Consider the following 122,405-nt stretch of genomic DNA (forward strand, 5'->3'; position numbering starts at 1 on the left):
CTGGCTTCTGCGCCCATTCTTTTCCTCTCTCCTCCGCCACTCCCACCTCCCTACCAAAGTCTCATCCCAGTTTCCACCTCTCAGAGTCCTTGTCCCAGTCCCTGCCCCCACAGTCTTCATTTGCCAACCTTCCGCACATCTCATGGACTCCTTTTCCCAATCTACTTCTCTACCACCCCGGTCCAGTTCTTGTTCCCTGTGCATCAACTCTTCTCATTGCCTGAGAGCCAGAAGGGTGAGCACAGAAAACACAGGAAAGCGTTTCCCTGATCTCAGTTCTTGAACCTGCCGTCACAACAACTAGGAGCAGGAATTGCAGGGAAAATCCTGCTCAGTACCTGCAGCCCTAGGCTGGAGCCCGCTCAATGCAGCTTGAATCAGAAATTAGCTACCAAACTCTAAAGGTCCCTACTGAACATGTGCAAAGAGATTTTTCAAGGGCTTGTAACCTGACCACATTTGGAGTCTCCCTCACCCCTGACAGCAACAGCAAACAGCATATCCCTGACAGCAGAGCAACTGACCCTGCCAAATTGCAAGTTTCTTCTCCAAACCATGGAGAAGCTAGAGCAGTGGTTCTCAACCTTTTTGGATCGAGGGCCACAGATATCATTTTTACAACCCTGAAGGGCCACCAGTTTCCTTCCCCCTCCCACTGCAGCCAGCTGGAAGGAGTTCAGTGAGGAGGCTGCCTCCTTGCTGGTCTCCCAGGCTGCAGCAGGGAAACCACGTGCATCCTGTAGCCCTGTGCATTCTACCTGGATCCCTAGACAATGGCTCTTTTCTGCAGCCGAGGGATGGAAGAACAGTGCTCCCCTCCCTCTGGCTCCAGCAGGGACCCCAGCGCCTACGGACCTAGGCAGAGCGCTCTGCCGTGCACTGTGCTACAACCAGGGGGAGGGGAGTGCTGATCTCCCATCCCCTTGGCTGCAGCAAGGAACCTGCACTGGTCTTTTAGCCAACTCATTGGCTAAAACATCTTTAAAAATTCAGGCGAAAACTTGGCATGGAAAATTTCAGCCTAAACTGCAAACAGGATCTTACACTTGAAAGTGTCTGGCTACCTTAATAAGCTCTGCTACTGAAATTTGAAACCAAATGATGCGTTCCCCTTGTTGCCCTACTAATGTTATTTACTTTTGGTGTAAAACTAAGTTCAGGAATTGCTCATTTGAGACATCTGTGTCTACTGACTCCAGAGAACCGTGAATATGCTTGTTTAGTTCAGTATTAACAAAACCCTGTTTACCATCTGTAAAATTGGTATGGCAGCACCTCACAGGGGGTGGAATTTGAGGCTTGTCTGTAAAACAGTAACACATTCAGAGGAAGGCACTGGATCAGGGGCAAGTATTTTTACAGGAAGTTGCTAGTCACAAACCCATATTGTTATCCTGATCTTTTTTCAAATTTACTAAACTGCAGATAAAACCTATTTCCCTGAATGCAATTGTATTCTGTTCCCCCTGCTTCAGGGTCTTTTGCATGGGCCCAAGAGCAAATCACCAAGCACAATCATGCATACCCATTCTCCCTTTCCTCTTTGTGGCTGAATGCTGCCTCTTCAGAGTCAGCTTGGCTGCTGTGAATGGCATACATCTACTTGCAGGGTTTAGGGAAGTGCATGCATTATCAGCTTAAGTGGTTAAGAGTGATGAAGGATATTAGTATATGCAAAGAAAGCATTCCCCCTCCCCCAATCAACACAGCAGTGAAGTTGACTATACACAATGGACTAATATCCAAAGCAATATATTGGGGGAAATGTTTTCTTTAATCTTTCAGGGTACTGCCATTTTGGTTGCTACTTTTAACAATAGTAGCTCCCCTTAAGGTTCATGGTTTCCAAGCTAATTCCTGTTTTCTGTCATTTTTAACTTCCTGAAACTTGCATCTTTTGGTCTAAAGTTTTCCAAGCTTGGTCTCTGCCTCCAAGGCATTTTCTTGTAAAGGTTTGATCAGAAACAGTTCAGTCATTTTTTAGCACAAAGTGGGTGAAAAAAAGGTTGTAAGATTTTTCTTTTCCTTGGAAATCCCCACTGGCAAAACAGCAGAGGTTTGAAAACTGAAGTTTGGCGTTACAAGAGTCCTCACTGAGGAACAGCAAATGGCTTTGTTCTGGACGAACTGGTTTGGATTTGATTTTTGAACCCAAGAGTATTTGAAAATCACATTCTGAGCATGTGCAGGGGTTTTTTTTGTTTGTTTGTTTTTGTTTCGGTAAGCTCATTAAGGTTCTAATCCTGCAGCTGGCTCAATGTCATCCAAGCCCCACTGAAGTCAAAAAGAATCTGTGCAGAGCTCATTGAAATGTCAGGGCTTGCGTGTGCATTCGCAGCACAACATGCTGTGTATGTGTGTGCAGCTAAGTTAGCTCTGCAGTCAGTCAGCCAGGGCCATGTTTCTTTTCCTTCTTCCCCCCTCCTTTTTTTTTTTTTTTTTTTTTTTTAAAGTGTAGGAAATTCCACAATAAAAGAGCTATTAAAATAATGTTCAAGGAGCATAATTAAATATGTCAGGAAAAATTCAGTCAGGTTTGTGCATACAACCATAACTCTTGCCTGTATGTATGCATTATGGTCCTGTCGAATGACATGAACACATCCTATTTCTCAAATACATTGTATTCTCCAGTTTTTATCCAAAGCCTTAAAGACTCCTAGACTTTAAGGTCAGCAGGGACCATCATGATCATCTAGTCTGGCCTCCTGCACATGCAGGCCACAGAACCTCACCCATCCACTCCTGTAATAGACCCCTAACTTCTGGCCGAGTTACTGAAGTCTTCAAATCATGATTTAAAGACATCAAGTTACAGAGAATCCACCATTTACACTAGTTTAAACCTGTAAGTGACCCATGCCCCATGCTTCAGAGGAAGGTGAAAAACCCAGGGTCTCTGCCAGCCTGACCCAGGGAGAAAAGTCCTTTCCAACCCCAAATATGTGTTATCTTACAGTTGTACACAATATCCCAGGATACCGAGCAGAGTCAGTAAGTGTCAGTTATATGAAAACAGTACACTACACTTATCTAGGACGTTGTCTAGGTACAAACAAAGTAATATTTAAAGGTCCTCCAGCATATCTAGGGGTTTGAAATTAAATTAAAATTCTTCCAAAGATTACAACATTGTTAGCATTGCTTCATTAACACATATTTGAGTAATATAAAGGCATGTAATTGAAGGCCATCATCTCCCAGAAGGGAACAGAGTTAAGGTTACAAACAGTGCAGCCTTAATTTTCATTGTTCATGTCAGGAAATGTCATTCTCTGGAGATATCATGGTTAACACAGGCCCTGATCCTGCAGTCAGTTCCATGTGAGCAGAGCCTCATGCCCATGCAGAGCCTCAACTTCACTGGGGCTGAGCACAACATGGGGGTACCTCTATGGCTCCAACTGAAGGACTGGATTAACCGTTTACATGCAATTATTAATAGCTCGTGTGTCCAGCAAGACAGAGGGAGATAGGGTTTAAATTACAATTCGCATCAGCTATTTATTCTGATTTATCTGTACAATTCACCAGACTCATTTCCCTACAAGAAACAAAATGTAGAAAAATTTAAATAAGGTGTATAAATAGTCTAAACAAAACCCACCACCATTGTCTCATAGCACCACAGTGTTCCAATTCTCTTTCACTGTGCAAGGCACTAACATTTTTCATTAACATTCTGTCATGTAATGTCCCAGCTGAAATATCTTAGAAAGCAATTTTTCCTTTCACCACGCTCAGAGATTTACTGTAACTAAAGATCTGGAGAGTGCATTCCTGGAACTACACTGGAGCCAAACTGTGGTACGGTGCATGATGGATTTCTTGTTTTGTACATAATGCCAGGCTCTCTGTTCTGCAATGAATCTACATCGCTATGTATCATATGCCAGTTTGCTATGGGAAGTATTTTTTTAAACCAATACCATAAAAATAGGAATGAAGTACGAAGCACAGGTAAAAATTTATGAAATCCGAAGCTGGCACCATCACTAGTATATAAGTGTCATCATCCACATAGTGCTGTTGGGTCCTGCTATTTTGCTACTGAACTGCTTTGTTGCTAGGTAACAAAGAACCTTCAAATCACCATCTAAAATGCAATGGAAAACTGCATTCTGCTGCCCGAGCCCCTCTCCTACTGCACAGCAGGTACATTTGCTGGCATTCAAGGAGCCACCTCAGTGTCATAGAAATTCAGCCAAGAGCCTCAGGAAAAGCTTTAATAGAAACTTGCTGGATCAAGTGTGCCTTGCACTATGCCCCAGACCTTGCGGAACTGGCTCTGACAAAGAGCTAGGGGAAGAGAGTTCCACAAGGAACGGCCCCCAGGAACACACCCTGCTGCCAGTCCTGAATGCTTCTCTCTCAGAAACTGACAGCAAAAGCAATCCAGCCAATCTGAACTGCCATAGTGGAAGCCATGGCATGAGTCAGCTTCTCATGTAACTGGGTTCCACACAATCTAGGCCTTTATACAACCGGAGGACTGAATTGCACCCTGAACTGCTAACCACTGCTGAGCACAAAGCTCTAGTGCTACGTGGAGTACTCAGTGTCTCAGCACATTTCGGAGAAGGGGTGCCAAACTCTGCATCATCTGCAGCTTCCAGAGCAGCTCCAATAAAGTACATTGAAATAATTCAGCCTGAAGGTAGAGACATGGAGAACTGTGGTGAGGAGGTCCAGGCTAGATTGGAAAGCTCAAAGCCTAATGACAAGCTCTGATGAAAAAGGCACTCAGCTTCTTTTGAAAATGTTCCTTACTAGATTTAGAAGCACAAGTACCAAATGACTTGCAGTGAGACTTGTGATCCTAAATCCCTTATGGGCGTTTTGAAAGTGTCCCCTGTAACTGAGAATCCCAGAGCAGCAATGGAGCCAATATAACTATCTTTGTAAACGGAGGGCACTTCCTACCCCAAAAGGGAACTAACATAGACTTTCCCCACTCCTTCAAATGTTCTCCTGTGCCAACAGGCATCACCTCAGCCTGATCTGGAACGAGTCACACCATACTCGTTATCTCAGCTAGGCAATGAGAAAAAGACACCACCACAGAATCTGAATTATGTGAAAAACTGGGGAAGAGCCAAGTACCAGCAACCTAATGACACTGCAGCTTAGAATCTGTCTGCAACAGCTGAACAGAACTGGACAGGTGACAAAACAGAATTGAGTTGGAACCCACGTGTGCCTGGAGAGCAGGTAAAGAGTTAATCATAAGCTTTTGAGATCTAAATGAGGAAAGAAAGGAGCTGCTGTGATGCAGCCCATCCCCTTGCTAGGTACTGCAGACCAGTCAACAATACCTTGCACTGACAGTTTCAAAGTTTGCTGTCAGATTTATTAGAATCAGCATGGTCATTTTATCAGTGTCCAGTACTCAAAAGAGATCATGTATATCACTGTTAGTCTGCGCCATGCCCAGGTCTAAAACCCAGACGGGAAAGTTGGACAAGCATAAAGGAAGAGCCTAGATGCTACAGCTACCCAGTCACCACCTTTTGGCAAAAGCAGCTACGTACATTTTATTTTTGATGTAAAGGCATAATCTACTCTTCAGCACAGCTGATGAAAGCCGCAACGAACAGTATTGTCATGCGGGTACAAAAAACTGCTGCTGGTGTTTAATGCACTCTGCAAATGCTCCATCAGTGCAACTATTAAGGTTGGGCAAGATACATTTGTCAAACTCACACAACTGAAACCAGCTCCCTACCAGACGGGATCATTAAAATGATGATTTTTAAAAGGGAGTGGGATAAGCTTCACTAAAAATATAAATAACTACATTTCACAGGGACTCACACAAGTGCATATAGTGTACGTCAGCTCATCTATCATTTTCAAATACACTGTAAGTAACTTATAAACGAGGCCCCTTGTTTCAGTTTTTATCGATTTTAACCAAAAAATTCTTGGGATTTACGAAGTGGGTGAGGTAACATCTTTTATGGGCCCAACTTCTGTTGGTGAGAGAGACAAGCTTTCAAGCTACACAGAGCTCTTCTTCAAGTCTTTGGGTTTTACAAAAAAATATATTTTGTTTTTACCATTTTCACCTGAGTTTTTGGCCATTCAAATAACAAAAATACTGATTATCTTAAGAAAATCCATCTGAAGAGTTTAAACAGTGTTTTCCTATAGCACATACAGTGCTATTGTATCTGCATCCTAATTAGAATGCACAGCATAAAAATAATATAATTGGCTGTGACATGAATAATGCTTCATAAAATAACTTAAAAAGTTTATGCATATTCTATAATTCATGTGAAAATAAAAGTCTGATTTAACTGCAAGAACTACAAAATGATTTCAGCTTTCTCACCTATCTATCACCTATAAATACCACTTATACCTTACTGAAAAAATACATATGGTCCTCATGGTTCATTTCAGTATTGCATTATTCATTTGGGTCATTGCTAATCACACCTTAGTTTGACCTATGCCTTTATTTTATCAAATTTATCAAACCAAGAACACAAAGGAAGACAGAAATGCACAACTAAATTTAGAAACTTGGTAGTAGAGGGAGATCCAACCTCAACCAACTGGGCTTTACTTTCAGACACCACACGTGAATGTTCATACTGAGGCTACTTTTGACTGAACCCATTATTCATTTTTCTCAGAATGATCAAAAGGTCAAAGATAATGGACCGTTGTGAAATTAAGTTAGACAATGTAACAAGTCTTCTGGAGAGCAAGAAGGAAGCAATCTTTTCAGAACTAGAGTTTATGCAGTATATAGGCTGTCTACACTGGCATCTGGACACATGTCCACACTTGTGTATGCTCCCCCATGACAAGTGTCCAAATATGCTGTGCTGGCCATGGCTATATGCTTTGTATCTGGGTCTATCCACATCTACACTGCCTTCTTTGGTACACAAGGCTAGCATTAGCATTTCACGGATGGTATCCCAGAGTTCCTTGAGTCACGGGGATGCCCTAGGATCTGCCTTGCTAAGTGCTGGTGATACTGCAGACACCTTCACACATTTAGCAATGGCAACACCCTCTCACCATTCTCTCCTGCCCAACTTGGTGGACAATGTGGAGCAAGTAACCTGGACCTGTGTGAGGAGCTGGCCCCAATCCTAGAGCAGCAGGACACGTGGTTCCGGAGATGCATACTGGTGCAGAAGCAGGTGGTGATTGCCCTCTGGAAGCTGGCAACGCCAGACAGCTACCAGTCAGTCACAAATCACTTTGGGGTGGAGAAGTCCACTGTCAGGTTCACGGTGATGCAAGTTTGCGAGACTATCAACACTCATCTACCCATGGGTGGCCGCCATTATGAACAGGTTGGAAATCACTCACTTCTTTTGGTGGATAATCAGAAAGGGTTCCCATTCAAGGCCTAATGGACACAAAGGCAGGTTTATGAACACTAACAGCAGAAACACAAGAAGGGTTCATGACACCACAGTGCTGAGGAGATAGGGGCTATACTTAAAGGGGAAATGTTTCTATATGGTGTCTTTGTGCCCACGGTTGTTCTAGGGCAGTGTTTCTCAATTGGTGTTCTGTGGAACCCTGGGGTTCCACGAGAAAGTGACATTGCGCCGCTGAGAGCAGCTGTTCTCTATGCCGCTGAAAAAGGGAAGATGGCCCAGATTTTTCGGTGGAGGGTATCGAGTATGAGTGTAATTTAACTGAGAAACGCTGGTATATAATTTGCTTATTTCGACATTTTTTTTGGCCCCATATGTAAAAATACTGTTAAGAGTTTGGGGGGTTTCCGCAATTATTTATCGAGTTCAAAAGGGTTCCATGGCCAAATTTAATTGAGAAACACTGTTCTAGGGGGACTCTGTCTAACGAAATACTCCCTGACATCAACAGTCTGGCAAAAAAGGGAATTCAACTTCAAACTAAGCAGCTCCATGATGGTAATGAAATGCACCTTTGAATGGTTGAAGGCTCATTGGCGATGCCTACACACCCAGTTGGATGACAGCATGGCCAATGCCATACACATTATTGTGGCATGCTCTGCAGTTCATAACATGTGAGACTAAAGGTGAATACTTTGGGACAGAGCGGGCACAGGAGAGGACAGGCTTGCAAAGCCTTTACCAAGAGCCTGATCCAGTTAATGTTCATACACCAAGAAATCTGGGCACAATTTGTAACATCTCAGAACAGCTGGCAACCAGAGGGTGACCTTAGCCTTGTCCCAACCAAAGCATCATATTCCCTGCCATTGCTGTAAAAACAAACACAATAGAGAACATTCCCATTCACATGTGCTTCAATGCAATTTTGTTCCTGTCCCACCAAATGATCATTATCCTATTTAGGTAATGACTCATTACAGATAATTGGGGCAGGACTTCACCACAGGTAGAACTGGGTTGGCAATTGATCTGCTAAGTGTTTGTACCCAGTTAAATTCTTTTGGTTTGTGTTAATGTTCACAGTTGTTATCCAGACCACAGTTTAGGGGGATTACTCAAGGCTTGAAGGACCTTGACTTGGGGACAGTTGAAGGGGTTGGGAGGAGCTTTTACAACTAGCTTCTGGTAACTGATTGCCTGCAGGAAAAAGGGCACTTGCTAGCTGTTAACTCTGAGTAACCCCCATGGTTCAGAGTGAATTTTTTTTTTTTGGTGGGTGGAGGAAAGAAGAGGGCAAGGGGGAGCATTTTAGCACTGTTCAATACCTGATGGCACAGTTACATCACTTTTTCCTGTTCTGCCAAACACACAGGGAAGTTCATCCACCCTTTCTCCTCCCCCACCCAGGGAATAAAGTTAATGGTTAGTTGGGCACATATTGTACTTTCAACATGTTTCCAGCTTACTTATATTCCCATACCAAGGCTGTGGGTGGACTGGCTGGAAGTTCTGGAAGGGACAAATAGGACCTTGCAGTTATCTGCCTGAGGCAATTACACAACTCAAGGTACAGACTGGTGGGGCCCAAAACCAAAGGAAGGACAAAATCTGTACCTTATCATAGCCCAAATGAAGGGTCTGCACACAAGCAAAGGAAACAAACATTTATTGAAACCAGTGCATGTAGCGTAACTCTGAACATTAAAAAGAAACTAACAGAGCAGACTCCCTTAAGTACATTAAAACTTCACTGCCTATGACCTGTCTCCATGGCCTTGACCCCACCTCTCCCCTAGACAAGAAGGGGATGGCAAAAATCTGTGGAAAACATTTGGAGGGGAGTGAAAGAGAGGTATCTCCTGCATTGGGTTGGGGCCAGATATGCTGGCCTTCAGGTACAGTCTCAGGCTCATGGCCCTGCTGCACTTTCAGAGCTCCGCAGGGAGGGGTTTTGGGTACTGGTGCAGGGTGTTGTGCCTGGAGTCCTGAGGCCTCTGCTCCATCATGGAGGGTGGGAAGGGGGGTTGGGTCCTCCATCTCCGTGGGCTGCAGATGCAGGAGGAGGTGCTAGGTCTCGGCCACTGGCAGCGGCTATTGTGGCAGGCAGGACCCAAATTTTTTCTACTACCACTACGTGTATCAGGGACCACAACAGGGCCTACTCTTGGGTCCTTTGGAGCAAGCTCGCATTCCCTTTACCATGACTCCTGCTCCAGGAACTAGACCATTAATCCTTCCTGCCTTTGAAAAAAGAAAGAAAAAAAAAAAAAGTTCCTCCCACTCCAGAGCCCATTGCTCCTATTCCCTCGGAAAGTCAAACTGCTCTTAGCTTCTCCTGTCGAGCCCAGTGAGCAAGTTCTCCTCAAGTATCCATATCCATCTACACCTACTATCCCTGGGCAAAATAGGTACAGTTTCCTCAGTCGAAGGGCCTGCAAATACAAATACAATCTCAAGAGCAGCGCTATATTTGATCTTTCCTTTGAAAGTGGGTGAGAAAGGAGAAAGGAGCACCTTCTGAAAAGGGTAGGTAGCATGAACTAATGTATTGCCTTGAAAGCATATGATTGGGTTGGTGGGCTGTGGGGGTAGGGTCATTTATTTCAGGGGCAACATTAAGGGCTGGAGAACATTGCAGTTTTGGAAGTACAGACTGGAGGGAAAAAGAAAAAAGGGTGGCTTTCCAGTCCTCTGGTGGGGATCTGGCAATCTGTGCTGAAGAAATGTTTGTGCAACTTGTCAACTCTTTACATAATTGCTGAATGGAGGGGGTTGGGGAGCCATGAAGGTAGACCAAGCACAATTACACTCCAGTTGAAACTTAAGAACCAGGTGTAGGGTTTCCGATACACCACCAATTTGCCAACATACACTTATGGGACTGGGATACAATTCAAATGGAAAGAGACTATACCCCTCCATGCAAGTTCTGTCTGTTTAGAGTGAACCACTTCAGGGCCTCACCTGTCCCCAATCCAGCCCCTGCAACATGAGGAAATGAACCTCCTTCATCCAGTGAAGAACAGTGGGAATGGGGCGGGGGCATGCTTCTTGGATATAACTATAGATATGTCTACACTGGCTTCTGGACATAGGTTCTGGCACAAACATATAAGTGGATCTAACATCTGCCTCTAAACCCCAGAAACAAGCTTCAAGGCATGTGGGGGGTAAGGGAGGAAGGCCTTCCAATCCTGCATGCAGTCCCAGAGAAAGAAGAAGGATGTTGGCCAGGAGGGTGAGGTTTTAATTTAATTTACCAGCCTTGGGTTGAGGATCCTACTGAGTCTCAAGGTCCTCAGGAGGGGCTTGCTGAACTGGTTCCTGCATGTACAGATGCAGAATAATGTGCACCTCTTCCTTTGGGTCTCCCAGGGCCACATTTTCTATGGTCCCTGCTGCCTCCATTACCTTGCCTTCATGGGCATCCCATCAGATAATGAGGACAGCAAGGTTGAGAATGGGATCAAGCGTCACCTCAGGCTCAGTACTTGGAGCTCTGGAAAGTACCTGGTTCAGCTCCTTGAAGAAGGGGCATGTTGCAGGATCCCTCCTGGAGCAACTGCCCGAGTCTTTTGACCTCTGGTACTGGAGCTTCAGGTGCTTTATCAATTCCCAGCACTAGGCCAGAGTGCAGTGAATGCCCACCGGCACCAGCCTCTCCAAAACTTTCCAGTACAAGTGTAAGTTCCTGGTGCTGTGGGAGAAGCTGTTGAGGATAGTGAACGCCAACCACATATTTATCAGGACCCGAGTATGCTCGGCTGGCCAGGCAGCTGATCTTGGAACATGTTCCATGTCAGTGTGTAAGGGTGGAAAGAGTGCAGTAGTGGAAAACTGTTGTGGAATGGTCAGTGCAGCTTGCTACTACTGGTGAGAAGGTGGGAGTGATGGGAGAGACAAAAACCTTTATAGATTTGGTTAAAGAATCAGGCAGGAAAGTTCAGTGCATTATGGGAAAGAAGCTGGAGAACTAAGGAACTCAGTACATGCCCCTTACCCTTATCCACACATACAGCGGCATGGGTATGGGGCCACAGCCTGAGATGTGATCATACCCACACCCTCAGGTGTACTGGAGTTCTTGCCCCATACATCCCTTGAAGCCTGTGGTCCTGGGGTTTAGATGCAGATGCAGATGCAAAGGGGAGGTTCTGGCACTAACATGTGAGTGGATCTGTGTACAGAAGCCAGTGTAGATAGACCTGTAATAATGTCCAAGAAGCATGTTCAAAACCAAATTGAGTATTTTATTCCAAGGAAAGTGTAAATAGGAACTACAGATCCAAACATTAAGTGTAAGAGTAAATTAGTGAACTGCCCACCTTTGTCTACATCTGATTAAAAATGTATTTGTTATACTGAAAGGACAATTAAAAATAGATGGCAGAAACAGGACACAGGTCAGTGTCATCAGTGGAAATTATGGTTAAGTCATTGGGCTATTTTCTGCTCCCAAGACTTGAGTGCTATTCCTTGTAATCACTTATAGTAAATGCAAACAAATGAATGCAAGTAAAATTGAAAATACTTTGATGCTTCCTCTGACATTTGTACTCAATGGAATGAATCTATCAAGAATTTACCTGGTGCTTAGCTATTTCCTTGAGTAGGCTGCAGTAAGCCAGCTTGAAATTTTCGGTTGGTTCATGTGCTTGCTTTATTAAGGCATGAGGGGGAAAAAAAAAAAAAAAACATGCCTCCACAAACATTCCACAAAACACCAAGCAGGGGTTTCCTGAAGTGTTATTTAACAACAAGAAAAATTATGTATATAAAATACACACATCTACACACACCTAATCCTTCCCCCATGGGTTTTCACCAGGAAGTCTCAACTAACTTTAAAGGGATTAAAATGCATGTATCATTCAGTTGTTGACCACAAGTATGTCAACAAGTTCATATTCTATATACCATGTCTGAGAACCAGAGACAAATTTAGTTTCCTTTTTAAAGTGCTAACACTTTTTAAAGTGAAAAGTGTTTTTGACTATGCACTGTGCTGAGCAAATAACTGGAGTCAGACTGATATCAATTTACAATAGATTTATTTTACGTGAGGAAAGAAGCTTGCCATTAATGAAAAATTCAGTAGAAAACAGTGCATCCTGCTTTCAATTTAGATTACTCAAAAGTAGAAGCTTGATATTAGTGAAAACTTCAGTAGAAACAATTCTGTAGGAAACATTCTTGGCACATGAAATAAAAGCTTTAAACACAAATTAAATCTGAATAGAGCATTTACCATGCAACAATACTGGCAGAAGAGCCAGTTTCTGATGACTGGTATTCTTATCCCTTAAGACAATAACATGGAAGACACTTAAACCTGCTTTATATAAAGTTAATTGAATATAAATATCACGTCACCATAACTGGCAGTCTTTACACAGGCCAGCCATTTAATTTAGCAGTTCTAAGTAAGTAATAGGCACTTTGCCCTTCTGATTTCCCCTTTCACCCATCAGCCAGTCTGAATCCATGCCATGAACACTGTACACTGTTATCACCTAAAAACAAAAAACACACCATTAACATTTGCCCTAGAATAAATATTCCTGGAAATAAAGAACAACTTATTTGCAAGATGTTTCCAAGGGCTCGGAGTTCTGATATTAGCTATTTTTAAAGGGCATAATTAACATTAACTTCCACAGAACAGTAAACTGTTTGCAGAAACTGTACTTCTCATGATCAATAGGAGAGTTTTTTTTCCCCCCAAAGTATTTAAAAAGACCTGAGTGAGAAAGAGTCCCCTTTTGGTATTTAGATGAAACCTTCGCCTTATTACTGCTTTTATGCATGTTGACTTATATAAATATAAATCCTCTATACAGCAGTTTCCCTTAATACGAATAGGCAAACTAACTATAGCAGTTCCTAGGAAACTTAAAGTTCCTCCAAAAGTAGGACTGGAAAGGGTCCTCAATATGTTATCTAGTCCAGTCCCCTAAACTGAGGCAGGTCTAAGTATTAGACTAGCACCTGTCAGGAAGTCTAGATAACCTGTTCTTAAAAAGCTTCAATGCTAATTAGCAATTACAGCACTTTCTAATATATTTTAGTGTCAAATATTAAAAGCCCAATTGTGCCACTTTCTTCCAAGTTCTCTGCTGAAATCTATTTTTTTTTGCTTTTGCGCTCACCCTAGAGTGCAACATAAGCAGAATTTAATGACTCAGTCATTACAATGGTAACATCCATGGGGTTACTAACGGAGAGAGGTACTATATAACATGAAAAAAGGTGGCAGAATTGAACCCCAACTGCTTAACTCAAAACAACTTCTGTGAGGCAGGCACAGCAAGTATCCCCATTTATGATATTAGGATACGCAAGTACAGGGCCCTTCAGTGACTTGCACAAGGAGGCAGTGAAATTCTGATGTATTAGGTTACACAGTAAGGTTTCTAGCCTCCACTCCAGAATACTGAAGTCACTATTTACATCGAATACATACGCTTCCTAAAACAGTATTTAAGTATTCAGACATTTAAACTGGTTAGTCATGAGTATACTGGTTTTAAATTACTATGCTGTTTTGGAAAAAAAACACCTCTTACCTCATCTGCAAGAAGTGATAATTCACTGCTGTTTGCAGCATCATAATCATAGAGAACTCTGGCCTTCCTGCTGCCACTTGATGACTTCAGTTCACTGATAGCTGAAGGAACTATTGAATTGCTTACTGAAGGCAACGAAGCAGACGCAGAAGCCAAGACTGAGGAAGCAGAAACACTTGGCACAGGGGTTGACGAAGACTGATTATTGTTGGAGAGGAAGGTAGATGGAAAGCTGTGGAAAAACAAGATGACCACTGATTGAAACTCTTACTTTAGTCATGAAGGCTTGCTTCCATATGTGTTGAAATAATTCAGTCATATGACCCTTTGACCTTTCCTACCAATTGTGTAACAAGCACCATATATTGCGACAGCAAAGCTTATGACTTCCTTAAAGCCAGAAGTGTAGTTCTGTTCATGCTGGTTGCATCTGTCAACACACCCCAAATGAGAATCGCCTTTGATTCATGGATTTCACAAATAGAACCACTATAGCTGGTAGAGCTAGTTACGAAGCATTATTTATGAATGATACAACAATTTTCACGAGTAAAACATCCAACTATCGGACATGAACAGGAATACAATAATAACTCAGGGAATTCCCCTGACAAGAGAATATATTGCCCATTTAAAAAAAAAAAAAAAAGAAAAAAAAAACAGTTGTTGTGCAAACTCAACTTTTGCTCTGCCCCACACCCTCACATACCCTCCACCTAGACACCATCCCACAGTCTATATACAAATTAATCCAGCCACTTCAGCTCAGACATCTTGCTGCAGATCCCTAGTTTTTCCCTTCAGTCCTCCTACACAGGCTGGAAACTTCACTGGTGCTACTACTTTCACACTACTGATGTGGGGGAAGAGACTTGACCCTTACCCTGCCTACTTTATTTCACTAGAGAATAGTGTTCATGGGATTTCAAATAAAATTAAGAGCTGAGGTCCGACCCTGAGCAACCCTCAGAGTAACTACATACCTGAACAAGAACATAAATTTCATCTCCTAAATAAAGACAGAAAACTAAGCTAGGATGTCTGCCCCCCTTGCTTGGTACCCTGCTTATGCAGAAATTCTGGCTGTTGCCTATATCTGACAGCACTCCAGTGGTCAGTCAGCTAGTACACAAGTCCAGTGGTCTACATATCCTGTTCCTCCACCTACTCAGAGCAAGTGCTGCTCTCGTCACTGGCAGCTGACCATCAGCTATGCCTCACCTATTTACAAATGTAGGGCTCTCTTCAGTGTGAAACTGTCCTGTCACTGTTCCACGATTTGTGCAGTAGGAACTTCCTTGTCCAAAATATATGGCAGGAAGGACAGGAGTGGATTTAACCACCACCACCATTTTAAGCTAAGTAGATGCAAGTTTCAAATGGCAATTTGTGAAGTTTTCCAGCCCATCAACTGTGCGCGGGAAGGGTTATGGAGATAAAGTTAAGACCAAGTTTCAAGACCACACGGACAGCAGCAGTTTGTAAAGAACATGCTAAAAATAAAAGGACTTGTACTTGCCCAGATAAAGAAATTAGTTAAGAGGAACAGTCTTCTTTAGGTTAAAACTATTAAGTTTAATCTATAGAAAGTAAATAGGACTTGCTTTAATCATCAGCCTGGTCCTTGAAGTCTGTAATCCTGCATTTGCTGTTACTCAAAACAGTCTTCCAAAAAAAATTCGACTGGTCATAATTTAAGATATCCATAAATCTGTACCCTTATTCTCATGTTGCTTCTCAAACTTTTGATTCTGCAGTATGTGTTGTATATAAGTTACTTAATTTATACTAGTGTACCATCTTTCACTGAGGCTCTCAATGTGTTTTACAGATATTAAACCTCAATTTGTTCATAGCTAGCATGAGCACTTTATAGGTGGAAGAAATGAGGCACAGGGTTAAATGACACAAGGTCAAGACAAGACCCAGAAGCATTAGCTTTTTCCTGCTTATGCATTCCTTACCTATATAGAGAAATAGAAGGCCTCATATGTATATTTTGGGTTTGTTGTTTTAGCAGCCTCCATACAAAATATGGATTTAGAATCCAACATAGCAAATCTTGTAAATGAATTAGTGCAAATTAGCTTCAAATTTTAAAGATACTAGTTTCAAATGCCAGTTATTTCTAACTTGCCTTATGAAAACTATAAAGTAAAATGGTAATATTCAGTTACCACCAAAAACAGATTATTCCAGCCACTAAGTAGGTGTTAGAATGTGTTTCAGCAGAGATCCTAAGTAATTTAGTTAAAGCAGCTTGCCGTTTACAAATAGCTGCAAAAGAGTACCCTTTCTACTAGTAAAGAAAAGGTTGTTAAATGAATTATTCAATAAGGGTTTGTCTACATCTGGAGATGTACCAAAATAGCTATTTCAGAATAATTATTCCAGAATAGCTGTTTTGGTATAAACCCCCACATGGACATTGATTCCGGACGCTCTAAGAGCTTGCTCTCCATTGAATAAAGTGATCTGGCATACAACATAGTTTCAGAAAAATTCTGATTGGGACAAAGGATTTGAAATAGGGAGCTGTATAAAATGTACAGAATCCATCAGCATACAATTCTTTAAAGCATTTTTGCAATCAAAGGAAGAATTCAGAGCACATAAAATTAAAGAGTCTTTTAGGCAATAGATGGTTTCTTCCACTGGCTTTTTAAAAAGGCTTAAGCCATCAGAGGGCAAAGCTACTCAAACACTAGACAAGTAGTTTACCTACTTAGTTTCTACCATTCATTTCCCCACCACGCTTCTCATATTATGAAATGTATTTCTCCCCATAGTAGTTTGCTTTGCTGTAACCCGCTCCAACTTTGGAGTACACACCTGTGTTCTCAAATCACGTTAAGGTCTTTCATTAGCAAGTTCAGTGTTGATATGTATCTACAAGTAGTACAATGGCCTCCACTGCATTTGATAGCTGTTTGCTAGCATGAAGCATCATAAATGCAATAGAATAATTAAAAGTATACTGCTATGAATCCTCTAGATCTCTACCAGAAGTAGTCAGGTGTGCTCCCCATTCCTCATTACAGACTCGTTAAATCTCCATCTCACTTTATGCTTCACAGCATTGGCTCCATCTACAGGTTAAAGACTTTTACTCCACTGGTGCAACGACAACAATGTGGTACAAGCCCTGTTTTGCACCAGTGCAGAACATCTGCATTAGAGGTTTGCAGTACAATAATTACATTAATGTAGTTACAACAGTGCAAGTTTTCCTACTCAGAACAAGTCCTTACACAAAGCTGTAACTATAAAAAAGCTTTTGCAGTTACCTTCCAAGTTGTTTCTGGAGGTCCAACATATATTGGTAACATTGTGCATAATAGGTCATCTGAGCTTCAACAAAATCATTCAGACAGCGAAGATGATGTGCCTATAATATAGGGAAGAGTTCAAGATTTTAGTCCATATGAAGAATACTGTACCTGCATTAAAAAGGCTGGCCTGGTATCTTAGCATCAGTGGCAACACTGACATATGGGAGGGTTCCAAATTCAGGACCCAGACTCACAAGGTAATTGGGATATTAGTGCTCAAGAAACAGCATTTTCAGACCTGAGAGATATGCTTGCATGATGCTGGCCATTCTTAATTCTCTGCCCAATTGAAGAGTTACTCTAGTATAGAGGAATTTTGTAATTTGTAGCCTCAACACAGTGGGTCTGGTGGCAGTGGTGAGGATTTAAGATACATAGAGGAAAGTAAGACAACCCTTTGGGCTCGTAGGGCCATGGGGGGGACCAGAGTTAAGTTAGCTGGACTGTAACTATATCTGAGAAATTGAGATTCAAATAGGTATGGATTGTATAACACATTCTAAGGTGTTTTGGAAAATTAGCATTTAAAAAGTATTCCCAAAAAATGTCCTGTAGTTATTTTAGAGTGTCTCAGTTTTATTCATTTTCTTCAATTTAGACACTCACATGTGTACTGCTGATTCCTTCCAGTAGCAGTCTGGTAATCTCTGCTTGTCGATCAAATTCACTCTGAGTTATTCGTACTTCCTGTTCAGACTGAAGAGTGTAAACATATTAGAAGTTTGTACAATACAGTCTAAAACACTGCTTACTAACACCATTACAGTTTCTAAGTGAAGGACCTGATCCTGCAAATACAGACAGGTGCTTAACTTTATGCATCTAAGTAGTTTCATGGACTTCAATGGAACTAATCACGTGCATGCAGTAATACATGTTTCGGTGTTCACAGAATTAGGGCCCAATTTCGCTTTCAAGTGCTATAATCCTGAGCAGATTACAGCTATTTAGTGTTTTCAGACAGCTGCATAACAGCCATATGAGACTTTTTGCTAGAGTTTCAACACATTTCATTAGTCACCATGCGTTATGTCTGATTGATTGATCTTGACTATTGCAGATCCATGGGTGCCTTAAAATTAAAATTTCTAAGGAGAAAATTAAATTTAGATTTAGCCATACTTTCTGACATTTTAACTTCTCTGCTAGACTAGAAAGTGAATTAGGCAATTAACATCAGAATTTCTTTAAGACTTGATATATAATATTTGTAAAGATAAATATTTAAATCTTTCAAATCCATGGTTTACTTTAATGCTGCCAGGTAGCCTATAGTTATCAGCAATTTTAGAATGAGTCTAAAAGTTTTTAGTAACATTAGAGAGTCTGATTTAGCACAAGGGCAAGTCATTCCAAATTCCACACTGTTCTGAGCAACGACTGCCACCCAAATTGCACTTGATTATATAATCAGAGTGCAGTATCCAAGATTCACTGTTCTGAGGTCTCTGATGGGAAGTACACAGTTCTGGTATCTAAATTCTCTTATCTCAGTGCTTTTAAATTTGACCATTAATGTTAGTGTCTCATTTCTGTATGGGATAATTCAGCAGGGAGAAGTCTGTCGTTAGCCTGAGGTGCAGCAGTACAATAATGGAAATGGGCAATGTGTTTGCAAGCCCTGTTGAAGTAGCACAGATTCTACAAATTAGTTTCAGAATAACTTTATGTAGTTGCAACTTTTTTTCTTGCATGTCATTTTATGAGAGACTATATTTCTGCTTATGCTACTATGAATAGTTCCATGGGAACACAAAAACGACTCATTCAAAGGAATACACACAAAAGAATTATGGAGCTAAAATATTTCTGGGTTAAGTTTTTACAGCTACTTTTGAAATCGCTTAAAATAGAAGACAGTAAAGAAGCGTTCTAAGTACACAGCTGGTATTTAGTAGTGAGATGATCTGTAATTTAGCAAACAAGCTAACTCACATTAACTTTTCAAAGTTTATACAGAGAGTCCCAAATGAACAGCATGGGGCCATTAGAACATGTTCTGTCAGAAGTCTTTCTGGACAAGCTAGCTTACACTCTCCCAGAAAAAGAATTCTACTTTCTGAGAACACAGCAGACACATTTACCACAAATTACCATGACTGAAGTGTTGACACATATTGCTTCAGAAATCAGGACATCACCAGCACAATGAACTCATGGCCTGCCATTCGGAAAGAGCTGCTGTGTAAGATTGCAGAAAAACCAAACCAAAACACAAAAAACAGAGGGGAGGAGGGAAAGTTGAAAAGCAAAAAAGGAAGAGTAGCATTTCCTATTTTTGCACTCCACACAGCTTCCCAATGGATAGGAAAGCTAGTTAACTGTCTTGAGTTTTACAAAATACTCTTTTTTGGTACTTTAAATTGCAGTAGATTACGGATTTTTTTTTAAACACATGCAGATATGAAGTTGTAGCAATGAAACAGCGCAGAGGGCAAGTGATCCACTTCAATTATAGCTGAGCAAATAAAGTGGATTCCTTCTCTCCCCAAGTTCATAAAAACAAAATAAGGAGTTATACAACTTTGTGTTTAACAGGTGCACACTGAACTAGTTCACCAGACAAAAGTGCCTTTGGAAGTGTCACTGCTTCTGAAGTCAAGCTTACTTCCTAAGAGTGAACATGATTCATTATGTATAAGCAGGGAAATAGAGAGTAAGTTCAAAAGTGGTATTACCTCTTTATACAGTATTGGTGAGATTGTTCATTACTAGGATAGTACATGCAGTGCAGGCCACTCTTCAAAAAAGAAAGTTAATTGGAAAGGGTGCAGAAGAGCTACAAGAATAATTCAAGGTCTGGAAATCATGCCTTGCTGTAAGAGACTAAAGAAGTTCTGTCTATTTAGTTCACCCAAGAGAAAGTTAAGAGGTGACATGATCACCATTTACATGCGTCTACCTATATGAGAAGATCTGATAGACTAAGCTAGCAGAAGCAGGCATAACTAGAGCCAATGGTTAGAAACTGAAGCTAGACAAATTAAAATAAAATTAAAATATTTGTGCTTTATTTCAACAATGAAGGCAATTAACCACTGAAACTAATCTTATGGATGGATGTAAGTGATTCTCTACCACCTGAAGTCTTAAAATCAATACTGGAGAAATATTTCTAGAGATAAGCTATTTGAATCAAACCATAACTTCTGTTTGAAAGATTAACATGTGATGTTCTCTTCCCAGTGTTATGTAGATGGTCAAAGTAGTTCACAATGATCCCATTTCACCTTAATTTATGAATCTAAGATTCCCATCCCTCCCTACCCCGAACTTTTAAAAAGGGGAAGGTAGATCAATCTAAACACATTTAGAGCAGCTACTGGGCCTTCAGAAGGAGGCATGAGTTGTAGGTTGGAAGATTTGACTGAGTGATCTCTGGTTTTATTACTTTTGCAGGTTTTAAACTCTACAGCACTTACAGCAACAGATAGACTTATAAATTACCTAATAAGAAATTCAGAGTTTCTAGCCTCTCTGTTAAGATTTGAAAACAAATAAGCCAATAGCTAGCACTGAAAAGTTGCCACTGATTTTTCCTTAGATACATGACAGTCTTTCAGTCCCCCACTCTTGGCTTTTGGGATGTGAGATAGCTGTCAAGATTACTTTTTTGCTATTTGGGTGATGGAGTGCCATTCAGGCTGCTGCCAACTGCACTAGGACTAGTCTCCAGCTTCCCTCAGACAGCTGCTTGTAACAACTTGTGTAACCTCCTGCCACGGAATGGCAGTTCACTAGCATGGAACAGCGTGATTTGGCAACCCACTCCTACATTCTACTCCCAGCTCTCAGGCTCCTTAAGACTTTTCTTCTTCATTTTGCCATACAGAAAGAACTACAAGTTTTATATTGTTTATGAAAGCACTGTCATGAGTGCTAAAATCCAACAGAAGGTACATAGAAGCCTCCAGTAAGTCAAGTGAAATTGGGGAGTATCCTAAAGTATCATCTTGCCAACCTATGCATTCTTGCATTCACCACAGTCATTCTACTACATTTGCATTTGCAGACAACTAGTTGTTTTGAGGCCCACCCAAGAATGCTAAGGCTAGCTCTGTTTCTATTTTTCCATCCTCCTTCAGATAAGCTTGCTACTTCCACAGTACCAGTTCCTCATTTGAGTACTATGAGGCTGACAGTTGAATTGAATTTCTTAATTGGCAGTTCAGAGAACTACCACAGAATTTTTCAGGAAAAAAAAAAACAAAAAACCTACCATTTTTTCATATTATGTCTTGCCACAAGAAAGTCATATGGTGGTTGTGGTTTCCCAGAAACAGTATTTCCTCAAATTCCAAGTTTATTCCTAAGCATTACTCTGATGATGTACCTTACTTCACTACTGGTACCTGAAATTCTCTGCAAGGGGCTAAATACTTGATGCTAAATACATCAGAATGATTGCCAGCAACGTATTAACTACAGCAACACGGAACATCTTTTACTATACTGTATCAGCAAACAAATCATTGTTCTGAACTGTTTACTTACTTTTGTCACTTCCTCTGCCCAAATCTTGTCAGCATTAACAGTTAGAGAGAGACATTTAGAACAGCATAGAGTGGTTTAACATAATAAAGCCATATCTGTATGTTTTTTAATAATTTCCCCATTCAGAGGATATAAAGCTTTTAAAGAGTGGATAATTGACTCATTGCACCCAGTGATCCATGTGAAGGCCTTTGCTATGAACTAAGAATTCCAGCTTAAACTGCATACCTACAGCATTGTATTACATACAGTATGTGATGTTATGGAGCTATTATACACTTACGTGGATACTGTATAGAGTAAGAGTGATGAAAATCCAAATTCTGTAAAATATGATACTTGTCCATAAAACATGGAGCTCTTACAATGTAAAACATGTAACTACTTGGAAAATGGATACAAACTAGACAGCCTAAATTACTTATTGCAAGTTATAAATAAATACATTATTTTTAATTTAGTTATGGAAACTTAAGTTCAGTTAAGGTTGAAATATTGATCAACTGAAAGATATGCTCACACTTCATGACAGCCAACTAGGTCAACTATGCTAAACATAGAACTATGAAACTGAAAAGTGATTTCTCTTGCCATCTTAATTCCATTACTGAGTGCCTGCCTCCACAAGGACTTGCAATAAATTAGACAATTCCAGTAAACCAGACAATTTATTTAAAATGTTCTTGTGAAATCTCAATAAGAAGTTAATATTAAACTTAATACAGCTACAACAGGAGTCTTCCTCACAATGCAGCTTTCCTTTAATTTAAGATGCTAGAAAGTTTTTTGGAAAGCCATCCTGACACTGTCAAAGTCATGGTTAAGAGATATGCAACTATGATCCAAGACTTCAGTAAGTTTTATAACTGGAGGTGAGATAGCGAATCATTAAACCAAACAATCTGTCCATCAATGATGGAACCTTTAATACTTCAGAGTTAATTTGCATTATAGACCCCACTCAAAACCAATGCCCTGTTGTCCTAGGTGCTATACAGATCGGGGAGATCAGAATGAGGGATCAATATTGTGCATGTTCTACAAAAGTAATTTTAACTAGTATTCTAACACACTGGCGTAAAAACAATGTATAAATATTTCCATGCTGAGAAAGAATCAGAAATAACTAAAACTTGTTGCAAAGACTTGCTAAGTTAGCCCAATAATCCTATTTTAATTTTCATATTTTAATAATCATAGTTTCAATTATTTATAGTTAGTTTGATATCAAAGATAAGGAATAGTCCCTAAAATATTTAGATTCATAGTTTATTCCAACTGTGACAGATGAGAGACCCTGACAGCATTGAAACTTCAAAGATTATGATGCTAAAATTATGTATTATTTGAATTATTGTAACATATAGGAGCCCATGTCAGATGCTATGGGCACATAAATTGTTCATAAACTGTTGTATCTATAATGGTGTATGTGTTTGTGTTCCTGGCTCACTGGGTGGGTTTACTGTGCAATCAGGAACCATTAAAGAAAGTAATTAATGCAAATCCACAGAAATATGACACTTGGGACAACTACATATGCTGGCTGGGACTGAATTTAAGAGGTCAGCAAACTAACACTGTATGAAGGGTCAACCTGCACTGACTGTGGATGCAGCTTTGAAACAGAGCATGTATAGACCTACCAGGACCCCATCTGGATGATGGGTAATCCCTGGTCAACTTAACATGCGTGTACACTATTTTATGACATGCTTTCTGTAATGCTTTTGACCTGTTTGGGGTGCCCTCAAGGACACCATAAAACAGTGTGAGGTGCAATTACCCTGGAACTGTTCTGTACAAAATATGTGGAAAGTCAAATAATGCATTTCAGTTATTTTCCCACAACTGCACTTTATTTTTCAATAGTAAAAACATTTCAAAAGGGTACATTAAGCTTTTTGACATCAATAAAGTTGTGGGAACAAGGCTATAGTATTGCCCACTTTAGATTACTGGATATAGTCTGACAGGGATAATTTAAAAATACAGAATCATGAGTCATTTATTTAGTTTTTGGGTTTTTTTTTTAGTAAGGACTCTAAGAAATTGGAGTATTGATTCAGTTTTCCATTCCAAATATCTGATATGACAATTATGGCCACTAGAGTTGGAGAGCAAGAGGAAACACTTTGTAAAAGAATGTATGAACACAGGAGGCCAACAAACCTTTAGCCATTTTACATGCAGCAAGTTGAGCATGTAAGAGACATTTACCATAATGTTATTTTCTTCAGGCTGAGACGTGTTTAGTTGCTTTAGTGCACAGATAAAGACAAAACCAGGTTAAACCAGGTTATTACAGTAGGTGAACAATATGTTACAGAACACAGAATAGTTGAACACTACAAGACTGAACTAAGCAAGTGGTGAAGCATACCTAGCAATCCGGACACTTGCTGGTTTAATTCAAGTAGTTTTATTCAACCATTTTAAATAATGTTCTGGCTACTTCATTTGGCTATTAAACATAACAATGAATGGCTTCAGAGATTAAAATTACAAGTTACTCCATCTGCATTTGTTTCATTTTCTTTTATAGAACAGAGAAAACATTTGAAGCTAGATCTGAGACTATCACAAAGATGAACATTAAAAACCTCAATGAAAGTGTGAGCTACAGCTCACTACAGCTATCAAGTCAGCTAGTTTGTCATGCAAAACCTCCTTTAGAAATAAAGAAGGATCCATGGCAACCTGAACCAATCCCTCCACGCTTCTTCACCCCCTCCTGATCCACTGTCTTCCACTGTGAATATTTACTATCTACTGCAAGGTAAGGCTTTAGAGGCCCCCTTGTGTATACCTCTGGAAGCTTGAAACCCAGTGTTCAAGAGGCAGAAAAGCATAAATATTTTGTTAGTTTGAGTTAAACACTACTAAAGTGGTGCTGGAACTGAAGTATAGGCAAGCAAGAATTGTAATGTAAGTAAAGGTACATTTGCATCACAAATTGAGGTGTACTGTATAAAATGCAGGTAGGTTACCCATGCTAGCTTTAGCAGTGAAGACGTGACAGCATGAGCTTCAATGTAGGCTAGCTGCCCCAGTTCCAGCGCACTTCCCAGAGACAGTGGGTAAGTACTCTGGTTGCTAGCCCACACCGGGCTCTGTGCACCACATCTTCACTGCAATTGTTACCCATGCTAGCTAAATTAAAGCTAGCACAGGTATTATTACACCTTAATTTGCAATGTGGATGTACCTAAGAAGAAGGAAGTTTCACGATCCACCAACAATAAAATGTTTTGACAGATAAATGTTTATAGGACAAGTATTTTTCTACTACTAGTCCTGTAGTAATGACCAGCAAGTAATTAGTTCCCCTGAATTAAGTTAGCTGATTAATTCCTTCCCCCAACTAACAAAAATCTAATAATGCATGTAAGCAAATCACAACAAAACACAAGATAAAACTAAGGTTAATCAGACCACTTAAATGTTTTGAAAATGGTTGATCCTGGGATTTTTATGTTGGCTAAAGCATGTATCTGCTATTCTGACCCTAGCAAGCTAATAAGTAAGGTAACAAGATTTGGAGCTGTTTATATTTAAAAAGTATAAAGGTCTGACAAGTTCTTTGAAATTATGTAAAATATGTGACAAGTTATGTCAAAGACCTACACAAGAATATTGAAGCCAAAGTAATTTAGCATAGGGCAAAGTTAAACTTTTGGAAGAGTCCCACCTATTGCCAATTGTTCTACTTATACAAAAAAATGAGCAATTCTTATTTAATGCTTGGGACACCCCACCTTAAAAGTTACCGTATGAAAAAGTTCCTCTATATTTTGAAATATTAGTGATTTGAAGTTGTTAAAACAAATAATACAGCTTATTAGTGCCCAAGACTGGTAACTAAGACAAAAGGTTCATTTAGGATAGAAGAAGAGCAGCATAAATATTTGCTATGCCCACATTAAAAAATAGTATGAAATTTAAAGAAGTCAAGAAACCCAACAGTCAGCAATGTGCAATTTTCTCTTAGATTTCACCTACGCATTTCCTATTCAATTGGACATAGAAATATTAGCTGAAATAAGAATATTAATGTCTGGCTTTAATATATCACCACAATTGTCTATGTTTGAGACCCAAATGTGGAGAGTTATAGTGAACTACTATTTTTTTTTTTTTTTTTTTTTTTAAATGACAAGACTATTCTACTTACTGCAGCTCTAGCTTCTGCAACTTTTGCCTTCTTCAATCTGGTTTTTGCTGCATCCAAATCTAGTCTTTTATTTTGCAATAGTTTGCGTTCTTTCTGGAAGTTTAAAAAAATCAGTTAGTTTAAAGGATCATGAAATAAGTTGTGGCCTGTACAACATAAAAATCACTCACTTATTACTGTAGATTTTATTTGTAACATATTGCATATAAACAGCTTTCTAAAGCTGAAGCCAGAGGCAGAAAGACGACTATTACTATAATTTTAACTCCTATCCAGGATATGCCACTTACTGAATTGGCATATACACAAGAAAATTCCTTTGAACCATGCCTTTTTTTCCTTAAAAAAAAGTCTGCATTACTTAAGACAATAGTCAAGTCTCAATTGCTTTTTTCTTATTGTAAGTTTCAAGAAAACTCGGTGTGATTTATCTATCCCTTTACTTAAATGTTTATATTTAGAACTATTTTCAAGTGTTTAAAGTACATTTGTCAACTTACAGTAATTGTTTTATAATCTCCTTCTATAAAATTTCGTAGAGGAGTGAGGAAGTTTATAGCAGATGTTTGAATTAGTTCTCGGTCTGCTGTTCCAATTCGCTTTTGTGTTTCTCCACATTTAATTAGTGCATTTCCTGCAAAAGAGTAGAGATGGTTGTTAAACAGTGGTTCCTGTAGGTGGTTATGCACATTCTACAAGCACAAGAACTTATGCCAGCATTTTGAAAAGTAACCAACTGCTAAACAAATAGCTTTTAAAGAAAGAGTAAGAACTGAGGCTGTTTTAATGAGAGTCACTGTAATTGGAAGTTCTAAAGGAACTAACATTCATTGTGAGATCTTAATCTATTAGAATGGTTACAGCATTGAGGTAGTGGTACTAGCTATAGCAATTCCATTTTGCATTTGCTAATGAAAGTTCTAATTGTTAGTATTAACCCAGAAGCAGTTTCCCCCCTTGACAGTTTGATTCACCCATTTAAGGTTTTTGCTAAATAGAAAAAAAAAAGTGTCTATTGTTGAGAATGCTTCTTGCATTTAATTTAAATTCTGAAAGTCTACTTTTGAAGACAAGTGGAGGATTTATACTTTAATACAAAGTATGCTAGTAAATTTTATTCTGAAAGTGTTATGAAAACAACTTCAAATAGATATCATGATCAGATACTTCCGATGATCACATTTTATTATTCTCAGAATTTTGAATTAATTAAAAGAGAAAGGGGAATGGGAACTTTATCATCCAAAGTTTGTTTTGTACACCCTTCAGATTTGGAACTTTTCAGTGTAAGTGCTGAACAGCACCAGTTTCCTACCAAAATCACCTTTGCTATATTCTCAACATATTAAATATGCAATGACACCATCTGAAAGCTAACTAACTTTTTTTTTAAAAAATAAACATTCTGGTATGAATTAAGAGATTATACCAAGGAGCAATGGCTAGATACTTATAAGAAGTTAAGACACATTGTCTGAATAAGCCCATTTTCACTCAGTTTGTTTTTAAATAAAGACTAGCACGCTTCAGGCCTAGCTAATACTTGGATAGCTGGCCACGGATGTTTTCAAGTGTCTTGCTAATTCTCTAATAGTAAAGGCTGCTATTACAGATGTTCTACCCATACACCTTCTGCCAAAATCTATACTTGGATGCTTCCAACAGACAGCATGTTATCCTTCATTTTAGCAGAAAATTCTATTCCTTTCAGATGCAAAGATCTTTGATTCAATTCCTTGGGAAAATTAATCTCTCACAAAACAAGGTGTTTTAATTTACTTGTTCAGATGCCTTGTGTTCTGAAATGAAAATCATCAGACTTGGTAGTATGTATATTTTGTCAACAATATGCCTATGTATTAACAATTGGTTAATTTTAACTGTTACCCATCAGTTTAATATAGGTAGGTTTAAGAGAATATGAGAACTGGACTTTCTGTTCTTAAGAACCAGCCTCTAAAATTTTACACAGAGGTGCCAATATAGAGGAGTGAGAGAAAGGTATCCATGAACAAGCACTAATCCTTCGTAGAAAGTCCTGATTTTTTATTTTATTTTATTTATTTATTTATTTATTTTTTTGGAGTGGAAGGGTACTATGAAACTGCAGTAAGATTTTAAACAAGAATTTAGTTGTTTCCTACAGCAATTTCTACCCTACATCCAGTATATATGCATTTCATATCTCTTTCAAATAAGTCACCATACTCAGTAGAAAGGAAGTGTGTTTTTCCCTTGTAATTAGACATTCACAAGGAAATAAAATGTGAGCAGTCTGTTCATGTAGCCAAGTTATACATCCAATAGGGGGCAGAGTTATGGTTCCAACAACAGCTACCCTCATCTTCAATTTGGATTAAGCCTTCAGCGCTTAATATTCTCAAAGATGTACATCAAGTAACTTCAAACTGTTACAGACTGACAGCTATTACATATGCCTAACAGAAAGACAAACAAGAAATTTCACTCTCACTTTACATTGATTAGTTTCTAATATACACAAATTTGTGCAGTTAGTTTATGAAATTTGAACTTTGAACATCTCCTGGGCTCAAACTCACCATATGCTGTTCCTGGGCCAAACTCATTCCCTGCATCAATCATATACTGGCCCAGTAGTTCTGGGTTATTCATACGACTTGGTGCTTTGCGATCCAGCTTCTCATAGACAAATTCTTCTATTCTAGCATCTAAAAAAAGTGTTATTTTCTAATTTGAAGTGCAATTACTGTAAAGCAAAAACAGTATTTACAAAATTGTTCACTGATAGAAAAGCAACTTACTGATTCATTCACAGAATGAATAAGTATTTGGTAATTGACTAAATCAGATAAAGTTACTGTCATCAACAGTGATATGTTTGTCTAAATCTCCATCTGCTGTTTACAAGTATTTCTAGTATCACCCATGAAAATTCAGCAGGGGCTCTTGGAATCAAGCTAATTCATACCTTCTTACACATTACCAATATTAGAGATTGTGCAGGCCACATTATCCCTCGTGACACTTGAGGCACACCCATCATCCTTAAATGCAGTTTCAGTTTTGACCGATTTCATCTGTAAAATTAGTAAGCAGTTCTGAATTCACAAGAAACAGAACACAGCCTGTACTTGATGAACAGCTGATGAACACCGTCATGTACAATTGTAACATGAACTCCTCAACTTTATGATTCAATCTGCAACTGTTGATCTTATAGTAATAGAAAAGTTGTGTCAAATTATAGACCTAACCCCAAAAAAGTAAATCAATCAGTTTGGATTGAGAAAATATTTTCCTTTCACACTCTCTTGAAAGAGACTCTGAAGAGGAGAACTCTTTATTTGTGGTTAGTGATAATTAGTGTTTTGAAAGTGCATCATATTCCCCAGAAGGCATCAAACGGCTTTTCAATGAACACGTTAATGAGATTTAGATACATATCAAGGATAGAATATACTCCATAGTGAATCTGAAGAGATTAACTGATCACCCTCTATAAGCAGGTAACACTTGGATATGTAGTCTGTCAACAGGCACTAGAGGAAATACTGCTCATATGTTTGTATTTAGAAGATTATTGCAATAATTGATTTTTGGCACTTTGTTAGTAGGTTCATTGATTCTTGGTGTGAGAGGTGGAATTAAAATCAATAACAAACATGATTGTGATACTTCCTAAAGGCAATTTTTCTCAAATGGACTAGCATCAACATCTTAGTTTCTGTTCAGCTACTCCAAACTCCAGCTCCCTGTTGAGGAAAACTTCAGCCAAACTCCTTAGCATACCCATTGTGTGATCAGAGTACTGTCAATAACGGTAACTGCTTTCTGTTTTTCCTAGTTTGATGGGTACACAAGCACTGTCTGTCCACGGTGGACTCCATTTTTAAACAGAGGTATTCAATGATGCAGTGATTTTCACAACTTCATAGTACCTACTAGAAATCGTAAGTTGTAGGTTGTCCACATCTTCACAAAAATGAGAGGCCTGTAGCACTTTAAAGACTAACAAATTTAATTTCTGCAGGCATAAGCTTTCGAGGGCATAACTTTTTAAAATAGCAAAGAAATTTGCTTTCCTTATTTAAATGCACTGTCTCTTTTTAAAAATAAGTCTATTTGAAATTATAATAACCTATATTAAGGCCTAAACTCAATCTAATGTATTACAATTATTTAAACTTTTGCTATGAAATTTTTAGGGTCAGAACTCTGAACTGATGGAAATCACTGGCTGAGTGCCTGGAACCAGTGCCTGTTGAAGTGCTAAGCCACCTTTTGATGGCAGTAGCCTCTTTTCCAGATGCAGATAGAATATTTTCTTTTCAATTTATTCAGTTAGTTTCAGTGACTAGTTCATTCAGAGTTGAGAAGCCAAATCAAAGTTTTTAAAAAAAGCAGGAAACTTGTTTTCTTTTTCCATCTGATCTATGAACAAAAAGTGAGGGGTGTGCAGATGAGATTTACTAACTCTGAAGTTCTGAAGGACTGTGATCAGATACAATCAGTTCAATTCAATAACTACAGATAATACTTCATCTTTGTTAAATCAGTGTCAAATGAAAACATGTTTTGATCAACTTTGACCAGCACATTAAAGATGTTTTTTGTTAGATAAAATAGTTTTAAAATTGTTTGTGTGTTAATTGAATTTCAATTTCTATTCAAATATAGCCTGACAAATGAGTAAAAAAATTAAACTAGCAAATTAATGCATTAGTCACCATTTAAACTTAAAAATGTAAAAATCTAAATAAATGTATGTTAAACTATAGAATTGCTTAAATGTGTACAGATAATGTTTCCTCCTGGTTAGGAAAAAGAGCCAAGATTAGCGTAAAGGCTATCTTTGATTGAAAATCAACAGGTTTTAATGGTTACCAACCAATGAGAATCAACCTTTCTTTAGGAAAATAACTACAGAGTACAAATGTAAAGTAAGATAAAGATTGAGTATTTAAAATCAAGGTTTCCTGCTTGATGATTTAAATCGTGATTTAATAAAAGAACTGTGATTTCAGTTACTTTGATTACATCAATTCACCCTACCCCAAATGGCATTAAAAACAGTTTAACAAATTAATGAGAATCAGATGACCCACTACTAAAAAAAAAATCCAGTAGAGGAAATGAAGATTATAATCCATTTAAACTGTAAGGGGAATTTAGGTAGAGTAATTCCAAAATCATTCAAGCTAGAAATTGGCCAGGATATGAGGTTTACAACTTGGTGGTAAGCCAACAGTTTGCAATGAGAAGTTTAGTAGATTAATTTAGCCTCATTCTGTGAGCAGATTATTTGAGTTTATTCACTTTAAGGATTTACTGCTAATATTTGATGTTTGAGCTCTGTTACTTTTGTGACCTATCAGCATGGTTTTGTTCATCTTCCAACTGAATAAAAACAAGTACTTTTCGTTTCCGCACACATGAAAACTCGAAGTTTTGTGAACATTTCCCTACTCAAATATTTGTGAAAAGCAATCCAAAAGTGCAATTAATATGGCCAGAACAGATTTGTTGCAAAACTCAGAAGTGCGCTGGCATTGTTCACTCAAGTCTAATCAAAACTCTTCTGTAAAAAGTCGCTGAAGCTCACATGGCAAGTAATCAGAACCGCAGTTTCTATTCTCAGAGAAATATCAAGCAGCATATCATGCCATTAATACAATGCTGGAGAAGCGACAATACAAATTGAGGGACAAGCGTCATCTATTAAATCACCAACATATCTTCCCTAGCAATTTGTTTTCCTTTGGGCTAGGGAGGAATTCTCATCTTGGTACTGGTGAAGACAGACCATGCTTAGCTGAGATGAGAACTGACGAGATCAGAACCTAAGATATTTTGAGACAACCCACCCGCTATCATTGTTCTGCTATAGATTCCAGTTGCCGTTCCCTGTGGTCGAGTCTTTGCACTAGGGAATAAAGAGCAAATTGGTTGCATTACCTCAAAAAAGCATTGTACAGCTTGTAGATGTAAGAAGTTTTAAACAGAAACAATGAACTGCAGTATGTATAAATATACAGCAGTGATTCTGCCAAACAAATAAACAAGCTTGTTAACACTGAAGTACCAATGAAAAACCCAGTATGTTTCTTACTTGGGTTAGGCTGCAATAAAACCTCTGTCTGTTTCATAATTTTTTCTGTCCACAGTTTAGTACATTCTGCTTTGCTGAGGAGGTTCTCCAAGTGAGCATCCAGTTCAGTCTTCTCTGCTTGACCAAGTTTTTCTTCTGTAAACTATTGGTTAAAAAGAGCTAGATTAGCAATACTAGTCTGGTCAGTACAAATGGCTTCATGTAATGTTAGCCTTTATCTAATTATGTTTTAGTTCATGCATAAGCTTTTTGAAGACTGACACTTCTCCTTCAGGTTAGACATTTTCAGACAGTGAAACCTGGCTAGGCAATTAAATCCCTAACAAGCTTACAATTTAAGAACATAACCAGACTAGAAGTGTTTTGACAGCAAAACTTCATTTTTAGTAATTTCAACACTCTGCAGTAAATTGTGCATGAGAACCAAAAGCAGAACTGACTGGAAAAGGAATCAGACTAGACAATCTTACTTCTCTTTCTATTATGGAAAGAGTAAAAAAAAAAGTTAACTTGGTCATGCCTCCTTTTAAAGACTGGGCATATGTTCAGCTTCACTGGGGCTCCATGTCAATGCAAGGATCTGCACAAACATTGTCTGGGGTCTTATTTTGTAGGCACATTAATATTGTTCTGTTTTCAAAAATCATTTCAAAGCGGTTACATTGCTTTATTTTTGCTTCATTTTAAAAATGAAGTTTGATTAAACAACGTTTTTCACAAGAGAAATAAATTAAGGCTGACAGCAAAAGAATAAGAAGTTAACAGGAAGGGCAACGGTGTGCACTGTTCCATTTAATGGTGAGAATCAGAATATAGAATAAGACCCCAAATTTGTCAATCAAGACAGTGTCTTACTGAGTCCGTTAAAAAACAGACCCTCATCCATTAAGCAGACTGAAATTAATAAAAATATTAAGGTTCATCTTATAAAACAAGTAGCTTTTGGCTATAGCAGATTACTAACTAAGGCCAAATCTACACTACAAACTGTTGCCAGCGTAGTTATGAAGGTCAGGTGTGTGATTTGTGATTGACATACCTATGCCGGCAAAGCACTCCTAATGTGGACACTACACTTTTTCTGGTAGAATTTATTAGCCTAGATTAGCGATGCCATCAAAAGCACAGTTTTAGCAGTATGAGTTGCATTGACACTAGTACTTCTGTGTTGGTATAGTACATCAATGTACCTATACAGGCAAACTGTTCCTTCTCTACAGGTGGAGTTTCTAGGTGAATTTACGACTAAATAAAGAGATTTCTAACACAACCCCAATTTTAGAAAAGGAGCATATGAGTATGTCTCCATTTCCACAGACCCAGCCAAAGAATACTGACCATAGTGTCTGGATGAGACTGGAGCATGGTTCAGAGCTAACTGGCTAAAACTAATCCATATAAGGTTGAGGTGATATTACCTGGCTGGGAGAAGCAACCAGAAGAGACTGCAAAAATATTGGTTGTTTAATTGAGGGTGCACCTCCACCATTTGTTTTTCAGGTTCACAACACAGCAGTCTGGTTAGACTCCAGCTGCTACCAGAAGACCTGGCTTGCTCAGCTTTTATTATTTACACAAAGCTAGGAGGCAACCATTCCCATTCATTTTGGATGTGGACCTCACAACTGCCATCTATGCCTTTATCAACTCAAGATGAAACTACTTCAATGCATTCTGTGGGGCAAGATCTTAAGAGTATCCAGAAACTGAGGCTAGTGAAGAATGAAGATGTTTGCTTGGTAGTTGGGATGTCTTGCCATGATTCTCAGTGTCCGTGGGTGGGTTTCCAGATTATGTTTATGATAATGTTTTTGATCAAAGTCCAGAATGACAGAGGACCAACCTGAGAGAGTGCCATACTGCAGAGCATCAAAACTCCTCAAGATTAAGACCCCACTGGCGTAAGAAAAGACACTGCTGGGTAGGCATTCTCCATGAGGGACACTCCCTAACACTAGAGTTCCCTCTCCCTGATCCGTAAGAGACCAAATATGGGAATCTGAAGGGAATTCTAAAAAGTTAACCTGCCACCACAGCAGCATCAGAGAGAAGGGAACTGAAAGGTGTGGAATTGCTTGGAAAGGATATTTGAGTTTCTAATTGCTGGTGGGTAAACTGCATGGTGCTGCTGTACATTAATTATGTTTAGGTATCCATTTTACTGTATCTTTAATTAAAGTTAAGGGTGCATAGAACATATGGATATATTAGTGTCTGATACAAATCCAAATACTTACATGATTCTGATTATTAAACTCAGTTTCTTTTTCATTGTGTGTGTTAATTTTTTCATCATACTCAGAAAGCAGAATAAGATTGGTTAGTTTCTCTTTCTAGTTCTCATATAGCCTTTAGTGTAAAGAAGGTCTAAGATATAAAAACTGAAGTTTTACAGACATTAAGACTTTTCTAGTTCTGTTGTGTTCTTAGATTGAAAGCTCATTGAACAAGGAAAGTACATTTACAAGTCATCAAGCAAGTTATAGTGCTAAGTGACATTCACCAGTTTTTTTTTTTATGGTTGTAATGAATAAATTACACTGTCATTTTTGATACAGCATCCTGTAAGTCATTTGTCTTACAAACGAAGAGCTTTTCTGTTGTCCTATTGCTGTCTGTATGAATCTTCCAATAATGGAGAAAATGACTGGACAATTTTACTATTCACCCAATATATATACAAAGTGGTATCAAGTACAGTTTCAATCGAGATAAAAGACTTAATTGCATTAATGTAATATAATAAGCACAACATTTTTAGACAGAAATATGATTTTTGTACTGATGCTCCTAAGTCAATGCCATACTGTTACCATTCTAGTTTCCCCCAAAGGGGTGTAAGCCAGCTTAAACTCTAAATTGGAATTAACTTGATTTCATACCCTCTTCAGGACTTCTCTATTCAATATTCAACACTGACAAGGGAAAGGAGGCAGTGTGCTGGACTCTGAAGTTTTGCCTTCAACTTTTAAGGGATATCTAGCTAGCACATGGCTGTTCCAAAAAAAGGCAGATTCCTTTTATTAAAAGGTAACAGTAAGTAACATTTTTGCAGAGCTCTATTCAGAGTACAAAATGAGCTGCTTTCTAGGACACAGTAACAGTCATTGTCATACTGGATCATACCAGTGCAAGATCTAGACCAGTATTCTGTCATTAAAGCCAATAATAAAAGCAACTTGTGTGTATATGGACAACTTATTTAAGGGCAAAATTGGCTTTTTCCACAAGGGAACAGCTCAAGCTACTCTTCTGCATATCTTAGTGTTATAGAGCTGTTCAGGAGCAAAGAGGCCATGTTAGTGAGCTCCTGAAACACTTTCCTTCTTGGTCCACAGATGACAGTCAAGGTGAGGAAGAAGAACTCTTTCACCCCACAAAAACTTTCTTTTGTTCCCAGCAAGCAGAACCTGTTCTTATAAGGGTGATGAAAGCTAGTAGGCTTCACTTCTATGCGGTTGTCCCTTTAAGGGTCTTCCTCACCCAGATAGAGACAACCTTCTCCTAGCATCTACGGAGGCAACAGCTTCCGTCTAAGTCATTCCACAGAATACCTGCCACTGCAGCCAGAGTGTAGCGCAGACAGTGACAGGGAAGATGAGAACTGTGCAACCACATCTGCTGAGCTTTGAAATTTACATTTAGAGACAATTTCTATGGCTGCTTATACTGCATACTACCAAAGCCATCTAAAATGTTAGAGCATACAAAGAGTTTAACACAAACTACAAAGCTTTAGTTACTTGCTGCCACACCACCACAGAAGGAGCAGAACACTGTATGTGCAGTCCCTACACAGACAGTGGCTTATAGAATTTAAAAATCTAGAGAGAAAAAATGGCGGGGGCAGGAAGTAGAAGGGGTACAATATACAAGCAGAGCAACACAGGCAACAAGAACCTGCTTTTTTTGTATCAAGCTTATTGCATTCTTTAGGCAGCACTGCAGCTGATGTAGCAATATGCACTTCCACATTTCCACTGAGGCTCTGTCTACATTAACATTTAACCTCTGATGTAGCTACACCAGTGAAAACCAATAATGTAGATGGTAGTGGACAGGCTGCAAGCATGACTCAACAGTACAGTTTATCCCTACTTTAAACTAGGATAGACGGCAAAAGATCTACAGTAGGCTTAAGTGTTAAGTTGATTTATATACAAAAAAGGAATCAAGATATTCCTTAGGATTTACATCACAGGATCTTGCAATACTAGAAAAACTGCCACCTTTTTTCCACCCATCCATTGAAGGAAGATAGAGTAAGTCACTACATAAATCAATGGGAGTGAAAAAGAAAAGTCGGGGAAGCACAGAGACACCCCAAAGATCTGGAAGAGGATAGGAAAAAGAATGAAATGTGCTAGAAGAGGAAATGATTCAGCCCACAAAGAAGCCACACCAGCTTTAAGATATTTTTTTAATGGCACTGATTTTTCACTAAGCTGCGTCTTCTGTTATGTTTCTATCCCACCTCTACAAACCATCCCACCTCTACAAACCACAAAGATCCATGTGGTTCTTTCTTGAATGTGAAGATTTAGAACAGCAGTATTTTCTCAGGTTCATAGCTAGACTCTGGCCAGATATTAAAATATTCCTTTTTGCACCACAAAATTTTAAGCAAGTCCAATGCCTGATTGTGACTAATCAAAATATTAAGACACCCCCAGTATGAGTTACTATGCTCTCCTTGGGAGTCTGATACCTGAAAAGATTTACTGTACGAGCGATTACATAACACAAACACAACAAGAGTCCTGTAGCACTTTAAAGACTACCAAATTACTGCAGGCATAAGCTTTTGTGGGCCACATCTGACAAAGTGGGTTGCAGCCCATGAAAGCTTATGCCTGCAGAAATTTGGTAGTCTTTAAAGTACTACAAAACTCTCATTGTTTTTGCTGTATACAGACTAACACAGCTACCCCTCTGGAACTTTTCTACATAATGCAAGAAGAGTATGCCCCAAACACAGGACTAAGGAACAGGAGCCAGTTACACAGTGTCCTTAATATTAAAAAAAGGGAAAGAGTCACTTGGAGACAGAAGACTGCTAAGACAAAAGTATTTTTAAAGAATATCAAAATCCACCAGCATCTCCTGAAAGAGACTGAATGCTTAAGAAAGATGTACAGACACCTTCAGGTGCAATATGCCAGCTGCTTAAGGAACATCACCTATGTTAATTTGTATTTTTTACTCACGAATGGGAATTTATCCTCACATTTCAGACCCCAAACGGTTAACAGATCATGTGTCAATACATTGTAGGACACTCTTTAAGACTCAGCTGTCTAGATACAGTATTTACTGTACTTGCCCTGCCCCATTCTCATAACACCCGAACTCCTCCTTCCCTTCCTTCCCTCTCATGCCCGTGGGCTGGGATTTCCCGTCTCCCCGTCAGAAGCCCCCGTGGCGCTGAAGGGCGCCGTGTAAACAGCCATGAAATAAGAACGTGTTCACACCTGCGGTGGGGGGGAAGGAGGAGGTGGGTTTTTTTACACAGGACGTACCAATATATCACCGAAGCTGAATGCATCGGCTAGGTTAGACAACTGGCATCAGACATGGGTTATTGTATCGGACAGACCAAACAGGAGTTGCAGTGGCCCTGTCCCCCCCACAACTGGGGGAGCCCCGCTCCGAGCCGGACTAGCTCAGACGCCGACCGCTCCCCTCGGGTCCATGCCCAGCCTGCCCCGCCCCCCAGGAGGGACAGGGGCGCACAGCCAGGGTCACCCCGGGCCAGGCCCACCCGGCAGGCGACACCTCCCGCCGTCAACGGCCGCCCCGGAAGGCGGGGACCGGGCCTAAGGGCGCGGCTCAAGGAGCCAGGCTCTGACCGGCCGCCGCGCGCGCGGACCAACGCCCCGGCCGCCGGGCCCAACTGCGGCTCCCAGCCGCGGCTCCCCTACACCAGGCCGCAGCCTCCAGCGGCAGCGGCCGGGCTCGGTGGCCGGCTCCCCCCGGCTGCCGGTACCTGCACGGCGCGGCTCAGGAAGGTGCCCGCGTCGGCAGCCAACTTCTTCACGTTGAAGTCCATGATGTTCATCCTCGGGGGGGCCGAGTCCGCCCCAGACACCAGCTGCCGCTGCCCTTCCCCGGGGGAGGCGTCGGGCGCTGGCGGCCCCGGCCCGGCTCAAAGGAACCCGGCAGCCGATTGGGCGGAGCGCGCGGCGTCAGAGCCACGGCGCCGCCCGCGTTGCCGCCCCCTGCCCTGAGGGGCCGGCACAGGCAGAGAGGCCTTAAGGGGTGCGCGGCGCGCGGCCGCTAATCCGTCCTTGCTCAGGGGAGCCGGGCGGGGTGGAGGGGAAAGGAGGAGCTGCTCCGGGGTCCAGCTCGGGTGATCGGGGACAGAGGAGAACGGGGGATCTGCCCTGGGATCCAGCCCGCGGGACTGGGGCTGGGAAGACTCCTAGATGCAGAACAGGGATTGTTAGCAGAGAAGCAGCCCTGAGTGGAGAATCTGGGTCTTTGGAGGGTCACAGGTGCACTTTGTCACCCATCCCCAAGACCCCTCAGAGATCATCCAGATTTCACCCTGTCAGATGGCTTGGGGTGCACTAAAACGTGCTATATCTAATGTGAGAGGCAAAGTGGGTGAGGTAATGTTTATTGGGCCAGCTTCCCTTGATGAAAGAGACAAGCTTTTGAGCTCCACAGAGACATATCCTCTCTGAATAGGAGAGACTGATCCCTCCCCCGTCATTTGGCAAAAGTCACTGTTTTATTTTGGTCAAGTTGTTTGTCTTTCAGGAGAGTAGTATCAGAATAATTCATGACAAGGTAGATTGGGAAAGGCCAAGAAAAAGACTACAGAGAACAGTCCCCATTTGTTTTTTATTTATATATGCATGTATCCCCCCCCCCACCCCAAAATCTATACACTCTAGGGGCCTTCCTACAACAATAATATCAATAAGTGCAGTAATTGATATAATATAAACATCTCACTACCAACAAACCAAAAATTACAAACTCAAATTACTCCAACTTAAAACAATTTCCCACTATTAACAGTCCTTCCCCCTACAACCTCCTGACAATTTGCAAACGCTTGGGAAACAAATATGAGGTTTGCTCATATAAATTAGTTTGGGGTTGGCCATGTGACATGTCTCATAAACAAATTGGTATTTTTAGTTGGAGAATAACTTGGTAAACATGTTGCATTTAAGCCACACCACAGCAGCAGTAATTACTGGCAAAACTTAGTAAAACTGTTTTGCCTATGGCGGGGGAAATTCTAAGCTACTAGGACAGGAAGAGGAAGTAACCATAACAATCAGCTCAGTTTTGTTTACATCTTTTCTATAGTTGGATTCTAGGAATGGGAGGAGAAAACAAACAAACAAACCCCTCCTCCCCCCTCCCAAAACCAAACTTTGCAAAGTTGCCAGTGTGAGAAATAATTATTGATAAAGACATGGCTGGAAAGCTACTGTGTATGTATATGCTTGCTCTGCTTGAGATCATTTTAACATTCTTCACCTTTTACTTTAGCAAATGTATGTATCTTTGCTGATTGAATGCTGCTTTCAAACTCTTTTTCTACCTTTGCTGAAACTGTTTTCAGTAATGTAATGTGTCATTGTTCCATGATTTTCATTCAGAGGAAGCAGCATGCTACTGTAGAGACTGTAGCATACAGAAAGTTAGAGGACCAGGGTTCTAGTCCTAGTGCTGTTGCTCTGAAACTTTTTGAAAGTCAGTTATGCCAAAGTTTTCAAACTTGACTACATAGATAAAAGAGGTCCCACTTTCAGGTTTTGAGCCGCTATAGCTCCCATTGGTCATGTGGGAGTTATGGCTGGTCATTGCCTCTACAGATGGATTTAATAGCTAATTTTAAGTACCAGTGTTTGAAAGACTGAGCTTTAAACACTCAGTAAAAATGGGAGTTTAAATCAATTGAGATCACTTGAGAATTGGTTAGAAATCACTACAGAGTGAACCTAGTCCTTTATCAGCTCAGTATTCAAGTCCACCCCCTTGCACTTAACTTCTCCAAGAAGAAACTGATCTTCCTGAAATTTTGCATTCCTTGTCTCATCTCAGGATAGAGTTTTTCTGGGAAAATCAGACAAAGAGTTTATTTTGAAAATTTCCCTAACATTCACTTTTTTCCACATCCAAAATGGCTTGGTTAATAAACTCAAGATTTGTTTTATTCGCCTTGCTGAGCAGAGGTATCTTTTAGTTTTGGGGGAAGCACGAGGGACATAAAAATGTACAAAGAGTTGTTTTTAAATGTACAGGTCACCATCCAATACCCATTAAAGTCGACGGGAAAGCTTTCAGAGTCCTTCCATTAACTTGAGTGGGTGTTGGACCTGGCACATTAATAGCAACATTAATAGAATAATAATTATAAAAAATTATAAGTATTTTATAACAAATGTTTATAAATATAAGCAAACCTAAATCCAGCTCCTGTCTGTGAGAAATAGAGGCATGACATGAAGAGCAGGAGACTCAGGGCTTTTATTAAAGCTAAGACCATTAGATTCTTTTTAAATTTCAATGGAAACAGATTTTAAAACAATTTCCTCAGGGTTTGTAACCCTAACATTGTACTGGTGCAGGGGTTCTCATTCTTTACAGTGTGGACCACTGTACATTTTAACAGAGAGATTAGTTCAAGGACCACAGCTCCCACCATTTGTGACTCCCTTCCCATCCATGATCACATACTATACCTGTGGCAACTACAGCAATTTCTTACATGAAAGAGTCAGATTGAGAAAGTATTTCTTTTCATGTAGTTTAGCAGGTGGAGAAGAAAGGATGAGCCAGCGCCATGTGACCAAGTAGCCATCCACAGACTGCCAGCCAGCACTCTGCAGAATAGCAGTGGTCCATGGATCAGAATTTGAGAATTGCTGTGCATCAAAATCTGAAACTAAATTTGATTAAAAACTGACTAGTCTATTTTCACTGTCCTCAATGAGAGAAATACAAAAATTAAACAAGCAGCATGAAGAGTGGAAAAATAAAACAGATATTTATAATTCTTTGTGTTTTAATGATCAAAGTTATTAGTCACACAGATGAGGCCATTTGTTTATATATATAAATGCACGGGGGTATATTTTCCCCCTCTGTCAAAATGAACAGATGGAGCTCTAACCTGAGGGTAACAAGGTTAGAGGCCATAAAAGGATAGTGCAAGCTCCATGACATACTCCCCTTCCCATGCTGCAGTGCATGAGCTTTGTGCAGCTAGGGCTCTATGGAAATATGGAAATTTGGGGACAAGAGAGAACAGAGCCAGGCAACATCTGTTCCCCATAGCATGCTTCCATCCAGAAATCATGGATATTTGAGTAGGAATTAATATTACATCTCACAGCATAAACTTCTTCTAGTCCCCACTGTAGATGAATGTGTGTCATCAATGGAACTCAACCAGGAGTTGGTAGAGGAAAGAGGAACAGAAGAGCTGTGTGGCGGGATTAGGAAATGTAATGTAGGCAGCAATCTTGACTTTGCAGGAGATGGAGTGGATGAATACGTACTGTTATTATTATAACACCTGTCCTTCCATGGCGCTTCTTCCTTTTGTGTCCTTCTTTAACCATCACTTGTTGGCATATCAAATTTAGGTTGTAATCGCTCCGAGACATGGCCTATGTCTTTGTTTCTAGGGCATCTAGTACTATATAGGGTACTTGAAAAATAATAGTAACGATGATGATGGCAATGATCTAGTAGGTCTTTTCCCATCTCACATTTTTATTATAGTACAATACAGCCTGCAAATGAAAACTCATCCATGATACAGTAAAGAGAAGAGATCAACTGATATATCCAAAAATCAAACTCTGTATGATAGCATTGTATATTAGTATAGGCCTTGATTCTACAATGAGTTCCATATAAGAGGACTGCACTAGTATGAAGCCCTGTTGAAATCAGTGGTGCTCTGAATGGACCTAGAGTCCACCTGCACAAAACTCATTGCAGAATCTGTCTCATAGGCAATACAGGCTCATAGGCAATACAAAGCTTCAGACAAGAACAAATGAGATGAGATTATTATGCATATTAGTATAAAGCAAAATGATTCTCTGCATAACTGGAGAATATTAGGGGGAATCTCCTGAGACTTTTAAAACATAGAAGTGATGACATTTGTTTAACATTTGTCTGAAAAACACAAAGGACTAGATGGAACATCTGAGGCTTCTAGAAATAGATTTATGTGCATTTAAAGATACAGTGTTATGATCGGCAGACTGAAAAATGTTACCTACTTTAAGGGCTTTTATATTTTGTTTGAAAGCCAGTGGAGCACTGAGCATTGGGGAGGAGAGGATGAGTGGCAGTAGTGCACAATGGGATGTGCATTGAGATGTAAAGGTTTGTGCTTAATGCTTGGTATGTGTCCTAGTGATCAGACCATTGGATGGGGACTCAGGAGACCTGGATGTCTAGTCCTGGTTCTGCCACTGGCTTTCTGGGTGACCTTGGCGAAGTCACTTCACCTCTCTGTTCCTCAGTGTCCCCATCTGTAAAATGGGGATACTATTATTGACCTCCTTTGTAAAGTGCTTTGAGATCTACTGAGGAAATGCCTTATACAAGAACTAGGTATTAATTAATTATTATTACAAGGATGTGTGGGAATCTTGCTTAGTAGCACTTTCTACTGCTAGACAAAATGGGTAGTTTTCACTCTATCCAGTGCTGTCCTTCTAGCTCAGGGATTCTTAAACTGGGGGTCATGACCCCTCAGGGAGTCGCAAGGTTATTGGGGGGGGGGGGGCGGAGGTTGTCACGAGCTATCAGCCCTGGCTCATGCTGGTAAGGATGACATGGCATTGGGAGGGTCATCACTTTTGGGAGGGGTCGTCACAGCCTGAAATATTTTCAAAGGGGGTCTAAGCAAAAAAAACTTTGAGAACCCTGCTAGTGCTAACTGGTGTCTGGCAGTAGTACTGGGTAGCCATGGCCGCCACTTACATATCTTTGGCAGATACAGCGCTGCCAACAATGAGCCTGAACCAAAGCTCATTGAAGTCAACGGATCAGGCCCACTGTTAATAACCTCTCCTATTGCACTCAGAAAGCATACGTTTCCTCTACAGATGTGGTGGATGTGCAGTGATTCGCTACATTACATATGTTGTGAGCTCTTTGGGGCAAGATTGTCACTTACAATTTTGTGTGAACAGCAGCCTGAGCAATGAAGCCCCAATTTCAGTGAGATCCTCTAGGCACTTGTATTATATAAATAATAATAATAAGAGCCAATCACAACTGTTCGATGAAAACTTGGCTTTATCATCTCTGACTTTGACTTTAAATAAATATTTATGTGAGAGATCAGAGCATCCTTGGAGGGGTGGTTTTGGTTTATTGGTTAAATATAATGTGATTTTGGAAACATACCGGTAATTGAAATAATTTTGTGTGTGTATTTTGAAGATCCACTAGATGTCAGTGTAATCAATGCAATAAGCTGATAGTCAACAACTAGAGAACTAGGATAGGGGATGTCTGTAGAATAATATTTATAGTCTACCTTACTCCATGGACACAGTTCATGTGGGGACTGCTATGTTTTTATGTTACTGTAGGAAATATTTCCAGAAATAATATCGCAACTGATTACTCTGACTCTGCGAGGTAGTTCCCATTGATACAACTTCTGTGGAGTAGGAATGTATATATTGCTGAGAATGATGAGATGGCAATACTCTGTGTTGATACTGGACACTTAGTGATCAGTGTGATTACCAGTGAGACATGGTATGCCCGATTTGCAGATCAATAAGGTTTAATGTGCAAGATTTTCTATAGATATACTTGTTAAATACAAAGCCTAAAATTAACTACAATGTATCATACTCACTAAGCCTGGAGAGCTAAGCAGTCACTCAGAAGGCAGTATACAGGAACGGCTTTCTTCAGGGGCCCTGCCGGAGAGTCAGTGGATGCTCTGGTCCGACCGGCAGCACTTTCCATGGAGTCAGGTGTTGATGGAGCGTGCCCTTTTGTCTAAGTAGTGACTTCTTATACCCTTTCAGAAACGACTTTAACCTAATTACCTTTCTACTTATTATCATATATACTAATTACCTACATTGGGTTTTCACTCTTAACTATATTCCATTCTCACCATGATAATTGGGGTCGTCAAAACAACATCTGGTGATAGGAGGGGCAGTGTAAAAATATGCCCCTTGGCAATGAAACAGTGTACCCCCAGACGTTCAAGGATAACTTGTTCCCATCACCGTTATCTGTGTGCAGCTGCAAGCATACATGTTGTGTATTTCATCTTATGTGCCATGGTATGCAGAAACTGAGACATCTGCAAGGTTACTCAGTAGTCCTATTCATCTCTGCCAACCGGAAGATGTCATGCTACAAGGGTCAGAATAGCCAAGCAAGCAACTAAAGCTATGCTAGGCCTGTAGGACAGTGGTCAGGCAACTCAAATTGCACTGGGCCTCCAACACTCTGCAATTTAGAGGTAGGAAAAGCATGCAAAATGAAGTGCTACTGAATAGGTGGAAAGCAGGTAAAACTAGGGGCATTTGAGGGAGTTGAAACCCAAGAATGTTCCTTTGTGGTTCTAACTCTTCTCTTTATTCCACCCCAGAAGGCGTCTTCTTAGCTTTCTCCAAAATGTGGCCCTGGCTCCCCCCAGAGACCATCAGTGCTGCTCTTGAATCAGCCAGAGAGATTATTGCAGAGTGCTACGAGGTGCTCCCTCCTGAGGTTGAGGGCATTGTCTCTTTACAGTGTTCCTCACTTTCACCATGTCAGGAACGAAGGACCAGCCTCAAACACAGATCTCCCTATAGCAATGACAGTTTGATCACCAAGTCAAACACTCCTAGGCTCCCAGGTTAATTTTTCTATCAGGAAACACCTAGGATATATATGATTGGGCAGATAATCAGATGAGAAATCCCTTGTTCGTGGAACATTTCTCTCCAGGGCTGGAGATTAATTGAAAAAGAAAAAGAAAAACACAATCCCCAATTTTGATGGTCTGTTCTGTTTTATTGGTCTTTATGCACAAATACATTGCACCTCCAACCCTTCTGTTTAAGACACAGATATTCCTCTAATCACCCTTTTATAACCCATTCATCTATACCCATAAGAAGTGAAGAAAACCACCAAAATGCACCAGTCAAAGCAAAACTGGGAAGTTATATTGCCTTTACATGTAGAAGAGAAACTAAGAGTTGAATTCAATTTCTGACTTTCACTTTGTCATAAGAAATCATCTGGGAAACAGGAATTGCACTACCCAATCAGGCCTATGGTAGATCTGAGACTAGGTACCTCTGTTGGACAGGGCTTGTCTTCACTAGTGATTTATAGTTAATATGTTTGTAAAAGCTAGCGTGGATATTCCCCAAATGTTTGTTCCAGACATAGTCCAAATGTAGTAACTGCTTTGAGCTAACTGTCAATTAATTAACTTGTAAAAAATCTGAGTGTCAGCATAGCCATGCTGGCCAATACAAGATATTTCAGCGGAAGCAGAAGAAATCCTATAATGGATAATTAAGGAATAACTTGCCTATGGGAAAGTAATTTCTTAGCCCCTTTTAGTGATTAGCTGATGACCTGAAGCATGAAGGTTTATATACCTTATCAAATAATTCCATCCCATCTAATGTAACCACTAATGTTTTCATTATCCATAGAATAGATGACCTTTTCCTGTTGCTGGAGTGTCACATCACAGAGCATGATGTTGCAAGCTGGGCTTGCAGGATATGGGAAAAACCAGTGAAAAGTTATCTGCTGAATAGCTCTTCCTCCTTGGTGCCACATGCAGTTGCTTCTATTGCATACTATTGTAGATGGCATTCCTGCTAATTTGGAATTTATTATCTTCTCGTCCACTATTTTGCTTTTGTTCTTTCATTAATAGTTTAGAGTTGGAATGTTGCACGTATGATTATATTAGGAAGAAAGTGTTTTCCATATTCTCATTCGTGGATATTATACGGCCCTGATCCTGTTAATATTTAATCACCTGCATAACTCTCCTTCCATGAGCAGAGTTGTACACGTACTTAAGCATCTACAGGTTCAGAGCCAACAGCGGTATATATTTGTTTCCCCACTCATTGAACATAACTGAAAGGTATGTATAAAAATGACAGATTAGAGATCTATCTTATTTCTTATTAATTCTCACCTTCCCTGACTGCTAAGAAACATAGAAACAGTTTTTCTACTTTTTTAAAATAAAGCACAGAATACCTAACATTGAAAAAATCTTTCAAAATTAGGATTAAATTATACACCTTGATTGTCATTTATACGCTACACAGCACATTCATGTGTCTTACTCTACCGAGTACATGCTTTTAAGTTCTGTATTTAGTTTATGTACATGTACTGCAACATAGCATACTCATTGAAAGCAGAACAGAAATGTACATCTATTTTAAAGTCAATCCTCTTAACTTTGAAGTGTATTACAAATTTATTTAAGTCTTCCCTTATGTAGTTTGCAAATCACAAATAGGACAAATTAGAATAAGTTCCTGCTGAACTTTCATCTAACAATTAGTTTTATTACATTCTGAGCTGAGGGCCTCGCCTTCTATTTCTCTTATGTAAAATACAAACTGTTGTACTTACAACTATTAATACAGCTATTACAGACCCTGTTACTATTAACACTATTGTTGAAACATTAATACCCTCATCCCCCTTAGGAGGATTATTAGGCAAGGATTCCTGTGGCGGAACAAACAGAGCCGCTGGTGCTATATTAGACACTTCTGACATGAGGGAGGCACTGTCCATGGCACGAACTGCAAAGTAGAGTATGGTGCCATTTTTTATTGTGGAATTTTCTGGTTTAAACTGAAATGATTCTTTGGTGCCGGCAGGCTGAGGTATCAGACCAGAGGCATTCACAGAACTAACATTATCAAAGGTGTTTCTTAGGTCCAGAAGACTTTCACTCATTTTTATTATGTATCTTTCAGCTGGAAAAAAAGAAGTATGCAAGTAAGAGTGTGTTAGTATGCATATTATATTATTGGTAAATGCAAGGATAGTACAGGATTTGTAAAACAGTTTTGTATCTTTAATAGAATTCCAATGATACTCCATTACCATCCCTACCATTTTACCCACCCTCACTATTGACGGGCCATCTTAAGTGACTACTATCCTTTCTCTGAAGAGGCCTAAAGAGGATTCCTGTCAGAATTTGTCAGTTCCACAGTTTAATTGGGTCAAAGATCTATTGTTAACCAATGTGGGACATTCCCTCCCTTCATCAGCACTAAGTGCATTATAGTACCAGCACTCTTAGCTCTGCTGGGCAGAGCAGTAAGAATCAAAACCCAGGAATTCGAGATGTCTCCCACTTGGCAGTGCAAAGAACTGCCACTAAACTGCCCCCATCCATGCCTCCCCACTCCTTCAACCACTCCTCCCCACATTTACACAAGTTCCTTCACTTGTCTCTGGTCAGGATCTAGGTCAAGTATAAGATCAAACAATACATTTAATAAACACAGCAGTACAGGGATAGGTCCCTGCATCCTGGTCAGCATTCCCTCTCTGAATGCGAGCTGGTTCTAAAAGCATAGACTGAGAGATAGCAAAATGCCTGCTCCATTTGCCTACCTAGTTTGTGTGTCAGGGATGTTGTTGCAAATTTGCCTGGCTTCCCACTGTCCACAGTTATCATTTCAAGGCTGCCTGGTTCTCTTCTGCTAGTGGGTTTTCCAGCTCTTTGCCTCAGAGAGTGGGGGATGGGATAGCATAGGCATGCTATTCCAGATCTACATCAGAGGATCCTCCTAACTGAGGTTATTCTTCCATTGCTGGCTCCTCTAGCTATAAGGCTGTTTTGAGCCTGAGGAATAGTGCAAAATAACTACATAGCAGAACTTAGGCCAGTGTTTTGGGGGATTTAATGGAGTTGTTGGTGTGTCTCCTGATGAGCTGCTTGGCAAAAGATGAAGGTATATGTAAAGATTTTAATTTGAAGGTGCCGTCTGAGTGACTGTTGGTTGTCTATCTTAACCTCCCTCTGGCTTGTGTTGGTGTGCTCACTATAACATAAAACAGAGTCATGGGGCCTGGTTACAACTTACTTAAAAGTTATATTATAGATGAGACCTAACTGTGTTCCTATAAATGGACTAAAGCCTGGGTCAGTCCATGTTGTAACTGGCCCCCTCACTTATTTATAGTTGTATTGAAGATCAGGGGTAAGCCTTATAAGGGTCCCTGGTGAGTGTGGTTTTCATTTAATTCTTTTGCCTTTGTTAAATAGCATAGACTGGTTGGTATACAAAATTTGCATTTCTACTGTAGAAGTGTTAAAGTTTGGGAATATTCCATGTTTCTCAAATATTTTTGTGAAGAATTCAGGGGGACTAAAGTGAATATCATATTGAACAGGTAATTTATTGGTTACACCGAGGCCTGGTCTACAGTAGAAAATTTTAGAGAGAAAATCTAGTGCTGGTCAAGCCACAGGGACGATCACATTTTTGCAAATGGGAAAGATATAACTTTTTCCCTCACCTCTGCTTGGCTGGCTAATCATATGTAATTTAAGATAACTGAAAATAACGCATCACTTCCATCTCACTAAAACCAAACCTCCAACTCACCTTGTCCCACATCAAGGTCATTCCCAGGAGCTGTCCAAAACAAGTGAATTTTATCTTCTTCAAACTGAGCGTCAAGGTCAATAATTTTACAGGGTGGGAACACATCAGTATTTCCTCCTGAAGGAACATTTTCCACTACAAAAGAACCTCCTGATGCAACTCTGTTGAAACTTCCTAACTTTGCTTGAATTTCATCATCACTAACTTCAGGTCTCGGTGCATTCATTTTGATTTCACCTGCCCCAAAAAAGTAAAAATAAATTGCTCAGGATATGTGAATATTACAAAACTCCAAATCATAGCACTCTCTATTTCTCTATCATTCCCTCTCTCTTTACTCTCTTCTTTTCTTTGGCTTATTCAAGCTTAGTGCAAAAATTAGTGAGGTTAAGCAGAAAACAAAGTGAGCTTCAGGATACTGCAACCTTCACAAAATTAAGGCAGACCCAAAAACAACCCAGATTTCAAGGGTAGTCGCAAGTAGCAACAGTGCTTATTAATGGTTAAAGCATTTAAGGTATTATGCAGGTGTCGGTGGGTAGTGACTGTGCTAAGGTATCTTCCACTAATCTCTTCCTAGGTATTGCAGGCAGCAAAAGAATTACAACCTTGTAGGCATTTCCTTATTTTTGTGGGTTTAAGTTGGACACATTTTTATGTAGACTTTTTAAATTCAGTGTAATCTAAGTTTCTGGAAATACAGAAAATTGTTTGTGTGTTTGTACATGTGCAAGAAAGAGAGCGAGAGGATATGAAATGCATAAGCTAACATTAATCCAACATTAAGGTTGAGAAGTCAGGCACTCAAAAGTCAAGAAATTCCAAAAGTTTTGCACAATTTGGGGTTTTTTGTTTTGTTTTTTTTGTTTTAGTTTGTTTGGTAAAATAACATTAAGACTGATATGTAACAAGAAATCAGGAATAGAAAATACTACATTGTGCAGTGTGGCCAAGGGAATACTGAGGTACAAATCTTAACTGTTGGAACTTCCTGAGGTTTTTGGGTCACTTATATCTCAAGCTTAGAGAGACTGGTTCTTATTCAGTAGAGCTGCCACTCTGTCTACTCAGAGTCACGTTTGCTGAATTAAATGGAAAAAAATAAGTTACTATTTTTTTCCCTAAACAAACAGCTGTTAACCAAGTTCCATTTGCAGGGTGAACTGTGCAACTATTATCTTCAAATTATGCCCCCAGTTACATTTGTGCAATCCCACTGAAAACCATAGGATTTCATAGATGTTCTGAGCATGGCATTTGGCCTGCAGACTATGGTGACAAGGCACAAGCCAGAAAGAACACAACTTGCTTCTCAGATCCTAGCCTGAATCTGCAGGGCTGGGAGTTAGAAAAGCTGAGTTGTTAGCTTGTAAATAGAGCAAATTTCTTCTGAAGTGATTGAGATGCAAGTGTAGAATTCGACAATACTATTTTTACAAAGTCACTTTTTAGAATAATGATGAATTAACTGCATATTTTGGACTTAATTTCTCTGGGGCTTCTAGATCAAAATAGAAATGCAAAAATAATGGAAAGAGGGAAAAATACTAACTCACTATACACTTAACAACTCACTGTAAAGTATCGTTAACCGAGGCGCCATTCACTGAGAAGACTTAAGCAGTAAGATCGCAATAGCAGTAGCCATACCTGTGATTTTTAGAACTGACAATCTTTAGCACACACACATGCCTACCAGAGACTGTCCTGAAAAATGTGTCCAGAAAACCCAACAGAAGAATAGAAAAATTATCCTGTGGATACATTAAATTGATGACTTTAAACTCCCATAATTCTGAAACGGATTACCTGAAGCCTCATTGTGAAGTCTCAGTGAGAAGTACAAATTTAAAATTTCTAATGTTGGCATTTTTAAATATGATTTCCAGTTTCAGAATCTTTGGCAACTCCGATGTGTTCCAAAGAGCACTTTATTTTATATACATATATATTTTTTTAAATAAGATGTGGTAGTATACTTACTGCACATACATTGCAAAAATACTGTTTCCAGCAATTGTTTTCTAAAAGTATAAACAATAATGGAAAAGACATATGTAACAAATGTAAAGGGTAAAAAAAATTTTGTGAAGCCCTTACCATTTTCTATATAGCCTGGCATATACAAGGCTCGACTCTGCCTGCGGACAAGTCTGACAGTTTTATCTTTCCCCCGGACTTGCACTTTTAAGTTGTATCTACCATTTCCATTGAAAGATGTAAAGTACCTTGAATAGATTCCATCATTTTGGTAATATCAGCACCTACACATACAAATATTAATAATTAACATCCAAACAAGGTACCTTTTGTTAAGCAAGGACATTTTTTGCTATTTAGTTCATAAACACATAAGGCCTACTCCTACTTCTATTGAAATCCATAAGAGCTTTGATACAGACTTAAGTGAAAACAGGATCCGTCCAATTGTCATGATATGAGTTCATTAGATATTTAACTACAGATAATAATGTAGCATTAAAACGTGTATTTGCTATTGTTTCTAATACTGACCACTAAATCACTAGTTCTCAGCAGTGGTCTGGTCTGTGGAGCCCTTCTTGGTGATCGCAGATAGGGTGACCAGATAGCAAGTGTGAAAAAATTGGGACGGGGGTGGAGTGTAATAGGCGCCTATATAAGACAAAGACCTGGATATCTGGACTGTCCCTACACAATTGGGACATCTGGTTACCCTATCAGCAGACTAACATACTTTGAGATGGAAGCAATGCTGTAGAAGTTGGCGAATGATAGGACTATACATTTGAATCACGCCACCTCTGTAGGCACAGCATAATTGAAAAGAATAATAATATATTTAATTCATACTTTCAAAGGAGATATTTTTAATGTTAGCGATCCTGCCTATATAGCATGTGACAAACTATAGAAACAGACGCTTACTCTACTGTTCTCCTAACTGCATCCCCTCTGGAGGGCATACAAGTATGTAAAATATATGTGTAAGTTCAAACAGTGAATATGGCTGGATCAGGCCCACCAAGCAATGGACCCTCTTATGTTCCTGTGCTGGCTATTTGCATCATGGATAACAGCACAGGAGAGGAAAAAAGCTCTACACAGCCAAAACACACCCTCCTTCTTGGGCGCAGTTTCTCTCTCCTCCTTCCTAACACACCCCACAGTGTAACTGCGCCAGCATGTCAGGGCACACATGCTGTACCAGTTGAGACCCAGTGCAATTTACTCCCAACCTGAAGCAGTGGGAAGACCAGAGTCACCATCTCCCTCCCCTTGCTATCACTTATTCTGTACTTGTTGCGTAGGCATGTCTGAACCATTAGCAATAAGTTTGGAAGTAGCATGCAGAGACAGATTCTAAAATGCATATCACAATATAGGGAGTGTACAAATTTCTAGACAAAATATAAGGAAACTTATAATAAGATTACCTGCGCCATCATCAAGAAGTTTCAGATCTACTGCAGAACCAGTCTTGGGTTCAACAGTGGCTATCACGTTTGCACCAAGAACAGGCAAAAATCCTTGACTAACTTCTGCATAAATCACCATTGGATTAGGGAAGTTGTTTGTATCCTTATTCATGTGGGCTTTCACAGTCACTGGAGGCACAGCCAAAGATGCTGCTCGAGATGTTACTATCATTGATATGACTTGAGGAGCTGTGTGGCTATTTTGAATCCAATAATACCAATCCCCCACCTGCAAATCACATAGATAGAACATAAAAGTAATAATATATAAGACTTCATCATTCTAAGGGCAGCTTTGTGTTTCCCTTAGTTAATTATCCTAGTTAAGGGGAGATTTTCCAATGCACAAGGGGCAGTTAGGGTATTGCTACAGGACCACAGCTAAGGTCATTTGGGTACCTTACTCATGATTCTTCAGGCTCTCAAATGTTGGATTTCTTTTAAATTTAACCTTATATCTGAATTTTCTAGGTTTTAGTGGTGGATGTTTGAGAATTATTGCATTCTTGGAAGGATTTGAACCCTTATGTTATTGATTTAACTTCACCTGAATTCAGTGTTTTGTCTGGGAGTCTTGTCTACTTGGGATGTGTATAGTGCATTATAAAAAATGAGGAGGAGCACAAATAACAGTTAGATACCCAACTTCTACAGTAAGCTAATGGAGTTACACCAAGGACAAAATTGGTTCATTAGGGATATATATTTGTAAGTTCTAAAAAGAGAAGGTGCATTTTAGTCTACGAAAATGTTAACATGTTTGGATAGTAAAAGAAAGTTTAGTTTTTACCTCTGCAGTGCCTGTTATATTCAGTCGAGCTGTTCGGAGATTTACATTACTAACTGTGAAATCTAACGTTTTATATTCTTTTCTTTTGGGGTCCCTCAGTAAAATGTCTGGTGGAGATGTGCTTACATCCCATGTAACTACAAAGAAGGTGTCATTTCCCACAGTGCTATCAACAGTCACTGTACCATTCATCCATTGCTGAGCTTCGACGCGCAGAGCTGTACTTTCAAGCTGTTGGACAAATAAAGTATATTTTATGGCTGGATAGCAGATAAACACTCAAAATGCCACTAATTTCAGAGCAGTTTATTTTCCTCTTAAAGGGATGAACAAATCAATATGTTACCTATTTAGAGGGCACCTTGACTGTCTGGTGGACTACTGGCCCACTGCTGGAAGAAGGGACAAAGGAGCATTAATGCTGTAACAGGCCTGTTGGCACCACAATGAGCAGGTCTCTGCTGTTCTGTGCTGAGGGTTGTGCAAAGGAGGCAGAAGCCTCCGGCATGTGTGCCTCCATACATGGGGAACTAGAAGGAGGGTGAGGGCCACTTGGACTAGCTGTTGAGGGGAATGGAATGATGACGTCCTGAGCACATTTTCTGTAATGCCCATTTGCAGAGTAAAATTGCTTAAGAAGATGAAAATATCATAACCAGGGGTCTCTTTCCACTCCTATACGTGGTCTATCTGCCTAGCTACCTAAATCACTTTTGGACATTTGAGAGTCAGCTGCTCAGCTGGTACTATAGTGATGACACTGGTATAAATGCTTAGAAAGTGAGATAAATTCTCTTTTAATGGTAGCTGTTAATATCCCAGAAAATGAAGAAACATTTCGTTTTCTCTGTCTCAAATAGATGTGATAGTGGAGCTACAAAAACAGAAAACCTAATAACAACAGGGGATTTTAGCTATCTCCATGATGACTGAGAACATGACACCTCAGTGACAGAGGAGCGGAGATAAAATTTCTAGCATTATTGACTGCTTTTTGGAGAAGCTAGTCCAAGAACCCACAAGAGGAGATGCATTTCTTGATTTAGTCCTAAGTGGTGCACAGGATCTGGTCCAAGAGGTGAATATAGCTGAACTGCTTAGCAATAGCACCAATAAGGTAATTAAATTTAACATCTTTGTAGGGAGAAAAATGTCAAAGAAACCCACCACAGCAGCATTTATCTTCAAAAAGGGGAACCAAACAAAAATGAGGAGGTTAAACGGAAAGTAAAAGAAACAGTAACAAGAGTGAAATTCCTTCAAAGTGCATGGAAACTTTTTAAAATCACCATTATAGAGCCTGAAAGCATATGTATACCCCAAATAAAAACAGCAGCAAGAGGACCAAATCAATGCCACCATGACTACATAGCAAACAGATGTGGTTAGAAACAAAATGACATATTTTAAAAATTGGAAGTCAAATCCAACTGAGGAAAATAGCCACCAGGACCAAATGGTATAATCCCAAGAGTTCTTAAGGAACTCAGATATGAAACTGTAGAACTACTAACTGTGATATGTAACCTATCACTTAAACCAGTCTCTGTACCATATGCCTGGCAGATAGCTAATGTAATGCTGATTTTTTTAAAAAGCTCTGGATGGGATCCTAGCAATTACAGGCCAGTAAGCCTAACTTCAGCACCAGGAAAATTGACTAAAATTATAGTAAAGAACAGAATTATCGGACACATAGATGAACATGATACATTGGGCAAGAGTCAACATGGCTTTTGTAAAGGGAAATCATGCCTCACTGATCTATTAGAATTCTTTGAGGGGGTCAACAAATATGGACAAGGATGATCCAATGCCTATAGTGTACTAGAACTTTCAGAAAGCCTTAAACAAGGTTCCTCACCAAAGGCTCTTAAGCAATGCAAGGAGTCATAGGATAAGAAGGAAGGTCCTTTCAGGGATCAGTAACTGGTTAAAATACAGTTTTCAGAATGGAGAGAGGTGAATAGCAGGGTCCCCCAGGGATATTTGTTGGGACCAGTGCTGTTCAACATCTTCATTAATGATCTAGAAAAAGGGGTAAACATTGAGGTGGCAAAGTTTGCAGATGATATAAAATTACTCCAGACAGTTAAGTCCAAAGCTGACTGTCAAGAGTTATAAGGGGATCTCACAAAACTGGGTAACTGGGCAACAAAATGGCAGATGATATTGATAAATGTAAAGTAATGCATATTGGAAAACATAATCCCAATTATATATACAAAATGATGGGATCTGAATTAGCTGTTACTGCTCAAGAAAGAGATCTTGGAGTGACTGTGGATAGTTCTCTGAAAACATCTGCTTAATATGCAGTAGCAGTCAAAAAAGCTAACAGAATGTTGGAAACTATTAGGAAAGGGATAGATAAGAAGACAGTAAATATCATAATGCAGCTATATAAATCCATGGTATGACCACAACTTGAATACTACCTGCTGTTCTTGTTGCCCCAGCTCCAAAGAGAGAGCTTGGAATTGGAAAAAGTACAAAGAAGGGCAACAAAAATGATTGAAGGTAGGGGACAGCTTTCATATGGGAAGGAAAAAAAATACTGGGACTATTCAGTTTAGAAAAGAAATGACTAAGGAAGGATATTATAGAGGTCTATAAAATCATGAATGGTGTGGAGAAAGGTAATAAGGAAGTGTTAGTTACCCCTTCACTTAAGACAAAAACCAGAGATCACCTGATGAAAGTAATAGTCAGCAGGTTTAATACAAATGTAAGGAAGTACTTCTTCACATATCATACAGTCAATCTATGGAACTTGTTGCGGAGTGATGTTGTGAAGTCCAAAAGTATAACAGGGTTCTAGAAAGAATTAAATAAATTCACAGAGGATATTGGTTATTAGCCAAGATTAGCCAAGCTTCTGATTGCCAGAAGCTGTACCTGGATGACAGGAGATGGATCAGTTGATAAAGTGCCCTGCTCTATTCCTTCCCCCTGAAGCATTTGGCACTGGCCACTGTCCGAAAACAGGAACCTGGGCTACGTGAATCATTGGTCGGACCCATATGGCCATTCTTATGTTTTTATCAAGACCAGTATAGAATTGCGGAGAAGCTAAGTAGTCCATGGACAAAGCTATGTTAGTTGCTATGCATGATTCAGATAAAGTACAAAACTGGATCCACAGCAGAGTATTCACAAAATGAGGGATGAATTGTGAAGTTATATATAGCACAACCCAATAGTTGTTGTAGAAATAGGAGGAGGGGAAAACTCAGTACTGCTAGCCTCAATTATTTTGAAGAAATTGTCGCTGAGTTGAGGTAGATCATGAGACGTGTCAGGAAATCTGGGAATCCTATTCTTTAGAAGAGAAGCAGTCGAGATATTTTCCTCACTATTGATAATGTTAGTATAGTAAGATGCTCTGGAAGACAAGATCTCTTGTTTACAGCACTCCATACAGGAATGGCTGAACACACTGTGTTATTTCTGCCTACCACTTTCTATATACGTGTCTTTGCATTATCTAATTGTGAAAAATTCTCATTTCCTTTGTTTGTCTGACTGTTTCATTTAATCGCTAATGTAACAGACTGCAAAAAAAATTCCCACCACCATTTCCATATACCAATATATATTTAAAAACCAGCCACCAGCAGTGCAGTAATCAAGATTACTATTAAAATTACTCTTTATCAATCCTAACTGAATATTAATGTTTAAAAAAATTCGTAACTCAAACCTGAATAGACTGTTCAGAAATACTTCCACTTCCTGATGAAATTCCACTGAATGCATCAATTAGGCCATTGGAATCAACTGTATCAGTGGCATAAAACCGTAAGCCTCCTGAAATGTGATTGTTAAAATAATCAGAATAGTCATTTACTGTAAAACAGTATCTTTTTGTTGTGTGCCTTATGCTAGTTTGGCTATTAGGGTAAAGCACAGTGTTAATTTGATAAATTAAATCTCGCACCTTTGTTATCCTTTGTTCATGGGAGGGAGGGGAACCACTGGTGGTCAGAAACCAATTAATACAAACACCCAAGACAGTTCATGCAAAAAGCAAGTCTGACATGGGAAATCATCCCATCTGTTCACATTTTAACTCCTCCTATCTTGGTCTGACTAAGAATTGTCACCGGTAGCACTTCAACAAGTACAGTACCCACTTCCAGGCAGTTCTTGGTAAGTCTGGACTCTGAACCATGCACTGTCTTTAAAGTTCAGTTTCACTCTGAAAAACACCTCTGTAAAAATGACATGGTGGGATTCCAAGATTATTGCTTGTCAATGACTCAGATCAAATCTGCTTAGTTTACAAATATAAAGTTTGGGCCTCTTTTTCATAGGTGCTGAGCACCCATAACTCCAATGGGAACTTCTGGTGCTCAGTGTCTTAGGAAATCAGGTCTTTTGTCTCAAACAGTGAGTCCTGCCCCAGCTGAGAATGGGCTCTGAAAGACCAACTGGGTTCATTCTGGCTCACACATCACTAACAGTAAAGATTCTGTGATCAGAACTTAATGAACAATTCTGTTATAGTACACAAAGCAGAACAGAATTCAGGTTGTTCTCCCATAGGCATGCTGGCTGTATAGTGCTAACAGGCGTAAAAAGCAGTACGATCTTATTTAAGTCACTAAAACAAACAGATGGGACTCTGAGTACACAAAGGAGCATATCTGTTGACAAAGAAGGTGCAATTTATACATAAGTCATTATTTGAAGTAAAGCTACACTGTAAATCTACACATGGCATTTCCATTGATAGTTGCCCTGCACTGCAGCATCAGCCAGCAGCCATCTAAATTTCCCTAAAATGGCTTAAGTTCAAAGTAACAGTGCAGCTCCAACTCTAGAAGAGGTGACTGAGTCTCCTAGTTGCAAGTGTAGTGCCACAGGTAGCAGATTCCTCAGCTAGAGCTCTCTAGCTGTGACTATTTAGGAGGTAATAATTATTTAACACTTTAGGACGTTAGTAGGTTTACATATAATTGCCATGTAAACATCAGGTGTAAGATGTTAATCATTACAATCCCGAGTTTATCTTTTTGGTTAGAGAATTATCAAACCTCGCTATTTAGCAGGGTGGTATCAGATTACCATTATTTTTAAGCAAGGACAAGTAAAGATAAACTATGCTCCCAATATCGTTGTGTTTATTCAGATGAAAATAGAAATTCTGTCACTTCTGACTTTAATTAGGTGACTGAGTTTAGTTTCTTTTCCTATTGCAAGCTATAAATCACTCTATTTATACATTTCATGCTTAAAGTATGCATCTCAAAAGCAAGGTTAGTTTAGAAAGCTACTTACCTGTCAAGATTGAAAATTGTTCTAGTTCTGAAGCAGCACTTGGCCCCAAGGCAATGGTGTGAATGATCGATCCACTGTTTTCCACATCCTTAAGGCAAATGCTCATACCACTATCCTCTCCATCTGTCAGCAATACAATTTCAGAACCAGCAAGATTAGTGTCTTTTTGTTTAATCACCTGAATTGAAAAGAGAATTTCAGGTATTAGTAATATGACTTCATTGTAAATGTTAGCTGTTCTGGCACAGGCAGTGTCTACGTCAAGGGAAATTATAAATGCAAGTATAAGGCAAAATCCTTTCTGTACAAGTATGAATTATGCTGGCAGAGGAGGCTGTCATGTGGCAACAGCTGAATTGAAAGTATCTGAATTACCCTGTATAGGGCAGGATGGTTCAGGGGAGAAGTGTCTAAGAGTAGCATAGTCCTTCTACTTATTCCAAGACGTTGTAATATGTGCCCCGTCTCTGTTCCAGGTCCTGCCGCCAATGACAAGATATGCACAGGGCATCTGGAAGCCTGACCATGCCCCATGAAGCTATGGAAAATTACCTTTAATTCAGTTGTGTTCTAAAAAGTGACTTGAGAAATCATGGCATATGAAGATGTCGTTTTTACATAGCCACTTTTCAGAATAAAACCACGCTTAAGGTTAAAATAAACAACATTTGGAATTTCTTACATGAGAAGTTTAGGATTTTGATCTTCTGCATGGTGCCTGAGATTCTCTGCAAAGCATTCTTCTAAGATTGTCTCAATGCAATCTTCTATTTTTTACTAGCATAAACATAGCAGGGCCTTGTTAATTTCTTAGGCCCTGAACCTGCTCCTATTGAACTAAATAGATTGACCATCTTAAGTCTCTTGTTATAAAGCACATTTTCCAAACCTTGAATCATTCTTATCATTCTTTGCTGAACCCCTCCCAGTTTCCCCAACCTCCTCTCTAAAGTGTGGACACTACTACCAGTCATAGTATTCCAGTAATGCCATAAAAAGAATATATATACCATCACCCTACTCCTCCTCACTATTCTCCACCCGACCTCCTTACAGAGCCAAGATCACATTAGCCCTCTTAGCTATACCATTATACTTGAAGATCATGTTCAGCTGCATATCCACCATGATCTCTAATTCCATTTCAGTGTCATTCAGTGCATTCCAGGACACATTCCCCCCAGTGTTCTCCATTACCTCAAATCCTTTGAGTACTCCTACGCAGATGTTCGTTCCTCCACTAGCAGATGTAGGCAGGTATTTGATCAGATTCTCGCGTACCTTCTCACTGACTATTTGTTGTAGATTAATTTTAATTTGTGCTGTAGACTGGAATGTGACAATTCCAACCCAGGAACCCATTTCAATAATCTGTAGCAGAAATATCTCCGCAGCTTGGTAGAGACGATTAATGCGGTTATTCTGCAGGTGAAGAAAGGGACTTACTTAGAACTGTCAAGGCTTTTCAGAAGAGAGAGCACAAAGCAAGAAAACCGCAATTACTAATGTTGTTGAGTTTGTACTGAAATTGAAATGTGTCTGCCATAGAGTAGATGAGAGATTTGAGTGGAAAATATGGAAAATTAGACAAATACCTGAGATTTAAGTACCCCAAACTACCCCATATATCATCCCTGGCATATTCTTTCCAGACCAGTGGAGATGTTCTGCTATCATGAAAGAATATCTGCATACTGAAACCAACAGGAAATATATCACAGTGTCAGCCAAACAGCGTTCTAATAATGTGATCCCATTCTCACAAATAAGAAAATTTTCTATGTCACATAATTTGTTTTGAATTCCATTCTGCTAAAATGATGCAGCATCTTGAGTTCCATGTTTTTCTCACACAAAGAACATGTCACATATTTCACCAAAGAACAGTACTCCACCTACCTATGCATTAAGATAGCTTCTGTATTTTATAGGTACCTGGCACTTTGAAAATTTGTTAAAATAAATTCTTTAAGTAAAATTAAGTGTAAATATTTGAAAAGATTGCTGAAAATCAAGATGAGAAAGTTTAACCCAGAAAATCCTTAAATAGATCAAGAATAAGGACATCTGGTTTTACAGATTGATATAAAAATAGCTCTTGGAAACTGGGTACTGGTTTGGAATGTAAAAATAAACCTGGGGAGATGGATTTATGGGCAGAAGGCATAAAGCTTAAAAAGGTACAGGATAAATAAATTTGTCACATTTCTGCAGTTTCTCACCTGACTATCACTTCTACCTGTTATAAAATATCGATACATATGAACACACAGCTTATGAAGGGAGGCTATGTTGGATTTACTTTACTTTAAGGGCTCATGTCACCTACAGGGGCCTCTGCATGATGAGAATTATGCTAAATTTAGTGAAAGTTTTAATAAACAGAGTCTCATCCTGGTTAATTGAGCATCAGTTTATGGACAACCCAAATTCTTTACTCATTAGGATGAATGATTATGAGGAAAAGTATTTTTATTTTGCTTTACACAGCGATATATGTATTTATTTTGAAAATAATTTGAGATAGTCACATATGAAAAATATCACGAAACTCGCATTTATGATATATTTTCTGTTTTGGGGAAGTACAATGGTTCTGACATTCTGGATTTGAAACTATAAAAACCAGCAGATGTTATATTTTGTAAGGAAAAAGAGACCAAGTCCAACATATCATTTTTAGCAATTTAATGAGTTTCCTTTTAGCAATCCCTATATGTGTATAACAGGAAAAATAGTGGCCTCAATATTTTCTTAAAGAATAAAAGATGATTACTGAAATATTGGCTAAAGAAAATTGTTTAATATGTAAACCTCATCATGTTATGACTGTGCATAACTGTTTCTAAGAATTTCTGCTAGGAAGAATTTATAAATATTTATTCTTACCGCAGCCATGCTTCCAGAAACATCAAGTACAAGACAGACAACTCTGTCTTTAGTCTGCAGCAATGAGAAGGTGGTCTCAAATGGGGGCCTAGTGGCATTTATTGGAGAGGTGTTACTGAAGTCAGAAGATTTCATAATTACTTCCCATGTGCTGTTGAAGTCACACATTTTGTTCTGCATATTTGTCGCCTTGTCATTATGAGTACTTTGATCACAGAATTCAACCACCTAAAAAAAGACAATTGGAAGAGAAGAATGATTACTGAAAAGCAAGTGGACACATGTAGTAGCAAATCCCAGGCTACTATTGTTCCATTGCTCACCACAACCACACATACAGAGATATTTACCTGCTCTAAAAGCTACAGAGAATATAATCCTTCTATATCCTGGACCTTGGAAGAAGTAGTCAAAGAAATGTGTTCCCAATGAATTTGTCTTAGGACTTATGCAGGTATGTCTACACTGCAATCAGAGGTGTGACTGGAGTTCAGGTGGGTATACCCATGCTACTTGTAATGCAGCTAGTGTGGCTATAGAGAGTAGTGAAGATGTGGCAGCATGGGCTGCACAAGCTCACCCAGAACTCTGGAACTCACCTTGCTAGCTTGCACCAGTGTCTATGCCACCATGTCTTCGCTGCTATCTTTATCTGCACTACCTAGATTAAAGCTAGCACGGATATGCCTACTTGAGCTTCAGTCATACCTCTGATTGCAGTATAGACATACCCATATTTAATCAATGTTGTGAAGATGCTCTGGCAGTGCAGAAATCATCAACAAAGTTCATAGTTATGTAGTCACTGCAGAGTCTCAGTGCTTTGATACATAAGGCTCCTAACTCACCCAGGACGCAACACTCTTTGCTAGTGGAAAATCATGCAGAAGGGGAAAAAAGTTTAAAAAAAAACAAAAAACCAAAAAAAAACCCAAAAACACCCTCTCTCCAATCTTTCTGGCTGGCAGGAATACTTTAAAGAGGATAAAAGGCTCACTTGTAACTCACGGCAGGATAGAATTTACCCCACAGAATATTTTCAAAGCTCCAGAAGTAAGGTTGCTGAGCATGCTCAATTTCCATTCATTTTTTAGTGGGAGGTGAATATGCTTAGCACTTCACAGGCTTAGGTCTGTCACGAAATACTAATGTCACTGTTGTAACAGAAAATACCTCCTGCTTGGGTAACTTTATTTTGACCTGACCCAAAAAAGAGTAAAATTATCCACAATTTCAAGGTATTTCTGTACACCTGGGATGGGATAGATAGGCCCCACACTGGCAATGTCTGGGTTAATGAGAGCCTGTGGACCCACTTGCCCCTGCCCTAGGGTGACTAGATGTCCCAATTTTATAGGGACATTCCCAATATTTGAGGCTTTGTCTTATATAAGTGCCTATTACCCCCACCCCATCCTGATTTTTCACACTTACTAGCTGGTCACCCTACCCCACCCCACTACACCAACATCAAATGTTGGGTATGGAGAGGGGAGCTAAAAGAAGGAGACTTAGCCAAATTCAGGGCTGCCCAGGAAGAAGAGCAGAGCTCTGCTTCTCCTGATGTGGGAGAAGCCTGGTTGCAGGTCAGAGTCTGAGCCAGTTTGTTGGCCAGATGAGCTCCTGCTAGAAGGGACAACAAGATCCTGGGGGATCAGCAGAAGCATGGACTGTTTGGAGACAAGCCTAGAATAGAAGGGTTGGGTCCCACACAAGGTTCATTGGACAACCCTGCTTTGAATTGTATTTGTTGTTGTTGTCATTTCTGATTCCTTTGGACCTTTACACTCTCGAAGAGGTAGGACTGAAGTGAGCCTTTCCAGGAGGACTAAAGCACTGCTACCTTGGACCTCGAGGACACAGCAACATACCAGCGGAGATCTGCAGCTAGGTGAGTCATGCACTGAGGGGCCACAAGGGGGCACTGCAGAGACAACCCTTTCAGAACAACCTTGGTACAGAATGCAGGTACGGATCTAGCACTGGGGGAAGGGAGGTCAGGACATTAAAAAAAAATAACACACACATAAGGAGGAGACTGCCGCACTATGCGCATGGAGCAACTAGTGAAATCGATGGTGGAGCAGAACACCCACCGACACCACAGCAACAGCAGCTCCTACAGCAGATGACCACCCAGCAACAGCAGCTGACCTGAGACTTAGCTGCTCAGCAACAACAGCTGGTGCAACAGGCTGTGACCTGACTGCAGCCTCTCACAATTGCTGAGCCTTCCACCATGGGTCTGGCGGACACACACCCGACCTTGGCCCTGGTGCTGGTCAGATTCATGAAGATGGGACCTGAAGATGATCGAGTGACTTTTCTTGAAACTTTTGAATGGGTGATAGTGGCCGCACGGTGGCTGTCGGAGCACTGAGCAGTCTTACCAGTCACATACTTGACCAGGACTGAACCACAAACTGCTTATCATGGGCTAGACCCTCTGACAGCATGGGAAGGGGAGGGAAGGACTGGAAACGTTGCCCTGAAAGCAGAGGAGATGTTTTTTGGGCAGAGTGATGAGTGGAAAGAGACTTGGAACTGTGAGCAAAGAAAACGGAAACAACCTACAAGACCCCAAACACTAGCTATCCACTTGGGTCAAAAAGAGGTAACCGTACTTACAGAAGGGAGGCTTTGCATGTACATTATCGATGCTGGGGTATTTTGTGTTTTATCTGGTACAAATGTACATCCAGCTTCATACAGCTTTGTCTGAGCATCGTATTTGCATTGTCTTGTGATGCAGATGTTTCTCGTGCAGTTTTGGACTATGTATTTACCAGTGACACTAGCTGAACATCTAGAGGGAGATGAGATAGAAAGAGGCTTAGCTAACAAGACACATGTAATCAAATCAAATATGACTGGCATTAGACAGACGCCATCTCTATCCCAAAGAGTTTACAATCTAATTTACAAGCAGTCAGAAAAATAAAATACTGGTAAGTCTTTTTTTTCAGAGGCATCCTCAAGAAATGATTTATAGGTTGTACGTCAAACACCATCTGTGTAAACAGTAACAGTGCAAGTGCCTCCACTATTCCATCAATATGCCTCAATCCAGAAATGAAGGACCCTCTCTAGAGGTCAGCTGGTACTCCATTGTTCTCCATGCCCATTCAACCATTGTCTCTAGCAACCTGGAGCTGACCCAATAATCTGGTCACTAAATTACTAGTTATTCCCCCAGGAGTGGATTTAACTGGGAGATGGGTACACAATGGCTTATGATGAGCTAATGAGAGCAATCAACCCATCAGCTGGGAGCAGTTAACAGTAGGAGGCTGCCAGGAGATACAGGATGAGAAGAACTTTCCCTCTCCATTCCTAGTGAGTGCGCTAAGGGGGAAGTTTACGTACTCGTAAATTTGTATGTTGCTGCACAAAGCTGTACTGATGAACTGGTGGAGGGGACCTAATAAATAACACACTAGTGCTTATAAACCTGAAAAGTGTCCAGCCTTTTATGGGAGTCCAAAGGTCAGAAAAGGGAGCCCTGTCATAGTCATCTTTGGTGGTGACTGCCAATTAGGATGCCATTTGTAGTAGAGGATTTTTATAATGTTGATACTTGTCTATTAGGAATTGGATTGAAAACACCAATTCATTTCACAATGGCCAACAAGGGACTAGCATATGGTAATGAGTTTTAGGCACTATCAAACTGGTTCCAGTTGAGACCAGTGCCTGAGAGTTGAAAAGTTCTGTATCCCATTTCCAACTCACTGAGATATCTAGTCTCACGCTATTTTTGTTTCTCGTTGACAGAGTTGTGCACTTAAAAAAAAAAGTTAATACCCAGAATCTGGGGGAAATTATCATAACAACAGCTTGAAAGTGGGTCAATAATGGGATGTAAACCTTGACAATATCCCTTTTTTAATATTTAAAAAACCCTAAGCATTAACTACTAAAGAATGTTTCACAACTTCAAAAATAATTCCCGAGAGTAACTTGGTAAACATTTGTAAACATAGCTAGCTGCTATTTGACAAAGCCATGGTAAATCCACATGTAGTGAACAGTAACTCAGTTCTGCAATTGCACTTAAATTAAAAGCTCATTTAGTGTTAAAAATGTGCATTATAAAATGAATTATAAAATGATAATGACTGCAATGCAACGAGATTGATCTGTGTACAGCATTATTGTTAGATAAACATTGTTGTATAAGCTTCCTTTTTAATCCTATGAACAACTCCTCATCAGGACTCTTTACACAGAGCTCAAAGTACAGACTGAACACAGAAAACCAGTATGTGGCAAATGACATTGGACTATTTACAATCTCATCACCTAAATATAAAATATAAAATAACGGTACCTTGTTGCTTCAACACTTGCTTCTCCAGAGTTTATAGACACATGGAAAGGTGCATCATTATTGTATTCATCAAATACCCCCCAACGAAGATGGGCCCATTCATGGACAAAAACTTTGGCTGCGGAAGAGCAGAAGCATATATGAATACTAAATACAACACTTTCAAATTTACTTTATATTTAATTCAGTCATTTAAAACAAATTTAGGCCCCAGTCCTGCAGTGAGCTCTGCTTGGATGGACCAGTGTGCCAACACAGGACTCATTGCAGGATTCAGGCCTTAAACCCAAATGGATCGCTGTGCTCAGATTAACCCTCCCAAAATATTAACAGACCTGGATAAAGATCTGACAGCTCTATTGCATACAGTAGCTTCTGACTATTCCTGGTATCAAACAAGGTGCCTCATGTTACCCATGTCTTTTAAAATAATAATTCTTGGTTCTTATATATAACACAAAGAAAAAGATGTACATTAGAAAACCATAGAGAAATTAGTTTTACCTTGAGCGGAAGTTAAACTAAGGCTTACTTAGATAGTTGAGGGTAGATGAAGACAACCAAAATTCTTTTGCAGAAAGCCAAAATATCACACCAAGACAATCTCTTACCTAACTAAAGCTTTCAACTAGAGATGGGCCAAGGAAACAGAGCTCAGATCAGATTAAATTCAAAACAGAATTCAATGTTTCAGTTCAGTGCTTCACCAAGCTAGAATTTGGGTTTGTATTTGACTTTACTGGAGTCCAATGAACTGTTCTAAGGAGATGTTTGTCTCAAAATGCCAGAAATCTGATGAGAGAGACTGTTCTTGTGAGATTTCTATCATTTTAGGCCAACAAACCTCTAAGTTTTTGATCCAATCTAATGCAGGTTCATCTTGTATTTGAATCCAAATAACCTGGCCTATTTACCAGGGTTCAGATTTGAGGGTCTGGTTTTGACCTAGCTCTATTTAAAAAGAAACACATAAGTGATTGATTCTAACTTGGGTATGGAACAGAGATTAATAAATTGGACAGTATATTGGTTAAATGAGCATAGGAGGAAAGTCATTATTAAAGACAGCAGGTTACAGTGCACAAAACTGTGGGATCTCTTGGAGATTTTTTATTTGCTTATTAATAATCTCGCATGGGCAAAGCCCATGGAGTTGAAAAATGTGCTGATGAAATCAAATGGGAATACTGTTAACCCCTTGCGAATATATGCTTACAAGAAGGGTACTTGGGCAAATGTGACTTTCAGAAGTTCCAATAAAAGCCTTCAAGTTCTCAGAATTAGATCAGCTCATGAGAGTTTGTTCTAGTCTAGAATCCACTGGAACTGGTTTCACCAGGTTACGCCCACTGCCACTCAAACTAGTGTATTGCACTGTAATGTTAGGATATAGAGTATTTCCAAGTCAAAGCAATGACTTGAGAGGAAAACAACACCATTTACTGTAAAAATGTTAACCAGCATTTCCAAAAGAGACTGGTAATTTTAAGTGCCCCAATTTTTGAGTCTCCATCTTAAAACACCTTAAGGGGATGTGATGTTCAACCCTTTCTGAAAAACCAGGCTCTTTTAAAGTGCCACAGGTTGGGCAACCAGAAACTGAGGTACCCCAAATCACTAGTCACTTTTGAAAATCTTGGCCATTGTATATTTATAATAACAAAAGCAGAAAATTAAAATCAAATAGATGATGCTACCTCGTGATCCATAGATATTATGCAATTTGTCATTTAACAGGAAGTCAGGAGTGAAATGAATGTATCGTCCCTTTTCCCCACATCTTCCATATTGCAGGGTGTAGGGATCATCTCCGTACTTCAAGAAAGGATTAGCCACAATAACATCTGCCTAAAAATAAAAGATCCCTTGTTTAAAGAGCAGCAGGAAAATAACTGGTGACAGATGATTCTGCTGAATGGGCTCATCCTTTAGCTTTTACTCAGGAACACTCCCATTGATGGTTCCCCTGGGTAAGGACTGCAGGACGGGGCACCAGATTGCAATACAAATTCTAAAAAGAGCAATTTATATTCTGACATCACTGGAAAAACGTAGGTCTTGTCTACAGGTGGGATGATGGGCAGAGGTGTGATTTCTAAAGTGCAGCAGTACATTAAAGTGCACTAGGAACATTTAGTACACACCAGCAGAGTTTGCAAGGACCAATTAATGAGCAACATGTTAATGTGTTTGAGTAATCATAGCCCCATAGTGTGCATTATTCCATCTGTAGACAAACTCTGCGTCGTACACTTATGAACAAAACAAATACTTTTGATTTTGAAGAGCGCTCTAAGTCTTACCTTATCATATGACTCTGTTTTTAAACTAAAATACTCAGGTTTTGGTGACCAATTCAGAGGAATTATAATTTTTACAGCCTTGAAAAAAAATCTCTGTTTTGTAGCATTGAACAAGTAAAGAGAAGCCTCTTTAACCATGGCCTGTTAGGGAAATAAAAGAAAAGATTTATGAATTAAAAATTGAACTGTAGAGGCAATGAGTAATTTAGCCTTGCCAGGAAACAAGGGTACATAAAGTAACACTAAACATGTGAAAGCAGAGAAAGAAACCAACCTTTGCAGAGGGAAGTGCTGGCTGAGATTATTTGCCTCATGGAGCAAGGAGGGACCAAATTGTAACTCTGTGTGTCTCTGGATTGCTCCTACGACACTAAAATTATACACTGCCCCATACTCAGGACATAAGATAAACACAATCTATCCCTTAAAATAAAGCCTGACTGAGATCCTTCCAAACATGGAATTTCCTCAAAAAATGTACATGGGCCTGAGGTGAAGGATGATTCAATCCTGGACCAATCTTTTATTTTCATATGTGAAGTGTACTATTGTGCTTGTTGAATAAAATAAAATAGCCTGTGGTTCTCTTCTCCTCCTTTCTCTGCTCCACTTCTAGTAGGGTCTCCCTTCTTGTTGCCTCTACACTGGGCACGACTTTGTCACTCTTTTCCTGTTCCCCTTCCCATTGCTCTCCTTCCCCACCTTTCCTGAACAGTTTTTTTAGGGGGGTGGGCACTAGTTAATGGCTATGCCTTCCTCAGTTTATTGTTCTCTTCATAGCAACTGAATGCTCATTGAACAAATCAGGTGAACATGGAGCAAAGATCTTGTGACTCGTCCGTGACTAGGGTAGCCACCTGAAAATGCCAAGGTCAGGGCAGGTTGTAAAAGGAGAGCAGATTCTCCCAGCACTGGTGGGTGACACTGAAGTCGGGCTTCCCAGCCAGCCACAAACAGTGCTTCTGATTCCCCACGCTGGTTATCAAGAAGCCAGAGTAAAAACATACACAGCCCCCTTTACTGCATTTCAGTCTCCGGCTCCTAATCAGCCACTAGGTCCAGTAAACAGACAAGTTATTTAAACTCTATGCTCTTTACCAAAAAGGTTTCTCCTGACCCCAAAGGGTCAGCCACAGTACCAGATCAATATGAGTTTGGATCTTACCCAAAATACCACTCTGCCAGCCAATCCTTTAGTAACTAAAACTAAAGGTTTATTATAAAAAGAAAGAAACAAACTATAAGAGAAATGTTAAAGGATTAAAGCAATGAGACAGACACAATTGATTTGAAAGTCCATGTATATCAGGTTTCTAGTAGAACTGTGGAGTTTGCAGGCTTGGATAGTCCCTCTGGTGTGCATCCAGTACCTGGATGGGTCTTAGTGCTTTGTTTCACAGCTTAAGTTCAGTTCAGTTGTAGGTGAGTTGATTCAGAAGTAGGTAGGTGGCTGAAGATGACTGAAGACAAAATGGATGTGGTGCAGCTGCCTTTTATGTCTTTTGGCCTTTGCCATGCTGCTTGTGGAAATTTACAGGAATAAGATGGAGTCCAGGGTCACATGAGTGACTGGTGACTCATCAGATATATCCCTAGCTTCTCCCCCTGGGCCTATTGTACCTGTGAATTTCCTTAATGGGCCATTAAGCAGACTAGTGCTGTAGCCATCCTGTATGGGGTGTTGCCCAGAAACACAGTACAATATGAAATATAGATACAAACATATCCATAACTTCCATTACACATATAACACAGGAACATAAACATTATCATCTTACTTAGCACATTACAGCCTTTCTAACGGTACCTGACATGGCATATCTCACATAAATTACTATGATTCTGATGTATTGATGTTAAAAATATAATAAATGCCCCCACCGCCCCCCAATCCAGCCAGCATGACAGATCTACACTTCAGGAATACCTAAAATTCAGGAATACCTAAAAATCAAAATATCAATATATACCAACTGTTTAAACAGCACAGTGAATAGTGCAAAGATAGTGGGGAAAGGAGGGATAAAAGCAAATGGCAAACGTTATAATGGAGGTGCAGTAACTGGTAATTAAATACACATGTTATGGAGATTCTCTAGTCTAAGGTATACATGTTTTGGAAAGAAGTAATGGAGAAGGAAAATCAGCCTGACCCTGAGCAGTAATATTCCCGTTAAATATCAAGAGATTAGTACACTCATTTCATTAACAGCAGCACTCAACTAGAAAAATTCAAGATAGGAACAAAATTAGTAATCATGGAATTGATCTAGCTCCCATGAAAATCAAAAGAAAAAAAACCCTGCCATTGACATTAATGGGAGATGGTCTTTTAAGATTACCGCTACTCTCGAGGTAGAGATAACCAAGAAGTCTGAATGTCACAGAATGACATATATACAAACAAAAATGTTCTTACCTGTATGTTTGTAATGATATTGTTATCTTCTGGTAAACCAGGGTTAATGGCAATAACAATATCCTCATAGCCACCATTTTTCAGCTGGACCATAGAACCTCTCACCACAGGTACTAGAAATAAAAGAACCAAACTCTTAAACATCCTCATTCTCTCTTTCCCCACAATTTTTGTTGTAAAAATGATGGCACAGCAGAGCTATTTATACAATTGCTTATGTACACAAAAGAGTCAGTACATTTTATGGCGAGCATATGTGGATCTGCTTTGTAAATTCAGGTTTCATAACTTTTCAATCTGATAGTGTCAGGTTACATACTAATACACCGGGGAAATCCCTACAGACTATGATAATCTAAATCTGAACTGTATTTCCTTATTCACTTGATGTGTCTTGAAGTGACCCCTTGTCGTGTTGTCATGAATATATTGCAAATATTTTGTAAGGAGTTTAAAGTCCAGTATTGCAAATAATCAACTTGCAAACGCAGCAGTTCAGGACTTCTCCATGTAATCATAATCAACACAGCAGACTTTCTCCATGAGATTAAGGATCCCTTTAATATCTGGTATTTCCTCCGTCGGAAGGTAGTTATATTCCATAATAAAGTCACCTCTTGATTTTTTTTTTTTAGATAAACTAAACTAAATAAATTGAGCTTCTGAAGTTTCTCATACTAAGATATGTTTACCAAACCTTAAATCATTCTTGTAACTCTTTTCTAAATGTTTTCCAATTTTCCAACATCCTTTTTAGCTTGCAGACACCAGAATTGTACATAGTATTTCAGTACTGATCTCACCAAGTCATATTCAGAAGTAATCTTCTCCTTGCTGCTACTCACTACTCCTCCTTTAGGATATGTTTACCCTGCGAAGTGAAGGCGATTTAATTTCAGTCGAAATTCACCTGCTGAACTAATGAAGTTGGATGAGTGTGATCACACCATGTCCATTGTGTCAGGGGACTGTGTCCCCACCAGCTGCGCTTGCATCGATAAGCAAAGCAGTGCACCGTGGGTAGCTAACCCACAGTGCAACTAGCCGCAGGGGCTTTTAGGAAAGTCTTCGTCCTTCCATGATGCAACATCCTCCCTACCACCCTCCCTTTTTGTCCTAAACAAACAAACAGTTTTTCATGCCATTTTTTGAAATCCTTCCATCTCTGCCACGCATACGCCATTGCTGGAGAGGCATGGAGTCCATTCGCCTCTGCACTCTCATTGTGAGCATCACAAACACCTCACGTAGTATTTCAAAGGCCAAGACAGGAACCACAGCACGGAAAATTGCGATGTTATCCAACCCTCCCTGCTACAAGCCATAAAATGAAACAATTCCCGGTTGCTGCTGGCTGTCACGCATCAGCTGCAGTTGGTGAAACGCCACTTCTGGTCCTGGGAAACAAGCACTGAGTGGTGGGATCACATTGTTATGAGGGTATGGGATGATGAGCAGTGGCTGAGGAACTTTCTTATGCGTAGGGCACTTTCCTGGAACTTTGTGCAGAGCTGTTCCCAGCCCTGAAGTGCTGGAGACCTGCTCTGACAGTGGAGAAGCGAGTGGCCATCCTGCTGCGGAAGCTAGCAACACCACACTGCTACCAGTCAGTCAGGAATCAATTCGGAGTTGGTAAATCCACCGTGAGAGCTGCTGTGATGCAAATGTGCAAGGCCATTAATAGACTTCTCCTAAGAAGGGTAGTGACTTTGGCAAGTGTGCAGGACACAGTGGACAGGTTTGCTGCAATGGGGTTCCCAAACTGTGGCAGTGTGATAGATGGCACACATATCCCTATCTCAGCACCAGACTACCGTGCCACAGAGTACATAAACCAAAAGGGATACTTTTCCATGGTATTGCAGGCCCTTGTGGACCACAGAGGATGCTTCACTGACATCAGTGTGGGGTGGTCTGGAAAGATGCATGACATGCACATCTTTAGGAACTCAGGTCTGTTCTAAAAGAGGTGAGCAGGGACTTTCTTCCCTAACCAAAAAATAACTATTGGTGATGTTGAAATGCCAATAGTGATCCCGAGAGACCCAGCCTACCCCTTATTCCCCTGGCTGCTGAAGCCGTACACTGGGTACCTGGATAGCGATAAGGAGAAGTTCAATAATAGGCTAAGCAGGTGCAGAATGGTGGTGGAATGTCCCTTTGGACATTTAAAGACTCCCTGGCGCTGTTTGCTCACTAGGTTAGACCTGAATGAAAGTAACTTCCCATTAGTTATCTCTGCCGACTGAGCGCTCCATAACGTCTGTGAGACAAAGGGGGAGAAGTTCCCGTTGGGTTGGGTCATGGAGGCAGATAGGCTGGCCACAAGCTTTGAGCAGCCAGATACCAGTGCAATGATGAGAGCCCTCCGAGGAGCTCTGCGCCTCAGGGAAGCATTGAAAACCCGTTTTTGTAATGAGGCACAGTAATAGGTGTCACTTATCTGTACTGTGCCTTCCCATCCCATCCCATCCTCCACCCGTGCAGCACTCTCCTTGCATCTCCCCTCCCCATCCCCTATGCTTTTTATAAATAAAGAGTAATGAATTGCAGACAAGTAAAATTTTATTGCTCATCCATAACAGTGGAGGGAAAGGAAAATAATTTAACAGTTGGCAAGTATTCACATGGGGCTGGGAGGGGACACGAAAGCATGGTTTTCTGTGCAAACAGCAAAGACCCCACATTCCTAGATCTTACAGAGACTGCTGCCTCTTCCTGCTCCCCTCAACCGGTGTCGAGTGGAGCACGTATTGCACCCTGCTCAACCTCCTCCTGGAATGGTTGCGGGTGGGGGCTTGGAAAGAGCGTGCTTGTTGCTGATAGTTGTGGAGGGACTGCAGGAGTCTATCCTGCTGCTGCTCTTCCTGAAGCTCAATCAGATGCCTCAACATGTCTGATTGATCCCTCATTATATGCAGCATCTCATTCTGCATTGCATGCTCATGCTCCTGGGTTGCTTTCCTGTTTTCCATGTCCATGTTCAGTTTGTCAGACAATGAAATCCTCCGGGCTCTTAGCTCTGTGTCAGCAGCTGTGGAGGCATTTCTTATCTGGTTGAACTTGTCATCCTGAATCCTTTTTTCCGCCTTCTAATCTGCGACAGCCACTCATTAGGAGTGGAGGCTGCGCTGAAGGCCACACTGTCCACGGCAAGGCAAGAAAAGCACAAGATATCCATTGTTAGCCCATCCCATGAACGAAAAGCAATGTTGCAATGTAGAAAGTACTCCCCTTTATATTCTCAAGTGAATGCTAGCTCCGCATACCAATCTCTACCTTTTGCATGGCTCGGCGTGGCATCCCAGCTATGGTTAGTAAGGTCCATCCATTTTGGGGAAATCTCTGGCGCACTGTGTATGCTGTACAATTCCACAATTCCCCAAGCAACAGGATTGTTTGGCTCCGATAACCTGCCCAAAAAAATGTAAGATGCAGTCCTAAGGGGGGGGGGGGGGGGGCGGTCAACATCCCTGGAGAAATATATGGATATCCATTCCCAGATCCCTAGCACCCAGAATAGCCTCATGTCAAGGAACTTGCTGTGGAAGGATCCAAGAAACTGTCCGTGGCAGGGGAATAACACACACTGTGTATTTCGGGCAGGTATTGTAAACTTGTGCTATCTTCCCTAGGTGACCATGTGTGATGTCAGTCTCCTGAGGGTAACACAGGTGAAAAGGGAGGGTTTGCTGCAAGCATCTGAGTACAGGCCTGGTCCTTATGCTGATATGCTGTGTTCTGTGATACTGCCTGCACATTTAATAACAGAGTGGTGGGGGAAAGTGTCCTATCCTGGTGGAAGAAATAAGGCTACCCTCCCAAGAAACGTTCTGCAAAGGATTGCAGAGTACCTACATGAAATTTTTCTGGAAATACTCATGGAGAATTCTCAGGCCATCCCTATACACACAGTCTTTTCCGGGGGCAACCCTAAGCTTAAGTGCTTAACAACGAGGAAGCCCATCCCCAACATCCCACCCAGTAATTTTTTTCACCTTCACCTGAACCTGGACTGGAGATGTAACCCCTGAAATATGATTTACAATACATATTCACCAGATGTGCCTTCCCCGGCATCTCAGTCAGTCAGCTGTCCGGTGTCTGGCTGGGCTGCTCCGGGATAACAAGGAGCTCCTGGCTTTCAGGGAGAATGGATATCCCACTCACCTGCCCCCCATTCTCCTCATACTCCTCTCCTTCATCCATAGACTCATCATCATTCATCCTGGATTTGGATTCTCCCGAGGGATCTATGCTGCATGGGGGCACAGTGGTGGGGTCACCACCAGAATCACTTGCAGCTCCTCATAGAAGCGACATGTCTTTGGTGATAAGCCAGAACGACTGTTCGCCTCCCTTGTTTTTCTGCTACACCTGCCTTACCTCTTTGATTTTAACGCGGCACTGCTGCGTGTCCCTGGTGTGCTCCTTCTCCAGCATGCCACACCATATCTTTTCGTAGCTATCCAGATTTCTTTTGCTGGATCGGAGCTGAGTCAGAACAGACTCTTTTCCCCACAGACATTTGAGATTCAAGACCTCAGGTCGACTGCAGGCTGGTAGCCAGCCCTTATACATCCAAAGATTGCAATACCCCTTTTTTTTGCCACAGAACAGAACTGGGAGCTCATGTTGAGTTGCTTGTTCACTCTGATCCCTACATCCTTTTCACAGTCCCCCATTCTTTGTTCCCAGATGTATGATCTTGCATTTGGCTGTATTAAAATTTATTTTTTGTTTGAATCAACCCAGACCAAGCTATCCAGATCAGTCTGTATGACTGGAATGTCCTCGTCATTATTGACCATTCTGCCAGTCTTTGTATCATTCACAAATTTTATCTGCAGTGATTTTATTTGCTTCCAAATCATTGATAAAAATCTTGGGCCAATGACTGGGTAACCCCACTAGCAACATCCTCTTTTAATGAGGATTCCCCACCAACAACTTCTTTTTGAGAGCTATCAGTAAGCTATTTCTTAATCAATTTAATGTGCGCTTTTATTGATAATGTGTGGTGCTCATTTTTAATCAAAATGTCACAGAATGCTAAGTCAAACATCTTACAAAAATTAAGTATATTATATCTCCACAATTGCTTTTATCAACCAAATGTGGAATCTCATAAAAAAATGAAATCAGGTTTGTCTGACAAGACCTATTTTCCATGAAATCACATCAATTTACATTCATTATAGTCTCATCCTTTATTTCTTTTTAGTGATTGAATCTCATATCAGTTTTTCCATTAATTTGCCTGGGATTGATGTCAGGCTAACAGGCCTAGAATTACCTTGCTTGATGGATTAATATGTGTCTATTTCAATCTGCAAACCTTATTCTGTTTTGTGGACACCGTTCAGATTATAAAATTATGCTGTGCCTTCACTTTGGCATTATAGCCTTCATCTTGAGTTGAAAACGCACCTGAGGTGTCAAGAAAAATCCTTACATCTAGCAGAAGGTTAATAATGGAGAGCAATCAAAAGTCATCGACCTGGATAGTCTTCTATATCAATGGATGCATCCTAAAACAACCTGCTGGCTGCAGTCCAGGGGAACCAGTTTCCCAATCTGGACTTCAAGTGTGCTGGAACTAATCAAATAATCACTTGATGAGGGGCTAGAAGCTGCTCATAGGAGTCTCCTGACACATAGAATGGGAACTTTATGAAAGGACAAGTTCTGCTGTGAACTGGTGCTCTGTCACCAGTCAGCCATCTAATAAGACAAGACTGGGCAGGAGAGAGGAAGGGTAAAAGAATCTTGTGCTCCGTGGAAGACACTGAATAAGACTCAAAGGACTCACAGGAGGAATGAGGAAACTGATCAGGATGTTGTGTGCAGAGGTTTATTATTTTTCCATACATATCTCTCTCTCTTTTATGATTGTTTAGAAGAGCTTTTGCAAAGTCTGTGTGTCCCTTGTTTTAACTGACATAAAGTCCCTGAAAGGTGAAACACTCATCCAGGGTACCCACAAGGGTGAATTTGGAAAGAAGGCATATGAGAGCTATTGGAAAGACTAGCTCAGACTCAGTGACCTAAAAGCACATGAAACCCAAGATTTGGGTGTAATACAGTCTGGTGATCATCCACAAGGGTGAGCTCATCTGGGGCTGTAGCTTCCAAGTCATTGTGCTTGCCATTTTTGAATATTAATCCAATATTAACTTCCAGTCTCCTGCAATACCTAGGCCAAGTCTTATCAGCCAACTCTTATCAATTTTCTACACATCATTTCTAATTTATACTGATTGCTACATACCTCCTCTCTGCCCCTTTTTGTTATAGATTAGAAATTAAAGAACAATTACTGTCTTCACTTCCTCTCACAAGCAGCATGGCCTTTTAACCAAAGTTGTTCTTTTTTGTGATTGTGGAATTGTGGCTTTCTGGCCATGTCAGAAACTCTTCTTAAATAGCTCCCAATTTTCATTCATATCTTTCTCTCTTAATTTTTACTCACAATCAATCTCACTCAGAATTTTCCTCAGATATGGGAAACTAGACTTTTTAAAGCACTAAATATATATATATATATTTCTGGTTGGGATACATCTGTATTTTGGATTAACTTTTCTGCCTCTGGCAGCCCTCCCACTGCATTGCTTCATACCTGGATTGTGTGTCCACCGCTGCTTTGGTGTCAGGATGATCGGATGTCACCTCCTTTTTTAAATGCTGACGCACAGCCAAGTGCACCCCACTTGTGAATACACGCTCCCAGGGTCGCATACCCTTCTCAGCAGTATAGCAGCCATGCCTCTTACCTCCACATGGACCCATGCAGAGATCATGGATTGCCTTGAGATCTGAGGAGATGAGACGGCCCAGTTCTGCTGTAACAGAAGCCACCAGATTGCCAAGGTAGGCAAGCATTTATTGAAGCAAATGAGGACGGGAAGGTCACTCCTGGGACAAGTTCCAGTGCCGCAACAAGGAGAGGAACTCTGGCAGTGTTGCAGAAAAACCAAGGACAACAACAGGGCCTCCAACAATGCTGCCAGCACCTGCTCCTTGTATCTATCCTGAGCTGGCCTGAATTTTTTGCCAAGGAGGCCACCATCAAAATAAGACATTTTGTGGATAGCACAAAAGGCACCCAAAAGCCCAAGGAACCCAACTCTGACCAGGACTCTGAGGAGATTTTCCTGGAAAGTCAGGATCTCTTGCCCACACAAGACCCCAAGACAGAGACAGGATCAGAGTGGCTCCTGGAACCCAGCAGACATCTGGCATGACAGTGTTGTGGAGAGGACTGCACTGGAGCATTTAAGATCTACAGTGTTTATTTCTCTAATATATCAGATCCTGCAGCCATCAGCCAAACTAGCACTCGCCTCCCAGGCTCCCTCTCGCTCCTGGTTGACCACTATTCCCCTAATCTCCCTGGTTCCGGCTGGTGGCACTGCAGAGGTTAAAAATCATCCCCACTGTACTGCCGGCATATTAACTGAGATGGCTGATGCAGAAGACAATAGAGAATATTAAAATGTACTCTGCTTCAGAGTCTGAGCACTCTTCTGAGCTTGTGATTCACCTCTCCGGATTGCTAACCCCTGGGGCACAGAACAATTACTGCAAAAGTGTATTTAGTTTGCAGTGAACTTTGTGCTGATCGGCAGGTGTTACAAAGGAGAATTTAAGGTGAAGGTAGAGTTCTAGTTTGACACAAACATTTCAAGGCAATGCAGCCATTTTGTGGCTACTCATATAGCTAGTGTTGCCCGTCCACTCCTGCAGCAGTTCTAGGGAGACCCGTCTAATGAAGAACTGCTGCCTATCTTGCTGGTTTGCCCATTGCCTTTCTGAACAAGCTCTTTTTCTGACTCTTGGTGACATGCCTCAGGCTAACATCTTCTAAAATGGGGACAGTCTGCAGAGGAGCACATGCAATTACTAACCAGCTCCTTTCTTCCTCCATTCACTCCCCAGCTCACCACCCACCCAGGACTAGTACAGAGGTCTTATACAAAGGAGAAGAAAGGAGGGAAATGTTTTACCATCTCCAAGCTCACTCCAGAGTGGAAAGAGTCTCTGCAAATGATATTCCAAAACTGAACAAAAGGCAACATTCTATTACTGTTGCCATGGAGAGTAGGACGAGAACAATAACAAAGGGTTTGTCTACACTTAAACTACTACAGTAGCTCAGCTGCAATGGGGCTGCTATAGTGCTTCAGTGTAAACACTACCCTATACCAAGAGGAGGGATTCTCCCACTGAAGTAGGTAATCCACCACCCCAGGCGTCGGTAGTTAGATCAACAGAAGAATTCATCCATCAACCTAGCGCTGTGTACTCCGGGTCTTAGGTCGGAATAGTTTCATCTGTCAGGAGGTGTGGATTTTTCACAACAACATGCTGATCTAAGTGCCCAATGTAGATCAGCCATTCCTGTTCTATTTCTCATCTTCCCCCTGCTCCTGCTCCTGACACCACAGGCCCAAGGGACTGGAGCACTTTCATCCTCTGAACACCTGACAGATTTCCAGATGAAGAAAAAAAGGACGAGAGGAATGGTGGAGGAACCTTATTTTTGCATCCCAGAATAGGGATAAGATGACAGAAGAGTGGAGGGAAGGTCTTTTTATGGAGAGATTAAGACAGAGAATTGACCAGAGATGGCATTAAAAAAACCAGGGACATGCAGAAACAAACTGCTGGAGTCAATGCAGAAGCACAGTCCTCCTGGAGAACATCTTGGTGCAATGTTCCTGCCCAGCACCCGAACTCTTACCCAGTCATGTCCTGCATCCCAGGGAGAACAATGCATACTGGGAGAATCAGTATTTTCCCCACGTTCCAGACACAGGCACTTCTCTCCCCATTCCACACTACAATGCAATGAGAACAGTGGATCGTGGGATGCCAGCTTCACTCCTACAACTACAAGTGATAGTTTCTTCCCTTGCCCTGCTATACCCAAAAGCTAGGGCAACAGTCAGAAACTCTGCACCCACATGTTTGTGACCACAACACCACCAATGTGTGCACCCATCACTTTAAGCATCTGTGCCACATCTGCACTGTTAATTCCAGAAAGGTTTTATGGTGTGGTTTATATTCCACTAGTTTCAAGTTTGCATTTTGTTATGTTCACTGAAGGTTAATTATTGCAAAAGGCTCAATACAGGTTTATGAAAGTGCACGTATGCCAGAAAGTACAGTGAAAAATCCTTTCATAAAACTGCTGCACAAAGAAAATTCATTTCAGACTAATGAAATCCATACACCATGCATAATACAATTTCATTTCAACATTTTAGATCCTAGCCTCAAAATCGGATCACAAAGTATCCCTGGTCCTGTGGCCCCAGTGATTTACTGTGGTCTGCAGAGGCAGCCTTTCTGGCTGTTCATAACATTCTGAAAGTCTTTGCACCTCTGCCTCTGACCCATCTGTAAAACTCTCTCCCTGGCACTCACAGATGTTGTGCAAAATACATAAGCAGTTATCACATGAGGCAAATATTGCCCCGCAGCCTCCAACTTCATCAGCAGGATATCTCCATCTCCCTTTCACATACATACTGCACTGTCATTCTGTAGCTACTCGAGATACAGGTAGCCGGCTCCTTTCTCCCATCCAAGTGTCCAGTAAAGGGCTTCATATGCTAGGGGAGGGTCAGCAGAGGGTAAGCTGTATCTCCCAGAATGAGAGGGGGAATCAGAATGCTCTTGATGTCCATAGTGGTCCTGGGAGCAAAATTTCCCTTTTTCATTGTAGAAAACAGGACTGACTTTCTAAAGAGTCTGGCATCATGGACGTTCTAGAGCACCCCACATCAAAATTGATGATTCTTCTGCAGTGATCAACAAAGCGTTGGAGGACCATGGAGAAATGCCCCTTTCTGATGATGAACTCTGAGGCCTATTGTGGGGGGCAAAGAACAGGTACATGCTCCCCATCTCTACCCTCAGACAATGGCCTGTAAGGAAGAAGCAGAAACTTTTGAGTACTTTGTCATTCACTCCTGCAAATCTCTGAGCTGAACAGTCACAGTCAGTGGTGTCAATACCATAGAGATCCAAAACAGAAGGATCTCAGAGCACTGTCGAAGGCCAGGAAAGAGGTCATTCAAAAGTGAGATTATAACACAGGGCATCCTGCCCCTTCAAGGGACAAGAGGTCTTGGGCAGCCCTGTTCGGTTATCCCCACCGTGCTAGATCTGTGCAGGGTGTGGGGCTGAAAAGGAGGAAAATCCAGAAGTTGGGGGCTGGCTTGGGATGAGAGTGGGAGGTTGCTCTATTGTGGGACAAGAAGCTGGGCTCAAGCTAGCACGAGAGAGGCTGGCATGCCAAAGCTGAGACGGTGTGTGTGAAGACAGAGCCCAAGAGGAGTCAGAAGCTCATGGGCTGGATCAGAACTCAGCGGCTGAGGAGGAAAGCCCAGAACAACTAGGGGCTGGATGGCAAGAGAGTGGACAGGCTGTTCCGATCTGAGGCAAGAAAATGGCCTTGAGCTAGAAATTAACTGAGGACAGCAGCCTGCCTGAGGCCCTTGTTAGGAAGGCAGACCTGACCTGGATAGATGCATTGACTGGAGCCCAGCAGCTTGTGGTTAGATGGTGAGAGGGCCTGTTGCTGCTAGGACCTGCCTGTAAGGAAGCGGGTTGATGGCTGAGCCGAGAGGGACTGAAGGCACTTTTGTGTTGATATTGTATTGGACTGGACTAAAGGACTCTGTTACTCTGGAAGAGGATGAAGGCTTTGAAGTGGCTTTCTCAGAGGGCCAAGTTAACTCTATGGCTGGAGCAGACTGAAGATCACTGTGGGGAAACTGAGGAAGAGTGCTGCAGTGCTGAATCTTGCCCTGAGCGAATGCTCTGAGATGGTTGGTCTTTTAACAGAGACCATCACTGCTTCTGAGCCATGGACCAATCTAAAGAAGCAGCAATGTCAAGGGGAGATATTCCCATATAGCCCCCTCTGACCTCCAGCACAGCCTACACCAACCACTTTCCACAGTCTTACTTCCCTCTGCACTGCAGAGGGAATTATCTGTCCCTTTATACAGTAATATAGTTCACCAGACAACATTGCAGCTATGGGAGTGCCATTCCCCTCCTAAAAGAGATTAAAGCACTGCCCTATTTAAATTTAAGAATCCAGTCTGATGTAAAAGCCAACTGTATAACCCTGGGGAATTCTATTTTCCATCAGAGTGGAATAAGGAAGTATGGCTCTGCATAGAATTCAGTTGTGCACTCTTGCGTGCACAAAGTTCTTCTATTGCTCTTACAAGCTATTTAGCTACATCTTATTACTAATCTAAATGTCGTTGGAAAGACTGAAAATGCTTTTACAAAGCCAAAGTTCACCCAGATAAGCATAGCCAAACATAACCATACGAGTGGCTTTAGTAAGGAATTCTCGGTACTTTGATCATCTGAACAAGCATACACCCATAAGATAGAAATACAGCCATAAACCTTTCTTAGAAATAAAATAATGTAGCTTTTGTTTTCCATTTCTTTATTGCTTCTATTCCCCACTTTTCATCTTCCATTTTCTCACCCTCATCTTCCTCTTAACTGTTTTGACCTCCTCCCTTGTATCAGTTCTGTGCCCTTGTATCTTTCTCTTCTTTCCTCCGGATCCCATCTTCCTGTGTCTCTAGTATTTTCCTCCATCTCTTCCTACCCAACAGAATTAGACTGGCTCACAGCAATAGCATGAAATCATGGGGGAGGCACTTGACCCACATGATTAAACATAATTAAAGCTATTAAAATAATTCTCCTTACTGTGTTTAATGGGCCCTGTCTCTTTAAATCATGCACACAAAGGCCTCAGCTCTCCACCACAGGTGTTCACTGGGGCTGTCTCCTTGTCTGGAAGCCAGCAGCTACTGTCTCTATGATGGTGCTTGCACCAAGAAAAGAAGGAAGCTTAGCAAAATTAGATCTCTTCCCCAGTGATTGAGCTAGGCATGGGCAGGAGCTGTGTGGAAGCACTGCTTAACCGAGGCAGGGAAAGAAAGGGAAGCTCTACTTGTTGCCCCCTAGCCCAATGCTGGGGGGCAAGTTACCTGGGGGGAAAAACACCCGGTCTCTGTTGCTTGTTGTGGGGGATGCCCAGCAGTCCCTCTAGCAGCAGGGTGGGAGCAAGGATGAAGCAGCTCCCTCAGGCCTTCATATTTCTCTCCCTTCCCTGAGTCTCCTCTCATTTTTGACTCACTCCCCATTTCCTCTCAACTTCATTCTCTTTTTCCTCCTATTTATTTCCCTCTCCGAATCCCATTTTTTTCTCGTTTTCCCCACTCATCCTACCTGCAGGCACAGTAAAAGTTGGGTGAGTTCTTCAAGCCTTCCTGGCCCAGGCCTGGATTCCTAGTTGTTAAAGTGTCCATCAGCCTTCTCTTGACCTACAACTACAGGGAGAACAGATGTTTGAGGCTACCAGCCCTTCCTCTTGCTGTCTCATGCCCTACATGCTCCAGAGCTTCTTTCTCCCCATTCCAGCTGAGCTCCTGTATTCCAGGTTCCTTCTCTGCCCCTTTCCATTTAATCTTTTTTCCCTCTTTTCTCCACTTGTTTATTTTCTTTCCCATCAACTCCTTTCAGGTCCCTTTTCCATCCCTGCTACTCCTCTTCCCACCTACACTAGCCCAAAAGTGTTCAAAGCACCAAACCAAAGGTACCTCTCTCTTTTAGACTCTATGCTCAGAAGGGACCATCATGATTATCTAGTCTGATGACCTCATGCACATTGCAGGCCACAGAACCTCACCTATCCACTCCTGTAATAGAGCCATAACCTCTGCCTGAGTTACTGAAGTCCTCAAATCATGATTTAATTACTTCAAATGACAGAGAATCCAACATTTGCTCTAGTTTAAACCTGCAAGTGACCCATGCCCCATGCTGCAGAGGAAGGCCAAAAGAAAAAAAAAAAAAAAACCAACCCAGGGTCTCTGCCAATCTAACCTGGGGAAAAATTCCTTTCTGACCCCAAATATGGTGATCAGGTTGACCCTGATCACGTGGGCAAGACCTACCAACTTGACACCTGGGAAAGAATTCTCTGTGGTGACTAAGAGCCCTCTTCATCTAGTTCATATCACCAGCCATTGGAGATATTTGCTGCTAGTAGTCCCAGATCAGCTACATGCCATTATAGGCAGTCCCTTTACACCATCCCCTCCATAAACTTATCAAGCTCAGTCTTGAAGTCAGTTAGGTTTTTTGCCCCTTCTGCTCCCCTTGGAAGACTGTTCCAGAATTCCACTCCTCTGATGATCAAAAACCTTCATCTAATTACAAGCCTAAACTTGTTGAGGTACAGTTTATATCCATTAATTCTTGTGTCCACATTGGTGCTTAACTTAACTTAAATTACCTCCCTGGTATTTATCCCTCTGACGCATTTATAGAGAGCAATCATATCTCCCCTCAGCCTTCTTTTGGTTAGGCTAAACAAGACAAGCTCTTTTAGCATTTTTGTATGAAGTCCAGACTTGTCAGCAAAGAGACAGTCTACTCCCACTTCAACAAAACAAGGAACAAAAGTAAAAACTCTGTGAGAGATCCGTATCTGCCACCTCTGATTTACATGCTGTATCAGCTCTGCTTCCTGACTCCGAGCCTATGTCTTCACTGACAAAAAAAAGGGTATGGTTTACAACAGGATAATTAATGTGTGTTAGCTATCCCACTATAAAACCATACTGGAGACAAAGCTCTTTAGTTTTACTGTGGAGTAAACTACGTGAGTTGCTTTACCCACAGGTGGAGCAAAGTGCTTACCTTGCAGTAAACACTATGTGCCTTGTCTCCACTTAGGATCTGATAGAGAGGGAACTCACCCACATTTGTTATCTCCCTCTTAAAAATCGCAAAATTTTAAAGGTCCAGTAGACAGAAAACAAAACCACATTAGTGACATAGCAACATACATCATGACTACCAAATGGAGTTTCATTAGATTTCAATTTGGCCAATTGTTTTCAGTGGTGGTAACATTAGAGGTGGATTTGGCTTAGTGTGTGAAATACTAGATTCTTTACATTTGTTTGATGTTTGAGGATGCCAACAACAAGCAGAACAATACTCTGCAACATTTACATTTTTTGGAAACATTTTCCAAATCTTCTCCAAATTTACACACTCAAATTTTATGCATGCACAAAGCAAAAGTTTCTTCATGAACAGTGGGTAGAAAACGGATCTACAAGCACATATGATGCTTGTGAGTAGTACAAGGGGCCCACCATTAATCAAACGTCAGCCCCGCCCCCCTCACCCTTAAGTCTTGTCCACCTGTCACCAGAAGTCCCACCCCATCTGGTCAGCTGACATTCGGTCCCGCTTCGGGTTATGACTTTTGGGTTAAGATGGCCACCTGACCAGAAGTGGGTGGTGTGACCCCTCCGAGAATGCCTCCCATCCGCTCCCCACCTATAGGTGAGGGTTTCACCCCCATAGGACCGCCCCGAGAGCAGGATTGGACCCCAGATGGACACCTGACCAGAAGTGGGTGGTGCGATCCCTCCAAGAACGTCTCCTGCCCGTTCTCCACCAATAGGAGAGGGTTTCGCCCCTGCGTGACCGCCCCAAAAGTGGGATTGGATCCCAGATGGACACCTGACCGGAAGTGGGTGGTGTGACCCCTCCGCCAATAGGCGTGCATTTCACGCCGAGAGTGGGACTGGCCCAGAAAGGGTATGGGGAGGAGTGGGGCGACCCCTCCGCCAATTGGAGCAGGCTTAGGCCGTCCCAGAAGGGAAAGGTGGAGATGGTCACTTGTGTTTATGGACAGCATTAGAAAGTCAGAAAAGTATATTTTTTACGATTTTGAGTGCATGCAGGAGACGGGGTTGCACGTGCCTAATTACGTTTTTGCTATGTCCCTAAAGCCAGAAAAATCTTGGGAATTGAAGGGCGGCAAATGCCTTTCTAATTTTGTTCAAACCTTTATTGGCAAAAAGTTTCCAGACTACATGTTCATAGTGCACAATTCCAAAGGTTATGATGCTTACTGTGTCATCAGGGAGTTACTGAATGAAAAGATGTGCGTAGAGTTGATAACTCAGGGCAGTAAACTATTGTGCGTGGAAGTTAAGACTCTGGGCATCTGTTTTATAGACTCTTTAAACTTCCTGCCCATGAAGCTTAGCAAGCTCCCCCAGGCTATGGGTTTTGAAGACTGCAAAGGGTACATCTCACATTTTTTTAACATTTTAGAAAACCAAAATTACGTGGGACCTGTGCTTGGGGTGGTGCACTACAGCATCGACAGCATGAGGCCCGGGGAGAAATCAGACTTTCTCGACTGGATCCAGAACCACCAAAACGATATGTTGGACTTGCAGAAAGAGCTCATGTACTACTGTCAGCAGGATGTCAACATTTTGAGACAGGCCTGTATGCTGTACAGAGAAGAGATCATGAAAATGACAGCCAAGTCAGATATGGTAGAGAGAGGGTCTGGTACATTCGTGGAGGTGAAATTGTGTATAGACCCTTTCCAGTACATAACTCTGGCATCCATCTGCATGGCCATGTACAGATTTATGTTTTTAGAGTCTAACACGGTAGCCCTTCTCCCTCCCGACAACTATCACCGGCAGAAAAAGAGATATTTGACCCCGTCTATTCAGTGGCTGCTGTATACCGCTCACAAAGAAAATATAGAGATACGCCACATGTTATGGGGTGGTGAGTTGCAGGTAGGCCCCTACTTCCTAGATGGTTACGCTGTCATTGACGGGGTATACACGGCCTTTAACAGGTGTTTTTTTCCTTCTGGGACGGCCTAAGCCCACTCTGATTGGTGGAGAGGTCGCCCCACTCCTCCCTGTGCCTTTTCTGGGCCAATCCTGCTCTCGGCATGAAACACATGCTTATTAGCGAAGGGCTCACAGCACCCACTTCCGGTCAGGTGTCCATCTGGGGTCCAACCCCGCTCTTGGAGCGGTCCTATGTCCCTGTCCTATCAGTGGGGAGCGGGTGGGAGGTATTCTTGGAGGGGTCACACCACTCACTTCCAGTCAGGTGGCCATCTTGAACCGGAAGTCATAACCCAAGGCGGGACTGAATGTCAGGTGACCAGACGGGGTGGGACTTCCGGTGACAGGTGGGCGGGGGCTTGAGGGGTGGGACCTAAGGGTCCTTGACCCAGAAGTCATAACCCAGGGCGGGGCTGGATGTCAGGTGACCAGATGCAGGTGGGACTTTCTGTGACAGGTGGGCAGGGCTTACGGGTCAGGAGGCAGGGCTGATGTTTGATTGATGGTAGGCCCCTTGTATTACTCTTGTGTATGCAACTTCCCTTTTTATACACACAACAATTTTTTAAGGCAAAATAATGGGTACAAATGAAGAGGCTGCCTTGAGATCCCTTTGTCAATTTGGTGGAGGTATTATGGTAAAGTATGTGCAGTGATACAGTTAACACCTCATCGTTTGCATTATAAACTTCAATTTCTAGTAGAAATGGGCAAAAGTGGTGGTTTATGGACTAGGTTTAAGTTATCATTTGAGTTAAGACTGACTCATGTCTTACTTTCAATGGTTCCAAAATCTTGCAAGTATTTTATGAGAGTTTGACTCTAAATGGCTGAAAACTCATTTGTAGCTCCATGTTCTGAGTGAACAAGCTCCTTAGGTTGCAGCATTCATGAGAAACTTCTTTTACTTGTACTCTTCATTCTCCACTAAACACAGTATTTGGCTGTCAACCAGCAATCAGGTGAGTACCAGCATGAAGCTTCTTCCTGACTCAGCACATCCTTCAAACTGGTGCACTTCTAAACAAACTGTTAGCTTACTGCTCCCTCTGGATGCCATGACATGCATAAGAGCTGAATTATAAAGATGTTCACCATATAGACAGCTGCAGCAAACATTACTGTATGTCTTCCTTTGCATCTATATTTAAGACATCTCATTCAATGTAATTACAGCTTCTTCATCATACTGTATATATAAAATATATGTAACCAAGTGGCATATAGCTTCAAGTGGCATGAGTTTAGGGTGTATATATGTAGCACATACAATGTAGTTTTAATTTGACCTGGCCATGCAGTATGATACTGCTGTTAAAACACTACAGTTTCATACAGATCTGCAATATGACTTTCCAATTATTATTATATACCCATTTTCTCTGCTAGTGCAATTATTTTTGCGTATCTTTTGAAAGCATCTAAACAAACACTTGAAAAATAATCGGACATCATCCAAACTTTCATCTTAAATCACAGTAGTTTTGTTGCAGTTTCTGTGATAATCACTTCCTTCTTTTTCTTTAAAGCACATAAAATTGCACTTATAATCAGACAAACTGCTGTTAATAGCCCACCTCCAATCAACACTATTGTTGAAACATTATGCTCAATATCAGCAGTGAGATAATCCATTTGAGGAACAAACTTCACTGCTTGTGCTATATTTGATATATCAGAGTGCAGGGAGGCTTTATCAATGGCACGTACAGCCACGTAGATTGTGGTGATATTTTCTGTTGCAAAAGCGTCTGGTTTAAATACAAATATTTCCTTGAAGCCAGCACGCTGAGGTGTCAGAGTGGAGGTATTCACTAGAATAGCATTATCAAAGTTGTCTCTTAGTTCCAGAGGACTTTCACTTGTTCTTATTTCGTAACTTGCAGCTGAAAATGGAAATATGTTAACAAAGATTATACAGCATGTTTGTAACCCTGTAATTAAAACTGTTAATCTGTTCCTTTAGAATTAGTAAAATTGTTAATAGCACAAGTGAGTGCCTATTCCAGTTACCCAATTTAACTGTCTGAATGGTGAAGGTGCATCCCACAACATAACACTTGCTCTGCTAAATTAAGGGAGACTTGAGGAAGCACTTGTGAACTTGAAATTTTCACTGGAGACAAAGATTCATGACATTGAAAGTAATAGTCAGAATGGGCTAATTCTATCCTCACCCAAAGTCTCTCAGCCCTACCAACTAGACTGAATTTGGCCTAGAATGAAATAGTAGTAAGCAAGTAAAATTACTGAGCAAAAAGATTACACTTTTTTTTTTACTCCACTCTCTCCCTATACATTTGGAGAGACCACACGGCTCCCTTCTCTGGCTGCCCAGCGGGAAATATAATGGTAAAGCCTCCAATCACAATTGCAAGCACCACTTCTGCAATTCTTTCAAAACCCATTGGCCAAATCAGTCTAAAGTCACCCCAAAACCAGGAGTGAAATCCTGGACCACATTGAAGTTAAATGGCGAAACTACTATTGACTTCAGTGGAACCAGATTTCCCCAAAATCTTATGTTTGTTGTGTTTCATGCTGAGTAACAGGAATGACACATATAGGTCATTTATGGCTAGCACTCTGGTTCATAATGACTTTTTTTCATATCAACAGAAATATTGGGTCAAAATTTCAGAAAGTTTCTTCACTTGCTCTCATGCTTCAAAAGCATACAGCTTTGCACAGGCAAAACCTTTACTGACACTTAAAAAAGGCATGTTTTCTCTGCACAAAATGGTTGTGGTTGCAAGTTTTTGAGAGCACAGTTAAGGAGTACCAATGAAAATTTGTCTCATTCATTGTACAGTTTCACTGCAATCAGATGAGAAGTAGACAAACCATCAAACATACCTTGCCCCTGGTCAAGATCATCCCCCGATGCTGTCCATGATAAAATTATCATATCATCAGCTGTTTTGGCATCAAGATCAATAATTTTACATGGTGGAAACACATCAATATGGGGTCTAGTGGGAACTGCAAACACTATGAAGGAGCCTCCTGAGGCTGTTCTGCTGAAGCCATCTACTGTGGTTTGAATATCTTCATTCCTGATAACGGAGGGTCTTGGTGGGTTCATCTGGATCTTACCTATAGCACACAGACACCCACACACACAAAAAAAACAACTCACATAAAAAACCCCACCTACAACTGGAGTTGTCTCAACATTTTCACATTACAGAGTTCTGCAGACACAGTGACACCAATTCTGATCTCACTTATACTGCTGTAAATCAGGAATAACTCCATTGAGCTCAGTGGAGTTGAGAGACCAGAGACGGTCTGTAGTATGTTCAAGAATACTGAATTAATGAGAATGAAAATAATATCGAAGTGAAGTGGATGGGACTTTGCATAAGATCATAGGTGTTTGACATTTGCTAAACCTTTATAACAATTCTTAATGTAAGAGGATTGATTCTGATTAACACTGCCACTGGGGTACATGGCACGTCTCAGATGCAGAGGCAGGAGAACGTTCAATATCCGCTTTTTTCACAGGCAAAACATAAATTTGTGTGGATTCATTCCCTCTAGGAAATAATTGTTTAAAACCTAAATTAAACACCATTTTAGCTAGCCCATTTTTGCTCCTGTGTAGATAGGGCATAATTTAGTTAAAACTGAAAAGCATCCAAAACTAATATCATCCAGCTGGGCATATCCTTATACTTAAGATCCCTTAGCAAGGATGTCACTGCTCCAATGCCCTTTAACGATGTTTCAGAACGTGATGCACCTATTTATTCCAGTGTATCCACAATGACATTTGTTTTACATGTCTCACTCCACATTACTCCATCTTACCATTTTCTATGTAACCTGGCATATACATAGAATGACTCCATAGCACTGTGGGGTGTGGTCTGACAGTCTTGTTAGCTCGTTGAACACGTACTTTCAAGTTGTATCTGCCATTCTCAGAGAAAGAATAGAAGTACTTGGAATAGACACCGTCATTCTTGACAATGTCTGACCCTACACATTAAAAAAACAGAATTAGCACACAGAAATATTTGCATTATTTAGTTCTTCATTGTTAGAAGGAAACTAAAAGGCAACGAGGGAAAATTCTGCTCTGACTTATATCCCATACAACTCTGTTGACTTTGGTGCTGTACAAAATCAGAGAATAATTTTGCCCAGGCTGTCTATAAGGTGCAAAGAGAATGCAATCAGAAACCAGAGAGTTTGCTTATCACACTGAGGGATACTGACTGAGGGAGAAGCTGATTTCTCAGTTTAGGAGAATTAAGGGATTTTCATCTCCTGAGTCATTAAAGGCATTTACTCCCGTTTTGGATATGGCTAAAGTTACCATTGCTTTCAGAGAGAACTTATCCCTGGGCCGCACAGAGAACATACATTTTGCCTTGGAATGTACCACACAATAGATATTTTCAAGAAATTTTTCAGATTATCTCCATTTAAATCTTCATCCTCACCTAACACTTCAAAAACTCATGTGTTATACTATCAGTTATACTTAATACATTTTGAATTAACTAAGAATATCCATTTCCATTAAAGCACGGGTAACCAAAGTTTGTTAACCAGTTGGTACTGCCTCCTTCTTGACTGGTTACTGGAAAGAATAGTTCCTCATTCCCTCACACTTCCTTCCTGTAAGCACATATACACCTGGCAATAAGGGTTTGCAGTGTAAATTTTCATGGAAACCCTTGCTAATTATTGGCAGCATGCCACCATTGTCAGGTGATGATTTGATGTGAACTATGAACCAAATAAAACCCTGGTTACAGCCTCTTCTGGATGGCCTTGCACATCAGCAGAAGACAGCCCACAGCATATTTGTTCCCCTGGCTATACGCCATTAAAATTGGTGCAGATGTCAACAAGCCAAATGTGTGTCTGATTCAGTAGTAAGTGTAGTCTCTTAAACTGCATACAACAGATGGCAAGTCAAGAGAACCGTTCACATTAAAATCTTTACTTTTCCACGGCTCCTCTCGCATATAATCTGTGCTTTCAGAAATTGTTGAAGATGATTCAGCTGCCCCACGTTGCAGAGGCAAGAAGCTCAATGTCATTCTGAAGCAACAGCTATCCTCACTGAGGAACATTTGAGTGGGATGGGAGCTGGGAAAGAAAGAAAGAAAGGTCCAGAGAGAAGCTGAAAACAGGAAACACTTAGGTCTGAATCCTGCAAAGAGATTCTCCACCGTGGGCCCTTATTCCCACTTGGAGTCCTCTAAAGTGTATCATATAATGTATTAGCAAGATGGTCCTTTAATTTTATTTGGTAAATATTGCCAAATGTATCACAAGATCCTGGTTACCTGCACCGTTGTCTAAAAGTTCCAAGATAACTGGATCTCCATTGCCTGGTTTGATAATGGCAGTCACATTTGCTCCAAGAATAGGTGAAAGTCCTTGACTAACTCGTGCATAAACAACCATCGGTCTAGGGTATTCGTTTCTATCACTACTCATGTGGGCTTTCACAGTTACTGCAGGTATAGTAGAATTTGCTGCTCTGGAAGTCACTGTCATTGTTACAACTTGAGGGGACAGGTGAGTATTTGTGAGAGCATAGGTCCACTCCCCAATCTGAAAAAGAATATTTTAAAATTAAAGAACTCTCCTTTGTAGATTAATTTTGGGCCTGATTCTGACATCCTTACTCATGCTGAGTAGCACCTGACTCTTCCAGTAGCTTCGTTTAAATCATTCAGTAACTATTACTCCATGTGACTAAGAGTGACAGAATGTGTCGCAGTGTGAGATTTTGAAAAGCCTTTCACATGAGAGCAGTCTTTGCTCATTGAAATATTCTCCTTTAGCCTCAATGGATTACTTAGGGCTACTCCTGTGAAGTAGGTTAGCAGGTTTATGAGCTTTAGTGTTATAAAATTCAGCACCTCTGGTCTCATACAGTCTGAATGCTCAGAAGAATAATTAGGAAACATATAACATTTTAATAGAAAGCTGATGCACTGGATTTCATTCTTTTAGCACATCCTGTTAATAACTCAAACATGCAGGAATCCTGTGAGTGTTTGAAAAGGAATTATGTACACTGGATTAGTTCACCCTTCACACGCTCCTTTTAATCTTTGGAGATATCTTTCTCCTCTTCCTTTATTATTGAGCCTTTTAACTTGACTTTTTTTAAAGTTATAGGTTCTTTTCAATTAAGTTTTGTTTTCTTGCTGTCATCATTCATTTTTGTAGGTGAAACGTCGATTCTTGAATTCATACTATTTGGGTAAGTGATGGAGAAACTGGCTTTCCAAGAGAGATGAGCCTGAATCAAAACTCTAGAGTTCAGATCAGAGTTTGTAGCTCAGACCTCGGTCTATAATGAGCTGAATCCAAACACCCCAAACCCTTGGAAAATTCAGATTAAAATGCAGATTTCAATCTCCTTCCGCATACAAATTCAGAGATTTGGTTCTGCTCATACAGATATAGGGTGCCTCTCATTTGCACTGATAGCCTGCTTTTCACGGTGGCATGTAGCTTCATGTACCTCGCAGGCAGTTAGACAAGGCCTATCTCCACACTGTGGGGAGTCGCTGAAGCCTATCCCCATTCCCTCCCAGCTGCCAGAGGCTTTCCCACACTGCTGGAGTCTTTCAGTGTGGTGGGGAAAGGCTCCAGCAGCTTTCTGTGTCAGGGAAAGGCTCCATCAGTGGGAGGCACTTCTTGGGTGTATAGAGAGCAATGTAGGGTACATGTCCAAAGGTTCTGGCATTGTCTTTACAGTGCCTCACCATTTACACATTGCTATTTATACCCATGCTAGGGGGTACATAGTGTATGTACTCTACACACCACCATAAATGTAGGCATAGACATACATAAAGAACAGGAATAATTCCATTGAAAGTTATAAATGAGAAGTGAGTGAAGTCCTATGTAGAGTTCAGAACAGGAGCTCCGATAATGCTCTTGATTCATCTCTGCTTTCAAATATTTTGTTTTAAAACATTTAAGCCTTCAGCCTCAAAAACTGGGGAGTAAAAATGTGGCAAAAAGATGATCTGGGTGAACGGATAGTGGAGACATCTCCATCATACCATGTCTCTCTATGTCAGACCAGCACATCCAACTTATTTCAGTTGTCTTACAGCAATTTTATGTTGGATGAATCAGCTGGCTGGACCTGGAGTCAAAATCTGAAACATTTCTAGCTGCCACATTTCTGCCATCCCAGAGCTTTTGGAATGGAAGAGGTATTTATAGCTACAATGTATTTATTTTAAATTCGCTTTGTAAAATGTTAACAAGTCATTTTAATCCTTTTGGTGTTAGATATCAGACAAGGAAATAAAAAGAAAGAAAACAGATCCCTGGAGAGTAATGAGAGGTTGGGGGATGTGGAGGTGAATTCTACTAAGAAAGTTTAAAATAAAATTAATATAAGCTTTAAGTGTCTCCTTTTAAATCTAAAGAGACCTCCTTCCTCGGCTCAGTGGGTAAAATAAAGGTCATGAAATCGCAATGTGGCAGAATCGTCTTATCACACTCTATTCAGTGATTCCATGTATGAAAACAATTTAAATAATTTATGATTCACACATTGGTTATGATCAAATGACAAAGGAGATAAGTTAATTTCTACCTTTGCAATTCCTGGAATCTGGAGACGAGCTACCTGCAACACTGTATCAACCTCAAAGTCCTTGTTGGTGTAATTTTTTCCACTGGGATCAAGGAGTGTGATAGTCGGTGGTTCAGCAATCTGCCATGTTACTACAAAGAAGGTATCCTTTCCCACTGTGCTATCAATAGTCACTGTCCTACTGAACTGCTTATAGCTCTCAGTCCTTTCACCAGCACTTTCAATCTATCAGAAAAAATAGAATTATTATATATCAATTTTAAAAGCACATTTTGCCTCAGATAAGACCTTTCATCCTACCCTTAAAAATGAAATCTGATACTTAAAAAGAACAAAATACATAATAAGACATTTGTCTTCATAATAATTTATAGTCCTGATTCACCTCTCACTCGAGTATATTTCAGCAGTAATTCCACTGATGTCAATGGAGATAAACTGGTGTAAACAAAAGGATATTCAGGCCCAATGGCTTTTCTTCCAAAATGACGCATACAATTCTCTCTACTCAATGGAACTTCTGACAAGCTCAAATGCATGTTGGGGTGATCCAGTGGATATAGTGGACTTTGACTTTCAGAAAACCTTAGACATGGTTTCTCATCAAAGGCTCTTAAGCAAAATAGGCAGTCATAGGATAAGCGGGAAGGTCCTCTCATGGATTAGTAACAGGTTAAAAGATAGGAACCAAAAGGTAGGAATAAGTTTTCCCAGGGGAGAGAGGTAAATAATGGTGTCCACCATGGAGCTGTACTGGACCAATGCTACTCAACAAAGTCATAAGTGATCTGGAAAAAAAGGGGTAAAATCGTGATGTGAGAAAGTTCGCAGATGACACAAAATTATTCAAGATAGCGAACTGCAAGTTATAAAGCTGACTGCAAAAAATTACAAAAGGATCTCACAAAATGGCAGATGAAAGTCAGTGATGTTAAATGGAAAGTTATGCACATTGGAAAACATAATCCCAATCATACATACTAAAGATGGGGTCTAATTAGCTATTACACTCAAGAAAAAGATCATGGGGCCACTGTGGATAGTTATCTAAAAACATCTGCTCAATGTGCAGCAGCCACAGTCAAAAAAGCAAACAGAATGTTAGGAACCATTAGGAAAGGGATAGATAATAATACAGAAAACATCACTATATAAATCTATGGTATGCCTACACCTTGAATACTTCATACAGTTCTGGTTGCTCCATTTCAAAAAAAGATATTAGAATTGTAAAATATACAGAGAAGGGCAACAAAAATTATTAGGGGTATGGAACAGCATCCATATGAGGAGAGATTAAAAGGACTAAACTGTTCATCTTAGAAAAAAAGTGACAGCTAACAGGGATCTAATAGAGGTCTATAAAATCATGAATGGTGTCAGGAAGGTGATTATGTGAAGGAGAAAATAAAATTTCTTAAACACAAAAACAGGAGCCACTCAATTAAATTAATAATCAACAGCTTTAAAACAAACATAATGAAGTACTTCTTCACACAACGCACAGTCAATCTGTGGAACTTGTTGCCAGGTGATGTTGTGAACCAAAAGTATAACTGAGCTCCAAAAAGAGTTAGATAGTTCATCAATAGCTAGGTTGTCAGGGACACAACCCCTTGCTGTGGGTGTCCGTAAACTTCTGACTGCTGGAAGCTGAGACTGGATGACAGGAGATGGATCACTCAATAAATGGCCCTGTTGTGTTCATTCCTTCTGAAGCACCTGGAATTGGCCACTATCAGATGACAGCATACTGGGCTAGGTGGACCATTGGTCTGACCCAGCAAGGCTGTTATGTTCGTAAAATATAGCACTCCTAAAATGTAGCACTCCTTTGTGCAGTGTTTTTTGTAATAGAATTTATGAATACTGTTGCTCAGTCAATTGCAAAACTTCCTGTGGCTGTCTAAATATGGGGGGAGTTGCTGTACTCATGTGATCTTTCACATAAGGGAAGTAGCTAGGGCTTGGAAAAGGCCTCTTGTCTTACTAATTATTTGTTTAGTACTGACAGAGAGCTCAGTGCTGTGCAAGGCATAAAAGTAAAGACAGCTGGGAGGAGATAGGAGCCCATTCTTTGGGTGTGTGCATGGTTTCTGGGTGGCCTTTTTCCTGTCTGCCTACTGTGATGTCATTGTTTAGTTCTCATTTGTCTGATCTTTTGATAATGGGAAAGTGATCAAGGAAGCGGGGCACTTTTTCCCCCATTGTGTCTCTGTTGCAGCTGTTATCCTTATTAATTATAAATTACTAGGGGTCTGATCCTCAGTTGGTGTAAATCACTATAGCTTCATTTAAGGCCTGGTCTACACTTGCAAGTTGCACCACCATAAGTATTTCAGTCAGAGGTGGGATATTTTACCAAAATAGTTGTATGAGTAAATCCTAGTGTTGGCTCAGTTATGCTGGTATAAAGGTGTCTTATACTGAGACAGTTCATTTCTTTTCCTGTGTCGGAATAGATGTAACAGTATAAACACTTTTATATCGGTATATCTTCATCCACACTAGGAGGGTTGTTAAAGTAGCACATCTTTTATGTGTAGAGATGCCCACATTCAATGAAGCTAAACTTCGATGAAGCTAAAGAATCTTCTTTGTCTCCCTGTTGATGCCACCCCACACCACGTTTATATTATAAGTTCTGTTATAACTATATTATAAATTCAGCTTCCTACATCTCTGTTTGTATGGCACATCCTTCAGTGTTCAGAGTTTCTAGTTATACTTTGTTGAATCTTCTCTACAATATCTGCTTTGGACTGCAGAGGACTAAAGTTGTATTCAATATTCCAGATGAGGGCTTAGTCAGGCTCTTCTACAGTAATGTTATTAGTAGGGAGGATGAAATTGGAGAAGGTTAAAAATTTTGATTCAGATAGATTTCCAAGAATTCCAGTTCCACACCCTTCTCCTCACACTAATAAAAGAAGCCTGTGGTACTGACACCCGTCTTCTCCTGAACTTCTTCTTTTCGTATCACTAGATGATGCATGCTGCCCAGCTGAGCCTGCTGCAAAACTTCACACATCTCCACAGGAAGAAATGCACATGCTCTGGCATGTAGCAGAGCTTGTGGTGAAATGCTAAAGCACAGCAGATTGTACAAGAACTCAAACTGGACAGACCAAGACCTAGCACAAGTGCAGTTAGGTCCCACAGCTGTCCTATAAAGATGAGAGTGGGAGGCACATTCTAGGAGTGGTCACAGGAAAGGGAGGGTTAAAGAAGTTTTCTGTGGGCTGACAGGTAGGAAAGATGCAGAGGGAGGAAAGAAAGCACTTGTGAATTGATCAAAACCTCAGAAGAGGTTCAGTTCTTATTTTGCCTATCCTTAATTACTATTTCCATGCCTCTTCAAAATAACGTACATAGTAGAATACAAAAATTTTACTAATACTGAGTGCTGGTCAATAATCTGGGAAACCAAAGTGTTAAAACTGTTTACAAGACAGACCTGAATGGAATGATTGAAAGTATCTCCACTTCTTGATGAAATTCCACTGAAACCATCAATTAGGTCGTTGGAGTCCAGTCTATCGGAGGCAAAAAATGTTAAGCCCCCTGAAATAGAGTATAGTTTTTATATTGTTATAGAAACTCATTTTAGGTATTGTATAGTCTTTTGACATACTTGATATATGAATTCAAATTTAACGGATATTTAATGAACTTATCACAAGAATCTTACCCCAACATTTTCAAAGCAGCATGGGGATTGCTACATAACATAAACATGGACTTTAATAGTCTTGTGACTAAAGGCTCTCCCAATGCTTTCAAAATACGTCTAATCAGAGTGACAACCTCCCAATGACTCCCTTTATTTTAAAATCATAGTTGTCATTTTACATTATTTACAGGAAACATTCCAGCAGCATTACAGACCCAATCCTCCAAGTCTTACTAAATGAGACAATTTATGATGATGGCTATTTGCATGAATAAGGATTACAGGATTGGACTCTGCTTAGACTATATGACCAGATTTCCAAAAGTGGCCTCATTTTTATGGATGTCACAATTTTTGAGTGCCCAGCAATCTGAGACATCATTAGCCTAATTGTCAAAGGTGTTCAGCACCCAATGGTCCTACTAACTTCACTTCATTTGTGAGTGCCCAGTTTAACATGAAGGGCCAGATGCTGGTGCCCTCACTCATGCTGTCGAGCTCTTACTTAATTAGACCGCGTGGCGTTAAAATGGCTATTTGTGTGAGTAGGGGCTAGACTATGCAATCCTAACCATGTAACGATTGCTACACAGAAAACCAAGTCACCAAAAATTAACGGTCACTTTTGAAAACTTAGGCCCTGGATCTGATCCTGCAACATACATTCACATGGAATAAAATTCACCTTTGCAAAGAGGGCTAACACAAGATCTACACTGAGTCTCACTTCAATCCTTGGGGTGGCCCTCCACACAAAGGTTAATTTCACCCATGACAAATGGTCCTTACTCATACAATTTGCCTGACTGATCTCAGCCATTCAGATGGCTGAGATGGAAAAAGGAATTGTAAGCTTGAATTCTCTATTATTCACTGAAACCCAATTTTCAATTTTATATTCAGAGACTATATTTCAGTTACATAAGCCATCCAATCAGGAAACAGAAATATTACCATGACTTATGTATCTAACCAATGCAGGGCAAAATCAGTATGTTAAATATTTGCAATGATCTGTTAGTGAGCAATTTGTATAGGAATAAGAAATTTGCAAATAATTTTGAATAATGTCTAAATGTGAGAGTCTGGAATAGATGTTTCAAACAGAAGATAAAAAGGGAAAACTTGACAAAATTTCTCATTATGAATTATCAGTTCAACTCTGCAAAAGCAGTATTCTTAAGTAGTGGTTCCTTCAGAGTATGCAGACACTATCTACACAGTTGCCCAGATTGTTTGAGAGAGACAGCTACAGCAACACTACAAACAGCAATGGTTTAGGGTACGTCTATACTGACAGCGGCAAAGTCGCCACCGCCAGATCGATCTTTCTGAATCGATTGAGAGGTCACTGTAGACCCACTCAATCGATCAGGAAGTAGACTGAGTAAAACCACTCCCTCAAGTAGCGTAGCATTCCCGTCGGCACAATGCAGTGAAGACGATGCACAGAAGGGAAGCACAGCAGTCAACAGGAGTTACGAAAGCTACTCTGCGTAGTTTGCGTAACTCACGTCGACTGCTACCGAGTCTCCAGGTAAGTGTAGACCAGGGCAGATTGTTTAAAAGAAACATGAGAGGGACAGCTCCCCAGTACAGCAAACATCTACATATTTATTTAACTTTACTCTGTTTACGTTCCTATTTGAGCCAAGTAATTTCAGGATTGGGAACATGGTTTATTAAAAAAAATTTTGTTTTACCTGTCTCACGGGCTAATTGTTCAACTTCTTTAGCAGCAGATGGGCCAAGAGCAATGGTGTGAATGATCGATCCACTGTTAATTACGTTAGAAAAGCATTCATTTATCCTACTGTCTTCTCCATTGGTCAGTAATATAATTTCAGAACCATATATATTCCCATCTTGTTTTTTAATCACCTGATAACAGAGCACTAAATATTAATATGAACAACCTATATTAAGTGCTCGGAACATAATGGTACAGGAAAATGGCATTGTAAAAGACAGTAAATTAAAGCAAATATAATGAAAGTTCTCTTATATTCATCAATGTATCTGCATTTTGTATCCATTATGTCATGTAGTAAAGAAATTCTTTAATATGGGCTAAATTAAGAATATCCTGTGTAGGTAAATTTCAGAGGGAGTGGGCACAGGGAACCCCTTCAACCTTACCCCCTTTGTGGTATACTTATGCAGGACACAAATACCATTACATAGCATCAAAGGGTTCTATGTTTGTTGTCTCTCAAAGATTTCCATATCAAATATGCTCAATTTTTGTATTGTATTTAATTTTTATCTACCATCCCTGCAAACTCTGACCGTCAAACTGGATTCTTTTCTTTTAATACACCATCCACCAGTAATAAAAATTTTGCTGGTCAAATTATGCCCTCAGCTAAACCCATGCAACTTTCAGCACATTTGCATAGATGCAACTGATTGGAGTAACTGATGCACAAGAAGTAACCGAATTTTACTCACTCTCCCAACTGTGTTGACCCTGTAGGGTTAACAGGAATAAAAAAGCAGTTAAAATGTATTTTAGTCATTAGTGTTGGCAGATGTGACCCTGAGTACACACAGGGAGCAGGTCTGATGATTAAGAAGTGCCTTTGCTGTTTAATTACTTATCAAAGCAGAACTACATTTTTAACAGTAGATGAAAGAGTTTTGAATAGTTCAGAAGCTTTTCATTTGGATGATTCCTAGTGCTAAGATTGCATGTTAAAATACAGATAGTTAAACCTATGAAAGAAAGACTGTGCAATGTCAACTAATTAAAGGAAAAAGTTATTTTTAAAACCCTAATACCGTGCCTTGAAATGTCCAATTTGTATTAGTTATGATTATGGATATGATTTGGTCACAGATTCCGTGACCTCTGGGACAGGAGTGAAGCAGCTGATCAGCCTGTAAGCCAACTGGAGCAGCTGCAAGCCCCAGCAGCTCTGTTTTCCCTCCTCCTCAGGGTATTTTTAATAAAAGTCAGGGACAGGTCATGGCTTCCATGATTTTTTTGTTCATTGCCCTGACTTTTACTAAAAATACCATGATAGAATCTTAACCTTGGTTATGATATATAGTAGGTTGTAAATGGCTTGTATGTACAGTGGAAAACCAATACAAGTTATTTAAATACAATATAATAATCAACAGCCTCCATCTGATATAGCAACAAAAACCAGAAATGTTCATAATTAGTGACTTCACAAGTGATGCCCACAGAAAAAGTGCTTGCACTACTTTACCTCATATCCCAGCTGCAGACCTGCACAAATGTTTGTTCCTCCACTAGATGGAGCAGTAGGTAGGTAAGAAGCAAGCTGTTTCCGTATGTCCTCGTTGACTATTTGATGCAACTGAGTTCTGATTTCTCCTTCATTACTGAAGATGACAATACCAACATAGGAATTGTCTTCAACAATTTGCAGTAGATACAGTTCTGCTGCCTGACGTAATCGATTGATTCGATCATCCTATATATAAAATGTTCAAAGCAAACAGTGTCATTAATCATTCACAATAATGAAACCAGGCACCTCTTAATTCTCTGCTGAAAAGAATAACATCTGAAGGAAAAGCAGCATATAATACTCCACACTGCATAGTCAATAAACAGTTTCAATTTTGAATAAAAGGTGCCCATTCACAGGCTCTCCATGCCCTACCAATTATTTAAAATTACAAAACCAAATATGCAGTTCAATCAGCTTTACCTAACAGCAGCCTAGTCACATCCTAAAACCCCCTACATCAGCCTATACCCCAAATTCCTTGACTGTTCTTCAAAGGCTGGATGAAACAAATCAGCCCTGCAATATCAAGTCAGGTGCAGGATTTGATACACAGGCAATGTTCCTTCCCCTTACAAAAGGTTAATGGAGTCACTGGAAATCATATAGTTGGTAATAGCCCAGGTTTGGCTGGAACAGTCCTAGATATTTTCAGATGGTCCCAGCGATCTGATGTCATGTTCAATGAAGAAAAGTGAGTTAAATTAGATATTGTCTTAGTGAGTTTATTGTTCAAGTAATAAAAGGCAGCTATGGTAGAGTCCTAAGAGGCTGGCCAGGGGGACTGATTGCATGAAAGCAGCTCAGGATTCCTGCCTGTAGCAGGCTAGTTAAACTATAAGGGTTTCTGAGAGAATCAGCTGAAATGGGGAGGAATTCCTTTCTTGATTGGGAGCAAAAAATGGGACCCTATGGGATGAGAAGAACCCCATACTTCCCCAATTTCCAAGTAAGTATCCATGGTGTCTGGGCATGTTTGTACTCAGATGGCTAGCCTGACCTGCCACATGTGCTACTTCCAGCTACACTGCCATTTTTATCATGCTATCCATCATGCTGGTGTTGGTCTGTCTAAGCTGGGAAGCACACTCCCGGTGTAGACCTACCATTAGAAGTTCCTTATTGGATTGTGGGATGAAGAGATGGCAACCTGTTCCAGCAGCCCCCCACTGGCAGTAGGAGAGAGCCAAGAGAATGGCAGCAACCATCAGTGGGAGCCTGAAGGAATAGAATGTGTTATAAGGGTTCTGTATAAAAGCCATGTCTATCTGTCTATATTTATATACAAAAGGCTTCCTAGTTGAGCTCTTTTAACAGAGAGAGCCACCTGATGGCCAGGAGTGGAACTTAATTTCTGCTTCAGAAATCTTGTGAAGCAGAATTTTTTTCCCACCATTTGAATCCAATTACATCCATAACCTGGAAAATGGATCTATGGGTCTGGCATTCTAAATCCAAACATAGCCAACGTTTGAGGGGACTAGGGACAGGGAGGTTATAAATGAAAGTTTGGATTCCCGTTTATTGGGGGGTGGAAAGAGAAGGAAACATTTTTTAAAGTGACCTTTGATCTTAGGTGTCTCGCTGGCTGGGAACCAACTTGAGACACCTTGGGCCTGGTTTTTGGAAATGCTGAGCACTCATTGAAATCAAATAACTTGTGACTTCTCCGTATGATTAAAAATATTGTTCCTAAAGTTGGACACTCAAACATAAGGCACCCAAAATTAGAGGCCAATTTTGAAAATTTTATCATAGTTTTCAGTCTTTGAATTTATTCTCTCATCTAGGAAGAGTCCAGAAAACAATTGCTGCTCTGGTTTTGATATATTCCTGCCACATGTGATAGTCACTACCATACATGTTTTGTTGCTGTTTTTTTAAAGTGTAAATACATACACGTGTGCACACACAGAGCACAACAGGATTGAAAATTTCTTCAAATCTCAGCTTCAGCAAAAAAAATATTCCCAGGTTAGATAAAGTATCTAAATGCACAATGTAAAAAAGTCAAATGTGTTTACAATAAACAGACTTAAACATTTCTGAGTGACAATTTACCCCATTCATGCTGTCAGAAACATCAAGAACTAAACAGATTATTCTGTGTCTCTTCTGCAGCAATGAGAAGGTGGGAGGAGGTGGGAGGCTGGTGTTGGTCCTTGGAAGGGTGTTATTAAAGTCCGTAGAGCTTATTATTACATCCCACGTGCTTCTATAGTCACACATTCGGTTCTGCAGATTGGGAGCTTCTCTATTATGGTTACTTTCATTACAAAATTCAACCACCTAAAAGTGGGAACAAATAAAACCAGCAACACAAGAACACAAATACAGATATAAGAAAAATAATAATTTGGACTTAGGTAGTGCCCTTTTACTATGGGAGCCAAAAAGCACTTTCAATTAACTGTATTGTATTTGTTTTACCAATGCAATAACTGTGGCACAGACAGCTTAAGTGAGCTGCCTACGTTACTGGCTGAGTCAGACACAGGACCTAAGAATTCTGCCTCATAGTCATGTACACAATCCACTAGATTATTACAGCCCATAAAAGGTCTCTGATCTAACATTATTGTTTAGGAGGTGTGTTTCCCTTTCATACCCATCATGCCAATGCCATTTAAGAAGCATAATTAAACCCATCAAGAGTAAGAGGAAAATCTAAGCCCAGTCCTTATTCAGGTAAAACTTCAATGAAAGTCACTGGAACTTTTGCCTTAGTAAGGATTGCAGGATTTGCCACTGTGGAAACAACAACATTGCTTATATGACCTTAATTTAGTGACATCCACAAATTCACATTTTTATAATGGTTTGAAAAGTACAGCATGATTTGTAAAATATACCAGATGTCCAAAATACTTTTTTCTAGATTTGTATTCTGGACTACCATATATATTTGAGACAACTTAATTGGGGGAAAACAGTTCAGCATTCACTGGTAGCAATGTTTTTTAATAGTTGGTTTATTGAGATAAAGGTTTAAACAAACTAAGCATTTCTAAAAAAGAGGATAAAGTCTAATGTTGGCAATCAAATAGTAGATTGTAGGAAATCTGTTCTTCTGTGATTATACTTACAGATGATAAGCTTTGCATGTACATTATTGACGACTTTGCAGTTTGAGTTCTCTCAGGAATAAATGCACATCCTTCCTTAAAAAGTCCTGTCAGTTGGTTTATGACACAATTTCCTTGGGTGCAGGATATTTTTTCACATACATAGATCCCTGTAAGGTCAGATGCACACCTGGGAATGAAAAAATATTGATCATTTAGAAATTCCAGACTGGAGTTAGGTCCCAGTTATAAGTGGAACTCAGACTTTAACAACAGTTGTCCACTGGGCAGAGCTAATTGCAGGATCATAGCGTTAATTAGTTATACACAATTAACAAGTTTGGAGGGGTGCTTTTGGTAGAAATTATGGATTTATATCATGGCATACACAAGGAAGGATCAATTCTACTATTTTTGATTCCTCAGTCACTGTAATCCATTGAGTGAATCAAAAATATTAAAATTGAAGAATTTAGTCTTGTTTTTCATGCATTTCATGGTTAACACTTCAAAGTGCTTTTCCACTCTGAAAAGTGACTGTTAAAATGGCTTCATGGGGATTCATGGTTATAATCTCTCAATGACTTCCAGATGAACTGTGCTAGTTTTACAGGTAATAAGATCTTTTCCCCCTAATGTCCAGCCCTGGCATATCAGAAGAGAGGCAGCATGGAGAAAAAAAGATGAAATAGAGACAATCCCATTGGGTGAGAACAGGTCACAAAGCAGTGATGGGATCAGTGCTTTCAAGCAGTAAAGATGAAAGAGAAGTGAGGCACAGGTGAGGAAGAACTAACCCAGCATAAAAAACTCTGGAAGAAAGAATGGGGCCTGAAGAATACTGGGAAAGATTAGAGGAGAGAAGACAACTAGAAAAATGAAAAGAGAAAAAGTTGGAAGAGAGAAAAGGAGGCAACAGAAAAAGAAAAGAGAGAATAGGTAGCTGACAGACAGCTAAATAGATGGGGTGATGGGAAAGGGAATTGCTGAACATCTGCCTCTCCAGATTGAGCAATTCTTAGTCTACAGGAACAATGCAGAAGAAAACCAGGCTCAGTGTCACTGACAAACCACTAACTACAATAGTGTTAAGAGATGAAAATGCAATGTGGAGCAAGGAAGGGATAATAATTAATATAATTCATATGAACTAATTACAGTGTAGGTATGGTTTTTTATGTGGGGTGAAATAGGCACTGATAGAAAGAGAAACACTTGAGACGTTTATAGAAACAAACTAGATTTGTACCTTACTGAAACAAACCCATATTTCTAAAGCCCATAAGAATTGGAATTTAAAAGAGTAAAATGATCAAATACCTTGTAACTTTAACTTGATTTTGTCCAGTTATATAGAAAGGCCTTTCATTATCATACTCGTCAAATACCCCCCAACGAAGGTGAGCCCATTCATGGACAAAAACTCTGCCTGTGGGAATAGTACATGGAGACTGTAGGGGTGCTGTAAAATGTTTTGTAGTCATCCCAACCAGCAAAGATGTATAGTAATTGTCAGAACTGTTGAGTACCCAACAATTTCCATTGTGCAATGGTAAGAGCAAATGGGTGCTCAATATTTTTCAAAATCAAGCCACTTATTTTCGGGCCTAAATATGACTCACTTTAGGCACTTTTATTTGAAAATCTTGGCTTCTATTTCTTTTAAAATTACCTTCTAACTCAGTGGTTCCCAACCTTTTTGGCTTGAGGGCTACAGATATCATTTTTACAACCCTGAAGGGCCACCTGTCTCTGCCAGCAGCCCCCCACGCCCAATGCAGCAAACGGAAGGAGTTCAGCAAGGAGGGTCCTTCCTCGCTGATCTCCCATCTTCCTGGCTGCAGCAGGGAAACCACATTTGTCCTGTAGCCTCTGCGCTCCACCTGGGTCTCTAGGCAGTGGCTCCCTTCTGCAGCCAGGGGGATGGAGGATCAGTGCCCCGCGGGGGCTTTCAAAGTGGTCCGTGGTGCCCGTCCTGCTGGCGCAGAAGGGAGCTGCTGCCTAAGGACCTAGATGGAACACGTTTCCGCAGGGCTAAAAGACCAGTGCAGGCACCTTGCTGCAGCCAAGGGAATGGAGGATCAGTGCTCTCCTCCCTCTGGCTCCAGCAGGGATCCCAGCACCTATGGACTCAGGCAGAGCACTTTGCCCTGCTCCCTGCTACAGCCAGGGGGAGAGGAGCACTGATCTCCCATCCCCTTGGCTGCAGCAAGGTGCCTGCACTGGTCTTTTAGCCCTGCGAAAACGTGTTCCATCTAGGTCTTTAGGCAGCAGCTCCCTTCTGCACCAACAGGACAGGCACCACGGACCACTTTGAAAGCCCCCGCGGGACACTTTTGGCCCCCGGGCCACAGGTTGGGAACCACTGTTCTAACTTTACTATATATCTGGGCTTGCATTAAGCCTATAGTGACACAGATATGAAATGAGTTTTTTTGAATGTGCCCTGAAATTGTAGGAAGGTGTACTATGAATAGTAATTAAAGACTTGAGGTTCCTGGTGCCACATCCAAGCACGAGTGCTTCATTTTCTGTTAGGTGAACTGAGTTCTTTAGGTGCCAACAGAATAGGGGCAAAAGCAAATCCCTATACAGTTTTAACAAGGGGTTTGCAAAGTAGTATTGGCAAGAGAGACTGTGTGAAACATCTGCAGCAAAGAGTTAAAATATGTAATTTTCTTTCCCCTTTTTATTATGAATTCACACATAATATGTATGTGCAAAATTTGCTAAACTGCATACATTTTCTCCTGAAAATAGGCCCATTTCAAAGTTAATTTAGCTTTGAATTTTCACATCTTTTTTAATGTAAAAATAGTCATGGCGTTGAAACTCTCAGAAAAGTTAAATCTATCACTCAATCTCTCTACAGTGGGTACTCACGCATCACCATACTCATCATGTGATGTCTGTGTTTGGTGTGCAGTCTCACCCAAAGTGAAATGGAGAAAAGTTTTCAACCATTTTCCACAGTTTTAAAATTCCATTATTCAAGTGACAGATGGACTTTCTTCAGAAAAGAATTACTCAAAAAAATTGCTCAATTTGGGCTCTTTTCTTCCATGATTGAAAGAAACAGAGAAGCTAATGGCCAGATCCAACTACCACTGAAGTTACCCTAAGTGAGTTGTCTCCCATGAGCCAAAGGCAAACAGTTTCATTCCTGATTGATGCTCATAATAAAACTAACTTGTCCTCATTACACATATGATATTTTAGATTACTAGTAAAGCTTTTTTATGTATGCTTGAATATACAGTGCAATGCTAATGAGTTGATATTATTATGACAACTTTGGCATTCCTTGACTTTTTAATGTTCATGGACTCAGTCTTGCAAACCCTTTACTCAGGTGCTCACATAAGGTATTGCAAGATGACCACCTTGTAGCTCACAAGTGGCACAACCTAGATCAGTGGTTTTCAACCTTTTTTCACTTGTAGACCCCCTACAAAATTTTGGATGGAGGTGTGGACCCCCCTGGAAATTTTAGGGCATAGTCTGCAGACCACACATTGAAAATTACTGATCTAGAGTGAATCATGAAATGTCAATGACTGGAAACAGAAACAGGTAATATTGTCATAACAAGCTCATTAAGTATTTCTCCAAACCTTACCTTGTGTTACTCACATCAGTAGGCCCATTGACTTCACTGGGACTCTCACAGCATTTTTAACCTTTTAAGTACTTCTTCATAACCTTAATATTGCATTAATGTGTGCTTTTGTGTTTCACAAAATTAATGTCATGGCCTGTGTAATGAATGGACCCAGGTAATTTTTGGCAAACTATCAATTTTTCATATTTATAATTGGCTGGATGTCACCAGCGTTTGCGGTGCTGTGGTAGTCATGTCAATCCCAGGATATGAGAGACACAAGGCGGACACGGTCATTTCTTTTACTGGACCAACTTCTGTTGGTGAAAGAGACAAGCTTTCAAGCTCCACAGAACTCTTTTTTAGACCACAGCTTGAAAGCTTGTCTCTTTCACCAACAGAAAAGAAATTTCAGTACCTCACCCATCTTGTCTCTGGATTTCATCATGTTGTTTGATTTTTTATAGGGATGGTATAGGTATATTTAAGCCTGCTGTGGCACAGGGAGAATGGACTAGATGACTTCAAGTACATTTCTATGATTTATTTGGCCACAGATTTAAGCAGAGGCAAATTTAGACTATTGTATAACTACGATAAATAAAGTATATTTTGGGAGAGGAAACATTATCTCAGTCCTGCAAAGGGCCTAGATCCCAATAACCACACTTACCTACTTCACAATGGTGTGAGGCTTTATGATGTTTGTAAAGCACATTAAGATCTTCCGATGGAAGGACCTATGCCAGTACATAGTATTACTTCTATGTGCACTTAGGTCTGCCAAGATAGTAGAAATACTATGTACTTGCATAGGTCCTTCCATCGGAAGATCTTAATGTGCTTTACAAACATCATAAAGCCTACACACACACACACACACACACACACACACACACACACACACACACACACACACACACACACACACACACACACACACACACACACACACACACACACACACACACGAGAGAGAGAGAGAGAGAGAGAGAGAGAGAGAGTGTCCTCATTAATACATTTCTTTTGTTGCACGCAACTGAGAATAAAAGCAGAAAATTAAGAATGATTTAGTAAATTTACCCCGTGATCCATAGACATGTATCAAATAATCATTTACTAGAAAGTTAGGTGTGAAATGTATATATTTTCCCATGTTTCCACATTCTCCATATTGTAGAGTGTATGGCTCATCTCCATGTTTCCAATAAGGAGCAGCAACTATGACCTCTGCCTAAAATTACAAAAATGTTTTGTTTAATGAATTAAGTGAAGTAATCTTTTGTTCTGTGTAAGATGGCATCTAGCACAAGGGCCCTAATCATGGACCAGGATCCTTTTTAAGTGCTACCACAATACAAATCATAAACAACAACAAACAGGCTGGGTCTGACTTTCATTTACACTACGTCTACATTACACCTATTTGGGAAAATAAAGTGGGAGAAAATTACATTTACACCCATACTCAGGCCTCTTTAAATGACTGAAGTGTGTAAAGCTGCCTTAAGGTAAATAAGTATCAGTCCCTGTACGTATAGCAATAAACAGAGATGCTACCATCCGGCAAATACTTGTATAATATGGCCAGTTTTCTTGGTAATGCTCTTTTCATATTTGTTCTTTTCTAGTATGTAGCCGATTTCTTCTTTTCAAAAGTGCTATTTACACTTCCTATGCCTCTGTGACAGTAGAAAAACGTTATCCTAGTTTGGGAATCATTTTAATGTTATTTTTGCCTCGTATTGATAATATTCATTCAAATAATTCATCAGAAACAAGTTTTTCATTATTTTTCCCCCAATCAGGAAACATATGCCAAAATGATCAGTGAACAGTTCTCGTTCTGTATAACACTGGTAGGGCAGATTGCCTGTGCCTACAGTTGGGACAACTTCAAACAAGAACATTCAAAGAATCTCTGTGTTTAATGTTCCAGAGGGGTAGCCGTAGGACTCTTGTTGTTCTGGGTTTAATGCTATCAAGGGGCACGAAGGACGTGCACTAACTCCATACTTAAGTGGGATCTACAGAAGAGCAAGCCTGCCCACTGGGTGACTTTTTACTTGTGAATATTGATATAGCCCAGAGGTTTTGTAGGTAAGCAGCATCTTCAGCTGGAGAAAAGTCAAGTCCAGAAATACCTTAATGAGTCATCATCTTGGCATCCAAATAACAGAGAATTAAAGAAGGGGGCAAGGACAAGAGCAGACAACAGGGCCCTGATGCAGAGATGTAGCTTTTGTACACTGAGGAGGGATCTGGCCTGGGGAGAGGACAGACTCAATGGTGAGATGGCTGTGTAGTGTCCACGGGGTAAAAGTAACATTCATTTTTAAGCATGCTCATGACGGTACTTCAGTTTCTAAGACAGGCTTTAAATATTACCTTTTCATATGACTCATGTTGCGGTCTCCCATAATTGTTTGCTTTCCAGGTAGTGGGTATTAAAATCTTTATATTCTGGAAATAGACTCTTCTTTGTGTAGCATTGAACAAATAAAAGGAAGCTTCAGTTATCATTTCCTAGTAATAAAATGAAATTAAGAAGAAACCAAACAGTAAACTTACTGGAGTCACATAAGTTCAGTGGTGTATTTGCTATTTGGCAGCAAGAGCTGTAGAAAAATTACTATGAGGATGCTACTTCACATTTGTATAGCGTTTTCCATCCAAGGATCTCAGTGTGCTTTACAAACATGAATTAATTCCCACAACCCCTTTGTGAGGTTAGAATAAAAAGCTGTCATAGTCACTTTACAGACTGATAAACTGAGTCACATAAGGATCATAACAAAGCTACAGAGAGAATCAGTGTCAGAGCTAGGAGCTGAGACCTGAGTCCTAAACCTCTGCTTCACCCACTAGACACACCATCTTTTGGTGATAAATACAATCGCAAACAATAAAGCATAACATTTGTGTAATTTGCTGCTAGAAATTAAGCTTGAACAGCCTCACTTAAAGTCAGTTTTAACTAGACAGGTTAAACATACATACTGTCTGGGACTTGTCTGGGCAATTATAATTGCCTTAAGAACTTTCACAATATCAGTTAGGAATGGAACTAGGAGAACAATTGGCTTTGAAGAGGTTACTGAAGATTCCCTTTCATGTTGAAACTCTGGGCCTGTTGAAGGCCACACCTTATAAAATGAACACCTGAATATTAATGTAGCAGCAACACACTGGCAAAATACTAAACACATTATAGATCCACAGATTCTAAGAAGGCAAGAAGGGACCATGGTGATTATCTAGTTTACCTACCTAGATTACCTACTCATTGCTATACCCAATGTCCTTGGGTGGCAGGAGTGCCCAGCTTCTGCACGGCCCCATATTCATTATTTGAATCTATATCTAGACAGTAACTCTATCAACAGAAACACAATTACTGGTATATTACAGTGCAAGCTTTTTAAAAATACATACGTCACTATTACTGTCAAGAGTTTGCTTCATTACTGTGAGCTTTCAACAATGGTTTCCTTGTAGCTTTTAGTGAAAAAATACTTTGTGAAAATCTAGCAGAGATAAGGCTTTCTTAAAAATAAAAATAAAAATTCTCAGCTCTGACATTTCTGCAGCATACAAGTCAATGTGAAGGCCGAGAGGGGTGAGCCTGTGGATCAAGAAATGAACAAAGTGACCACGCCAGCCCAGCCTTTCACTGGCTTGCTGCTGCGCTATTGAACTGGGGCTACTCTGTGGGGTGAGTTGTAGGACTATTCAATCCACAGGGAAGCCTGTTTGTATTGCAGAAAGAGCTCGAGCAAAACTGAGACTTCATGTGGGGCCTCTTACCTTGATGTTTGCGATGAGTTTCTGGTCTTCTGGCACCTGCGGATTAATTGCAACCAGCAGCCCATCGTAGGCATTGCCCTGTAGCCGCAATGCCGAGCCCCAGGCCGCCGCTAGTGAGAGCAGAGTCAGTTTCAGCAGCCAATTTGCCGCAGCAGCCCTGTCCCCACAGGTCATCTTGCAGGCAGTGGGGGGACTTGGACCCCGCGCAGTAACCCTGCCGCCTGTACGATGCCGGAAAGTGCCAGAGGCTTTGGTTGGCTGAACTAACCGGCTAGGAGGGAGGGAAGGGGAGAAGCAGGCGGGTCCTTTGTGGAGCAGAGCAGAGCGGCCCAGGAACTGGCCCAGTTCCCATCACCCTAGGCAGGGTTCCTAACCTGCTCGACAGTTTTCCTTGATTCCCCACCCAGACAGACCTCTCCTTCTCCTCCACCCCTTCCCGCAGTAGGAGCACCAAGAGAGGAACATTTTGCTAACCTCCCCCGCCCTTCTAGGAGGAGCAGGGATTAGCTCAAGAGAGAGAGAGAGAAAAAATTCCCAACTTTTCTGGTCTGATCTTTTCGCTTGGGAAGGTAAGAGGGTAACTGCCCCCTCCCTGCTCTGAAACCAGGGCCGTGAAACCAATCAGAGATTCGGGAAAGAGAGTGAAAGCCGAAGATGGCAGAACTGTCATGACCTGTCCATGCATCTTGCAGTAACAACTGAAACAGCAAGAAGTGGGGGGACACGATTAAACAGTGTGGGGCATGTTTGTATCTGTTTGGAAGTGGGCTAAAGCGTGGAGGATGATCCAGATAGGCAGCTGTTGGGTTTTACCGGCTGCTTCCAAAATAATTACGTACAGGGGACAAATCATCAGGTCCTTACTCCAAGTAGGATCGTGTATATGTTGATTAAGGAGCTCAGGATTTGTCTGAGTGAAAAGCCAGGATGAGGCACTGTAGATCTAAATGAGAAACTTTCTCCTGGCAAACCTCAGATTTTAAAACACAACACCATCTTTCGGCTACCTAACCCATGCACACAGAAAATAACTGCCAACCTAATCCCTCCCAACCCTGTCTGCACTGTAAATTGGCCCCACCTGTCTTACTGACAAAGAAATCTTCAGCAAAGGGTGAAGATGCTGTTTTCTAAACCCTGAAGGACAGAAAGGGGACTCTCAAGGTGCCAACATTCAAGTGTGCCTTAAAAGGTGGGATAAGCGTCTTCAAAATCAGGCACCAAACTGATTTAGCAATGAACACGTTAAGTACCAGGTAATATTTTACTTATTATCTCTGACTTATTCCTCCTGAGAAGTGGTCCTTTTAGCTCTATGGACAGGCTGACCCAAAATGTGCCCCCAGCTACACCCATTGGTTAAAGAATAAGCAGATAAAATCAGACAAAAACATTTTTGGGGAAGAAAAGTAATTAATACATTGAGATGGTGTCACAATTCAGAGCAACTATACTCCCCCTGAGAGATGCTGCAATGGCTTCCTAGGCTTCCAGCTCTTGGCCCTCACCATCACCTCTCTTGGGCAGGGACATGTCTGACTCTCCCTCCTGACAGGGTTTTTCCAGACTGTACAGTTCCCTGCCTACATTGTGATATCTCCAGCAAGCTACACTGCCTACAGGACAGTGCTTGCACTTTGCTTTCTCTTCAGAGACTATAAACAGCGTAACTGCCCACAGTTATAATTTACCACACAGCTCTTTCTAAGCAAACACATGTATTCTTAAGGTAAAGCACTATAAATAAATCATTAAAAACAATAAATGAACCTACACACATGCTAATAAATTTACCAGAGATCACTCTGCCTCCTCCCCCTAACTCCCGAATGGGCTCTGGGAGGAATCAATCCTTCAAACACTACAAAGGGATTTTTCTGCGGTTACAAGTTCATGACAACTTTAGCTCAGAACAAACACACCCATGCATACGTTAGTCTTCCCTTTATATGGCATGGACCTTTGATCTTCAGATTCCAGGATCAGGTAATCTGTACACAATCCTCAGAGTGTAACTTCAAAAGGCTCAGATTTTGCATAACTGGAGGAGGGAATTTGCAGTCACCTCTCTATAGAGAGGCAAACCATTTGACATTGTTTGTCCAACAGTCCTTTTGTGTCTGGAACACTGTTCAATCTAGTCATTTTACATTCATAACATTTCCCAGGGTTCACAATAATACATAAGCTTTGCATTGAAGAGAATGGATTCCAAAAATATTTAAACTTAATTCAATAGTTTTTCAAGGATTTTGCAGGAAACTGCCATAGTCTATCACAGCTGGTATTCCTGCTTTTAACATAAACATGGTTTTTAAGTGATGAAAATTACCCTAATGATTGTAGATTTTATTTACCGGGGGGTTACACATTTTATAGCCTGTTTAGGCCAAACTCATTGCAAACACCAATATTATTAAAATGTAAACTATCATCACATTGTTCAGCAGGTGTAAAGATCAATAATATGTAAAATATATCATCTTTACCCCAAGTCCAGCTTGTAGTGACATATCTCACTGCCTCTGAATCTGCTGTGTAACTACACTGAGGATATGTTCTTTTGCGCCATTGTCTACAGAGATATTTGCAGGTCCTGCAGAAAGCTTCATTACTGACTGGATCCTGCATTGTCCTGCTCATAGGAATGGCAGTTTTGCCTAACAAGGACTATGGAATCAGGCACTCTATGTGCTTGTTTTAAACCACACTTGTAGGTTTGAGTGTGTTGCCTTCTTCTGGCAAGGGTGGACTTTTTACATGTAGACTGCCCTTCATAAACCAAGAGTATAATATAAGAACCAGGCTCAGGATCGTATCTGTCTCTTATCTCAGGGGAAAATCTAGCTAGGATGATCAAATACAGAAGCCAAACTAAACAAATAGAACAATTCAAGTAAATAAATACATGTAGACTTTGAAAAGTTGCTTTATAAAAGAGGAATAAAACCAAAAATATTTTTCTCCCTCTTTTTAAGATTTCAAATGTCTTTAACAAATAGTCCAGAAGACTGACTGTCTCATTTTAGACTGAGGCACTTTCCTATACATCCTAAGGTTCTTGACTGAGACTTGAGAATCTAGAAATGACTCATAAGAAATTAGCAGTGGCACCGGTACAACAGGCTTTCCAATGAGCATGTGTTAAGACGAGTTACAAGCGGCCTGGGAACTCTCATCCAGGATTTAGTATTGTTAAGTTTTTAACAAGTCAAGACAGGGCAATACATGTGTGACAACCTAGAAAATATCTCTTATTTTCTTAATATGGAGCATGTCTCCATGTGTTTGTATATGATGCATTACTTACTATGGAGTTAGATCAAAGATGCTGTTATGAATGAAACCAACAGGGAATGAAACAGTGGCAAAGAGAAGACACCTGATGGAAACAGCTTCAAAGGAGTTAATGGCTGGGAAGTAGCTTCCATTGTGAGCTACTGGTTCACTCTTCCCAAACCAAAATTTAGAATAAAAGGGGATCCTAAATTTTAAAGATGCTGGCCTTGGGAAGGAAGAGGGGAGAGTGGGTTGTCAGTAAATTCAGGCTAATACCCTAATTGACTGAGACATAGGGATTTCAGCCAACAGGCTAGCTCTCCCAATCCAGAGATAGGGATAAACTGGACTTACCTGAACTATGTATGGGTAGAAAGGTTAAGTGTAGGTAAGGATATATGCGTATAAGACTTTCTGTTCTGTTAACTCATTTTCTGAAATCCTGTGTTTTCTCTGGCAATTAAAAACTATTTTGTTTTAAAGATGCTATTTTTGAGTTACCTTAATCAACTCACTGTTCACAGGTCCCTGGAGTGAAAGGCTCTGGGGGTGCCAAACTGTTGGGTCTGTCAGAGTAACACGACTGGTAAACAGAAGGGCTGCTGTTCAGTGATCCAGTCTAGGAGTAGTTAGACTATGTGGTTCCTCCCAGAATGAGGTGCAGGAAGCCAGGCCTGTCACCTGCAGGGTACATTCAAGAGGGACTAAAGTTGCATTTCACCTTTTATTTCTTTGTAACCAATTCTGACTTTTGTGCCTCATTACTTGTAGTCACTCTCTGCAGTTAATAAACCTGTTTTATCTAAAACAGTATGTTTGGATTGAAGTGTTTGGGAAACTCCATTTGAGATAGCAAGCTTGATGCATATAAATTTCTATTACTAAATGACAGACTTTATATGAGCTTGTATTGTCCAGGAGAGGGCAGGGCAGGGCAGCACAAGAGTGTACATTTCTGAGAAAAAGTCTGGGACTGGGAATTTGCTGGTGTTGGTCTGCAGCATAATTCATGAGTGGCTGGCCATAGCATTCATACAGTATAACAGGGAGTAATTTGCATTCGGGAGGCTGTGTGTGAGCAGACCAGGAGTGGTTGTGCTCATAGAAAAGCAGTGTAAAAGGTACCCCAGGTTGGAGAACTTAGGGGACACAGCTGTTCATTGGTCCAGATTGTATCCTGGGTAATGTCACAGACATATTTTATATTTCTGTATATGGAATTATCTTTTTGTCTTAGGGTCTGTGTAGTCTCCTTGTTCACTGTGGTTGGGGAGGTATAATCACTTCCCAAGCTTTCCCTGATATGATACACTACAATCTAGCTCTTAATACATTTGTGCCAAATAACATTGCCGAGTTAAAATACACACACACACACACACACACACACACACCTTTTCTTCTTAATATCTGGCATTGCATTGGCAAAAAATTGACACGGTAATGACACTAATGCCATGAACACTACACATCTATATGAAAAATAGTCATTGTGCATTCCTAGGATCTTTCACTTCAGCCCTTTTTAATCAGAACAGTCCCATTGCAGTAAATGGGAATTTACATTTGTGAGTGATGCGTCCATCACTGATGAACTAATTCTCAGCAACATATCACCTCTTCATTAAATAAAAGGAGGGAAGAAGCAGACAAATGGTATGAAGAAGGGCTGGCACTTCAATGAAAATATCTTTGGAGTGAAGATTTAGCTGCCTGAGCAATAATTTTACTTCTCTGACTGGTGGAAGTGTTTTAGATTAGATTTTAGATCAGTATCCTGAACAGAACGACTTGCCTATCAACAATAATGTTCTAAGGCATATTTTGGACAAATACAAAAAATTGGAATAATTTATATCCAGTTTAATAACCTTTGTATTAAATTGTTTCATGAATGACTATAAATATTGTGTAGTCATTTATTCTGAAGTCATGACAACTGATCATCCAAAATGCAGTAATTATTTATGTTAAAGGCCTTTCTATTGAAAACAATTCAATAGCAAATATGTTTGGCCTTTCCAGCAGGCCAAAAAAAACTTTAAAAGGATGTTTGTTTTCCTTTCAGTTACAACCACGTCTCTCTATCTAGCATATGCTGAAATGACCTAGTTTTGAGGGTTACTTACACTACTTTCTCTTATTTCAGCAAAGAAATAAAATATGTCATGGCAGCTTGTAGGATTAGATAGGTATATAAAGGGTTAAATTAGCTTGGCTAAACAATATATGTTTTGCAGTTTGTGTAAAGAGCAGGTGCTTAGCAACTGTGAGAATGCCTTGAAAGATGGCATGCTTAAGTGGAAATGCTGAGCTTGGAATGTGATTTAATTGGAAAAACTGGACCTGAAGTGTGTCTGATAAATTAGGAGGGAAATCTTTGAAGAAAAAGCTTCAGTTATCAAGGATGGTTCTAACAGGTTTTTGAAAAGAAAAGAATTCAAGAAGCCTTGAGGATAGTCATGTAGGTTCAAATAGATAAGGTATAAAAGATGAATTCTTAAAGGGTTTGTTGCTAGTACCTCCCTGTCCAGTTGGAGCCAGCCAACATGGGTTTGATATTGCAGTCTAGTCCAGTCTAGTCCTGTTGTAATGCTTATAACTTATACTGTATGGGTGTGATGATTGCTTAGGTAGTTAAGGTACATTTGAAGCAGCTGTATGAATACCATTCAGCCTTTTAGATTTAAGAAAAGACTTTGTGCTTAAATTGGTGTTGTGCTGGAATCCAGTATTAATTCCAATACAGCTGTAAGAGTGATGTGTATATTCTTGCCTTGTTTATGTAAACAAGGTCTGAGTGGCACTCCCTCCTGCTCAGTCAGCTGAAAGGGGGGCACTTTATTTGCAGGGGCTTTGTATTTGCATGAGTACAATTAAGTATTTAGCATAATTTCACTGTATATGGATAAGCACACCTAGGTACTGAGCATAATGGAAAATGGTTAGCATGGCTGGTTTTGGGCTACAAACCACTTTTGTGTTTATTGCTGGAGTAATGAAACGTTGTCCTTCAATTGTATGAACAGATGTCAGCAGAACTGTGTTTAGCCTGTTATGATAAAATAATTCACCCTAAACTAAACAGAGCCCAACAAGGGTGGCGGACAGATGTTTCAGCATTGTAAAGGGGGGGGCGGAGAGAGTGAGAAGTCTCTTATTGGATTGCATCAGTCCTGGCAAAGGGCCATCCCCCAGGCACGGCATGACTATCACCTCTCATTGTTAAAAGGTAGAATTAACGACTCCTCTTGGAGTCCTTTGTTTGCTGAAAGCAGGAACATTGCTCCTTTGTCAGCAGGTTTTCCCATGAGCTGACATTCACTAAGAGCTGAAATGCACTAAAAGCTGAAATTCACTAACAGCTGAATCACTAGAGCAGTGTTTCTCAAATGGGGTTCCACGGACTGAGTTGAAAGGTTCTGCGAAAAAGCGGAACTGCATCGCCAAAATCAACACAAATTGCGCGCCGCCGAACAGCTGGCAGCACGCCGCGTAACAGCTGTGAGCGCGCTGCCGAACAGCTGATGGCGCTGCCGAAAAGCCGTGAGCACGCCGCCGAACAGCAGATGGCGCCGCCGAACCGATGGGAATGCGCCGCCGAACAGCTGATCGCGCCGCTGAAAACTGCTTACAGAGTGTGCTGCCGAAACCAGCCTACACTGCGCTGCCGAAAAGGGGAAGATTTCCTGGACTTGTCGGCGGAGGGTATCACATGGCCGCGCAAGGGTGCCGCGGCAAAATATAATTGAGAAACAGTGCACTACAGGACCTGGGAAACCTTGCCTGACAACTAACAGAGCAGGGTCAGCAACAGTCAACGCCTGTGGTCGACGCCTGGGTCGGCAGGAGCCAGGCGTGGTCGGCGCCAGTGGTGGGGACTCGGTGAGGCCCGGAAGTAGTAGGAGACAGCAGCGGAGGGGGCCTGGTCAAGCCTGCGTTTGACAGGAGCCTGCATAGGGGGACGGGCTGAGCCCCAACTGAGAGGTGGACATTGCAACTACAATGGGCAGTACAGGGGAAAGCAAGAAGGGAGAGGCCAAGGACACGCCCCCCGTACTCTGGAGTGGGTTTGGCTCAACGAGTTCATGAATTCTGTTTGCACTGTTTCCCAAGCCAATGCTGTGTTACTTCCCTCCTGTTATTAAAAGATTTACTTTCTACACTCAGAGTCTGTGCTTGTGAGAGGGGAAGTATTGCCCTTTGGGTCACCCAGGGGATAGCGTGTGATTTCCCAGGTGACTGGGTGGGGGCTCGAGCCAGTGTAGAGTGGTATCGACAGGGACCCCTAGATATAGAACCCGGCTCTTGCTGCTGTCGACTTTGTCTGGCAGACGGGTTACATTTAGATGTATATTTTATAGTATCTTTATGTGTGTTGGAGTTGTACACTTGGCCACAGCAATTGTGGATGCTCTTGATGAATGTGAGTTACATCTTTGCTTGTATAAAACACTACTTAGTGTGTGTGATTGCGCCTCCACCTAATGTTGGCCCTAACAATTACAACAGCCTACCACTTTCTCACAGCTAAAAGTGTCCTCCTATATTCAGTTGATAAAGGTCAGAGATTTTGGACAGGTTCAATCCCTGAACATGATCCATGGTGTTAGCATGTATAGTCATGGTTGTTGCACAATTCTCACTATTTAATCTTAGTCTACCATTCAATGAAGCCCAAGGGCTGAGAAATTATTTCAACAGCTATATCCAAAAGGCATATCCAAATATTGTTCAGACAGCTTTTGTAGAATTTGAATAGATTGTGAACTCCACTGAATAGTGTTGGACTGTAAAAAACTTTGGGAACGTGCTATTTCATAAACCAAGCACACTATATAAATGTTGTTTTCATAAACATGATTATATAATTGTGTTATTTTTTAATGGTAGAAATGTGTCTATGGCTAAAAAAATCCCCTTTTTGTAATAGAGAACAAAATAGCTCTCTGGATTGCAAAATGGTGTCAAACGTGCCAGGAGACCATAACACAATAGGGTGTCTGGTAATGGCAGAATAATACAGCACAATAACAGACTCACATCACAACAATAAACATATTGTCTGAAATGCATTTACTGTTGTGTATTATAAACATTTACATTATACACATGGTCAAATGAGTTTCAAAAGAGTCCAGCATGGGAATGTTCGTACATATTTTACTATCATTCCTTGTTCAAAATTTCAAATGGTTTCAAAGAAAGTATTTTCACTTGTATTATTTTATTTCCTTTCACTATCCAGTGGATTTTACCTATATCTGCTTTAGCAATGTTGATTACCTTTACTTAAGGTATTTATTATATTCAAAATGAATAAAGTAATCCTATTTATAAAACCCTCATTCAACCTCATTCTGGGTTACAGTTATGTCCTGTGGCATGAGTCATTTCCCCATTTGCACCCTGGATTACCTGAAAACCATTTATCCAAATGTTTTTGATGCCTCTAAATACTTATGATAAATGGATTTCTCATAAACTGCAATGTCTTGACTCTTGCTAAAGAGCATTGCCTCAGATGTTATTAGCGTTTTGTCATGCTATGTTGCATAGAAGCACAGTCAATTTAGCTTTCAAATTACTTTACTTGTTTACTTTAAAAATGTTTTGCTTTACTATGTCCTTCAGTAATGTTTGCAAAGAAAGTTCTCTATACAGTATGGATCTATCAGGAACTGCTGATTGATCTCACAATATACTTTAAATGGAGAGACTCCATAAGAGCAAGAAAAGCAAATAGGGACACTAGAAATCTGTGGAAATGCATGAATTCCAAGGGGTTAGGGCCTCTCTATACATTATAATTATTTGTATTGTGGTACAGCACAAAGACCCCAGTCAGGATTGTTCTAAGTGCTATATGAACACTTAGGAAGACATAGTCCCTGCTCCAAAGAGCTGGTGGGGAAGGGCTGTTGTTACTGTTTTTTAGTATTGCCAATGCTTGCTGCAGAATTTAAAAATACTTTAAAGAATGACTAATCTTTCTAGTTCTGAAAATTGCCCTTATTCAAGTTCTGAAGGTTATGTTACCTCTAAACAAGCAGAATGTAACAAAAGTCTTAAGATAGATGCTTTCTTGTTAATATTCTACTGAAATTAAAGTTGGCTTTGAAATCTAATGAGGACAATTTTCAAAACATGGGCTCCATTTTTGTGTGAGCAAGTTTTGCACATTATCACTTGAGCATGCAATCGGTAACATTAATTACATGCACAAAGCTGCTTTTGCATATGCAATATACACATGCAAAACTCATCATTTGTATGCACAAGTGATTTTGTGTAGAAAGCGTGTATGCAAGTGATTTGCATTGATACAGTTGAGCATGTAGAAAATGGAGGCTAAGTAAGGTACTTCACTGTGGGACTTTCTCCTTCACAGTCAGATTGACTAAATTTACCAGGAAAGTCCTGTTTTTATGGGCTAAACCCAGTGTCCTACATGATTATACAGTCTTGTCCCAATATAATCAGCCACACTGCAAGTAACTGACTTAAAAGGAGAAAGGAAGAGAGTACTATCTTCTAAGCACAACTGAAAAGCCTCTGCATAAGTAAAAATCCATAAAACAATAGCTTCAAAATAAAGCCAGTCAAAACTTGCATAAGGACTGTATAGCTTTAACAATTATGAATCCTTTTTGCTTAGCCAGCTAAAGGAACCCTAAAATCCGCTAGGATAAACATAAAAGAATAAACAGGGACAAAAAACAGGAGTGTCATTCTGTGAATGGAATAGAAGAAAACTTTCTCATCAGAAAGTTGATGCTAAAAATTCTCCCTGAAAGAAGACATTACACATATGCTACAATATGTGCTGAAATCTGATATTATATAACCAGACAAATATTTTGCATTTCTCTTTTAGATTGTTATAGTTTGGTGACACAGTGGAAGAGGGAAATGTTGATTTATGTATGTTATGGATACTAATATTTATTTGTTATCTAATGTCAAAAGATTCACAAATTCACAAAGCATGATGCTTAAAAGGACATAACTTGTTGAAGTCCAAAATGTGGTCTACCTTAAAATTGTTACAATCTGGTGAACATGCCATGACAAATGTCATAGTCACAAAGCAATAATTGCAGTCTTCTGGGTTCTAAAAAGTAATAGGCTAAATTCTGGATTATTTCTGCACAGACAACTCAAAACTTTTTGAATCTTAGCTTGTGTGATATCTTTTATCATTCTGTTGGGGGTTGAGGTGGTGGGTTTGTTTCCCTAAAGAACAACCAATGGTTTGCCCTAAACCCCTGCTCTCCCAAATCAGTGTGGATCTTGAGAAATCTGTGGAGTCATGCTCCGCAGTCCTGCTGTATGTGCTCCCCTAAGTTTCTAAAATGAAAGGGAGCTTTTGGCCTTATGTTAAATGTGTCATTCTGGCAATGGATCATTGAACAGTCACGGATCTATCATATGTTTAGTTCTCTGTTGCTCACCAGCAAAAGGGCACAAATCAACAGTACAGGAAGCTAACAAACCTTTTTCCTAGAGTTATGTGAGATAGGTGAATCTTCAAGGTTCCAAATTTCCACAATGGTATTAAGAGGCTCTTAGTTGCAGTCTTTTCCAGTGCGAAACTCCTCAGCAGGAATTACAGGGCCTGACAGTAGCAGTCAAATAAATTGGTAACCTGTGAAAAGTAGTATATGTGAGCTTTACGGCAAATCTTTAAAAATATTTAGCGTCTGATTCTTTCCTTTTAGGACAGTTTTGCTGGCTCCAGCAGGACCATCAGGCTTAAGGGAATCCTTAGGTGGGTAGTGGCCCTGAAGCATCATCTCTCCACAGCTGACAAAGATGGTGCAGTCAGTGCAATTATTGGTACAATGATCCATGGCTTCTGACATGGACCCTAGGAGCCATTGGGAGCTAGTGTAATTATACCAGGAGAGAGACTGGATCAAGGCTGAGCAGTCTCAAGAGCAGGGAGTTCAAAGATAGTTCAAGGCCACTTTTCCACTCCTTCTTGAATTGCACTGACTACTCTTCCACGGGAACCCATTATTAGAGATTCATGAGGCAAATTTGCCACAGTCAGATTGACTTATCTGGATCGATTGAGCAGTCAGTGAAGACCTGCTCAGTCGATCCAGAAATGGACGTATTAAGACCACCTTCTCAAGTGGGGCAGGGCTGTGTTGAGGGGAACACAATTCCCATTGGTGCAGTGAGGACGGCGCACAGAACCGAAGCACAGAAGTCGACGGGAGTTATGCAAGTTTTTTGCGTACTTTGGGTAACTCCGGTTCA

The 122,405-nt window shown here is 40.5% G+C and overlaps 3 protein-coding genes across 5 annotated transcripts; all 3 read right to left on the reverse strand.

Annotated features, from left to right (window-relative positions):
- Positions 1-12,389: 12,389 nt before the first annotated feature.
- SH3GLB1 (SH3 domain containing GRB2 like, endophilin B1) lies at positions 12,390-38,169 on the reverse strand. Of its 3 annotated transcripts, none has more exons than XM_067538527.1 (11): positions 37,999-38,169; positions 32,013-32,154; positions 28,483-28,611; positions 26,422-26,555; positions 25,922-26,014; positions 23,920-24,006; positions 21,748-21,771; positions 17,860-17,949; positions 17,209-17,309; positions 13,922-14,153; positions 12,390-12,868 (listed from the first exon to the last, which is right to left on the reverse strand). In XM_067538527.1, exons 1-11 carry the CDS (start codon positions 38,068-38,070, stop codon positions 12,761-12,763), a joined length of 1,212 nt encoding a protein of 403 aa, XP_067394628.1. In that variant the 5' UTR covers positions 38,071-38,169; the 3' UTR covers positions 12,390-12,760. The 3 variants fall into 3 exon arrangements, with proteins under 3 accessions (XP_067394628.1, XP_067394629.1, XP_067394630.1); XM_067538528.1 differs by having other exon boundaries at positions 23,968-24,006; positions 37,999-38,168; XM_067538529.1 differs by lacking the exons at positions 21,748-21,771; positions 23,920-24,006 and having other exon boundaries at positions 37,999-38,165.
- Positions 38,170-45,105: 6,936 nt separating this feature from the next.
- On the reverse strand, positions 45,106-70,215 carry LOC137146773 (calcium-activated chloride channel regulator 1-like). Its single transcript, XM_067538258.1, is given in 15 exon segments — positions 45,106-46,993; positions 48,641-48,877; positions 50,741-50,887; positions 50,890-50,904; positions 52,057-52,327; positions 52,889-53,119; positions 56,592-56,698; positions 58,172-58,349; positions 59,369-59,593; positions 61,061-61,288; positions 63,689-63,866; positions 65,391-65,508; positions 67,088-67,238; positions 67,694-67,834; positions 70,113-70,215. Coding segments are annotated over 15 exon segments (2,739 nt in total). The 5' UTR covers positions 70,206-70,215; the 3' UTR covers positions 45,106-46,574.
- A 16,809-nt stretch (positions 70,216-87,024) lies between these two features.
- On the reverse strand, positions 87,025-111,032 carry CLCA2 (chloride channel accessory 2). The gene is made up of 14 exons (XM_067538259.1): positions 110,859-111,032; positions 109,440-109,577; positions 108,135-108,285; positions 104,771-104,879; positions 103,472-103,640; positions 102,447-102,674; positions 100,341-100,568; positions 98,826-99,003; positions 96,907-97,013; positions 93,450-93,674; positions 91,162-91,432; positions 89,669-89,839; positions 88,709-88,948; positions 87,025-87,738 (listed from the first exon to the last, which is right to left on the reverse strand). The coding sequence occupies exons 1-14, from the start codon at positions 111,030-111,032 to the stop codon at positions 87,326-87,328; spliced, it is 2,802 nt and encodes a 933-aa protein (XP_067394360.1). The 3' UTR covers positions 87,025-87,325.
- Between the last annotated feature and the right edge of the window lie 11,373 nt (positions 111,033-122,405).

Source organism: Emydura macquarii, unplaced genomic scaffold (genome assembly GCF_026122565.2).
Source record: "Emydura macquarii macquarii isolate MOO-44397 ecotype Brisbane River unplaced genomic scaffold, CSIRO-AGI_Emac_v2 contig_480, whole genome shotgun sequence".
NCBI classification, from domain to species: Eukaryota; Metazoa; Chordata; order Testudines; family Chelidae; genus Emydura; species Emydura macquarii.

Excerpts from the sequence above, each read along its gene's own strand:
- SH3GLB1 (XM_067538527.1), bottom strand. The coding sequence starts at position 38,070 with ATGAACATCATGGACTTCAACGTGAAGAAGTTGGCTGCCGACGCGGGC. Across the intron at positions 24,007-25,921 it reads TTGCAGAAGCTAGAGCTGCA|CAACTAAACACGTCTCAGCC; the intron begins GTAAGTAGAATA and ends TGTGCACTAAAG. Across the intron at positions 17,950-21,747 it reads GGGCAGAGGAAGTGACAAAA|TCTGAACAGGAAGTACGAAT; the intron begins GTAAGTAAACAG and ends TACACTCTTCAG.
- CLCA2 (XM_067538259.1), bottom strand. The coding sequence starts at position 111,032 with ATGACCTGTGGGGACAGGGCTGCTGCGGCAAATTGGCTGCTGAAACTG. Across the intron at positions 109,578-110,858 it reads AACTCATCGCAAACATCAAG|GAAATGATAACTGAAGCTTC; the intron begins GTAAGAGGCCCC and ends TTTTATTACTAG. Across the intron at positions 97,014-98,825 it reads ACAATTAGCCCGTGAGACAG|GGGGCTTAACATTTTTTGCC; the intron begins GTAAAACAAAAT and ends ACTCTATTTCAG.